The 144,179-nt window shown below is 43.3% G+C and overlaps 4 protein-coding genes across 6 annotated transcripts in view; 3 read left to right on the forward strand and 1 right to left on the reverse strand.

Annotated features, from left to right (window-relative positions):
* Positions 1-13,109: 13,109 nt before the first annotated feature.
* On the forward strand, positions 13,110-46,438 carry LOC307191756 (carboxypeptidase A4-like; the record flags this gene model as incomplete). The annotated part of the gene is given in 12 exon segments (XM_079931952.1): positions 13,110-13,177; positions 23,336-23,417; positions 23,849-23,879; positions 23,882-23,982; positions 25,232-25,330; positions 35,646-35,747; positions 37,040-37,144; positions 37,910-38,020; positions 39,172-39,262; positions 40,670-40,869; positions 41,991-42,075; positions 46,251-46,438. Coding segments are annotated over 12 exon segments (1,263 nt in total).
* On the forward strand, positions 40,759-90,693 carry CPA5 (carboxypeptidase A5). The gene is made up of 15 exons (XM_079932669.1): positions 40,759-40,869; positions 40,980-41,039; positions 41,991-42,075; positions 68,584-68,656; positions 71,014-71,203; positions 72,367-72,448; positions 73,450-73,584; positions 82,110-82,208; positions 83,359-83,460; positions 84,656-84,757; positions 85,113-85,223; positions 85,688-85,778; positions 89,071-89,270; positions 89,526-89,610; positions 90,097-90,693. The coding sequence occupies exons 5-15, from the start codon at positions 71,088-71,090 to the stop codon at positions 90,282-90,284; spliced, it is 1,311 nt and encodes a 436-aa protein (XP_079788795.1). The 5' UTR covers positions 40,759-40,869; positions 40,980-41,039; positions 41,991-42,075; positions 68,584-68,656; positions 71,014-71,087; the 3' UTR covers positions 90,285-90,693.
* A 10,726-nt stretch (positions 90,694-101,419) lies between these two features.
* CPA1 (carboxypeptidase A1) lies at positions 101,420-107,849 on the forward strand (the record flags this gene model as incomplete). Its single annotated transcript, XM_079932670.1, has 10 exons — positions 101,420-101,484; positions 101,955-102,036; positions 102,494-102,727; positions 102,965-103,066; positions 103,594-103,695; positions 103,887-103,997; positions 104,621-104,711; positions 105,218-105,417; positions 105,932-106,016; positions 107,662-107,849. 10 exons carry the CDS (start codon positions 101,420-101,422, stop codon positions 107,847-107,849), a joined length of 1,260 nt encoding a protein of 419 aa, XP_079788796.1.
* Positions 107,850-115,296: 7,447 nt separating this feature from the next.
* CEP41 (centrosomal protein 41) overlaps positions 115,297-144,179 on the reverse strand; it is a 43,760-nt gene continuing 14,877 nt past the window's right edge. The window contains exons 3-11 of one of the 3 annotated variants that reach the window (XM_079932022.1): positions 133,829-133,876; positions 129,571-129,632; positions 128,212-128,281; positions 122,546-122,690; positions 120,698-120,849; positions 120,226-120,293; positions 119,074-119,188; positions 118,416-118,631; positions 115,297-117,729 (exon numbers count right to left, since the gene is read on the reverse strand). In XM_079932022.1, coding sequence (XP_079788148.1) covers positions 117,581-117,729; positions 118,416-118,631; positions 119,074-119,188; positions 120,226-120,293; positions 120,698-120,849; positions 122,546-122,690; positions 128,212-128,281; positions 129,571-129,632; positions 133,829-133,876 — 1,025 coding nt within the window. In that variant the 3' untranslated portion in view covers positions 115,297-117,580. Of the gene's footprint in view, positions 117,760-118,415; positions 118,632-119,073; positions 119,189-120,225; positions 120,294-120,697; positions 120,850-122,545; positions 122,691-128,211; positions 128,282-129,570; positions 129,633-133,828; positions 138,130-144,179 lie in introns of those variants that run through there. The other 2 variants (XM_079932023.1, XM_079932021.1) reach the window with 2 other exon arrangements.

Genomic DNA, 144,179 nt, shown 5'->3' on the forward strand with positions numbered 1-144,179 from the left:
GGATGCTTCGAGAAAGAAAACTAAAATGAAGTACGAATAAGATTAAGAAATTGATTTTCAAAATAGATTCAAAGAGAAAATACTTGCTTCCTGCTCTGCCTTTGTTGACTTACAGCTCTAATTTTTCGGGGTCCAGTGCCAGGCTGGTTGGGGGGCTCCTTTTTGCTTTCAGGCACCAGTTAAAACCCCTTATGTTTCTCTAATCACAGAGTTAAAATGTATTTGGTTTTTCCTCATTAGGTATGATAGCAGTAACATTAGAAACTGTCTTTTCCACTGTAGTGTTCCTAACACCTAGCATAGTGTCTGGCACATAGAAGGCAATCACTAAAGACTTGAAAGACAGATGAATTAATGAGAATCATTGAACCAAGAAAGGATACACTGACAGGGTATGGATGAGTGGCAACTTCATTCATCGCTTTTACAAATTCTTTTTTTTTTTTTAGTGTAGGAAAGAAAAAAATCAAAGCATCAGATCCAAAATACTGAACAATGTCCAGCAAGTCAAAGTCAAAATTTTTCCTGGCTTGTTGTTCTTATTAAATAATCTCCAGATGAGGTGATAGGTTGTATATATATTTTGTCCATATCATTTAGAGACTCTGTGGAGTCCCAGCCTCTACCTGTCCCTTCAGAGTTTCTCTAGCATTCAGAGCCCTGGCCAGGCCACAGTGGGCCCACTTCAGTGGTCATGGGTAACTCCAGTAGCTGAGAAAATGAGGCCAAAGGTAGCCTTTTTGTCAAAAGTAATTGTGACTTCCTCACCACAGAAAGGGTATCAGAGGTTCCTTGCATTTGTGGCTTTGTGACTTAGAAGTACAGATGCATAGAATCTTCTACTCTTGGGCTCTAAGAATTGGAAGAAGTCCCAGAAAATGAGCTTGCTGAACTCCCACCCAATGCAGGAATTCCATCTATAATATTAAATCTAGCTTTTCTTCCAACAACTCCCACAGAGAGGAGATGATTTAATTTGATAGTTCTTTCTGCCATATAGAGGAGCCATGTTTTTAAAGAAGAGAGATGTGTCCAGAATCTCTTGAGTTAGGTCTCCTGACTGTGTCTTTAGGTAGTAATTCAATCTAACACAATGACAATCTTGCTCTGATTTCCAGAGGAGGAACTGAAGTGATGCATGGTAACTGCCTCCATACACTGTCTCCTTAAAGCTCACTGTTCTCACTTGGCATCTTCTGCATCCCATCACAACCTGGAGCCAGCAACAACCCTTGCTCTGACTCATACCATAGACCCAGTGCCAACTCTGAAGTTGAAGTGAAATCCATAGTGGACTTTACCAAGAGTCCTGGAAAAGTCACGGCCTTCATTACCTTCCACAGCTATTCCCAGCTGCTGATGTTCCCCTATGGGTATACATGTGCCGAGTCACATAAATTTGATGAGCTGGTAAGTTTCTGAAACTTCATTTCAGATACAAACATCCATGGTGTGGACAAATAAGTTTCAGTCATAAAGATAGGTATTGAGATGGGGGGATACTTGTGACAGGTTACAAACATGAATGAGACATAATATGTCCAACCACTGAGAAGATTGTGACACAGGCAAAGGTTTGAAAGACTTGCCTAAATTAAATTTCCTTGGGAAATAGAATTCATGAAATTATTGTTGCCTTTATCTAGATGAGCAGGAGCCTGATTCGACTATAAATTCCCAGAATGTGTTTTCTGTTGCTTAGGAAATAATCACTTGGATTTGGACCTGAAGCTCTTGGATCTGTAGTCAGTTGCTCTATGCTAAGCAATGCTGCCTCTCAGCTCTTTGCCTTATACCTTCCTGGTGTCTTTGGCTCTGTGATCCGTCATCATGCTGCACTGGTGTATGCTGGGCATAAAACACTTCCCTAAGGTATCACTTGATACCCTCCATCGTCTTTCCTGTTTCAGGAATGAGCAAACTGGTGGCAGCCTTAAGTCAGATGGTGACATCTCAGGGGGCTGCTTATAATTGAGCAAGTGCTACCCCAGCTGAAGAGAATGTGCAAATATTTCCAATTTGGCTTTTAGGCTTGGTTTTTGAAACCCATATATTAGAGATAAGCCCTGAGATGGGACCTTTTGGTCAGTTTACTTTCAACTAGATTGTTGTCAGCAGCTAGCAGAAATGGAATAGATTATTCAAATTCAGGTGTATCTTTCATCTTATCAGTTGCATTTTAGCCCCTGTAAGGCAGTTTTCAGGGTTTTGGTGGTGAATATTATCACTGAAGGTTGAATCAAGGGAGAGAGAATGTCAGAGTTGAATATCAAAGGTACTTTTAGTAGCTCTAGATAACCTTACGTTACCTAAACCTGGTGCTTAAATCTCTACCATATAGTCATCCAGCCTATGATTGGATAGCTCCCTGCCTCCGAGGGAGCCTTTTCCATGTTGGGGCAGATTTGATTGTTTGAGCTCAAGCCTTCTGCTTATGGTTTTCACATACCAGCCCTGGTTTATCGTCTTGCTCCAGAGAGTAAGTTTATTTCCCTTTGAGAGACAAATTCATTAATTACTTGAAGGTAGTAACCTGCTTCTCCTAGGTTTTTCCTTATCCTTGCTAAGTACCCCCGTCCCTTCAAGCCCTCAGAATATGTCCCCAACTTCCCTCACCCTTCTGGTTGCTATTTTACGAATATGCTTTGATTTGTCTGTGTTCTTCAAGGGCAGCTCCCAGAAGTGAATGTAAAACTCGCGTTGTGGGGTTAACAAGCATAGCGCAGAGCATGACCGTAACTGCCCTCATCCAGCTTATGCAGTTGAGGGTCACATTAGTTTTTTGGCAGTGGCGTCGTGCCGTTGACTCATGTTGGGCTCATTGACAGCTGAAACCCCCAGGCTCTCTGAGTATTCTGCTGAGCCAGGTTTCCCCCATCTGGTAATTGTACAGTCGTTTTCCTGGACCCAAGTTCAAGACCTTACATTTATCCCTAGCAAGGACAGTAAAGCCTCAATCAGTCAAAATTGGAACCCTCAAATAATGGAAAATACTTTCCTGAGCTCTACTTCTTGGAAAAAGAGACAATCATAGGGAAATAAGCCAATGTAGGGATCTAGTTTAAAAAAGAAAACCAACTTCCTGGATACATCCTTGAGTCAGTACACATTCTCTTTAGCCCCTTACTCCCACCCTATTTCCATCCACACTCCTGAACAAGGAGAGCTGGTGGCAAAATAATGACCCCGGTGTATTTATTGCAAGAACCTGAAAGATCAAATAAACAACGAGGGTCTGTTGTATTTTCAGAGCCAACAGAAGTGAACTTGTGCTTACTTCCCAGTGAAAATGGTTGAAACAAAAAGGGTGTTGTGCTTAATTAACCAGAGTCCAGTTCATCAGACTGTCCCATTCTACATTCTGCAACTGGGCATCTGTTCTTCCAAGAGACAAGCACTATCTATCCACCTTTCCTTGGTTCTCTCACTCTAAAATGAAGTGGCCCAAAAGGCTGCCCAGTCTCTGACAAGCCTGCACAGCACCAAGTACAAAATGGGACCTGTCTGCTCAGTCATCTGTAAGTATCTAACGTGTTTTTACAAATGACCCACTAAGATAGCAGGCACCATGTGATTTGGGGTCAAAGCCTTTAAATGCCCTGACATGAAACGGGTAGGCCTTAAAAATGCAGGGAACCCAAACTTAACACAGTTTTCTTCGGCGAGGCTAGATCTCCTCCATGATATACTTACTATGTGGTATTTAGAGCAAAGAACTTCCTAAATATTTGAGTTGTGTGTTCTCTGCTCTGCTTGTCCTGATCCTTAATGGCTCACTCTCATTATGTGGAATTTCTTTGCCTGAAAATGGGCATTTATCAAGACTCTGACCTAAGTTACCACTTTTATTAATTACCCATTTCTTGACTAAGAGAGGCTCACACCATAAGTAAACCCATGGACTGTATGTGGGGACAGAATGGGTGCAACTCTTAAGAGGACCCAGAGGTTTCAGTGGATAGACCCTGTTGCAGCCATTTGTCCATGCAGAGCTTGGGGAAACAAAGAGGAGGACATGTCAGGAGTAATGGCAATGGCAGGTATAAAGCTTGGGAGCCTGCTGTCAGACTTCCCGATGCTCCTCTCTCCCATAGTAAATCGAGATAAGAACAAGAAATGACTGCAGCGCTGTTGGAAATCCTAATGCACCCACATGCAGATTCTTAGTCCTCCAAAGGAATCCCCTCACTTTGTTATGGACAAAGCCAGAAACTCAGGACCCCACAGTTGAATGCCCAGGAGTTCCCTAGTGCTCCCATGCCCATGGATCCTTTGGAAACAAATGACTTTTGTAGGCACCCACTGTGCCTAAAACACACGCTTTTATTGAGCATATATTATGTGCTAATCATTGTATATGATTATATACCTGTCTCCAAGTACTGGAGACATAATGAACCCACAGAGAACTCACTGTTTAATATGGGAGATGAATGGGAAGAAAAGCTTTAGTATGATATGTGCAATAGTAGGCTATACATGGTACAAAAGTATTAGAAAGTTGGGGGGATTTGATTTCATCTAGGAAGAGGGCAGGATTTTGAAGGCTAGAGAAGGGGAAGAGGAATGGGACATTCTGGCTCATTAACAGCACATGCAAAGGCACAGATGTGTGAAACTGCATGATGGGCTCTGTGAACTACAAGAAGGAATGAAGGTGGTAACAAGAGTTGGGGGAGTTCAAGTTTTTGTGTGCCATATTAAAGAATTTAGGTTTTAACCCAAAGGATTCTGGAAGCCATTGGAGCATTTTCAGCAGGGCAGCGAGCGCACTGAGGCATTGTGTTTTAGATAAAACACATTAGCAGCAACATGGAGGATGTGGTGATGATGGACTAGAAGTAGGAACATCCCACAAGAAGAGCAGGAAGAGTTCAGAGGAGAGATGATGGCTCACACTACAGCAGTGCCAGTGAGGAATGAAGGGAGACATTTACAAGGTAAAATCAAAAGTTTTTTGTCGTTTATCAGAAGTGGAGAGTTTCTCACTGATGGTCATTGAATGGTGCCATTAACTGAGGGAGACATCCAGGAAGGTGAAGGAGGGGTGGGGTTGGAAAGATGAGTTCAGCTCTAGACATACTGAGGTTGAGATAAGTGTGGTGTTTTCAAGTGGAGATGTCCTGTAGGCTTTGGGCTGTATACCCCTGGGATTCTGCAGAGAGAGAGATTTAAGGGTAGTTGACACAGGGAAGGTGGTTGGAACAGGAGAGCAAGGAGGTCATCTGAAGTGGGAAAAGCCCTGGACAGAGGAGGGGAGTAAGATGTTAAGCAGCAGAAATGGTTAGCAATGATGGAGGGCATGGCAGCAGGGCTGGGCAGAGAGGCCAAAAACCTTGCATTTCAGAAATCAGGGAAGGAGCAATTGTTGGGAAGGAGGCAGTGGTTAACAATGACAAAAAGGTCAAATGTGAAGAGGACAGAACATTTACCATTGGGTTTTCATTACTAGCTTATGGTGACTGTAACCAGAGCAGTTTCAGAAGAGTGAGGGTTACTGGAGGAGTACATGGAATGGGAGAAGGGGAGGCCCAGTGAGTAGACTACTCTTCAGAGGAGCATGGATGAGAAGGGAAGGAGAGAGAGGAATGGAGGGTTTTGTTTTTGAGATAAGAGATTTGTTTATTGACTGTGGGAAAAGGAACAATAGAGAGGGAGAGGTGGAAGATATAGGAGAGAGAAGAAATGACCAAGGCAGTGCTGTTCCAAAGAGGGGGAGAATAGGGGCAAGAAAGGGATAAGCAGAGGTGGGCAGATCAAGCTTGAACAAGAGGAGAGTGTGCTGACATGCTGGGGACACTGACGTAGCTCTATCTGTAAGAGGGTGATGGTGGGAATCTGAGGGAGAGCACACTTGTTAGTAATGGTTTTCTTTTCTTTTCTTTTCTTTTTTAAAGCATACTTGATTTTTAAAAAAAATTTATTTTATTTTTGGTTGCGTTGGGTCTTTGTTGCTGCATGTGGGCTTTCTCTAGTTGTGGTGAGCGGGCGCTACTCTTCCTTGCAGTGCGCGGGCTTCTCATTGCGGAGGCTTCTCTTGTTGTGGAACACAGGCTCTAGGACGCACAGCCTTCAGTAGTTGTGGCACGTGGGCTCAGTAGTTGTGGTGCATGGGCTTAGTTGCTCCACGGCATGTGGGATCTTCCTGGACCAGGGATAAAACCTGGGTCCCCTGCGTTGGCAGGTGGATTCCTAACCACTGTGCCACCAGGGAGGTCCCAGTCATGGTTTTCTTAATGGGAGTCTTGGAGAGCAGAGGAGTAATAGTTTACTCACCATATCCAGAACACTTAATGGAAATCCCAAAACTACGGATTTGGTAATATTTCAGAGCATGAAAGTTTCTCTTTTTTTCCAGATTATGGTTTTCTCTCTTTCTCTCTTTCTTTTTTGCTATTATGATGTATTTTTAAAACTTCATAGAAAAAAGAGTCTAATAATGATTATACTTTATTATCAGTTTCAATTTCATTAATGTTTTGTCATTGAACACAAATATATTTATCTAGTTGTAATCAATGTCTGCGTTTAGCTTTTTTTCATGTAACATCATTTCCCATATAGTTCTTTAAAAAATTTATTTTATTTATTTATTTTTTTTTGTGGTACGTGGGCCTCTCACTGTTGTGGCCTCTCCCGTTGCGGAGCACAGGCTCCGGACGCGCAGGCTCAGCGGCCATGGCTCATGGGCCCAGCCGCTCCGCGGCATGTGGGATCTTCCTGGACCGGGGCACGAACCCGTGTCACCTGCATCGGCAGGCAGACTTTCAACCACTGCACCACCAGGGAAGCCCCAAAATTTATTTTATTGAAGTATAATCGATTTACAATGTTGTATTAACTTATACTGTATAACAAAGTGATTCAGTTATACATATATATATTCTTTTTCATAGTCTTTTCCATTATGGTTTATCACAGGATATTGAATATAGTTCCCTGTGCTATACAGTAGTACCTGTTGTTTATCCATTCTCTATATAATAGTTTGCATCTGCTGATCCCAAACTCCCAATCCATCCCTCTCCCATCCCCCTTGGCAACCACAAGTCTGTTCTCTATGTCTGTGAGTGTGTTTCTGTTTCATAGATAAATTCATTTGTGTCATATTTTAGATTCCACATATAAGTGCTATCATATGGTATATCTTTCTGACTTCATTTGGTATATAATCTCTAGGTCCATCCATGTTGCTGCAAATTACATTATTTCATTTTTTTTATGGCTGAGTAGTATTCCATTGTACATTTCCTACATAGTTTTATGTTATTTCCGCTCTAGGTATTTGTTATTCAATTATACTGCTATATCCCAGTTATTGGGCCTTTGGATTGTTTCAGCTTTTTGCTAAATAGTGCTACTATGAACATATTGGCACAAACTTCTTTTTCTTTTAGGCGATTCTCAAGTCAAATGTAATGAACAGCTTTGGAGCTCTATCTACTTATTTTTTAGGCTATTCTCTGGGAAGACTGATCTTACAGTTGCCCAGACCTTTTTAACTGTGTTCCATGTCCTCCCCTTTGGTGGGAGAACCTCCAGGGAGGAGGGCTGTGGTGACAGTGGGGTAGAAGGCCATTATGGCCACTTGAGGCTGAGGAATACATGTTTTCTCCTGTTGGCCACCTCTGAGTGGAGGCTCGAGTTCAGAATGTCAGCAGAATGGCATCATTTGCCCCTGAGACACATACATGGGGTCTCAGCCATTTTATTACAAGGGATCTAGTTTTCCACCTTCCTTTTCTGAGGTTATTACAAGTACTGTAGACCTTGAAAGGCCTACATTTAGTATGTTTTTTTTGGTAAAGTCACAGATGTTGAAGATACTTCCATTAAGCAAATGTCAGACAAGTATAGGGTTTACTGTCTGATCTTTTGTAATGTGACCATTAATGGTTAATCAAGTTCTTGCTGCATCTCTGTCCAGAGCTGACTCTGTTATCCTTGATTCTGGCCTCATTCCAGCTTGGACAAGCACTGCCTCTAAGAACGAGTCCCAGTTAAGTACTTTTTGCCTCTTGCCCCTGATTGGTATGCAGCTCTGGGCTGAATACCTGCTTCGCTCCACCCAAGACATGGCTGGACGTCTGTGGTGGGTGAGACATTTTCTGGGCAGTTTCTCATCTGGAAAGGTCTATAAGGAGCTGCATCACAACAGGTGTTTGGTCCAGAAGTTGTTACTTGAGCCTTTCTCAGGGGGAAATAAAACACAGGCCTTGGGGAGAGAGGTCTGGGTTTGAGTTATAGTTCCATCACTTTGGAACCAAGTAACCTTGGGCAGGTCACTCAAGCCCGGTCACTCAAACCAGGTTCCCTTGGTTTTTTCATCTATGAAATGGGTTGTTGAGAAGCTCTAAAGATAGAATGTAGAATAAAAGGGTTCACTAACTCGAAGGCACTATATAAATGTTGCTTGTTAGTTTCCTGGTGAACTACTGTCCTCCAGATACCTCTGATCCTTAATGTGGTCCAACTTTTCTGATGGGATCTTAGTCATTTATTGATAATGATGATTATAATCACAACTGACATTTACTGAATGCCTATTCTACATATATTATCCCATCTCCTTCACTTAATCTCTCTGAGATTTCCTCATCTGTAAAATGGGACTAATACTAATATCTGCTTGTGACACAGGTGAGGATTAAATAAACCAATTTAGCATAACGTCTAACACATTTAATAAGCACTCAACAATTGATCGAATCATGAGCATTATATTATCCTATTTAATTCTCACTGCCCTATGAAGTAAGTAGTAGTATTATCCTTATTTGACAGAAGAAACGTTTGGGATTCAGATAAGTGACTGTCTTAGGTCACCCAAATAATGATTTGCAGAGTCAGGATTCAATCCGAAGCCAGTCCACTGTGGACCTCTTAGTGGGATCATCTGTGTCATGTGACCACACCAAAGGTATAAGTTAGTAATTTTGGTACCCAGGAAAATTCAGTTCAATTCAGCAGCCATTTGGTGTTTGTTATTTACCAGGTGCTACTACTGCTGCTGTGGGTGAAGGCAAAGACACAAGACACACGAGTTCATAGTGTTAATTCCCAATATTAACCACTAGTCCTACTTTTCCCTGGTATAACCTCCCTGGTCTTCCCCTTTGCTCAGCCCCATTCTTAGGGATTAGGTGACTCCATTTGACCTCTACCTGCCCTCCCTCGGATGGGCCTCAGAGCTGACCTATTGCTTAGCTCTTCTGAGTCATGATTGTCAAAAGTCTTTGTAGGCTAATGCTACCTTCCTTTATCATTTGTCATGTAAGTGGCCACATATTACACAGGTGCACATTGTTGGTTTTACTCACACATATAGGTGCTGGGCATGTTATTTGTTATCAGAGCAAAGCCTGTTCCATCCTTATACTGAAAGTCCCCTGAGAGCAGGGACCAAATCTCTTCCTCTATTTGTAACCCCTTCTCTCCCACCAGAGGAAACAATGTTTACACCTAGCACCCAACTGAAGAAGGAAGTGGTGTAGCCTCCCTAAGCTGTAGAAGATGCCAGTAGGAGAGCAGGCAGGATTCCAAATGGGTGGGTGAAGCCAGAGGCTCCTAAGAACACCAAAGGAAGGCTAAGTATAGTGTCCATTTGAGTAACACCTTTTGCTTTTCAAATTAATCTTGTATTTTTTCATAAGCATGGCCCTCTACTAAGCTATCCCTGTTCTCAAGGTCCATGCAGATAGGGGCCTGACTTATTTTTGATAGTGGTGGAACTTAATATAGAGGTTACATAGCTGTGAGAGGCCAGTGGGAATAGTATAACCAGACTTTATTCTCATTTGCCCTTCAGACCAAGCCAGTGGAGGAAGCATTGACTGGTCCTATGACTCTGGAATCAAATAATCATTTGAATTTGAACTGGGAAACACAGATCGATATGAGTTCCTTCTGCTGGCCAATCAGATCCTACCCACAGTGAAAGAGACCTGGTTTGGCTTGAAGACAGTCATGGAGCATGTGTGAGACCACCTCTATTAAGGCTCTTGGGAATAAACACCATTAAAAGCTCTTTGGTTTGAAGCAAAGTTGGGCTGTGATTATTTATTTATTTTTTAAAATAAATTTATTATTTATTTATTTGTTTATTTTGTCTGCATTGGGTCTTCGGTGCTGTGCGTGGGCTTTCTCTAGCTGCAGTGAGTGGGGGCTGCTCTTTGTTGTGGTGCGCGGGCTTCTCATTGCAGTGGCTTCTCTTGTTACGGAGCACGGGCTCTAGGCTCACGGACTTCAGTAGTTGTGGCACGCAGGCTCAGTAGTTGTGGCTCACAGGCTCTAGAGCACAGGCTCAGTAGTTGTGTTGCATGGGCTTAGTTGCTCCGCAGCATGTGGGATCTTCCCAGACCAGGGCTCAAACCTGTGTCCCCTGCATTGGCAGGCGGATTCTTAACCACTGCACCACCAGGGAAGCCTGATTATTCCTTTTTCTTTTCTTTTCTTTTTTTTTTTTTAAAGATTTGTAATTTTTTTTCCTTAAACTTATTTATTTTATTTATTTATTTTTGGCTGCATTGGGTTTTTGTTGCTGTGCGTGGGCTTTCTCGAGTTGCAGCGAGCAGGGGCTACTCTTCATTGCGGTGCACGGGCTTCTCATTGAGGTGGCTTCTCTTGTCGTGGAGCACGGGCTCTAGGTGTGCAGGCTTCAGTAGTTGTGGCTCACGGACTCTAGAGCGCAGCATCAGTAGTTGTGATGCACAGACTTAGTTGCTCTGCGGCATGTGAGATCTTCCCAGACCAGGGCTCGAACCCGTGTCCCCTGCATTGGCAGGTGGCTTCTTAACCACTGAGCCACCAGGGAAGCCCCTGATTATTCCTTTTTCTAATCCTGATATAGGAGCATTATATCTTTGATTTATGTTGCCCTTAAACACAGCAACACTGAGCTGTACCCCTTTATCTTTTTAATCCCATTTTAAAAAATGCTACCAACATCCTTTAAAAATTAAAAACAAAATTGTCGTGAAATATACATACCATAAAACGATTTTAACCATTTTGAGTGTACAGTTCAGTGGCACTAAGTACATTCACAATGTTGTGCAGTCATCACCATCCATCTCCAGAAATTTTCCACCGTCCCAAACTGAAACTCTGTACCCCTTAAGCAATAAGTCCCTGTTCTCCCTCTTTCTAGCCCATGGTAATTCTGTGCTCTTTCTGTCTCTATGAATTTGCCTGTTCTAGGTACCGTATATAAATGGAATCATATAATATTTGTCCTTTTGTGACTGGCTTATTTCACTTAGCAAATGTTTTCGAGATTCACCCATGTTGTGGCATGTGTCAGTTCGTTCATCTTAATAGAGTAGCATCTTAGAGCTAGAAGGGGACTTTCGTGTTTATTTATTCAGTAAATACTAATTAAGCAACTGCATTGTGCTAAGTATCATGCTAGGTGCTGTATCCTCTGGTTCCATGTTGCCTTCTGCTTTTCTGTTTCTGGTATGCTGCATCAGAAAAACTAGTGGAGATGCAAACCAATGACGCTCCTTCCTCCAGGCTGCCCCATCAAGTCTGGGTCTCAGATTCCATACAATTTCTCTTTAGACATTGGCTTCCATTAGAGATTTATATTTTCTTCATGTTGATGGCTTTCCCTGGGAGAAAAGGGTGGGAAGTGAATTTCAGCTTGCCTAGAATTCTGGGTACTTGATTCTTTAGTTCACATTTCTTGCAGATTCAGGTCTCACCTTCTCTTTTTACTAATTTCAGAGCTGAAATCTATCATAGTGAAGTACAGCCCAGCCTTTGTGATAGACCAAGGTGGGCCTAGGAGTTCACTTCCAGTGTTGGAAGGACAAAAGAGCCCCAATAGAGGCCCCCAGCTCCACAACTCCTGACAAAGACTCTTCTTGACCAAACCTTGGACAGGCTTCCCTGAACTCTCTTTTCTACTAGCCTTGTCCTTGGGCCCTAAGTCAGTCTTAGCAAAGAATCCTGCTAAGTAATCCTCCAATCCTTGACATCTGATTGAGTTCCTCAACCACCACCATTGATGTCTAAGTCCTTGGCCTGCCTTTAGCAATAATCTGTTAGGTCAGTTAAGCAAGAATCCCCCCTACCCTGATGTCTCCTCTTAACAGTTTTCCATCCACTGATCCCCTTGCTCTGCGTATCTTTACGTATTTGAAGTTGAACACAATTACTCTCTCCTATTGTATCTTGAATAAAGTCTTCCTTACAGTTGTAACAAGTGTCAGAATAACATCTCTTTAACACTCTCAACCATGACCCTTGGTTGAATCTACTCCCCTTGAGAAAGCGCAGAAAGTATGTAGATGGTGGGGGACAGTAGGGTGGGAGAGGCTTGTGGGATTTGGGGCACCTAGGACAGACTGAAAGGCCCTGAAAGGCCCTTCAAGAATCCTTGAAGAAGTCATGGAGATCATGAATGTCTTCCATTTGTTCTGCTGTGACTTGGTGGAAAGGACACCAGACTCAGAATCTAGTAAATGCAAGAAAGTCTTATTATTAATAATACCATTAAACCTTACCTTTAGCTCAGATTTCAAGGAAAACTGATAATTTATTCAGACAAACACATTCCTCCTATACCACTTACCTCATATATTTCTGCCTTTTTAGTGGAGTCATAAGAATTAGGTGTCAGATTCATAACAGAAGCCACAAACTTTCATCATGACCTGCTGTCACCAGAGAAGGGCTTGTCAAGTGTGTTAAGTGTGTGGTCTTGGAGTTGGCTTGGGGTTTCTTTGATAGTCTTTATTTATTTATTTTTACTCTAGAGGTAACTTCATCTCAGGTTTATAATCTGGCCTCCTCTATCAGTATAAATTCTATCCAGCACTATGGGACTTGTGTATTTACTCAAAAGACACTATTTAAATATCAAGTGATGAGCATTATAGCACCCTTAGCACAGACTTTTCCAGCCTGAGGAGCAAGTTCCTGACCTTGTAAATCAAGAGGCTTGGCTTTTATCACTCAAAAGGAATGAAAGAGGCATCTGATGTACTGTCAGAGTTTCAAGGGTGCTTGGGAGTCATATTAGCATTTTTGAGGACATGAGACTGCCTCAGACTCCTTATAAATACAGCTTGACTCAGCCACTCTATGACTGACACCCTTGGGACATGAAGTGGATACTGTTCTTTGGGGACCTTATTGGGTCCAGCATCTGTGGCCAAGAAAAGTTTTTTGGGTAAGTTCCTTTTGGACTTACTATTACTTGGTTAGTTCAGAGATATGGGAACCAAATGGATTTGGAAATGAATGGCTGATTATACCTCAAGTGGTACGGTGCTGGACTCCTGTCCCAGCTTTGCCCCTGTGTCATCCTGGGTCAATTACTTCTCTCTCAGGCTCAGCTTTATCTGTGATATCAGGACTAGGTGGTCTCCACAGTCCCTCCCCAGCTCCCTAATTCCTGCCAATACTTTTCCTTCCTAGTTCTTATTTGTAAGGTCAGTTTCAGGCATTTCTACTTTCTTACTCCTATATTATGAATTACTAAGAATTACCAGAAATTGTTTCAATTTCTGCCATGCTTAAGGGAAAACCTGGGTCATAGGCTTTTTGGCTTCGCTTCTCTGTTAATGGTTAAGGTTTGGTGGAGCTTTCTCGTCAGCATTTGGCATATGGAGATTTGATAGGTCTTGCCTAGCCGTAACTATGAAAAGTGACATGCAAGGATACACCTGTACATTCTGTGTGTGTGTGTGCATGTGTATGCACACACATGCACACGTGCTCCACACAGAATTCCTTGAGGTTTGCAAGGGAGAGAACATTTGGGAGGTAGGAAAGGTGAAAGGATGGTATGGTACCCTACTAGAAGATTGGGGGGGATGGAGTCAAGATGGCAGTGTGGGAAGACACGGAGTACATTTCTCCCCACAACTAGGGCACCTGCCAGACACTGGTGGGGGACCTTGACACCCAAGAAGACAGGAGGAACCCCCAAGCGAATGGCTGGGGGTTGGGCCGAAGCTCCTGCAGTGGGAGCTCCAAGTCTGAACCACTGGACTAACAGAGAACCTCAGATCCCAGGGAATATTCATTGGAATGAGGTCTCCCAGAGGTCCTCATGTTGGCATCAAGACCCAGCTCTACCCAACAGCCTACAAACTCCAGTGTTGGAAACCTGAGGCCAAACAGCCAGTAAGACAGGAACACAATCCCACTCAACAACAACAACAAAAGAGACAGCAAAAGAATAAGTCACAGGTGAAGGAGCAAGGTAAAATCCTACAAGACCAAATAAATGAAGAGGAAATTGGCGCTCTACCTGAAAAACAATTCATAGTAATGATAGTAAGGATGATCCAGAATCTCGGAAATAGAATGGAGGCACGGATTGAGAAAATACAAGAAATGTTTAACAAAGACCTAGAAGAACTAAGAACAAACAAACAGAGATGAACAACACAGTAACTGAAATGAAAAATACACTAGAAGGAATCAATAACAGAATAACTGAGGAAGAAGAACAAATAAGTGAGCTGGAAGACAAAATGGTGGAAATAACTGCTGAGGAGCAGAATAAAGAAAAAAGAATGAAAAGAATTGAAGACAATCTCAGAGACCTCTGGGACAACACTAAACGCACCAGCATTCAAATTATAGGGGTCCCAGAAGAAGAAGAAAAAAGGGTCTGAGAAAATGTTTGAAGAAATTAAAGTGAAAAACTTCCCTAAAATGGGAAAGGAAATAGTTACCCAAGTCCAGGAAGTAAAGAGAGTCCCATACAGGATAAACTCTAGGAGAAACACACCAAGACACATATTACTCAAACTAACAAAAATTAAATTCAAAGAAAAAATATTAAAAGCAGCAAGGGAAAAGCAAAAAATAACATACAAAGGAATCCCCATAAGGTTATCAGCTGATATTTCAGCAGAAACTCTGCAGGCCAGAATGGATTGACAAGATATACTTAAAGTGATGAAAGAGAAAAACCTACAACCAAGATTACTCTACCCAGCAAGGACCTCATTCAGATTCGATGGAGAAATCAAAAGCTTTTGAGACAAGCAAAACCTAAGAGAATTCAGCACTACCAAACCAGCTTTACAACAAAAGCTAAAGAAACTTCTCTAGGCAGGAAACACAAGAGAAGAAAAAGACCCACAAAAACAATCCCAAAACAATTAAGAAAATGGTAATAGGAACATACATATCGATAATAACCTTGAATGTAAATGGATTAAATGCCACAACCAAAGGACACAGACTGGCTGAATGGATACAAAAACAAGACCCATATATATGCTGTCTACAAGAGACCCACTTCAGACCTAGGGATACATACAGACTGAAAGTGAAGGGATGGAAAAAGATACTCCATGCAAATGGAAATCAAAAGAAAGCTGGAGTAACAATACTTGTATCAGATAAAATAGACCTTAAAATAAAGACCTTACAAGAGGTAAGGAAGGACACTATAAAATGTTCAAGGGATCAATCCAAGAAGAAGATGTAACAATTGTAAATGTTTATGCACCCAACATAGGAGTACCTCAATACATAAGGCAAATGCTAACAACCATGAAAGGAGAAATCGACAGTAACCCAATAATAGTAGGGGACTTTAACACCCCACTTACACCAATGGACAGATCATCCAAACAGAAAATAAATAAGGAAACACAAGCTTTAAATGACACAATAGACCAGATAGATTTAATTGATATTTATAGAATATTTCACCTGAAAGTGGCAGAATACACTTTCTTCTCAAGTGCACATGGAACATTCTCCAGGATAGATCACATCTTGGGTCACAAATCAAGCCTCGGAAAATTTAAGAAAATTGAAATCGTATCAAGCATCTTTTCTGACAACAATGCTATGAGACTGGAAATCAATTACAGGAAGAAAACTGAAAAGAACACAAATGCATGGAGGCTAAACAGTGCACTACTAAATAACCAAGAGATCACTGAAGAAATCAAAGAAGAAATTAAAAAATACCTAGAAACAAATGACAATGAAAGCACAATGACCCAAAACCTATGGGACGCAGCAAAAGCAGTTCTAAGAGGGAAGTTTATAGCAATTCAATCTCACCTCAGGAAACAAGAAAAATCTCAAATAAACAATCCAACCCTACACCTAAAGCAAGTAGAGAAAGAAGAACAAAGAAAACCCTAAGTCAGTAGAAGGAAAGACCTTAAAGATCAGAGCAGAAATAAATGAAAAAGAAATGAAGAAAACAATAACAAAGATGAATAAAACTAAAAGCTCGTTCTTTGAGAAGATAAACAAAATTGATAAACCCTTAGCCAGACTCGTCAGGAAAAAAAGGGAGAGGATGCAAATCAATAAAATTAGAAATGAAAAAGGAGAAATCACAACTGACACCACAGAAACACAAAGGATTATAAGAGACTACTACAAACAACTATATGCCAGTAAAATGGACAACCACGAAGAAATGGACAAATTCTTGGAAAGGTACAATTTTCCAAGACTGAACCAGGAAGAATTAGGAAATATAAACAGACCTATCACAAGTAATGAAATTGAAACTGTAATTAAAAATCTTCCAACAAATAAAAGTCCAGGACCAGATGGCTTCACAGGCGAATTCTACCAAACATTTAGAGAAGAGCTAACACTGATCCTTCTCAAACTCTTCCAAAAAATTGCAGAGGGAGGAGCACTCCCAAATTCATTCTATGAAGTCACCATCACCCTGACACCAAAGCCAGAAAAAGATATCACAAAAAAAGAAAATTATAGACCGATATCACTGATGAACATAGATGCAGAAATCCTGAAAAAACTACTAGCAAACAGAATCCAACAACATATTAAAAGGATCATACACCATGATCAAGTGGGATTTATCCCAGGGATGCAAGGATTCTTCAGTATATGCAAATCAATCAATGTGATACACCATATTAACAAATTAAGGAATAAAAACCATATGATCATCTCAATAGATGCAGAAAAAGCTTTCGACAAAATTCAACACCCATTTATGATAAAAACTCTCCAGAAAATGGGCATAGAGGGAACCTACCTCAACATGATAAAGGCCATATACGACAAACCCACAGCAAACATCATACTCAATGGTGAAAAACTGAAAGCATTTCCACAAGATCAGGAACAAGACAAGGATGTACACTCTCGCCACTATTATTCAACATAGTTTTGGAGGTCCTAGCCACGGCAATCAGAGAAGAAAAAGAAAAGGAATACAAATTGGAAAAGAAGAAGTAAAACTGTCACTGTTTTCAGATGACATGATACTATACATAGAGAATCCTAAAGATGCCACCAGAAAACTACTAGAACTAATCAATGAATTTGGTAAGCTTGCAGGATATAAAATTAATACACAGAAATCTCTGGCATTCCTATACACTTACAACAAAAAATCAGAATGAGAAATTGAGGAAACAATCCCATTTACCATCACAACAAAAAGAATAAAATGCCTAGGAATAAACCTACCTAAGGAGGTGAAAGACTTGTACTCAGAAAACTATAAAACACTGATGAAAGAAATCAAAGATGACATAAACAGATGGAGAAATATACCATGTTCTTGGATTGGAAGAATCAATATTGTGAAAATGATTATACTACCCAAAGCAATCTACAGATTCAAACGCAATCCCTATCGAGCTACCAATGACATTCTTCACAGAATTAGAACAAAAAATTTTACAACTCATGTAGAAACACAAAAGACCCCAAATAGCCAAAGCAATCTTGAGAAAGAAAAATGGAGCTGGAGGAATCAGGCCCCCCAACTTCAAACTTTACTACAAAGCTACAGTAATCGAGATAGTATGGTACTGGCACAAAAACAGAAATATAGATCAATGGAACAGGATAGAAAGCCCAGAGGTAGACCCATGCACATATGGTCACCTAATTTACAACAAAGGAGGCAAGAACATACAATGGAGAAAAGACAGCCTCTTCAATAAATGGTGCTGGGAGAACTGGACAGCTAAATGTAGAAGAATGAAATCAGAATACTACCTAACACCATACACAAAAATAAACTCCAAATGGAATAAAGACCTAAATGTAAGACCAGACACTATAAAACACTTAGAGCAAAACATAGGAAAAATACTCTTTGACATAAATCACGGCAAGATCTTTCTTGACCCTCCTCCTAGAGTAATGAAAATAAAAACAAAAATAAACAAATGGGACCTAATGAAACTTAAAAGCTTTTTCACAACAAAGGAAAGCATAAACAAGATGAAAAGACATCCCTCAGAATGGGAGAAGATACCTGCAAGTGAAACAACGGACAAAGGATTAATCTCCAAAATACACAAACAGCTCATGGTGCTCAATACAAAAAAAAAATAATCCAGTAAAAAAATGGGCAGAAGAACTAAGTAGACATTTCATCAAAGAAGACATACAGATGGCCAAGAGGCACATGAAAAGATGCTCAACATCACTAATTATTAGAGAAATACAAATCAAAACTACAATGAGATATGACCTCACACTGGTCAGAATGGCCATTACCAAAAAATCTAGAAACAATAAATGCTGGATTGGGTGTGGTGAAAAAGGAACCCTCCTGCACTGTTGGTGGGAATGTAAATTGATGCAACCACTATGGAGAACAGTATGGAGGTTCCTTAAAAAACTAAAAATAGAACTATCATATGATCCAGCAATCCCACTACTGGGCATCTACCCTGAGAAAACCATAATTCAAAAAGAGACATGTACCACAATGTTCATTGCAGCACTATTTACAATAGCCAGGACATGGAAGCAACCTAAATGCCCATCAACAGATGAATGGATAAAGAAGATGTGGCACATATATACAATGGAATATTACTCAGCCATAAACAGAAACGAAATTGACTTATTTGTAGTGAGGTGGATGGACCTGGAGTCCGTCACACAGAGTGAAGTAAGTCAGAAAGAGAAAAACAAATACCGTATGCTAACACATATATATATATATGGAATCTAAAAAAAAAAAAATGGTACTGATGAACCTATGGGCAGGGCAGGAGTAAAGATGTAGACATAGAGAATTGACTTGAGGACACGGAGCGGGAGGATGAAGCTGGGGCAAAGTGAGAGTAGCAGCGACATATATACACTACCAAATGTAAAATAGCTAGCTAGTGGGAAGCTGCTGCATAGCACAGGGAGATCAGCTCGGTGCTTTTTAACCACCTAGAGGGGTAGGATAGGGAGGGTGGGAGGGAGACGCAAGAGGGAGGGGATATGGGGATATGTGTATGCATATGGCTGATTCACTCTGTTGTACAGCAGAAACTAACACAGAATTGTGGAGCAATTATACTCCAATAAAGATCTACTTTAAAAAAAAAAAAGGTTAAGAATCCTGGCCAAGGCCACTTAGCTGGTAAGCAGGGGAGTTGGAGCAAAACCCATATGCTTTTGTTATAACACAAGTTAATCTCCAGATAGAATCCTGTATCTCACTGATCTGTCTATATCTGTTAGTTTACTCTCCATTATACTATCTGGCTAAAGGGACTTTGGAATTGTTTATTGAGATAATTACTTATATGTGATTGAGTAATTTGTTTTTTTTTTGCGGTACGCGTGCCTCTCACTGTTGTGGCCTCACCTGTTGCGGAGCACAGGCTCCGGACGCGCAGGTCCAGCAGCCATGGCTCACGGGCCCAGCCGCTCCGCGGCATAGTGGGATCTTCTCGGACTGGGGCATGAACCCACATCCCCTGCATCAGCAGGCGGACTCTCAACCACTGCACCACCAGGGAAGCCCTGATTGAGTAATGTTTATAACGATGACTTCCGTTCACACCTGGTCTCTACTGCCAAATAGCTCAGAGGGTTTAGGCATAGCAGGTGGTCAGGGAAAGAGATTTTTCCACAGGCAGCTCAGCAGTAAGTGTGTAATAACTACGCTTGCTGCCATGTGGGCTGATGCGTAGAGCTCTCAGGCTCTCGCTGCTCCTATTCACGTGGCTGGAAAATCTTTCTTTCTCAGGATACAGACTTCTCTTATAATGCAGTGGACGCCTGGGTTGAGGTTTCTTGGCTGAGCTCTGGAGTGCTCACCATAGGCGCTTGCACAGAAAGGGCTGTGTGCCTGAGCAAATTGCAGGTGGTTTTAACCAATAGTGTCATCCTTACCCCCAAGTCTGTTCTTGCCTCATAGTAGGGAACCCAGCAAAGGTGGAGGCCACCATGGCCTCAGCAGCTCCCATGGGATGCACGGCCTAGGCAACCAGCTTGGTGAACATTTAGAGCAAGGGGAAGCTGGCCTCTGAGCATTCAAGTGGTTGGGAAGCCAGGATGCAGGTTGGCTTGGAGGGGGAACAGTGCTGATGGAGATGAAGATGATGGTTTCTCCCCCCACCACACCCCCAGGTCTCTGTTCATTCCATCTAACTCACCTACCTCCCCAGTCTCTCTCACTCTGCTGGTGTCTTCTGTCCTGGGATTCACTCATCTTAAGGATAGGATGGTGACCAGGATGCCTAAAGGTGCACAGCAAGCATAGAACAGGAAGAAGTTGCAGAACTTGTAACATCAGCAGTAACTGGTTGGCATTTAAGAGTTCTGTGAAATCATCTCTTGTGGTGGCTTCTAAGCCTGGCTGGGGATGCAGGTGAGAAAGGCACAAAGAACAGGCCACTTGGCTGCCCACATGGTAGAAGGGGGAGAGGTAGAAGCTCAGCACCAAGGTGACTATTGACTCTCCAGAACATGGGACACATGTGAGGGTGACTGAGAGTGGATCACTAGCCATTGCGCGGTGGCAGCTGGCCAGCCCTGGGTATTGGAAAGTACCAGAGTTAAGAAGAGCTCTAGGAGCATGTACCTGTGTGGAGTAGGAGGGGGGGTGAACATGGCAACCTGCAAACCCCAACATGTCCCCCTTCCCAGGCCAATCTTCCATCTTCAGAAAGAGCTTAAGGTCTGTGAAAAGATTTCCAGGTGGTGGAGATAGGTTGTGTTCTGCCACCCACACTTTCAGGAAGGTATTTTCCAAATAGAGACAAGGACAGTGAGGGCAAGAGAGAGGCTGCCCTTCACCTGGCACCCACTTATGTTCTCTCTGTTTCTAGATATTGATGGGCTTATGTTCATGAGAATAACATAAGATTCTCCCCACGCCCTGCCAGCTTTTAGCACCATCTGAAGTCTGTCACCAAGGTTGTCTGCTCTGGTTGGGGAAAACCTCGTGGGTGATGGGAACTGGTCCTAAGGCCTGGGTGGCAGATTGGCTAGGAAGGTAAAGAAAAGGGCTGGACATCCAGGCAGAGGGAACAGCATGTGCAAAGGCATAGAAGGGCAAAGTATATGGTGAATTCGGAATTTCAGTGAGGCTGGAGCCAAGAATGTGTAGAAGGGAGAGGTGGAGGAGAGACAGATGGGGAAAGGCTCCATTCTGCACCAGCCTTTCCGCCCTGTCTCTCTGCATGCTGCAGATGTGTCTTTATCCTTTGGAGCTGGGTTAATTAGGACATGATGAAATGCACTGTGGTTTTAATCATCATCTGGGCCAGTTAGATTCACTGTGTTCCCTTATCATGAACAGTGCCCAGGAGTATGAAAGTTCTGTTGTGAAGTTATCACTTTGGGAGAATTAAAACACATGCTGTGGATGAATGTGTAACATGATTTTCATACTCTTAAGAGCTCCTTATTCTTATGTTTCTCTTTTTTTCCTCTTCCTGTTCCTTCTCTCTCCTCTTTCTCTTTGTGATTACTCAAGTCAGTGCTGTATTTTACCGATGCCTCATTTTGCTAACAGAGATGTCAATGCACAGGCACTTTCCAGAACACCCATTTTTAAGACGCCTCTTTTCCTGGGGTATTAGGGTGAGTTGTGACAGAGCATGAGTTCTGCAGATGGGTCCTTGTACTCAGCCAGGAGGAAGGATTTCTCTTCTGTTTTCAACCTGTTTCTTTTGCAAGGCTGCTTTCCTGTGTCAGGGAAATGGTGGTTTGATTCCCCATCTTTGCAGGGCTGCAGTCCAACACCTAGCAAGCCTGTTGGGTTCAGGCTGAGACCCGCCAGCCAGTGGCTTCTCCACCATGGCCTCAGCAGCTCCCATGGGATGCAGTTGGCTGCCCACCTCCGAGAACCCTGTGGAGACCGGATGAGCTGGGAGAAAGTGAAGCTTCATCAATGGCGTTTCCTCCAGACTTGCCATCTGCAACAGAAGCAACTCTGCAGTGGACCTTGCCTCCTTGATGCTAGCCTAGACCCCACGGAGATCCCCCAGAAGCTCCCAGAACAAAGTTAAACTCTGAGAGTCCATCCGGATTGAGCCAGTTTTCTGATGAGGAGATGCTGATCTGCCACATGTGGCTGCACGTTTAGCTCCCTGTGACAGAACCATTTTCTCTGTCAACAGGTCCTTCAGCCCACAGCCCTCTCCAGCAGCTTTTCCTGCATTCATTTGTGTTAAAGGGATGACGCATGTGACAGCGTCGAGTGTGGATTCATTCGGGCCGTCACCTAGCAACGGCCTAATGGCTCCCCTGGCTTTCTGAGCCGGCCCAGAGCACAAAGGCAGCTTTTCAGGCTCGGCCTTCTCCCACCCACACACAGGACTTCAGGGGCCTCTACCCCTGCTGCTGCTGCGGGAGCTAAATGGTGTATAGGAAACAAGTGCGGGACAAATAACAAAGGGGGATTCGGGACTGGCCCCTATCAGGGCCCCATAGGGAGGATGAATCCCGAGTTCAGCCCCAGTACCATGCATTTGTATAGGGTTCTGGAGCTGGAAGGGCCTGGGAGAGCACCCAGCCTCTCCCCTCTTTGCTAAGAAGAAAAATAACTAACCCTCCAAGGATGGAAGGTCTATTCTCTTTTCTAGCTCTTTCCAGCATGGACATTCAGCCAGAGTTTCAGTCCTAGACCCTGACAGTGAAGAAGTGCTTCTTTATGTCTTGAGTTAGCTTTGCGTGTAACTCAGGAACATTCCTTTCTGCAAAATATATATGTTTTTCATTATAAAGTAATATGACCACATTACAGAAAACAGATACGAGGGGAAAAAAGTAAGTCATCCATAATCCCATGACCCGAACATAAGCACTGTCAGCATTTGCTATATTTCCATTGTCTGTTTTTCTTCCAATGCATCTGCTTTTTCCATACTTGCAATCATGGCATACATACAATTTTGTGTCCTGCTCTTTCACTTAATATTTCCCTTAAAGTTATACCATAAGCACTTTTTCATATTTGCCACGTAGTCTTATTTTTAATGGCTATACATTATAACCAAAGACTAGACCATTTCCTCTCATTCGGCCCAGTTATGTCTGGGATAGTAGGCCTGAGGTTTATTTGCCAGCTGAAAGCTCACCATTATCTTTTACTTTTTTTTCCTTTCTCCAGGGACCAAGTTTTCAGGATTAATGTCAGAAATGGAGATGAGATCAGCAAACTAAGTCAGCTAGTGAATTCAGACAACTTTAAGGTACCTAGTTCTCCTTCTTTTGGGTATCAATTAACTTTAGTGGGAGAAGACTCTTGCAGCACTGGCATTGTTATTCCTGAAGAGTTTCTGTGTATAATCCTGTATTAGTCAACATGCCTTTATACAATTGAGAGGGTTGGTGGGGGAGAAGTGCTGTAGATCACAGCAGTGCTGTCCAGGGAGATGAGAGGCCTCAGCAATGGGCTCCATCTTTCTGTCTGCATTGACTTATTACTTCTTGGGCTTTGCCAGGTATTGCCTGCTGGGGAGGCCTGACCAGATAAAATTATGAAATGGCGAAGTTTTCCCTTGTGCAGAATCCAACCCCTCAGGGATCACCAAAGCTTTTGGCAGCTGTTCTAGAAGAATGAGCTCATTGTGCCTTTTACCTGAACTATCCTTTAACCTGGTTTTACTTCTGTTCTCTTCAGCTCAACTTCTGGAAATCTCCCTCTACCTTTGATTGCCTGTGGATGTCGTGTTCCCTTCTGTCAGTCTGCAGCCAGTCAAATCCTTCCTGAAGTCCCAGGGCTTAGAGTACTTGGTGACTGTTGAAGACCTGCAGGTGGATAGGCCAAGGTCCCTCACTGGTCTCACATAGGACCAAGCAGCCAGAGTGGACTTGAGACATTTTCAAGTTCTGGTCTTATTCTTCTCCATTTAAAAGATGAAGACATTGAAGTATATGGAAGTAAAGTGCAGTGACTTGTTAGAGGAACATGTTGTACTAGAAAGGGCATACATGGGTTAGGAAACCAGCCAGATCTGGATCCAAATCCTGATTTTGCTAACTGCTAGCTGTGTGACTTTGGACAAGCTGTTAACCTCTTGAGACTCTGTTTCTTCATCAGTAAAACGGTAATAGTTATACCTACTTCATACAATTTATTGAGAAGTTTAAGTGGCTCAATGTACATAAAATGTCTAACAGTGCCAGGTATGTCATAGATGCCCCACAAGTATTAAGTCCCTCTCCCTTTTCTTATTTGAAGTCAGGAGGGAAGAACAGAGTGTATGGTGGGTAGAAGGTGGGGCCCTGGTGGGGAGGTGCTGAAGACCAGTCATAAAAAGCATCCTTTGGGAATTCCCTGGTGGTCCAGTGGTTAGGACCCCACACTTCCACTGCAGGGGACATGGGTTCGATCCCTGGTCGGGGAACTAAGATCCCGTGTGCTGTGCGGTGCGGCCAAAAAAAAGCATCCTTTGAGAAAGGGAGAATGTCACCAGCAGCCCCCAGCAGAGGGAACATCACTGCCTAAGCCAGACACCAGCCTCATGAGCTGTATTTGAACAGCAGGGCAGTGTCTGGCTCATGTTCTCTCCTTCACTGAGGTGGGTTGTGGACTAATTGGTGATTTGGCCCAGGAGTTTCCTGATGGTGTGAGCAGCTGTGAGCTTATTAATCATCCTCACATGTCACAGACATCTGCCAGGAACCTTCAAAGTATGAGTGGTTGTAAGAATTTCTTTGTTTCTGAATGGTTTCCCAAGCTGGGTATTTCAGAGGCACTGGATACCAGATGCAGACTGATGACTAGAGAATTTGTGGTATAGAATAACCAAATAGCACATATGTTGCTTCCAGGAAGTAAGTAGGTTTTGAATGAGGTGATGTACATTGGGCTCCAAGAAGTAAGATTATATAGATATGTGGAAGAAATCAGACCTCCTTTTACACCTTGACATTTGTGCTTCTTGATATGTGTGCCAAGGGTGCTGCCATCTTGGCTACCACATGTCCCAAGATATGGTGGAAACAGCATGAAGCTCCATCCCCAAAGGATCACTTTGTAATGTTGCCCTGTCTGTTTTAGGCCCTTTTAGATAATGAAGATGAGGAAATGCAGTACAATGAAGGTCAAGAACGGAGCAGTAATAACTTCAACTATGGAGCCTATCATTCCCTGGAAGCTGTAAGTATTTCAGAGCAGGTTAAGATCAAGGTCATTGGCTACTCTTCAATTCTTTTCTTTTTTTTTTTTAATTTTAGAATTTTTAAAATCTTTTTATACAGCAGGTTCTTACTAGTTATCCATTTTTCAATTCTTTTCTAATTCTTTGTTTGTTTATCTCCCACCAACACCTAAGAGCATAGTGAAACACAAACTGAACATTTTCTCCCACGTGCTTCGTTCTTTTCTTAAGCAACCCCTCAAAGAAAACCATGAAATAATTGCAATCATTTCCAGTCCTTGTAATTCAACCTTCTTATACCCCACCAGAATCCCTGTATTTTATTCACTCAGATTAAAGTGTTTCTTATCCCAGGCAAATAGACAAGTGATTATTTCCAAGGTTAACCAAATATTTCCACTCATTTATCATGACTACTTATAACGTATATTTATTCCATAATGCGCTTTGGTGCTGTGTTTAGTTAGAAATCACTTATATAGATGACTGACTTTCAAGGTAAGCCAACCCTTCAAATGAGAAATTTAGAGCAGAATAATTTAATATGATATTGGAATTTGAGGAACCAAGAAGGACTGGAATGGAACTGAATCACATAGCATATGGTTTTCTTAGGTCCCTCAATGTCTTCTTCCTTAGTCTGGAAACTCTCTATTAACTCAGGAAGACACCCCAAATCTAAATTGGTATTCTTCCTATAGCTGAATATATGTTGTTCTTTATATCCAAAGATAGAGTCCTTGGCATGCTTTTCATGAGGCATATCCTTTGAATTATTTTTCTTCTAGATGAGGTTTTTTTCAAAGCTTGACCAAATATTTCCCCTTCTTTCCCAGGATTGTCAGTAGCTTTGTTTAATGTGTACACTTCCAGCCGCACTGCCCCTTGATCCCTCTTGTGACCAATGACATACAGCTGCAAAACACCTGGATAAAGTTAGGAGTTCAGTCCAGGGCCATGGACGAAAGCAGAGCTAAGGGCCCACACAGGGATCAAACCCATGATGTTAGCCTCATTAACATGGGGCACTCCCTAGCTGAGCTAACCAGTAGCAAATGTCACCCCAGATTCTGGAAACTCCATCCCCTCACCTGCCTGCTGCAGGAGCCTCACTTTCCCATCCACTCACTTTTGTTCTCTGGCTTTAGGTATCATTGTCATCTGGCTTACAGCCATCTATCATTCCCTGCAAGGCCTTTTGCTGTGGGTTGGTGTACCATCTCCCTTCTGACTTGTTCATAGTCAGTTCTTTTTAAAAACCGCTTTTAAGAGCTCATATTCCACAATCACTTGGGCCTTCTTAGGTCTCTAAAGGGAATTTCATGTTTGTCTCTGCCGGGGTTTCTAGTTTCAGATCCTTTGTATGTATTGTTGTGGTTGCCGTTATTGTTGTTAGTTTTGTGGGTAAGTTTTCCCCTGATGTTGGCAGTGTGAATTTGCACCCCTCATCTGGACACAGCTTAGTGTTTTAACTTTTCCTGGGTGACTCTCTTTCCTCTCACGACTCAGGGCAGGCATCTGACGTTCTAGGGTCAGTGGGTAGAGTTTCCAGGCCCTTTGCATGGCCAGAATTACCAATTCCCAGCTCTCAAGTTCCAGCTCCTTGCCCCATGCAGGGTCCATTGCCCTCTACTCCTGTTCCTGGTTGCTATAAACTCTCGGTGCCTAAAGTGGATATCTGGTTCTGGGGCTTCATCTTCTGCCCTTTACTGTGTTACCTTGTTCCCTCTAAATTTCTGGCACCCACAATTTTTCCTTTTTTTTGGCTTTTAAATTTGGCTGGGACTTATTTTCATTGTATTTTATCTGGCTTGTCTATATATTTGGGAGGTAGTTTCTTGCTTCTGCTCAATCTGCCATAATGGCTGCAAGTCTGATAAATCCTTTAAGCTTGATTTTATTCTATATTGATTACACATTTTCGTTCTTGGTAAAGCTCCTTCTTTCAATTTTAAGGTCTAAACAGAAATTTGTTTATTTCCTTATTTCAATCCTCAAAAGGTTTGAACAACTAAGATGGATGAACTCCATTTAAATCAAACTTTTTTTTTTTACTGAAAGCAAATGGAAGCATTTGTAGCCGTGATTTATATAGCTCTTCACGTGCCCTCTCAAAGCCTTTGAAGAATCATTTCCAAAGTGGGGTGCTTGTATGGCAGGGTATAAGCAAGATGGTCCACTGGGATGGAGAAATAAACTATTGCAACTTCTATTTATATTTCTACATATATTTGTATTTATTATTATCTTTAAAATAAATTTATTTATTTATTTTTGGCTGCATTGGGTCTTTGTTGCTGAACGTGGGCTTTCTCTAGTTGCGGCGAGAGGGGGCTACTCTTTGTTGTGGTGCACGGGCTTCTCATTGCGGTGGCTTCTTTTGCTGTGGAGCACGGGCTCTAGGTGCATGGGCTTCAGTAGTTGCAGCACATGGGTTCAGCAGTTGTGGCTTGCGGGCTCTAGAGCGCAGGCTCAGTAGTTGTGGCACGCGGGCTTAGTTGCTCCGTGGCATGTGGGATCTTCCCAGACCAGGGCTCGAACCCATGTCCCCTGCATTGGCAGGCAGATTCTTAACCACTGCGCCACCATAGAAGTCCTGTATTTATTGTTAATGCAACAATTTTTTTTAACATCTTTATTGGAGTATAATTGCTTTACAGTTGTGTATTAGTTTCTGCTTTATAACAAAGTGAATCAATTATACATATACATATATCCCCATATCTCTTCCCTTTTGCGTCTCCCTCCCTCCCACCCTCCCTATCCCCCACCTCTAGGTGGTCACAAAGCACCGAGCTGATCTCCCTGTGCTATGTGGCTGCTTCCCACTAGCTATCTATTTTACGTTTGGTAGTGTATATATGTCCATGCCACTCTCTCACTTTGTCCCAGCTTACCCTTCCCCCTCCCCGTATCCTCAAGTCCATTCTCTAGTAGGTCTGTGTCTTTATTCCTGTCTTGCCCCTAGGTTCTTCATGACCTTTTCTGTTTTTGTTATTTTAGATTCCATATATGTGTGTTAGCATATGGTATTTGTTTTTCTCTTTCAGACTTACTTCACTCTGTATGACAGACTTTAGGCCCATCCACCTCACTACAAATAACTCAATTTCATTTCTGTTTATGGCTGAGTAATATTCCATTGTAGACATGTGCCACATCTTCTCTGTCCATTCGTCTGTTGATGGACACTTAGGTTGCTTCCATGTCCTGGCTATTGTAAATAGAACTGCAATGAATATTGTGGTACATGACTCTTTTTTTTTTTTTCAGTTTACTAATTCAAACTTTAATTTCTTCTGGAAACATCTTCACAGACACACCCAGAAATAATGTGTTGACAGCTATCTGGGTATCCCTTAGCCCAGACAAGCTGATGCATAAAATTAACCAACCTTTACATGACTCGTACCTACTCAGATGAACGGCACTCCCTCCAAGAAGACTTCCCTAAAACTCCTAGACAGGGTCAGGCATCCCCTGAACGTGTCCGTAGCTCCCCACATTTGTCTACTCAAACACTTAGCAGTTGCACCATAAGAGTCTATTCATTTGCCTAGGATCACAACTAGATTAGAATCTTGTTCACTGTTTAACTCTATAGAACAGGTGATTTGCTTACTATCAAGGAGTTTGTATATGTGCCAAATATCAAGTGTATTATACTAAATTGCCAGGACCCCAAAGATCCGTTTATAATAATAAGTAACCACATGCGTTATTTGGATTAAAACCAATTGTCCCACCATGCTGCCTAATGGAATCTTTTATATTATGCATTACTTTTTAAGGCAGCATTTCTCTAATTGTGTAATGAAAAAAGACACAAGGGATGAATACGTGTACATGATCAAATTGTCCTGATGCTGTACCCTCATACTTAGCTTATCGGATCTAGTCTCTTGGTATCTGGAAACTTTCTTGTCCAGGCCCTTTTTTTAAATTATCTTACACATTTAAGAGTGTGGTGTAGAGCTGGCCAATTACCTGGCCAATATGTTCTGTCTTAAACAATCTAATAATTCGGACAAAAGGGTCTTTTTCCTTAAGACCAAGTATTTTTTTACCTCAGTATCTACATATTAAATTCTTTACTTAACAATGCTTATGTTATGATTGTTCAAAAGGATGTTATATAATATTGTTATGAGCTGAATGTTTGCCCTCCCCTGAAGTTCATATGTTGAAGACCTAAACCCCCAAATGTGATAGTATTTGCAGTTGGGGTTTTTAGGAGGTAATTAGGTTTAGATGAGGTCGAGGGTGGGACCTTCATGATGGGATTAGTGCCCTTATAAGAAGAGGAATACAGAGCTCTCTCTCTCTCTCTCTCTCTCTCTCTCTCCACTCACAAGTACAGAAGAAAGGCCATATGAGCACAGCTAGAAGGTGGATGTCTACAAGCCAGGAAGAGAGCTCTTCATAGAACCCGACCATGCCAGTACGTTGATCTTGGCCTTCCCAGCCTCTAGAACTGTGAGAAATAAAATCTATTGTTTTTAAGCCACCCAGTCTGTACTATTTTGTTATAGTAGCCTGAGATGACTAAGACACATATATTCTTCAAAATGCTTAAAAATTCTATGTAATGTGCCCCTTAATTGCTAGAAAAATGTACCTAATGTAGCTATTTGAGAAATTATATGGACATACTGAAGATCTCATCAGTAACTGAAGAAAGTTTTATTCACTTGAGTGTTCCAGTACTTCCCATTTTGGCCACAAACATAATTTCCTTATATGGCAATAGGTCAAAAGGTGAAGTGTTGTAGTCATACAGATTGAGCCTGATCTTTTTTTTTTTTTTTTTTTTTTTTTTTTTTTACCTCTTCCTTTCAGTTTTATTTAGCAAGGCTTGTGGGGCAGGGGCGGGGAGGTGTATGCGTGTGTTTGTGCCTGGGTGTGTGTGTGTTTTCATCTCTGTTTTTCAGTCAAGATAGAAAAGTAACAACCTGTAAAGTGTGACATACCAATCATCTTCCACTACAAAGCAGTCCCGTAATCAGGTTGTCCTTATTTCTGCTGAGTGTCCCACACGATACTTTGGACTCAGTTTTTCCCATTCTTTCTCCTCCACATCCAATAAGCTGCTTTAGACATCCTTTCCCTGCTCCATAACCACATTGCTGCTGTCACGTGACTACCTCCTTCTACAACAGTAACCCCATGGGTCCCCCCTTAGCTTATCTTTCTACACTCCAGCCTGTACCACACAGAGGTGTGAGGTTAAGCCTCACCCGTAACACTTTCATGGACTTTTCCTGTGCACTCAACTAGTCCAGCCCTCATTCTTTTTTTTTTTTTTTTTCTTTTTTTACATCTTTATTGGGGTATAATTGCTTTACAATGGTGTGTTAGTTTCTGCTTTATAACAAAGTGAATCAGTTATACATATACATATGTTCCCATATCTCTTCCCTCTTGCGTCTCCCTCCCTCCCACCCTCCCTATCCCACCCCTCCAGGTAGTCACAAAGCACTGAGCTGATCTCCCTGTGCTATGCGGCTGCTTCCCACTAGCTATCTACCTTACGTTTGGTAGTGTATATATGTCCATGCCTCTCTCTCACTTTGTCACAGCTTACCCTTCCCCCTCCCCATATCCTCAAGTCCATTCTCTAGTAGGTCTGTGTCTTTATTCCCGTCTTACCCCTAGGTTCTTCATGACATTTTTTTTCTTAAATTCCATATATATGTGTTAGCATACAGTATTTGTCTTTCTCTTTCTGACTTACTTCACTCTGCATGACAGACTCTAGGTCTATTCACCTCATTACAAATAGCTCAATTTCGTTTCTTTTTATGGCTGAGTAATATTCCATTGTATATATGTGCCACATCTTCTTTATCCATTCATCCGATGATGGACACTTAGGTTGTTTCCATCTCTGGGCTATTGTAAATAGCGCTGCAATGAACATTTTGGTACATGACTCTTTTTTTTTTTTTTTCTTGGATTGAGTTTTAAATACTTCTTGATTATTTTTATTGTTTGGAATAACAGATGTTTACGCCTGTTAAAGGACCCCAAACTAGTGAATATAATTAGAAAAAATAGAAACTGAAAAATACTTGCCTACTCTTAAGAAGAAATGACATTTTAAGTTTATTCTATACTAAATAGCCAAGAAGAAATTTAAGAATTCTCCTTTGGAATTTTGGATGTAAGGATTTGTATCCATTCAGCCAATCTGTGTCTTTTGGTGGGAGCATTTAGTCCATTTACATTTAAGGTAATTATCGATATGTGTGTTCCTATTCCCATTTTCTTAATTGTTTTGGGTTTCGTTATTGTAGGTCCTTTCCTTCTTTTGTGTTTCTTGCCTAGAGAAGTTCCTTTAGCAGTTGTTGTAGAGCTGGTTTGGTGGTGCTGAACTCTCTCAGCTTTTGCTTGTCTGTAAAGATTTTAATTTCTCCATCAAATCTGAATGAGATCCTTGCTGGGTAGAGTAATCTTGGTTGCAGGTTTTTCTCCTTCAACACTTTCAATATGTCCTGCCACTCCCTTCTGGCTTGCAGAGTTTCTGCTGAAAGATCAGCTGTTAACCTTATGGGGATTCCCTTGTGTGTTATTTGTTGTTTTTCCCTTGCTGCTTTTAATATGTTTTCTTTGTATTTAATTTTTGACAGTTTGATTAATATGTGTCTTGGCGTATTTCTCCTTGGATTTATCCTGTATGGGACTCTCTGTGCTTCCTGGACTTGATTAACTATTTCCTTTCCCATATTAGGGAAGTTTTCAACTATAATCTCTTCAAATATTTTCTCAGTCCCTTTCTTTTTCTCTTCTTCTTCTGGAACCCCTATAATTCGAATGTTGGTGCGTTTAATGTTGTCCCAGAGGTCTCTGAGACTGTCCTCAGTTCTTTTCATTCTTTTTTCTTTATTCTGCTCTGCAGTAGTTATTTCCACTATTTTATCTTCCAGGTCACTTATCCGTTCTTCTGCCTCAGTTATTCTGCTATTGATCCCATCTAGAGTACTTTTAATTTCATTTATTGTGTTGTTCATCGTTGCTTGTTTCATCTTTAGTTCTTCTAGGTCCTTGTTAACTGATTCTTGCAATTTGTCCATTCTATCGTCCATTCTATCTCCAAGATTTCGGATCAACCTTACTATCATTATTCTGAATTCTTTTTCAGGTAGACTGCCTATTTCCTCTTCATTTGTTAGGTCTGGTGGGTTTTTATCTTGCTCCTTCATCTGCTGTGTGTTTTTCTGTCTTTTCATTTTGCTTATCTTACTGTGTTTGGGGTCTCCTTTTTTGCAGGCTGAAGGTTCGTAGTTCCTGTTGTTTTTTGTGTCTGTCCCCAGTGGCTAAGGTTGGTTCAGTGGGTTGTGTAGGCTTCCTGGTGGAGGGTACTAGTGCCTGTGTTCTGGTGGATGAGGCTGGATCTTGTCTTTCTGGTGGGCAGGTCCACGTCTGGTGGTGTGTTTTGGGGTGTCTGTAGACTTATTATGATTTTGGGCAGCCTCTCTGCTAATGGGTGGGGTTGTGTTCCTGTCTTGCTAATTGTTTGGCATAGGATGTCCAGCACTGTAGCTTGCTGGTCGTTGAGTGAAGCTGGGTGCTGGCGTTGAGATGGAGATCTCTCGGAGATTTTTGCTGTTTGATATTATGTGCAGCTGGGAGGCCTCTTGTGGACCAGTGTCCTGAAGTTGGCTCTCCCACCTCAGAGGCACAGCACTGACTCCTGGCTGCAGCACCAAGAGCCTTTCATCCACAGGGCTCCTTAATTTGGGATGATTCGTTGTCTATTCAGGTATTCCACAGATGCAGGGTATATCAAGTTGATTGTGGAGCTTTAATCCGCTGCTTCTGAGGCTGCTGGGAGAGATTTCCCTTTCTCTTCTTTGTTCTCACAGTTCCCAGGGGCTCAGCTTTGGATTTGGCCCCGCCTGTGCGTGTAGGTCGCCGGAGGGCGTCTGTTCTTTGCTCAGACAGGACGGGGTTAAAGGAGCCGCTGATTCGGAGGCTCTGGCTCACCCAGGCCGGGGGGTAGGGAGGGTCACGGAGTGCGGGGTGGGCCTGCAGCGGCAGAGGTCGGCGTGACGTTGCAGCCTGAGGCCGCCGTGCGTTCTCCGGGGGAGCCGTCCCTGGATCCCGGGACCCTGGCAGTGGCGGGCTGCACAGGCTCCCCGGAAGGGCGTGTGGCTAGTGACCTGTGTTCGCACACAGGCCTCCTGGCGGCGGCAGCAGCGGCCTTAGCGTCCCTTGTCCGTCTCTGGGCTCCGCACTCTTAGCCGCGGCTCGCGCCCGTCCCTGGAGCTCTCTCAAGCAGCGTTCTTAATCCCCTCTCCTCGTGCACCAGGTAACAAAGAGGGACGTAAAAGTGTCTTGCCTCTTCGGCAGGTCCAGACCCCTCCCTGGACTCTCTCCCGGCCAGCCGCGGCGCACCAATGCCCTGCAGGCTGTGTTCACGCCGCCAACCCCAGTCCCCTCCCGGCGCTCCGACAAAAGCCGGAGCCTCAGCTCCCAGTCCCGCCCGCCCCAGCGGGCGAGCAGACAAGCCTCTCGGCTGGTGAGTGCCGGTCGGCCCGATCCTCTGCGCTGGAATCTGTCCGCTTTGCTCTCAGCACCCCTGTTGCTGTGCTCTCCTCCGCGGCTCCCAAGCTCCCCCACTCCGCCTCCCGAAGTCTCCACCCGCGAAGGGGCTTCCTAGTGTGTGGACACTTTTCCTCCTTCACAGCTCTCTCCTGCTGGTGCAGGACCCGTCCCTATCCTTTTGTCTCTCTTTAGTTTTTTCTTTTGCCCTAACCAGGTACGTGGGGGGTTCCTTGCCTTTTGGGAGGTCTGAGGTCTTCTGCCAGCGTTCAGTAGGTGCTCCGTAGGAGTTGTTCCACGCGTAGATGTATTTCTGGTGTATCTGTGGAGAGGAAGGTGATCTCCGCGTCTTACTCTTCCGCCATCTTCCCGGAAGTCCCCCATGACTCTTTTTGAATTATGGTTTTTGCAGGATATATGCCCAGTAGTGGGTTTGCTGGGTTGTATGGTAGTTCTATTTTTAGTTTTTTAAGGAACCTCCATACTGTTCTCCATAGTGACTGTATCAATTTACATTCCCACCAACAGTGCAAGAGGGTTCCCTTTTCTCCACACCCTCTCCAGCATTTATTGTTTGTAGATTTTTTTTTTTTTTTTTTTTTTTGTGTTGTGGAGCACAGGCTCCGGACGCGCAGGCCCAGCGGCCATGGCTCACAGGCCCAGCTGCTCCGCGGCATGTGGGATCCTCCCGAACCGGGGCACGAACCCGCATCCCCCACATCGGCAGGTGGACTCCCAACTACTGCACCACCAGGGAAGCCCTGTTTGTAGATTTTTAGATGATGGCGATTCTGACTGGTGTGAGATGATATCTCATTGTAGTTTTGATTTGCATTTCTCTAATTAATGATGTTGAGCATTCTTTCATGTGTTTGTTGGCAGTCTGTATATTTTCTTTGGAGAAATGTCTATTTAGGTCTTCTGCCCATTTTTGCATTGGGTTTGTTTTTCTGATATTGAGCAATGCAACAATTTTTGTTTCTTTTTTTTGTTTTATAATGTACATAATATACTTGTGTGGTATTATATATATTCATGGTGCATACTGAATTTTTTTTTTTAAGAAGATGTTGGGGGTAGGAGTTTATTAATTTATTTTATTTATTTTTGCTGTGTTGGGTCTTCGTTTCTGTGTGAGGGCTTTCTCTAGTTGTGGCAAGCGGGGGCCACTCTTCATCGCGGTGCGCAGGCCTCTCTCACTATTGTGGCCTCTCTTGTTGCGGAGCACAGGCTCCAGACGCGCAGGATCAGTAGTTGTGGCTCACGGGCCTAGTTGCTCCGCGGCATGTGGGATCCTCCCAGACTAGGGCTCGAACCCGTGTCCACTGCATTAGCAGGCAGATTCTCAACCACTGCGCTACCAGGGAAGCCCAACTGAATTTTTTTTTTAACTGATGGAGAAAGTGATAAAAAAGTTTGGAGAGCAATGCTTTTTAAGAACCTTGGCTAAATGGGACCCTTGCTGATTATTGAGCCTAGTATACTGCAAAGGGCCACACTGTTGGAGCAGTATCTGCACAAGTCTCTCTACTCTAGTTTAATGGGCTATAATTTTGTGGACAAATAAAATGTGTTTTTCTCTAGAAAACTGTAGAAACGGATTCTTAGGCAGTTGCTTAAGAATAAGCATTCCATGCCGATAATATTGACAACCCCCAGGTTAGGGGACTGTAAAAAATCATTAAGATCAACAAGATTAAGTTCACATATACCCACCCAGAGCTGAACAAAATTTTTAAATGCTCCTGTGTTTACCTTTTCACAGTTCAGATTTACCATGAGATAGACAGCATTGCCAGAGATTTTCCTGACTTGGCAAGCAGGGTGAAGATTGGGCATTTATTTGAAAACCGGTCAGTATATGTACTGAAGGTGAGGCCCCATGCACTTTGAAGGGCCCGACTAGACTCAGGTTCCTGGTTCCTTGTGTCCAAGATTCAGCCCTCACACCTCTGAAAGAGGTAGCTTTATAGGACCTCCTTGACTTTAGGGAGGAGGGTGAGGTGAGGAGACATCTACCCGGATTCGAATTTGGTCTGACAGAGGGTCCCCTGCTTCTGCCTAATGTGGGAGGAGTAAGCAGGAGCACATCGCATTCCAAGTTTTGGCTGAAAAGCAGAATCAGGAAGAGATGGGAGGCGGTTAGTGTTCTAGAAAGCTCTCAGATTGGCCACAGTCTTTTCCCTCCATTCCCATCTTCTGTAAATATTAAGACAAATTGGGATGGGCCTAAAAATTCTATTCTGCTTATTTTCCTTATTGGAAAAGCAATCTAGGAAGCTGATTTTAGGGTTGATGTAGTTTTAAGCCCAGTCTATGATCCTTGGCTGCATAAAGCCTAATTTCCAGATATTTCTAACAGATTTCAGGTCTATATTGGCAAAAGAAATAGAGAATTTATGGCAGTGACATAAATTACATAAATAATCCAGCCAAATGAATAAAAAGGAATTTGGAGTTACAAACCATGGAACAAGTGATGGTGCCTAGAATTTGTCAAACACTTGAATCCATACAGGCCCTGAGGAGCCCAGGTTTATAGCAATGGTGAAATTACCGGTGGGAGAAGACCTGCCATTGAGCTGGTTGCTGTAAAATTATCTACATGAATTTAGATTATTTGCCAACTGCTGGAGACCCTTGCTTCATTAGCACCAAGCTCTGACCCAAGGGGGCCCCACACTAAAAAGCAGCAGCCAGAATTCATTTCATGCTGTTTACAAAGAGCTTTAGTGAACCCTCCCTTTCCTCATTTTAAAACTGATTTCATTTATTGCCTCAAGTAGAACAGGCTGGTTCATGCACTTTTGTGTCTCTCTGTTGGGCTACCATTTGAGGTCTTTCAAGAGGCATAATAGTATCTCTAATCACACGGGCATTATAATTCACAGTAGCAATTGTTTCCCCTTCCTATTTGCTTCCAACCTTGGAGTGGCTCAAGCTGCCCGGAGCTGCGGTGCTGCAACTGGGCCCTGCCAGCCAACAAATTAAGCTCCCTGGTCACGAAGAAGCCCGATAAAGGGATGGTGCCCTCAGACATTTGGTCTCTGAATGATCTTAAATTGATTAAATGAATAGGGGCGAGCTGGGAAGAGGAGAGGAGAGGTGAGCGGAGACGCAGGCGGGCAGAAGGGTCATTTTCTGGCCTCTTTTTCCTTCCACAGTTCAGCACTGGAGAAGGCAGGCAGCAGCTGACCATTTGGCTGAATTCAGGTATCCATTCCCAGGAGTGGATCTCACAGGCCACGGTGATCTGGACCGCAAGGAAGGTCATGTTGCCTTGTATTACCCCAGAATTCTGTTGGGCCCGGATTGCCCTGCAGCGTCCCACACAGCTAGACCCTGGCGACGAGATAGGATGGCACTATGCACAGACATGATAGGCTGGGGGGTTGCCTTTTCTGATTGGAGAAGCAAAAGATCAGAGCCCCATAGTCAGGCCACTGTGGCTAAATGACAAAGTGCATTCATAGCAGCAAGCAAGCTAATGAGCTGCAGAGGTGGCCCTAAAACCCTGACCCACAGTCAGTCCCGCAGGAAGGGAGCAGGGTCTTCTCAGTAGCAAAGCTCAGGTAAGCTTTACCTTTAGTCCCTTTCAGGCCACCCAGACCCTCAGGGACCTCATGCTATCTCCATGTCCCTCTGGAAAGTCTATTTTAAGCCAGCACCAGTGGAGGGGTGGTGCAAGTGGAGGATCCATCTTCCCTACCCCTAGCACGGGGAGGGGGCGTGCTCAGATTCCTAATAACTATTATGATGTGCGGCTCTCCCCTCCCCTGTTCCCGCCCCCTGGAAGGAATGAATAAACAAGGCAGCCCAGGACTCACTGAGGTTGATGTCATCAGGCAACCATGTTTCCCCAGGTTTTGAATTGCTCCATGGGCTTTGCAGAGCGCTGCACCTATGAGGGTGGCAGGGAGGCTGCAGAGGGTGGATGCTGTTCTAGGAGTTGGGCATCTTGGGAAGATAAACGGACTTAGACCTAGCAACCCAGCCTGCAGGGCACAGCTGACAAGCTCGTTGTCTCTGCTTAGACTGTATCTGATTATGGGAAGGATCCAGCCATCACCTCCATCTTGGAGAAAATGGATATTTTCTTGTTGACTGTGGCCAATCCTGATGGATATGTATACACACAAACTCAAGTGAGTAATACTGACAGAATAGGCTGGGTTTGGAGTTAAGACTTTTTTGTTGAATTCCTTGCTTTGCAACTAAATAGTTGTATGACCTTAGAGAAAACTTCCACAAAATGTGCACGTTAGGAGCTTCCTTGGGGTCTCATTTTCCAGTCATTCTCTGAGCTAAGAGTCACCAGGGAATATTTTTTTCTTAGAGAGAATAGTCTAATGAACTCCCTATTATGGATCTTGAACAATTATCAACACTTTACCAATCTTCTTTTCATTTCTTTCCCTCCCACACATTTTTCCTGATGTATTTTAAAGCAAATCCCAGACATAAGGTTACTTCATTCAAACTTCTTTAGTAGTCATCTCTAGCTGATGATAATTAAAACAACGAACAATATACCACTATCAACTGTAAAAAATTAATGGAAGTTCTTTAATATCATCTGATATCCCTAATTATCTTTAAACTGTCTTTTGAGACAAGTTTGTTGAAATCAGGATCCAAATAAGGTCTGTACCTGCATTTGGTTGTTACGGCTCTGCAGGCTTTTTTATTCTACAGTGGTACCACCCCCGCCCCCCCCAACATATCTTTTAAAATGTCATTCATTTGTTGGAGAAACCAAGTAAATTGTCCTGTAGAATGTGTCACATTCTGAATTTGCCTGATGGCTTCTTTGTTCTATGCCATTTAATTTATTCCCTCATCTCCTGTATTTCCTATTCACTTGTGGTCAGATCTAGATGCTTGGTTGGAGTCAGGTTAATTTTTTAGGCAAGGATAAAATAGTTGCCGTGCACTTCCTGTCACATCAGTGATCACTGAGGCCCATAATGTCCATTTGTCCCACTTTTACTGAAGCCCAAAGTTATTCAGTGGACTCAGATGGTGTCAGCCTGGGTCCCATCAGGGCATTTTGGCGAGGTCCTTTTCTCCGGGCCAGAAGGGCTAAACCTCCTCTCTCTGGGGCATGAGAGACTCCGCAGTTAGTGAGGGCTGAAGCCCCGATGATCCTCCAGATCTCTGGAGTTGCCTCCAGAGCTGCAGGCAGCTTGTCCCATCCATGGTGCCATCTCCATCATAGTCCCCCAAAGAAAACCTTCACCTCTCCTGTGCCCTGACGCATCTCTGAATGTTGTTCCTTCCTTCGTGAATTTTTCCGAACCGATTATGGAGGAAGACACGGTCTCTAAATCCTGGAAGCTCCTGCGTTGGTACTGATCCAAATAGAAATTGGAGTGTTAGTTTTGCAGGTAGGTTGGGGAGACAGTTTTTAAATCCTGCTACCCCTGGGTAGTCTGGTCCACAGGCCTCTGAGCTGGCAGTGAGGGAGCTGGTTTCCAGGCTAGTTCCATTGCTGGTTCATTGAGAAACTTGGGTAAGTCCCTTATTCTCTCTATGTATCATTTTACTATTATTATTTGTAATTTTGAAAGGGAATGGAGGAACAATTCCTGTCCTCCTGAGAGAATGCTACTATTTTAAAAACTATTCTATCTTATATATATAAATTCATGGGCCTGCTTTGTACCCTGGCCATCCCAGCTTCTGGGCAATACCGGATGGGTGGAAGGGCTGTTGGTGGCAACTCAGAAGAGAGCAATTAGCACTGTTACCCCAACAGGCAAGATCACATTGTGAGGATTAAACTACAGCAGTTTACCCTTAGATGTGTAAATATGAACCTCAGCCCTTTGATGTCATGGAAAGAGAATGAGAATTAGGAGTCCTGGGTTCTGAGTTCCAGTTATTTAAAAATCATCCCCACAATAGTGCCAACTATGTGCCAGGTACCTTCCCATGTATAATCTTATTTATTCTTCTGACTTGGAGACTGAGTTTTCTTGTCTGAAATGAAACAACTGAAGCTCAGAGACAATCTCAAGAGCATATGGTTGATAAGAATTAGGACCTAAACTCACTTTTCAATTTCAAAGCGCGAGAGTTCTCTTTCACTATTCAGCTGTACTGATGTTTTGTTTTTAGTGTAATGTTTTAATGTAATGGTTTTAATTCTCTTACTTGCATAGAAATACCACAAAAACCACCGGGGGAAAAATAATGTGACTGTGGGAAAGGAGCTGATACAAATGTGGGAATTGAGGGTGTCAAAGTTAAGTTACAACAGGGGTGGTTTCACACATACACCAGATACCTTAGGGGCCTATATTGTGAGGTAATACAGAAGGCAGTAATTCTAAATACCTGTCAAATAATCAAGAGATTTTAGCCACAACAATAGATTATCTTTGGCAGCACTTGGCCATTAAGATCTGAACCAAGAGAATGAGTTGACACCAGAATAAATGGAGTCATTTTCATTATTAATTGGTATTCATATTAATTATCTAGAATACTTATTAATTGACAACTCACCGTCAAGTATGATATTAATTATTTATGACAACTGTTGGTGATACAATACAAGGTCAGCTCTCTCCATTTAGAGGAGTTCTACCAGTTTTCCTGCCCATGTGTGGCAGATCCAGCACCCCACTGCCACACCCTCCCTGCAATTTACATACACTATGGACCAGATTCTCAGGGAGAAGCTAGTAATGGCCTGCCTATGCCTTCTCCCCCTCCTCTGGGTAGAGTACCCTGCATTTTTGTTTCCTTAGCCTATGGGTTAAGGTTTCTGCTTCGGCCACCCCCCACAGGAGAGGGAGCCAGTGACAACCCTTGTTCCGAAGTATACCATGGAGCCCACGCCAGTTCAGAAGTGGAGGTGAAACTGGTGGTAGATTTCATCCAGGAACGTGGGAATTTCACATGCTTCATCGACCTGCACAGCTACGCACAGCTGCTGACGTATCCATGTGGGTACATGGTCAAAAAGGCCCCGGATGCTGATGAGCTGGTAAGCGGGGCTGCATCCAGCCCTGGGCATGCTTTTCCCCTGGGTGCTGCAAAGTCCAGGAGCAGGGCTTATTTCAAGAAGCCCCAGTATTCTCTCTCTGTTCTTTGCAGTGTGCCATCAGGCCTACTGGGAATAGGAAGAAGATGATGCCTCTTATTTCTGAGTTTGCTGTGAGTTCCAAGAACCAAACCCAACCCTGTCTTTCCTTCTCACTTGTTTTTCCGACCAAAACATATTGCAGAGCCACTGCTTGCCAAGAACTGTGGGTAGCATTGTGGTGGGCAAGGGGGAGGTGCTCCTCACTTGGTGTAAGGTAGAGTTTAAGTAGGGTGTAGGCCACAGCCTAGGGGTGCTCTGGGTCACATGCAATGACTCACCCCAAGATGTGAGCAGGCACTCAGGGTGAACTGACTGGAGTAGGGCTGGCATCCACAGAGTGACTGCAGGCCTCTCTCTCTGCGCTGGTCTGCTTGAGTGTGCCCCTCTGCCCGGGGCCACAGCTAGCTCACACGCCTCCCAGCAGATGCAGCCCCACCCAGGGCTGGCCAGGTGTGGACTAGATTCTGCTCTCGAGGTGCTCTGTGTAGGGCACATCCATATATGGCATCCCTGTCTCCACCTCCACTCTGGGAGCACCTAACTCTTAGAAGGTTTTCTCTTGTACATACTTGCCCTTCCCTCATGTTCATGAACATGACATTCCCTTCCCTCAGGATAGGTGAAGATGGTTGTGCCTTTATTAGATTTCTAATGGGCTGGTGAGCAGCCTTCCAGATCTATGATATGAAGAGCTTGAATACAGTTCCTCCAATTTGTGTTTATAATATACATGCTTCAGAATGCTTATCTGGTCTTCTTCCACCTCTCTCCTTACCCCCTGCCCCAAACTGGAAGTAAAGAACTGAGGATAAGAGAAGGAGTTGGAGGAACCATACCATTTCCCTCACTTCAGGTGAGGGAAAGTCAGGCCTTTGCTCTGGTTGGTTGGGAAAGAAGGAGACCAGGAGGGAACATTGAGGGTGGGGTCGGGAATTTTTCAAACCACTGCAGTACAGAACAGCTGAGGAATGTCTGGCTTCGGGATCCATTCTTTCTCACTCTGATGATTTCCCCACTCCTAGGATGAGGTGGCAAGGTGTGTAGCCGAAGCTCTGGCTTCCCTGTCAGACCCTGAGTACCAAGTGTGTCCTACCTGCACCACTGTCTGTAAGTACTCACTGAGTTTATTGGTTATAAGGAAATGCTCTGAGAGGATACTTGAAATGGAGCGGGAGAAGAGCTGCAAGTCAGCCTTCCTATGTTGTAGTCTTTTTTTGTTGTTAGTGATAGGCTGAATTTATGTCAAGTCTGTGTGATGGTAGCTGTCGCGTGCGGCCATCTTCATCAAACTGAGGTGGTGGTACGGTGGGTAGAGGGGAACCCCTCACCTTCCTGTCCAAAATGAACACGTGTTGAGCATAACAGGCTTAGGTGAGGGGTTCCCCCGACAATCATTAGCATTGAGCTGAAAAAACAAAAACTCTACCAAGACTTCAGACCTGAAGATGGTCTTGAGGCCCATCACCTACAAGTCAACCCCAATTGGAGGAAATACCCTTGTTTTGGTTTCTCACTGAAGTGTTTCATCTGAGCATTTCACTCTATTCCTGCTGAGATCCTTCCAGTTCCCTTATTCTGTGAGTCTGATCTTTAAATTTTTTTTTTTATTTGTTTGTTTTGTTTTTGCGGTACGCGGGCCTCTCACTGTTGTGGCCTCTGCCGTTGCGGAGTACGGTCTCCGGACGCGCAGGCTCAGCGGCCATGGCTTACGGGCCCCGCCGCTCCGCGGCATGTGGGATCTTCCCGGACCGGGGCACGAACCCGTGTCCCCTGCATCGGCAGGCAGACTTTCAACCACTGTGCCACCAGGGAAGCCGTGATCTTTAAATTTTTAGATCAAATTGAAGGATATGATTATTCTCCAAGCCCCTAGCTATAAATGGGAAACAGAAACAAAAAATGTGGGGAGCAAAGCTCCTTTCAAGCAAGTGCCCTTCTTTTCCCCTCTTGTGCCTCTTCTGTAAATAGTCTTCCAACAGTTGGTCCACCCTCAAAGCCCCTGCAAACTTGTTGATAATTCTTTCCTTTTCCATACTGTAACTTGCTGTCCCATCCTACCTACCTCGCCCTCAACTAGCTGTTCCCCTCAGGCTTCCTCTTCTGCGAAGATTCTCCAACCTACCTCTTGGGTCCTCCTCTGTACTCTGATCTCAGCACTCTTGTCTGTGTTTCACATGCCACCAAGCTGCATAAAGCACTCAGCATGATGCTGGTGGTTGTGTTGCTAATTGCAGCAACAATCCAGTAATTACTCATGGTTTATTATTACTAGTGTTGTTGAATGGGAGCTCCTCAGAGAACAAACACATCAGGAGAGGTTCTCCACCCTCTAATTAGTCAGAACTGAGTCCTACACCAAAGAGAGCTAAAGGAACTTGGCAGGAGCCTTCTGAGGAGGTCCTCTCAAAAGATCTTTGCGGGTCACCAGGGTCCTGGCTTTTGGGTCAGTTGCCAGTTTAAAGAATGGCCTTTTCCTCTCATGTCAAAAACATTCTTCTCCCCAGCATAAGCTGTGCCAAAATTAAGAGATACTCATCAGATTCCTCCAGCAGAAGAGGAGAAAGGCTCTCCTGAGCATTGTCCAGGATACCTAATATTTCCTACCTCTTTCAAGAGCCCATCTTCTGTATTTTTTATAGGCTTTGTCTGCCCTCCTTTCTTCTCCAAAATGAAATCAATTTTTGTAATAAAAGCACTCTAACTCCCTGGGTTATTGTATGTGTTATATAAGTAGTTGACATTTGTCCCTTCAAGTGCTGAACTTTTCCTTAGATTAATCATTTTAGATGAAAATAATTCTAAAATGGGTTTTCACACTTTCCTGCCTTCTTAAACAGAGTATGTAGAAGAGAGTTAAGCTCTGTTCTTCATGACTGAGTGGCCTTCTGAATGTCAGTTGTTGTATCTTGAAGGCCTTCTGTGCTGTACTGGACTGTTCAATCCTTTTGCTGAACAGCGCAGCCTGTTTTGCTTCTTTAACTCTTGTGTCTGCTTTTTAGAGTTTTCATGTCTCCTTCCTCAGGCCACCTTCCTCTAGCAACCCTTTCCCCTCCTCTGGAAACAAGTTCATTGGGCTCATTTAGCTCATGGATAGATTGTGAGTATTAAGGATGTTCATGACAGCATTGTTTATAGTCACAAAAGACTGGTAAGCAACTAAATGTTCATCAGTAGAGTGCTGGATAAAAACATGTTTGGTGCATTACTACAGTGAAACACTGTGCAGCCCTTAAATGAGTGAGGTGGATCTGTATGTGCTAATAGGGAATAATCTTCAAATGTTAATTGAAAAATACAGTGTATACAACAGTGTTATTAGTATGTTCCCATATGTGTTTTTTCTTGTTTTTGTAAATTTATTTATTATTTATTTATGGCTGCATTTGGGTCTTTGTTGCTGCGCCTGGGCTTTCTCTAGTTGCAGCGAGAGGGGGCTACTCTTTGTTGCAGTGCGTGGGCTTCTCATTGCGGTGGCTTCTCTTGTTGCGGAGCATGGGCTGTATGCATGTGGGCTCAGTAGTTGTGGCGCAGGGGCTTAGTTGCTCCATGGCATGTAGGATCTTCCCGGACCAGGGCTCGAACCCATGTCCCCTGCATTGGCAGGTGGATTCTTAACCACTGTGCCACCAGGGAAGTCCCCCATATATGTTGTTTTTTAAAAAAAAGAGTAGGTAGACTTAGCAGGGACCCAAGTAAAGTGAAGTTCATGAACCTGATCACTTTGCTCAGCAGAGGTCTTCTTGGCCCCTTCCTGAATTTAAAATCTGTTCTGAAATACTTGAGCTTGCCATGTAAATAACTTCTAGAAACTTCTGGTGCCATTGCCTGTTTTTTTAATTCATCATTTTTCTTAGTGTAGAGAAAGGCTGTGGGAATTACATAAGAATTTCAGAGAGTATAGGAGAGCCTGTTCCATAACCTCTGGGAGCATGTAATTGTAGCAGAAGCAGCATCTCTAGAAAATCACAAATGGTATCATGAGAAACAAGCTTTAGGAACAATGGAAAAACAAAGGGACCCATATTTTCATTTAGTAGACATATATATTATATAATAAATAGACCCCAAGTCAGTTGAAGAAAGCATGGGCTTTGTCATCAGATGGATTGGGTTTAAATTCCAGCCTTACCATTTTCCATCTATATTTTCTTAGATAAATTATTCATTCTGAACCTGGATTTTCTCATCTGAAAAACAAGGACAGTAATACCTACCTCATTGGCCTCTTAAAGATGAAATGAGATCATAAGTGTAAACTTTACAGTATGATGACTGGCTCATGGTAGATGTTCAACAAATGATAGCTGCTATTACATTGTTATTTTAGTATTCAGTATCATCTACACTTTGCACTTTTAGCCAGTTTCTTCTCTAGTAGAGTTTTGACTGGAAGAAGCAGGAAAACAGACCTCTTGCCTTTCGGCAAAGAGAAGTCCCAAGGGCTGTGCTTCTTTCTCTCTGTGTATCAGTTATCTCTTGAGATGTAAAGAACTATGCTAAAATTTAACAGCTTAAAACAATAAACATTAATTTTCTTACACAGTTTCTGTGGGTCAGGAACTCAGGAGCTTCTTATCTGGGTGGCTCTGGCTCAGGGACTCTCAGGACGTTGCAGTTAAGGTGTCTTCCAGGGCTACAGTCATCTAGAGGCTTGATGGGGCTGGAGGATCTTCTTCTCAGATGGCTCACTCAGATGCCTGGCAAGTGAGGGATAATTACTGGCACTGAGTTCTTCAGCACATAGACCTCTTTATAGGGCTTCTTGAGTGTCCTTACAACATGACAGCTGGCTCCCCAGAGCCAGTGATCCAAGAGAGAGCAAGGCGGAACCCATGATATTTATCACCTAGCTTTGAAGGGCACACACTTTCATTTCTGCAGTCTCCTGAAAAACAGGTCAAGTTGGCCCTGTCCAGTGTAGGAGGGCACAACACAAGGATGTGAATACCAGGAGACAAGGATCATCGTGGCTATCTTGGAGGCTGCCTACCACACTCTGTAAAGATTTGCTTCCAGTGACCTGAAGGAGTCTACACAGTGAGTTGGTGACAAGATGGAAATGAGGATTTAAAATCTCTTGGATTGAGACTAGCGAAGACCCTCATGGTGCAGGACAGTCTGAGACATAGGGATCAGGCCAGTGTTTATGTTGTAGGCCTGATGACTTTCAGAAATAACTGTAGATCCCTAAGGAACCACAGGTGGGCAGAGCTCCAGGCCCCTTTCCATCTAACCCTGAAAGGAACTAGGCTTCAAAGGTGTTTTCTCTTTTGACTTAACAGATCCAGCTAGTGGCAGCAGTGTTGACTGGGCATATGATAATGGCATCAAGTATGCATTCACTTTTGAATTGAGAGATATTGGGCACTATGGCTTCTTCCTGCCAGCCAACCAGATCATCCCCACTGCAGAGGAGACCTGGCTGGGGCTGAAGACCATCATGGAGCATGTGCGGGACAACCTCTCCTAGAAGAGAGCCTGCTCTGTCTACATTTATTTATCCACATGTACACACACACACTGAGGCCACTATTAAAGGGAGCTTATTCCTTCACATGTGAGTCAGAGCCCTCTGGCTTTGTAGAGAACACAGGTCAGCCCCTCTCCAGCCCCCTTCCTTGAAGTTTGTGCATTCTGGTGGTGTGCTTAGAGAAGCACTTCTGCCACCCTGCTGTATTTTGGTCCCGCTGTTTCACTGAGCCCTTTGTATGCCTTTCCTTCCACATAGCTGGGTGGGCAGGCCACACTTGGGATCAACCCTTCCTGGGTGGCCTGTCTCTACCTCATTTTTAGAATAAAAGGACATGTGAAATGGTTCTGTAGCCTCATCCAATCTAGCCACGCCCATGATCTTGCTCTGGTGGAGGCCCCAAGGGAAGTGCTGTGGGAGATAATGTTTGTCTTTTAGATTGGTCTTGGAAGATGACGCATAACTTCCTTCAATATATCTCACCTTTCTTGAACATATTTTTCTTTGAAAAATAAATCCCGAAGGGTCATCAGTATAGGTCATCCCCCTTTTCTGTTTTTGTTTATTTATTCTTAGTCTGAGTACAAAGTAGAGGATCACGTCTCATCACTGGGCCAAAAATTCCCAGATACTACAGTTCTGATCACATTCTTCTCTTTATCATTCAGTGTAACTGGGGATCCCAGAAGGGGATCTGTGTCTTTATAGGTACTGCTCACTCAGAAACCCTGGATGAAGTGGTGATCTAATAGCAGGATTGCTAAATTATCCCTATCTGTCCTAATGGGCTTCCCTCTACTTTGCCTTTTGAACTTACTTCAGAGATCGTTCTCTTACCCTATTGGTCCTAAATTGCTCCGCCGGCCTGGGTAATCTCCCTGCCCGGCACATTACAATTTGTTCTCTGGTGTACCTTGTGTTTCCTTCTCCTGGTTTTTGTTTTTGGTCTTTAAAGTTGCCTTTTTCTATTTTGCATCCTGGACCATGAGTACCAAGGTGGAGCAAGGATTCATCAGTCAGGCTCCTCTTGCTACATTCCTCCTTAGCATGTACCATCTGCCTTTTTTCTTTATTCTTTTTTTTTTTTAATTTGCCTTTTTCGAACATGTCTGTAAATCTTATCCTTCTGCCTAGGATTTGTGCAGCATCTGGTGTGTGCTCATAAGCCAATAAATATTCAATATGAGTCTCCTGATCATCCTCTATTCTTCGCCTTCACCTGAATGGAACCAAGCTATGGTTTTGAATATGCAGCTCTTTATAACGTCAAAAGTCAGTTTTAATCCCTGTCCATATCACATGACATGTAGGAAGGCCTTCTCCTTCAGGCCGAAGGGCCTCCAGGGTAATGTTACCTTGGTGATTTCGCTCTGGTCCTAGGTCTAGTTCTTAGTTTTTCAGCTCAGAGGCTTGATATTCTCTGTATCCATATTGATTAGACTTGGGGATGCTGACTCATGCCTAGAGAGCTCAGATGAGGCAGGTGATAAAATCAGAATACGAATTTATTAATTTACATCATAGCATGTAACTGTTCAGTGGATTGGATCCTCACGTAGGCCTGAACAGTACATTCTCTCTCTGTAGGCAAAGATACATGGGAAGCCAAATTATAATCAGAAGGTTGTTTAGTGAGCGGGGCATCAGAGCAAGGAAAGTTAATTACAGTCTATGATTAGAATTTTTAATGGTATCCAGCTCTAATAGCATGATACATCCAATTCTATAACCAGAACACACCTGCCAGCCAGCTGGTCGCTTGTGCTGGCTAGTTAGGGCTGCCTCAGACCAGACAATGCCTCAGTAGACCTGACAATGCTTGCCTCTGTGACTCGCCTGTAACTTGGCTCTATTTGTGGAACCCCCCTGCTCACCCCCAAGATTGAGATTGTCCTTTAGATTCCTTAAGAGAAAGATTTATTAGCAAGGCATTAAAAAGCCATAAAAGAATACCTGTGACTATAATAAAATTAAGAGCTATTAATTAAAAGACACCATGAAGAGAGAAAAGTTGCAAACTAGGAGAAGATAGTCACAACATTCATAATACACTCAACAGATGAAGGAGATGCAAAGAACTCCTACAGATCAGTAAGAAAAGAACCAATAATCCGATAGAAAAATGGACAAAAGATATGAGCAAGCATTTTACTTAAGAGGTAACAAGTATTTTGATAAAAACAGGAAGAGATGATTACTGATGGAAGACGTACAAATCCAGACCAAAATGAAATGCCATTTTATACTTATTCAATTTACATAAGTCAAAAGGTTGGAGAGGGTGAAGCTGGGGCGAAGTGAGAGTAGCATCGACGTACATACACTACCGAATGTAAAGTAGTTGGCTGGTGGGAAGCAGCAGCAAAGCATGGGGAGATCAGCTAGGTGCTTTGCAATGACCTAGAGGGGTGGGATAGGGAGGATGGGAGGGAGCCTCAAGAGGGAGGGGATATGGGGACATGTGTATGTATATGGCTGATTCGCTTTGTTGTGCAACAGAAACTAACACAGTATTGTGAAGTAATTATACTCCAATAAAGATCTATTTAAAAATAGTTGGGGAGGAGGTAGATAATAGGATCTTTTATACATTATTGGTTGGTGTGTGAATTAGTAAAATCACTTTGGAAAATAGTTGGGCATTATCTTCTAAAGTTCATACTTTATGATCCACCTATTCCACCCCAGGCATAAAGCCAAGAACTTCTTGTAGTATACAACAGGAGACATAAATGAGAATGTTCACAGCAACACTGTTCATAATAGCAAAAACCTAAAAACAACTTAAAAGTCCACCAGTGGGAGAATGGGTGAGTAAGTATGGTATTTTCACATACAGAAATATTATACTACAGTCAAAACAAAATTTAGGGTGATTTCCTTTCTAGAAAGTTCCAAATAACTGGGAAAAAAATATATATATAATTTATATATACACATACACTTATAAGGAAGGCATAAAATTTGATAAAACTGTGTAAAAAAGGGAAGCAATAGTGAAATAAGTCAGAGAAAGACAAATACTGTATGTTATCACTTATATGTGGAATCTGAAAAATAAAACAAACTAGTGAATATAACAAAAAAGAACAGACTCAGATATAGAGAACAAACCAGTGGTTAACAGTGGGGAGAGGGAAGAAGGAAGGGACAAGATAGGGGTAGGGGATTAAGAGGTACAATCTACTATGTATAAAATAAATGAGCTATGAAGATATATTGTGCAGCACAGGGAATATAGCCAATATTTTATAATATAAATGGAGTATAATCTTTAAAAATTATGAATCACTTTGTTGTACACCTAAAACATATAATATTGTTAATCAGCTATAACTCAGTAAAAAGGGTTGGGTGAAGGGAAGCAAGGTATAGTAGGCATGCTCAGACCCCTTTTCCCAGTCAAGTGCACTCATCCCCAGCTGCTAGGAATGTTGGCTATCAACAGCTCAAGGCCCCATCCTTCTCTGGAGAATTGTCCTTAGCCAAATGAGGCCTGCCTTACCTAGGAAGCTATGCACCTGCTTTCTCTTTATCACCTTCCCACATGTCAGCCAATGACTGCCTGACTCGGGGTACAAACAGCTAGTCTTTTACTTCAAGGTGGATTCAATGCTGTGGTTCAGTGTATGCTTGGGAGCTCGGAATCCAGCCTCCAGCAGATTCCGCATCCTTGCTTAGCTTTTTCCCCCCTGTCCCTCCCTGCTTCCTAAACTCCCCTTCTCCTGAGAATTCCCTCAGTAAATCACCTAAGCCAGAATCCCATCTCAGGCTCTACTTCTAGGGAAATGAAGAACCTGGGATTCTGAATGATGATTACCTTAGATGGAGAGAGGCTCGGAGATGAGATAAGGGTCAAGGCCCTATGGTGAAATGAAGGACCTTAGCTTTTGTTTTAGGTTATGTTTCTTTTTTTTTTTAGGGAAAAAACCTAATTCAACAGCTAAATAAATAACCAAAGAAGTCGTGCCATTAACCAAGGATTATACTTAATCTATTTCTATGGACCTGAAATCCCATTTTTAAAAATGTTATCAAAGATATAGATTTTTTTACAAAAAGGTTTTACCATTCAACATGCATTTATTGAGAGTCTAATGTCTGCCAGGGGCAGTTTTAGGTGCTGGCAATGCAATGACAAACAAGGAGACAAAATCCTTTCTTGCATGGAATTTCATTGTAGTTGGAGACACAGGAAGTTCTCAAGTAAACAAATTAAAAATTTTAATTTGGGTAATGAGAGCTGCTATAAATAAAAGAAACTGGCTGCTGTCAGGAGAGTGATGGGTGGTGGTGGGGCCTCTAGATTGGAAATGTTAGAGAAGATGGCATCTGGCTTGTATTGTAAAAGTCTTCTTACCTCTCTTTTTTGCTTTCTTTTTATACTCCCCAAAACCACGTGGAAAATGTGGGCTAAATGTTATTATCCACATTTTACAGGTGGAAAATCTCAAGAGCAATAGGTTTCTTGCCCAAGACAAATAATATCTCCTGTCCTCTAAGTGAAGACCCCACTGAAAAAGAGAAGATCTAAGTCATAAACATTCATGGACACAACTTAAATTTCTGAAACACATTTCAGTTCGAAAGGCTCTTATACCACATCAAACCAGTCTCCATGGAATTTTCTACTATTAAGGACACTAAATAGGATGGAAAGGGATAATCCATTGATGATGGAAAAATGTATTTTAGATTCTCTTTTTCGAAGTACTGGGGAGTGGGCTTGCTGAGCCATTTCCAGGTCTTACACCCAGTCCTGTTGGGGACAAAAAGAAGACCTTCTGTGAAGTAACTGGTAGGGTGAGGGATACTGTCCATGGCTGTGGATGGGATTAGCTGTCATCCATGTGCTGCCTACTTGAAACCAGAGCCACTCATTGAACTGCAGCCACCTGGGGACTGAAAGGCAGACCACATCCACTTCTGTCTGGATTACACGTGGTGAGGGGCAGCCGAATAGCCCAACTCAGCCATGTGACCTTGGGCCATGATGTAACCTCTGGGAGCCCTAGTTTCCTTATCTTTAAGATGAGAATAATGACTATATTTACAATAGCTTATCAAGAGAATTCAGTAAGCTAATGTATTAAAGTCCTCAGCACCTTACCTGGAAGCAGAAGTACTCAGTATGTGTTAGCTTGAATTATTATTCTCACCAAGTGGTGAAAATTCATTTATGAATGAGGACATTGGCATTTTCCCTTATTAGAAGCCTTATCTTATTTTGGCCGTGCTGCGTAGCATGTGGGATCTTAGTTCCCTAACCAGGGATCAAACCCACGCGCCCTGCATTACAAGCACAGAGTCTTAGCCACTGGACCGCCAAGGAAGTCCCATAGAAGCCTTATTTTCTTTAGACTTATCTTGAGACTTAAAGATCTGAACAGTTCACAGAAAAGCACTAGTTGGATGTTGTCATTTTGAGTATCATTTGGGTTTTGAAATATTGGGGTTCTTTGGGACCTTTCCTATGTTAAACAAATATTGATGCCCTTTTACTGGATTAATCAAAGGAACCTGGCCTGAAACCTTCAAAGGTCCAGCTTCCAAGCACAACTATGTCAAGTGTATAGGGTCACCATTGATTTCTACAGGTGCTGGGAAGGCCCTGACTGCTATAAGTCTATTTTGGGTGAAGTTGAGGGTATGTTCCAGTTTTGGAAGGTCCTATGTAGATTGCACTTCTTTTATGTCACTATCTTAAGAACAGCTGTGAAGAATCTTTAAAAAAATTTTTTTTATATCTTTATTGGAGTGTAATCGCTTTACAATGTTGTGTTAGTTTATGCAGTACAACAAAGTGAATCAGCTATAAGTATATATATATATCGCCATATCTCCTGCCTCTTGAGCCTCCTCCCACCCTCCCTATCCCGCCCCTCTAGGTTGTCACAAAGCATCAAGCTGATCTCCTTGTGCTATGCAGCAGCTTCCCACTAGCTAACTATTTTACATTTGGTAGTGTATATATGTCAATGCTACTACTCTCTCACTTTGTCCCAGCTTCCCCTTCCCCCCACCCCGAGTCCTCAAGTCCGTTTTCTATGTCTGCATCTTTATTCCTGCCCTGCCACTAGGTTCATCAGTACCATTTTTTAGATTCCATATATGTGTGTTAGCATATGGTATTTGTTTTTCTCCTTCTGACTTATTTCACTCTGTATGACAGACTCTAAGTCCATCTACCTCATCACAAATAACTCAATTTCATTCCTTTTTATGGCTGAGTAATATTCCATTATATATATGTGCCACATCTTCTTTATCCATTCATCTGTTGATGGACATTTAGGTTGCTTCCATGTCCTGGCTATTGTAAGTAGTGCCACAATGAACACTGTGGTACGTGTATCTTTTTGAATTATGGTTTTCTCAGGGTATATGCCCAGTAGTGGAATTGCTGGGTCATATGGTAGTTCTATTTTTAGTTTTTTAAGGAACCTCCATACTGTTCTCCCTAGTGGCTGTATCAATTTACATTCCCACCAACTGTGCAAGAGAGTTCCCTTTTCTCCACACCCCCTCCAGCATTTATTTTTTGTAGATTTTTTGACGACGGCCATTTGAAGAATAATTTTTATCATTATTACCATCATCTTTATCTTTCTATTTGATGAGTTCTGGAATTTTGCCAAACTAGACAGCTTGTAAAATAAATTCCCCCTACTATTTGTATTGAGCCTTAAATCATGAACACCAGCTGTTTCTTGTATTTGAAGTAAAGCTCCAGGTGTACTGGGGGCATCCAGAGAGCATAGGCAGTTTTTTCCTCCTTAGAATATATGGGTACCACGGTGCAGCTGGGCAATTTGCTCCTTTAATGCAGAAAGAGAATCTCATAGTTTTTGTATTTCCTACAAAGCTGAGCTCAGCAGCTAGTAAATATTTGTCGATTGATCTGCTGTAGGGCAGCAAGTTAACAATCGCATAAACCATACTCTCAACAAGTTAGGGCAGCAGAAAAAGAGTACCTTTTCCAACAAGTATTATCAGTGGAATTCTGTAAAATAGATAGGAATGTATGTCCCTAAGTTCTAAGAGAAACAGAGCATAAATTAAACCTTCAGAGATAAGGAAGACTTGATATTGTTTAAGTTGCTTGCATTTTTGTAATGATTTATAGTTTTAAAATGCTTTTATAGATATTGGATAATTAAATTATCACAACCACCTGGGGATATGTGCAGGATGGGTATTATTATCTCTATTTACTGATGAGGAGTCAAAGAATTAAAGAGGTGAAGTAACATGTCCAAACATAGACAGATGGAAATGGCGAAGCAGATTCTCAAGGCCAGCTCTAGAGATTGTTGCTGAGAAAGCAATTTGAATGCTTTTAAAATACACAGAGTTCCTCCAGTTCCTTTGGTCTCACAGCCCTGTATTATCTGCCTGACCCCTGAAACCTTTGAGTTTCTAGGTTTGCAGTGATGAGAGGGAATTTAGGGAAGAAACAGGAGCCAGGCCTCCCTCTCTGGCTGCCATTGCTGGCTGATGATGACCACAATTGAGGGACATTGTGTGGTTCCCATGGGTCTGCCCCCTGTGCCTGCACCCAACATTGTCATCAAGAGACAATATTTTAGTTATTAAGAAACATCTGAAATGGACCAAAGACACTATACCCATCCATTAGGGACTTCATGCCCTTAGAGATTAGATAACCTATAGAACCACCTACTCCCATCTTTAACTTTAGCCTCTTGAAACCTTGATGACAAAATGCCCACTGCTGTCAACAAGGAGGTAGACATATTCTGTTTGAGTATTTAAACAACTTGGCCTAACCTTAGAAAGTCATTAACCCAGATTTTGGGCTTATAATTCCCTCAAGGGCAGAGCCAAGGTTTTATTTATTTTGGGTCCACAATACCTAAGCACAAATTGGTGACACCTGCAGCAGAGTCAGCTGATCTACTTAGCTAACTGGCTGAGGCAGTCTCCCTTCCTCAGCTCTGAGTACCTTGCTATAGTATTGTTCTTTTCTGATGGATGTAAGAAGCACAGAGGTCAGGGAAAGCAAAGAACTGCTCTCATTTCAGCAAATCTGTATTAGAAAACTCAGAGATGTTAGGCCCAGTGGTATCATCATTGTGAAGTGGTATTTCTAAATACTTCTAGAGGCAGCTGGTGGTTGAACAGGTATTAACTTGTTAGGGAGGCATGTCAAAGAAGAAGTCCCCAGATCTCCCTCTCTCCCTCCTGCCCCAGGGCCATCAATAGGATAAATATCTTACAGGCATGTTTCTTTATGTCCTCCAGGCTCTGTAGTGCCTGGCAGCAGGTCTAGGAGCCTTCCGTTTACTCAGGAAAACAAATGAGGGACTCATGTAGCCAGAAAGATATTTGTTCAAGCTGGAAAGTGGACAAATTGCTAGGCTGGAGAAGGCCTGATGATGAATAGCACTGGCCCTGGAAGAGGGTGTTTCTCTCCTACTCTTTGCCAGGGTTGCAGAGTGGTGGAGGGATATAGGTGCCAGCTCTGTGGCCTCAGAGGCCAATAGTATCGTAACCTTTAGAAATTAAACCAAAAGATTGAGAGGAGGCAGTCCAGAGATGATTTCCCTTACTCCCAATAGAAGGAGAAATAATAACACATTGATCATTTTTTTCCCTGAGTTGCCCAAACTTGATGGAATGTTTGCTCTATTAATATCAGGATTTTACTTTTTATTTCTCTGACACTTGGATCCAAATTTGTGGACCCATCCTCAACTATTACCATCATCAATATTTGAGCAATGTAAGGTTCAGAGTAAAGTCGTTGCTTAGGATTTAATGGCCCTGTGTTCTAAATCTGTTTTTTTAACACCCTGAAGTGTCTGTCAAATTTCTCAAGATCTCAACACCCAAGGTATTTCTGTGGTCCTGGGAACCGTAAGGCCTCACTCTATTGCAAAACCATCTTCCAGAGTCAGGCTGCCTTCTCCCTTCATATATGATAAATTCCTGAACATGTATGTATATGAAATTTTAGCAGTAGACACAGATTATAATTAGAGTATTCCCAGTGAGCCCAAACCTTTCTACTCAAAGTCAAATGACAGCATCAGGCAATACCAGGGAGCTTGTCAGAAACAGAATCTCTGGCTCCACTCCAGACCTACTGAATCAGAATCTGCATTGAACATGATTCTCAAGTAATTCACATGCCCAGCAAACTTTGGGAAGCACTGAGCTAAAAATATATTTACTAATTACACCTCACCTCATCATCTTTTAGACAGGTGTTCTCCACCCTGGCTATAAGTCAGAATCACCTGGGGGCTTTTGCAAACTACTGATGCTTAGGTTCCATCCCAGACCAATTAAAACAGAATCTGTGGACATTGGTTTGTAAAGATCTGCTCAGGTGATACTAATGGACAACCAAGGCTGAGGACACTTTTTTTGTGTCTGTGCCAGGCGACTTGCGGGATCTTAGTTCCCTGACAAGGGATTGAACCCAGGCCCACAGCAGTGAAAGCACCGAGTCCCAACCACTGGACTGCCAGAGAATTCCCCCTGAGGACCCTGTTTTGAATCCAATTTCCAGTGCCATTTTCACAGTGTTTTATACATGGATAAATTCTCCATGGATCTCTATGTTTCTGCACATCCAGATTATCTTTTCAAGGCTGTTAGAACAATAAATAGCTTTGGAAGACAGAGATAATGTTCCCTGTGAAGGAAAGATTTGTTTACTGTTCAGTATAATAAAATAATCATCGTATTCAAACTGCATAAAAATAAAGACAGAGAAAAGCTTGAAAGCGAGCAGGGGGGAAATTACTACTTATAGAGAAACAAGCATAAGAATTACAGTGGACTTCTTGTCAGAAACTGTGAAAGCAAGAAGAGAGTGGAAGGAAATGTTTAAAGTTTTGAAGAAAAAAACACAAACCTAGAATTCCTACTCAGTGAGATTATCCCTTGACACTGAAGGAGACTCAAATAGGCAAAACAGTCTTGAGAGGGAAGAACATAGCTGGAGGTATCATGCTCCCTGATACCAAACTATAGTACAGAGATATAGTAATCAAAACAATATGGTACTGGCAAAAACAGATACGCAGATCAATGGAACAGAATTGAGAGTTCAGAAATAAACCTATATGTATAAGGACAATTTATGACAAAGGAGCAAAGAACATACAAAGGAAAAAGGATAGTCTCTTCAATAAATAGTGTTGGGAAAACTGGATAGCCACATGCAGCAAAATGAAACTAGACCACTATCTTACACCATACACAAAAATTGACTCAAAATGGATTAAAGCCTTGAATGTAAGACCGAAAACCACAAAATTTCTAGAAGAAAACATAGGTGGTAACCTCATTGACATCTAGTGACATCTTAGTGATGTTTTGTGGATCTGACTCCAAAGGCAAGGGAAACAAAAGCAAAAATAAACAAATGGGACTATATCAAACTAAAAAGCTTCTATATAGCGAAAGAAACCATCATCAAAATGAAAAGGCAGTCTATTGAATGGGAGAAGATATTTGCAAATTATATATCTGATAAGGGGCTAATATCCAAAATATATAAAGAACTCATATAATTCGACAAAAAACAAACAACTTTGATTAAAAAATTGGCAGAGGACCTGAATAGACATTTTCCCAAAGAAGACATACAGATGGCCAACAGGCACATGAATATATGTTCAACATTACTAATTATTAGGGAAATGCAAATCAAAACCACAATGAGAGATCACCTCCCACCTGTTAGAATGACTATTACCAAAAAGACAAGAAACAACAATGTTGCAGAAGATGTGGAGAAAAGGGATTCCTCATACACAGTTGGTGGGACTGTAAATTGGTGCAGCCACCATGGAAAACAATATGGAGGGTTCTCAAAAAATTAAGGCTAGGACTACCATTTGACCCAGCTAATTCACTTCTGGGTATTTATCCAAAGAACATGAAAACATTAATTCAAAAAGATGTACACACCCCTATGTTCATTACAACATTATTTACAAGAGCCAAGATATGGAAACAACCTAAGTGTCCACTGATGGATGAATGGATAAAGAAGATGTGGTGTATATACCAAATGGAATACACTCAGGCATAAAAAAGAATGAAATCCTACCATTTGCAACAGCATAGATGGATCATGAAGGTATTATGAAATAAGTGAATTAACTCAGTCAGAGAAAGATAAATACCATATTATTTCACTCATATTGAATCTAAAAAAACAAAACAAATGAACAAACAAAAAAAACTGAAAACAAACTCATAGATACAGAGGTCAAATTAGTGGTTACCAGAGGGGAAGGGGGTTGAGAGGTGGGTGAAATAGAGGGTAGGGGGTCAACTGTATGGTGATGAATGGTAACTAGACTTGTGATAATCATTTTGTAGTGTATACAGATGTTGAATTATGATGCTGTACACCTGAAACTTATATAATAAAATATAATAATAAATAAATATCAACATTAAAAAGGAGTGAAGAAGAAATACTTTCCCAGACAAACAAAATCTGAGGGAATTCGGATTTTGAATTCTGCAAGAAATATTAAAAAAAGTTTTTCAGGGAGTAGGAAAATGACATAGGTCAAAAATTTGTATCTACATAAAGAAAGGAAAGGGGAAGGAATAAATGAAGGTAAAATAAAATATTTTATTTTTCTTATTCTTAACTGATCTAGAAGATAACTGTTTAAAAATGGTAACAATGAGATTACAGTTTATGGATAAGTGAAATATACTGTATTTCAGCAATGTTATAAGGGGTAAGAGGAAGAAGCTGGGAATGTTCTAAAGCAACGGTCCCCAACCTTTTTGGCACCAGGGACCGGTTTCATGGAAGACAATTTTTTCATGGACTGGGGTGGTGGGGGGATGGTTTTGGGATGATTCAAGCACATTACATTTATTATGCAGTTTATTTCTATTATTATTACCTTGTAATACATAACGAAATAATTATACAACTCACCATAATGCTGACAGGAGGCGGAGCTCAGGTGGTAAGGCAAGCGATGGGGAGCGGCTGTAAATACAGATGAAGCTTCGCTCGCTTGCCTGCTGCTCACCTCCTGATGTGCGGCCCGGTTTCTAACAGGCCACAGACCAGTACTGGTCCGTGGCCCAGGGGTTGGGGCCACCTGTTCTAAAGTACCCACACCACATGTGAAGTAGTGTTGTTTGAAAGCAGACATAGATTAGTTAAAAGTGTACATTGCAAATTCTAAGGCACTACTAAAATAATTTTTAAAAGAAGCATACTTGATATGCCAAGGGAGAAGATAAAGTGGAATTCTTTGAAATGTTCAATTAAAACCAGAGAAAGCAGGTAAAGGGGAACAAAAGAAACAAAAACAAGTATAATAAATAGAAAACAGTTACAAACATGGTAGATATTACTCCAACTATATCAGTAATAAATTTAAATGTGAATGGTCTAATACACCAATTAAAAGACCGAGATTGTCAGTCTGGATAAAGAAGACCCAACTATTAAGTCGTCTACAAGAAACCCACTTTAAATATAAAGGTTCAGATATATTAAAAGTGAAGTGATGGAGAAAGCTATTCCACTCTAACACTAATCAAAAGAAAGTTGTAGTAGTTGTCTTAATTTCAGACAAAGCAGACTTCAGAAAAAGGAAACTTATCAGGGATAAAGAGGGGCATTATATAACAATAAAGGATTTAATTTTCCAAGAATATATAACAGTTCTTAGCATGTTTGCACCTAACAACAGAGTGTTAAAATTCATGAGGCAGGGCTTCCCTGGTGGCGCAGTGGTTGAGAGTCCACCTGCCGATGCAGGGGACATGGGTTCATGCCCTGGTCCAGGAAGATCCCACATGCCGTGGAGCGGCTGGGCCCGTGAGCCATGGCCGCTGAGCCTGCGCGTCCGGAGCCTGTGCTCCACAACGGGAGAGGCCACAACAGTGAGAGGCCCGCGTACCGCAAAACAAAAAAAAATTCATGAGGCAAAAACTGATAGAACTGCAAGGAGAAATACACAAATCTGCTATCTGGTTGGAAATTTCAACACCCTTTTTTCAGTAATTTTTAGGTCAACCAGGCAGAAAATCAGAAAGAATATAGTTGACCTGAATAGCACCATCAATTGACTTGATCTAATTGACATTTATGGAACACTCCATCCAACAGCAGTGGCATACACATTCTTCCCAAGCGCTCATGGACTTTCACTAAGATAGACCACATTCTGGGCCATAAAAAATAATCTTGTGAATTCCCTTTCAGTCCAGTGGTTAGGACTCCGCACTCTCACTGCTAAGGTTGTGGGATCGATCCCTGGTTGGAGAACTAAGATCCCGCAACCCGTGGCATGGCAAAAAAAAAAAAAAAAAAAAAAAAAAACTTAAGAAATTTAAAAGAATAGAAATCATAGATTTAAGGTTCCCTACACTCAGGATTCCTCTCCTATAATTCAACCTACTGCCTGGGCAGGTGTCACCTGACCCTCTTTGTGGAAAATGGAACTCAGAGAACTGGCACAAATGCTGATATTGCCATGAGTAATAAAGTTCTTTGCCTGTGACCCAGGGTTTTGTGTCTTCTGCTGGCATCCAGGAAACGGTGGCCAGCCAACTTACTAACTTGAAGTCAGGGTAAAAATTTTGACCTTTCAGAGTTCTTGACAACATCTTTTATAGTTTTAATCTTTTCCTGTCCAAATCAATACCTAGTTACCTAGGTTACTCCAGTGAATGTCCGAGTGAGGCTATTTGTTTCCAGAATGTTTATTTTCCATCTTTATCTCAGTTGCATCAAGTTTATCTCAACGGTTTAAAAATTGGCACTAAAAATTTCAGTTTTCCATTTTCCACTAATTTTTACAAAATCTGGGCAAAATGTGCAAACAACTCTGTTTAGATGAAATCAAGTAAGGTGAGGAGCTAAACTGGCAGGCAGCACCCCATCCCCCCAGTTGCTGTCTTCTGTTGCACAAAAGTCTGCTATTGTACAGAGGCTGAGTTCAGCACATACAAGAAGTGTTACTATGTAATTAAGTCAAGGAGAGCCTGAAGTAAACATGGACCCAGCAGTAGTCTTAAAATTCTTGATCCCAAAGGCCTGTTATGGGGGAAGACTGTTCTGACACCACATGACAAAAAGGAGCAGCAAGGATTCAAAATCTCAATCAGACATCAGATTCTAAAGGCATAACCTTGCTCATAGCAGTGCTCAAATAGTACCCCCACCATAATACATTGATTTCAAAGATAGGGAAATCCTCCAGTATCTGTCAACGTTGATTTAAATAAGTTTTAATTAAAAAAAATCAGATTTTGCCACCCAATGCTATGTAAGAGAAGAGGTACTTACAGAAACAAAGCCATGACAGTATGAGACTTTTCAAAATTGGTGCCAGATCATTAGGCCAGCATTCTTCAGATTTTTTTCATCCTGCCCTCCTACAATTAAAACGTTTTTAGCATGTCATACCCAACATATGTAATTATGTATTTATAAAGTCTGTATAAATACCATTGTACTTGTATCATGTATTTAGTAAAACACAAACAAAAATTGAAATAAAAAAGGATGAGATAAAAATATACACTAGAGGGACTTCCCTGGTGGCACAGTGGTTAAGAATATGCCTGCCAGTGCAGGGGACATGGGTTCGAGCCCTGGTATAGGAAGATCCCACATGCCGCGGAGCAGCTAAGCCCGTGCGCCACAACTACTGAAGCCCACGTGCCTAGAGCCCGTGCTCCACAACAAGAGAAGCCTCCGCAATGAGAAGCCCGTGCACCGCAATGAAGAGTAGTCCCCTCTCGCTACAACTAGAGAAAGCCTGCACGCAGCAATGAAGACCCAACACAGCCAAAAATAAATAGGTTAATTAATTAATTAATTAAAAATATATATACACTAGAAGTCTTATTAATTTCTTCCTTTCTACCCGGTGAGAGCAAATGCCTCACTTTGGAGATCATTGGCTTTGATTGAAGAATGCTTCTAACTCTGGTCTCTGATTTCCCTTGAGCTTTCTAATAGTTTCCAATAGTCTCATAAATGAATGCCTGCCTCTTCAACTAGACAGGGGTGGGCAAACTACAGCCTGCAGGCTAAATCTAGATCCACTTATTTTTGTATAGCCCAAAAGCTCTTTATATTTTTAAATATAAGAAAGACTATACAGTGAGAATACTTCCTGTATATTGCCTCATGGGCCCCCCAAAGCCTAAAATATTTACTATTTAGTCCTTTCCAGAAAGAGTTTGCTGGCCCACAGACAGGAAAACTGTCTGGTCACCTTTGCGTTTCCTCCACACAATAGAGACTTCACCAGCGCCTCATAGGGCTGTATGCATGGCTCCCCGGCACCAGGGGCTGGCCCCTGGCTGCAGCTGCACCCCTTGGCCTGCAGGTGCCCTTCCTCCAAAAAAGTAGGAAGTGGCTTCTTGGGTGGTGGCTGCCAACCCTCTGCCTCACTGGGAGCAGGCTCTTGGCCTGTGGTCTGGGGCACCTGATCGTCATTGGCTGGGTGGTCCTGGTATGGCCAGTCCCTCAGCCACAGTGGGGTGAGAGCTGTGGGCTGAGGGCCAGGGAATGTCACTGGGCAAACCCTCTCCCCTTTAGGGACTGGGTGGAGGTGGACTGGAGCTGGGGTCTCCCGGGTAGGTGGCTGGACCAGTGAGGAAGAGGGTGGGTGTGCTGCAATAGAGAGGAGGCCAGCTGGGTGTCCAAGCAAAGGCATCCATGTGGCAGAGGGTGGCCCAAGAGTCTGTCATCAACTGCTGGGCCTAGGTTTGGGGGTGGATGCCAGTTCTGGGGGAGGGGAAGGAAAGACCCTGGTATTGGAGGGTTGCATTTAAGTATGATACCATGTGAGGTCTCTGACTGTGGGTGGTGAGAAAGGGGTCCAGTAACTAAAAGTGGGAAGCAGGACAGAGCAAAGATTTAGGAGCTCTGAGCTGGTGGATGCAGAGCTGGTGGAACAGGCAAGGGCAAAGGCCTAGGAAGCAAGGTTTGTTCCCCTAGGCTTTGGGCAGTTAGCAGGATGAGTGGATCAACAGATCATCAATAAGTAGGTCCTGGGCAGTGCCTGGGCTGTATGCAGGGTTTCTTGGGTCACACAGATGAATGTGACACAGCCCCAGCCCAGGATGAGCTTGTTTTGTGTTAGACTGATGCTTGTGAAGAATTAGAATTTATATGGTGTGTGATGATAGGGGGAAGCATGATATGTGATGGAGATATGGTCGGTCAGCTACAGCTTCCCTTGCTGGAATGACCTCAGTGTGGGACTTTTCAATGATAAAGTTGATTTAGAAACTAGTCTAGAGCAGCATTAACCCACCTTTTGGTGCGTCATTGTTTTCTTGGATTTTCAGTTCTCAATTTCCTTGAAGGCGCCTGTTTGGCACATTTCTGGAAGGTGGGATAAGCCTGTTTTGTGTTAATTAAATCACATTTTGAGTGTCCCCGGGGGAGGAATGTTAAGAAACTGTAGTAAATCCTCTTGTCAGTCAAAGAATCCTTTTGCAGTGTGAATGATGATACTCCTGTTTTTCTGTTTTTTAAGATTACATTTGATATATTCATTTCCATTAAGCACCCAAAGGGGACTTCTGGAAATTAAACATAATTTAGTTTGGGAGTTTTATTTGCAAATATTGGAGCACCTCATGTGATCTCTGGAGATCATTAGGGAGGTTTCCAACCAGAAGTGGGAATTAATACCTTTAATGAAGAAAGGATTCAGGGCAAGAATCAGACTTCCTGGAACCTCTTCACCCTGCCTCAGATGGTTAACTCCTTCATACTTTCTCTGACTTAGCCCAAATTCCACTCTCTTTTTTTTGAGCTTTAATTTTTTGTGTGTGGTAAAATATACATAACATAAAATTTACCACTTTAGTAATTTTTAAGTGTACAGTTTAGTAGCATTGAGGAAATTCACATTGTTGTGCACCCATCAGCACCATCCATTTCCATATCTTTTCGTCTTCCCCAACTGAAACTCTGTACCCATTAAACACTAACCCTTCATGACCCCGTTCCCTCACTAGCCCCCAGAAACCACCACTCTACCTTCTGTCTCCATGCATTTGACTATCCTAGGTATCAGACGCCACTTCTTAAACTTCACTTTTAGTTCAATTAATTATACGGCACATTGTTTAATGAGTCCAACAGGTCTACAAAACTTGTTATAAAAAGCAGCCGAGGGCTTCCCTGGTGGCGCAGTGGTTGAGAGTCCGCCTGCTGATGCAGGGGACACAGGTTCGTGCCCCGGTCCGGGAGGATCCCACATGCCGCGGAGCGGCTGGGCCCGTGAGCCATGGCCGCTGAGCCTGCGCGTCCGGAGCCTGTGCTCCGCAACGGGAGAGACCACAACAGTGAGAGGCCCGTGTACCACAAAAAAAAAAAAAAAAAAAGCAGCCGAGTCCTGCTCCCCATTCCTTCTTTCCATGTCTTGCTCTCCAGCAACAACCAAACTGAATTCTTTTAGCCTTGACATTCACATCCATAAACCTAGATACAGTGTTTATATTGCTACCTCTCGCTTTGTTCAGTTTTAGGCATTTTCTATTGATTTCTCACTATGAAAAATAAGAATTTAGCTTTCCCATATTTCCTTTAAAATATATTTTATTGTGAAGTATATCATATGTACAAGAGCCTGTGTAAAGCTTTCATAGCCTGTTAAAAATATAATTAACTCTCTTACCCACCATTCAGCTTAACAAGAGCAAACACACCTTAGAAGCCTGCAGGTGCTCCTCATTGCACTCCCTTCCCTTCCCCAGATGAAACCACAAATCCACACTAAGTTCCTTCCTTTTCCTTGTAATTATCAGCTGTGCACATATTCCTAGACAATATATTGTTCAGTCTTACCTGTTTCTGAATGTATATAAATAGAAACATACAGTGCATGTTCCAATTTGGCTTCTTTCACTCAACATCATGGTTTTGAGGTTCGTCTGCTGGATGCATGTAGTTGTAGTCGGTTCATTTCCTCTGCTCTGTTGTATTACAACTACATCTCCGTTTTAGAAATCCAATCTTGGACATATATCTTGCTGCACATGAGTTTCCTCAGGGCATATAGCTGGGAGTGCAGTTGTTAGGGTGTAGGATGTGCAACTTCACTAGGTAACAAGTGTTTTTTGAAGTGATTTCACCAATTTAAAGCTCTACCAGGAGTGGATGAGAGGTGCTGTTGCCCCCATCCTTGCCAACTCTTGGTATTGACTGACATTTAACTCTTGACATTGGTAGTATGATATGGTAATTTCACTGTGGTTTAATTTTCTTTTCCCTGACTAATTATAATTTTCACATGTTTATAGATCATTTGTGAGTCCTCTTGTGAAATGGACTTTTGTGTTCTTTGCCCATTAAAAAAGTGATTCACAGATGTTCTTTATATATCATGGATATTTTTTTTCCAGTTTTATGTGTTACAAATATGTCCTCTCCAGTTGAGGCTTACTTTCTACTCTCTAGTGAGAAGTTCTTAATTATAATGTAGTTGATTTTATCCATTCTTCCCTTTATGGGAAACTTTATAGTTTTTTTTTTTGCTTTTCACATCTTATTTAGAAAAATTATTACCTATCCCAATGTCATAAAATATTCTCTATGTTGTCTTCTGAGGGTGTTATAATTTTGCCTTTTACATTTAAGTATTTTAATCTACCTGGAATTGATTTTTGTATATGGTATGATTGAGATTTAATTCCATTTTCCCCATGTAGATCTACAGTTGTCTCAGCAACGTTTATTGAATAGTCTTTCTGTTCCACAATGATGTGCTGTGCCAAGTCTGCAAAAAATTAAGTTTCCAAATATGTGTGGGTTTATTTCTGTGTTATGTTCTGTTTATCTGTGCCAATACTGTACCATCTCAATTACTATAGTTTTATAATATGTTTCAATGTCTGATACGGAAAGTTCTCCTACTTTGTTCTTCAAGATTGTCTTGACTCTTCTTAGGACCTTTATTTTTTCATATACATTTATATAAACATGAAGTTGTGTGCTGTTGGGTTTTTGATTGGCATTATATTGAATCTCTAAATCTATTTGGGGAGAATGGATAATTCTATGACATTGAATTTTCTTGTCCTAGAATAAAGTATATCTTCAGGTTTATTTAGAATTTTTGCATTTTTCAATAAAGTTTTATAATTGTCTCCAGGAAGGATTGCACATTATTTGTTAGAATTATTCCTGAATATTTTTATATGTTAAGAATTCTTGGGAAATTGAAAGTAGTATTATTATGTAGTGACCCTCTTATTTCTCATAATGCCTTTTGCCTTGAAGTTTATTTTATCTTATATTAATAAAGCTACAGATATTTTCTTTTGGTTAACATTTACCTAGCATATCTTTCTTCCACCTTTGACTTTTAGTTTCTCTTTGTTCTTATGTTTTAAGCATAACTCTTGTGAATACATATAGCTAGGTTAAAAAAGAATCTATTCTGATAATTTTTGTCTTGTACTAGAGAGTTAAAACTACTTTTAGTATGACTGAAATATATTTAGGTAAGTTTCTTCTTTTTATGTTCTTTCCATTTGTCCTACTTTTAACACCCCCTTTTTTTCCCACCTTCCTTTCTGTCTTCTTTCGATTTGTTTTTCCCCTGTTTTTCATTTCATCTTTACCCTTTCTACCCGTTTGGAAGTTATTACTCTAGCAATCTGAACATGCATACTTAACCTAAGTCTAGAAAAGTATCACTGTCTAACCTTTGTTACAGCAGAGGACCTTAAAACACTAACTCTGATTACCTGCTTGTAAATAATCTGCTGTTATTGTGCAGGATTTAAAATCCTGATGTTAAGTGATCCAGAGAAAAATATCTCCTGAGACTTCATAACCATAATAAGTAAGCCCCTACATGAGTCTGTGGTCTAAATTTATGCTAACTATGTAGTCCAAAATAATTCAAGCAAATTAATTTAATTTAGAGTGGTCTCAGGTTGGACGTGCCCCCCAGGCAACTCATAAAAATAAATGCAAATCCTCTCTGGAGGAACTCAACTTCAATCTAGGCCTCAAAGCAATTCCACAGGTAAAGGTCCAAAAAAAATGACTGGCTCACAGATAAATAGCACAGGAAAAAAATGCACCATGAATGAAAACCAGCAGAAATAGTATGCAGTAGAAATAGACTTGCAAAGTCTTCAGATATTGCAGTTATCTGCCACAGAATATAAGATTATTAAGTTTTATAAGTTTAAAGATTTAATTTTTAAAAATTTATTTATTTTTGGCTGTGTTGGGTCTTCGTTGCTGTGCACGGGCTTTCTCTAGTTGTGGCGAGCGGGGGCTACTTTTCACTGACGTGCGCAGGCTTCTCCTTGTGGTGGCTTCTCATGTTGCGGAGCATGGGCTGTAGGTGTGTGGGCTTTTAGTAGTTGTGGTTCATGGCCTCAGTAGTTGTGGATCACAGGCTTAGTTGCTCCACAGCATGTGGGATCTTCCTGGACCAGGGATCAAACACGTGTCCCCTGCATTGGCAGGCGGATTCTTACCTGCTGTGCCCCCAGGGAAGTCCAAGTTTTATAAGTTTAAAAAAAAAACAAACAAGAAGTTCTAAAATAGGTAAGAAATTCAAGTCATTTGGGCTCAAAAAGAATAAAATAGAACTTCCAAAAAATGAAAAAAGAATACCATACTGTGTTGACTATAAAATAAGATTGATCATAAGATGAGCCATAATTTTATGTGTCGTCAAAAATACTGACAATTATCATTCAAGATGCCACCGATTGTAAGATGCTCCCGGATTTCAGGGGTGTTAAAATCTGGAAAAAAGTTGTTTTAGAATTGATGAACTGTGTAAGTTGAACGTTAAAATTTAGGAGATTGATTAAAATACATATTAAGCTCAGCTGATGAGAGAATCAGTTAACTGGGCTAAAGAAACAATATTCAATACAAGTAAATTATCCAGATTGTAGCCCAGAGATACAACGAAATAGAAATATAACAGAATGACTAAGAGTCTTGGAGGATAGAATGAGAGCACCTAGCATATACTACATCAAAATTCCAAAAGGTAATAAAGAGACTGGGAAAAAGCCAACGTTAAAAAGTATAATGGGGGGCTTCCCTGGTGGCGCAGTGGTTGAGAGTCCACCTGCCGATGCAGGGGTCGCGGGTTCGTGTCCCGGTCTGGGAAGGTCCCACATGCCACAGAGCAGCTGGGCCTGTGAGCCATGGCCACTGAGCCTGAGCGTCCAGAGCCTGTGCTCTGCAACGGGAGAGGCCACAACAGTGAGAGGCCTGCGTACCACAAAAAAAAAAAAAAAAAAAAAGTATAATGGGGGCTTCCCTGGTGGCACAGTGGTTAAGAATCCACCTGCCAATGCAGGGGACATGGGTTCAAGCCCTGGTCTGGGAAGATCCCACATGCCACGGAGCAACTAAGCCCTTGTGCCACAACTATTGAGCCTGTGCTCTAGAGCCCATGAGTCACAACTACTGAGCCCACGTGCCACAACTACTGAAGCCTGCGTGCCTAGAGCCCGTGCTCCGCAACAAGAGAAGCCACCACAAGGAGAAGCCCGTACACGGCAATGAAAAGTAGCCGCCGCTCGCCACAACTGGAGAAAGCCCGCGTGCAGCAACAAAGACCCAACGCAGCCAAAAAAAAGTATAATGACTGAGAAATTTGTGACAATAGTGGAGAGAGAGCTGTCCCCAGGTATAGTAATCCAATCTCAAGCAGGATAAACCAAAAGAAATTTATACTTAGACACATTATACATGTGTCTAAATGATTACCTTTTAACAGCAAAAGTGATAATGTTTTCAATGTGCTGAGAGAAAAACAATAATCAACCTAGAATTTATAACCAGTGAGACTCTTTCAAGAATGAAAGCAAATAGGGACTTCCCTGGTGGTCCAGTGGTTAAGACTCTATGCTCCCAATGCAGGGGGCCCAGGTTCAATCCCTGGTCAGGGAACTAGATCCCGCAGCTGCAACTAAAATAAAAAGGAAGATCCTGCGTGCTGCAACTAAGACCTGGCACAGCCAGATAAATAAATAAATATTTTTAAAAAAGGAAGCAAATAAAGACTTTTCAAACAAATAAAAACAGAGAGCTTCACTAAAGAAAATTTAAATATATACTTCAAGCAGGAGGAAAATGATCCTAGTTACAAGCTATTTTCTTTTAGGAGGAAGATCAAGAACTCTAGGGTTGAGAGACCTCTATCTACTCTTCAGGGGACATGTTTGCTTACCTCTCAGGTAAGTTTGCTTTTACTTCTTTTACTTCTTTTTGGAATCTGTAGATTCTTACTTTCATGCCAGCCCAGTGAGGTGTTAAGAAAAGTTGTTATTAAAAATATTTTATCTAGCATTTTAGTTATTTCATTTGGGCAGGATTGCCCACTCACCTGTAGGAGATGAAAGTCCTTCTAACAACTTCTTTAGGTTAACTCTCCCTGCCTCTTCAGTCTACATGGAGTCCATGTTACCCATCCTCCTGGCATGTTGTACCTTCCCCTTGTAGCACACACATCAGCTATATTTTCACACTTATTTTTATGCTCTTTAACTTAATTGTCTACTTACCCCATTAGAAATCTAAGGGCTAGGTCTGTATTGCTGTTTTATTCCCACACCTTAACAAGTGCTTGGCCCATAGTAGGTATTCAGTAAACATTTATTGAGTAAATAATGTCTACTTAATTAGATATTTTAATGTCTAAAAGTAAAATTAATTAATGAGTAATTAATTTTGAGTGAGAAGCCAATATTAGGTATTAGATCAAACACAGCTGTGTGTCTCTGCTTCAGATCCAGCCTTGGAGACAGTACTCAGGGCTGGTGAATTCCCATAGAACTATGCTGTCTAATATGGCAGTCATTAGCCACATGTGGCCATTTAAATTATTAAAATTAATTAAAATTCCTCACTCACACTCGCCACTGGTGGCTATCCTATTGGATACTGTAGACATAGAACATTTCCATTATCATAGAAAGTTCTGCTGGAGGTGCTGCCTTAGAATTCTCAAGAATTCTTAACTGCTCCTCTGTCTCTCTTTTGCTCTTGCTCTCAGTCTTTCTTTCTCTCTCTCCCCACCTCTAAACCAAGTGCAGGGATTGTCTTATTATTAGTGACTTATAATGGTGCTTTTGAACAAGAAGATGCTGGGTACTTTGGGTGACTAGCACCATCTCACTTTCCTTTCTTTTAAATTCCTGAGCTATTGTTTACTAATACATTCTTTTATTCCTATTTCTAACTGAAGCTGACTGTTACTTGGGTAGAAAGCCTAATTGCTTTCTTTTCTAGGTCCTTAAACCCTTTGCTAATGTTTCAGTCTGAGAGTTCCCAAAGCCAGGGTTCTAGGAGAGTTTGGCATGTCTGAACAGCTGAACTACGAGATAATGGAGTAGGTCCAGCGGGGTGTGGGAGCAGGGCATTCTCTCAATAAAAGAGCTCCCCTCTCTGTACACATGGCCGGTTAATTGGCCATTCTGGGAAAGCATGGATGGGGAGGGGGGGCTTCTGAGAATCGCCAGTGACAGTTAAGTGGCCTTTTGTTGATGTCCTCTGCTGAACAACTTTGTTGGATTTAGTCTCTGCCTTTCCTCCACCTCCTGCAGATTTTCTGTTAGATTCATCATTTACCATTCAGGCATCATCTTTCACTTTCTCCTTCTAATATGACTGCTTTGTGTGCTGGCCTCTGCTTTATTCCTACTGTTCCCACACTGTAAAGGGGGCTGTGTGGGGCTTCAGCAGCACTGAGAAATTGACTCTGCTCTCTGTTGAGAACTATAATAATGACTGCAGTGACCTTCATGTATAGCAGAAAATGCACTACCTGTCCTGGCATAATGGTGACCACCTGAAGATAGAGAAAAGGGACTCTTCACTGAATTCCTTCTCATAGAATAGACATTTCCTTTGTTCCCCTCTCCATTTTCTTCTCTCCCCTTCTCTCCACTGCAACTGGAGTCCTGAGCTAAGATGCAGCTGTGACTAAGAGCTAACGCTTTGAGATAATGACATTATATTTTGCAGGCTTTGCCAAGCCAGTTCACCCAAGTTGTCTCATCTAATACCCCCCAAAAATCCTGTGAAGCAGGGAGGAGAGATTTTATTAACCCCGTTTGATTGACTGATGAGTAAATTGAGACTTAGAGAGATTAGGTCAATTGCCCCAGACCTTTTAGACAGGAAATGAGCACCAGCTCTGTGTCTAAACACGGCATTGTTTCAGTGGTGTCCACATCCTTATGTGCAGGGAGGATATGTGTGAGTGGATGGGGAGGGAGAAGGAGCACAGAGAAAGATTAGGAAGAGGGAGGAAAGGAGTGGTTTCCTTTGGCCTCTGGCTTCTCTCATCTTTCTCTGGAGATGGAGGATTCGATGTTCACGAGAGGCTGGCCCAGCAAACCTCTGGGGAGGAAAACAGCTAAAGGCCTTGTCTTCCTCTTTCCCTCCCCTCCTCCCCTTCTCAGGAGAAGACTCACCTAGGAGTGGGGAGGGGCGCCCCAGCTCTCCAAGACCTGGCGTGTGGGAATCCCACGCAGGGTCTCCCCAGAGAGAACCTAACGCACATTCTTGGGTCTGGCCTGTCGGCCTTTAGGTGCTCTGCTGTCCTGAGGCCTGGCCGTGCCCGTGCACGAGGAGAACCCCTGAAGTTCGCCTGGAGGAAGAAGCATGCAGGGCTTCCCCAGAGGAAGTGTGGGCCGAGGGCTGTCCCCTGTGGACAGGCAGACGCTCCTGGTCTGCAGCTTTGTCCTGGCAGCAGCTTTGGGCCAAATGAATTTCACAGGGTGAGTGGCTGCTCCTTAGTGGGAGGGAGGATTGCTGGGAGCCAGGTGACCGGGTGGCCCAGCGGGACCTGATCAAGGTGAAGGGATTCAGGATTTGAGTTCCCATCCTGAACCCACTTCCAACTCCGTCACCTCTCAATTTCATGTGAGAGGGCAGGACACGCAGCTGTATTATTGTCCCTCCCGCAACCTAGAGTTCTTAGTCTGGACTCCAACGGTAAGCTTTCAGGGCTCCAAGAACCCCCTGAAATCATATGTAAAATTTTTTGTGTATCTACTTTTTTTCTGGAGGAAGTGTTTGTAACTTTTCTCTGATTCTTAAAAAAGTTATAACCCCCCAAAGACTATGTACTCCTAACGTATGGGTGTGGTATTGTCTTCCTTTGAGTAAAAATAAGTATGAGTATTATATACTCTCTACGGACATGATTTCTCAGCTTCCCAAAGATCCCGCAAGGTAACCACTCTATAGTATTTCCATAGTAGAGAAGAGAAGACACAAGCTTAGAGAGGGGGTTCATCATCCAGGGTGTCAGAGCCGGTCACGGAGGGAGCCATCACCATCCCAGGCTCAGACCCCAGAGGTCACACTGCAGGCTGCTCAGTTACATGACCTCCCCACCCCTCTGGAGGGACAGGAAGGAGCTCAGCTTCCCCCTGTGAGGTAGTGTGAGATTGATCTCTTCCATGTCCTGCGGCTCTTGGGAGAAGGCAGGAGAGGGCACGGGGCTGGGGGCAGACATGGCCTTGGGCCCTTGTATGAAGAGCACATGGGGCCACCATTGGTGCCCCCGACTCCCTGTGTCTGTTCCTTTCTCTCCTTTATTCCTTTTGTTCTCCCTCCCTCCTCCATCCCCCACATTCCTTTCCCATCCTGTTTCCCCTGTCTTAGCATTGGGTTTATCAGCGGCACTGACAGGCTTTTTTATATTTAGTCCCCTGGGTGGTCTGTCCTTGGGGCTGGAGAGACCACTGGTCCTGGGCTAAAGGGCTTTCCTGCTTCCCAGGGCTACAAGTCCTTCTGCTCAGGGGTCCTCTAGCCTCCCGGCTGTCCTGCCAGGTCCCCGCAGTCTGGCCTCTTTTCCACTCTGCCTCTCCCAAGCAGCACGGTCTTCCAGGAATCCCTCTGAACAGCTCCCTCCACCCTCTCTGTGTTTTTCCAGTGACCAGGTTCTTCGAGTCCTGGCTAAAAATGAGAAGCAACTTTCACTTCTTAGAGATCTGGAGGGCCTGAAGCCTCAGAAGGTGAGGACTCCACAGGGCTTGGGGAGGAGTTCTCTCCTCCCTCACAGCAGCCTGCACCTTTGACTCCGTGTCCTGCTTCCCCCACCCCAAACCTGCCCTCTGGGTGTGTCTGCCAAAGATCACAACACTGTGGAAAAATCAAATGTGCCTCCTCTTCAAAAGAGGTTGGGAACACTCACCTGGAAGGTTGGGTGGCCCTTCTTGGCTTTCCCCTCTGTCCTGTAGGGGGGCTGCTCTGAAAATGGCTGGAATGTCCTGAAGCTACACGAGAGGTCCATGTATCTCTGGGTGGTATGCCATGCAGCATGCAGACTGGACACATCTGTTTCCCAACTGCAATGGCTTAGCTTGGCAAACCTGTGTTTTATTTGGGTTCGTCCCTGTCAGCCTGAGCATTGGTTTCTGAGAACATTTGTCCTCAGCAAGTATTCCACAAAGGAAAACATTTTCTTCAATAATAGAAGGGTTTTGTTTGAGGGCTGTTGAAACAACCGGGTATTTCTGGATGTGGCCCAAAGCCCACGTTCCTATTCGTTTGAGTGCCCCTATCAACCAGGACTCAGAAAACTTTATAATAAGTCTCTCCATTTTACAAACTGAAAAATAGACATGGCAGTCGGGTGGCACAGGGATCCAGATCAGGCCTCTCCTACCCCTTTGGGGTTTAGGGGCAGTGATGTCTCCCTCTTCTCACCAGGGTTCTTGTCCATGTTAATGTTCCAGATGATGAGCCGTCTCACCTTTAGAAATTATTTTGGGCTCTTTGCATCCAGGCGAAGTTACATTTTGTGAGTGAGGCTGGGAGATGAGGTGCTTAACATCAGGGAAGGAAACTCAGTGACTTAGGGATTTTGTTTGTCCCTGTGTTTCTGCTCGGCCTTAGGGGTTTCATTTTGGAACTGGGGCCCTTTCAACTGTATAAGAGAAGAACATCTGGCCCTCCAGGGTGCCTACAGGATTGTGTGATAAACATGCCCATTTTTTTCTCCTTTGTGATCAAGGTGGACTTCTGGCGTGGCCCAGCCAGGCCCAGCCTTCCTGTGGATATGAGGGTTCCTTTCTCTGAACTGAAGGACATCAAAGCTTACCTGGAGTCTCATGGCCTTGCTTACAGCATCATGATAAAGGACATCCAGGTGAGGTCCTGCCCCAGCGCTGTGGCTGGGGTCTCACCTTCATATCCTGTTTTGGTTTGGGCCTAACATGGAGAAAGAACATCCAGGGCTAAAATGGACGTTTTCTTTCTGGAGTTTCATCTGCATTTTTGTGAACCTACCATGGAAAGAATGAAACCTCACACTTCTCAAGGAAAATTTAAATCTAAGACAGACTTCATAAGTCATAGTATGGTAATGGCAGGGTAGCTTGTGGAGGCCTCTTTTTTTTTTTATTGAAATTTTTTAAAGATTTATACAATTTTAAAGGTTACTTTCCATTTACAGTTATAACAAAATATTGGCTATATTCCCCGTGTTGTACAATACATCCTTGAGGCTGTCTTACACCCAACAGTTTGTACCTCCCACTCCCCAACCCCTGTACTGCCCCTCCTCCCCCCACTGGTGACCACTAGTTTGTTCTCTATACCTTTGAGTCTGCTTCTCTTTTGTTATATTCACTAGTTTGTTGTGTTTTTAAGATTACTTGTGGTTTCCTCTTATGGAGGAATTTGTAGTTCATGACAAAGGAGGAGACGGGAGAGAAGGGAGACAGGAGGAAATAGCTCAGGTCTTCTCTAGGCACCATGGGGAGGAGGCACCTCTTCTGGATGGCTCCTTTTGCTTTTCTGACTGCTCCCTCCTGTCCCTGTTGTGTCTCAGCCATTTGATAGCAGGGGATTCCTTCACTCCAGAGAGGCAGGAAGAGGTGGGAGAAGCCGAGTGTGAGCCCTGCTGCGGTTTCCCTCCCCCAACCTCCACTGCAGGGCTCTCAGTACTGGGGGCCTCTCCCAGGCAGGATTCTGCCAGAGGAACAGCTTTGGGAGAAGCAGCTGCAGGCCTGCCCTTGGGGAGGGCGAAGGGAGACTTCATCCCAGGCACCCGCCCTCACTTGTTGCTGCACCTCACAGCGTCTTTTCTGAATGTCGTGAAATTCTATTTTAATTGTTCTGTCTTCAAGGATATCCCAAGGAGTCTCTTTCCTAAATCGATTCTCTCGGGCATCACTGGGTTAGACCTCTCTGGCTGCACCCCTCCGCAGACGCCGTCGTGTACCTGTAGATTTGTATCCACGTAGATTCCTGCGCAGCCACATTGTGCTGCAGCTAATCTCCTCTAAGGGCTTTGCGCGTGGGAATACACAGTCCCCAGAGCGCACACACTTGACATCACATACCATTAGGTGCATTCCTTCCCCTGTAAGCACGGGCCTGGGGCACTGCGGTCCATTCAAAGACCTTTCTTCCTCCTCAGGCACATCTGTTTCCCGCTCGACATTTCCCTAATTAAATCCCCCACAAACAAAAATGGGGAAACTCCCACAGACAAGAGAGGCTACCACATCAAAAGACTTAGTGCTCAATTCTCATTTTTCACCCGTGCCTGCATTTTGAAGTTTGCATTTCCCTGCTTCTGTCCTGCCCTGGAGACCCTGCAGCATTTGGCAAAGAGATAGGAAGAGGACTCTGACATTTTTCTGTTGATTTCTGCATATCAGGAATGGACCCAGAGGCACCTGTGCGTCTCTCCCGCTTCACCGGCTCCTCTGGAACTGTCCTCTCCTGTCATCCTCGGCCCCTGGATTCCCTTCGCCAGTGGGAAACGGGGAGCTTTTCATGCCCTCTCAGTAAAATGCCCTCGACTCCGGGCCCTAACCCAGTCCGGCAGGATTTTCACCAACAACTTGCTCTGTCGGCAACGCATCAAGCTCTGATTGTTATACTTGAGATCACATTTTGGCTCCCAGGGAGCTGGGGCTGGGAGGAGGCTGCTGTGTTGAGTTGATTTGTGGTGATGATGGGGGAAGGTGTCTAGGAGGAGGGAAGCTCAGAGGTGCTAACAGGAGGGAAGGGCTGTGCACCACTCAGGTTGTTGGCCTCCAGTCTCACGTTTTAGTTATTGACGCACAGACCTGGTTGCCTTCTGTCTTCTGCATCACCTCACCCCAGTGTCTGGCATAGTGTCTCCTGCATGGTGGGCCCTCAACCACTGTGTGCTGAATGAATCGCTCTGTTGGCAGGTTCAGGAGGAGCATGCCCGGAGAGAGACCTGGCTAATATGCTGGTCTTTGTCTCCAGAGCCCCCTCCCCTGAGCCCCTCAAGGTACAGAATCATTTGCCTTATCTATCTTTATATTCCCAGCACCTACCATAGGGCCTGCCACTTAGGCGGGGCTTAGTAAATGTTAGTTGACTTAATGGACATGAGAAGGAGAGGGAAGAGGAGAGAGTATGCTTGCTTGTTAGTACCAGGCTGAGAGAAAGTGTGAAAAACCTTGGTGCCAGCTTTTACTTTGGCCAGAGGCGCTGGAGATTTTTGAGGAAGGGAAGTGCCCCCCTGCCACCCCTGCCTTGTGATCAGAGGGATGCTTGAGATCTGCTTGTTCATTCCACCCACAGATGCAGAGATACCTACTGTGTGCCGGGTATTGGGCAAGGCACTGGAAAAACAAAGATAAAAAAATCTAGTCACTGGATCCAGGGGCGCTTGAGTGCTGTGGGGATGGGAGAGTTGAGGGGAGTAAATCAGTGATTACAATGGAGTGGATGATGCGCTGATGGAGTGGAGCAGGTTGCTATGGGAGCGAGTACAAGAGGCACTGCATGTCGCTCCGAGAAGGCGGTAATTACGGTGTGGCTGAAGAGTGGGAGGTGGGGGGCGGGGAGGGGAAGGGGCCTATGATTGGCACTGAGGCCAGACCAGAGCACAAAGGGCATCCTCCACCAGGTGAACAAGTCAAGATAAAATCCCGAAAAGCGTGGGGGAGCCATCGGAGGGCTCTGACATGATCAGATTTGCATTTTAAGAAAAATCCCTCTGACAGTGACAATGTTGACAATGTTGAGGTGGGGACAGGAACAGGGAGAGACTGACAGACAGGAGGGTGGTGAGGAAATTGCAGTGGGCCAGGGAAGAAATTATCTGATTCTGAGTGAGCTGTATTTGCATTTAATTTTTCTTCACCTCCTCATTCTTTTCAGCCCTTTGGTTTTGTTTTTTTTTTTTCCCCTGGGATGAGTCACCATGGAAAAGCTTCACTTGAGCAATCAGCTCTGTGGATTTTAATGGCTTTTTTCTGATTACAAAATTAATAAATATTCATGATAGATAATTTGGAAAATAGGGGAAAGCACAAAGGAGAAAACAAAAATCACCCATTCTCCGAGCACGCTCTAGAGCAAGATACAATTTAGCGTAAATACTGCTTCGCCAATTTTCCCCTCTCTCCTGGATCATTCCCATTAGCATACAAATATAGAGTTATTTCTCTCATCTTAAAAAGGTCCTCTCTTGATCCTTTCCCCCACCTCCAGCTATCACCCCATTTCTCCTTTTCCTCATAGAGCAAAACTCCTGGAAATATTGACTGTACTTACCATCTCCATCCCTCTCCTCGGGTGGACTGTCCACCGCCTGCTTCACCTCAACTGCCCTTGACAACGTCACACACAGCTCTTAGGTCCAACTCAGCAGTCAGCTCTGAGTGCAGTGTCCTGTTCTTTCATCTTTTAGCCTGACTGGTCACTCTCTCCTCTCTGGAACACGTCTCTCCTTCTGGCTTTCACGACACTACGCTCTCCTGGTTGTCCCATCTTACTGGCTGCTCCTTTGCATGTTGTTTCCCTGTTTCCCAGCTCTGTCCTTTGACCTCTCCTCTATCCCCTCATCCAGGATCATGGCATTGAATACCTTCAACCTCCTGAATACTCCCATATTTATAGCTCCAGCCAGACTTATATATCCGACCTGAACTCCAGACTGACGTATCTGACCATCTACTTGGCATTTCCACCTAGGTGTCTAATGGGCATAGCAAACTTCACAGGTACAAACCTAGCTCCCCTGGCCACTCCCTGGCCTGCTCCTCCATAGCCTTCCCCAACTCAGGAAATGACAGTGCCATCCTCCCGTCACTCAGACAAGAAACCTGGAGTCATCCTTGACTCTTTTCTCACATCCCACAGACAGTCCATTAGCAAATCCTACCAGCTCTCCCTTCAAAATATATCTTACCACATCCTATTCTATCACCACAGGTCGACACCCCATCAGCCTTCACCTGGATTATTCTGGTAGTTTCCTAACGGTTCTCCCTGATTCCACCCTTGTCTCCTTATTGCCTAGCCTCAAAACAGCAGAGGTGACCTTTAAAAATATGCAAGTCCTATTATGTCACTCCTCTGCTTAAAACCCTCAGTGTCTCCCCACATCATTCAGAGTAAAACCCAAAGTCCTTAAGACTGCTGTAAGGCTCTACACGATGCAAGCCCCACCCCACGTCACTGGCCATTCTCCCCTTGCTCACTCTGCTCCAGGCACTGGAACCTGCTTGATGTTCCTCCAGCTTGCCTGACCTATTCCTGCTTCAGTGCCCTTGACTAGGATCATACCTCAGGGCCTTTGCACTTGCTGGTCCTTGTAGCTGGAATGCTGCTTCTACAGATATCGGCATGGCTTATTCCCGCACTACTTTCAACACTTGATTCACGTATCAACTTTTCACCCTATTTTAAGTTGTACCCTTCTCCTCCCACACTCCCCCAGTTCCCGCCCTCACTTTTCTCCTTGGCACGTACAGCCTTCTAATATCCTATATGATTTACTTATTTGTCTTGTTTGCTGTCTGTCTCCCCTACCAGACTGTAAGCTCCATGAGGGCAGGCAATTTTGTTTTGTTGGCTGCCATATCTTTAGTGCCCAGTGTGTGCTTCACAAACACTGGTCTGCTGAGTAGAAGAGATTAAAAAGTGGGAAAGGTGTTGGCTGGGTGGCAGCTCTAAAGAGGAGAGGAAGACAGGAATAGGCAAGGAAAGGAAGGAATCATGGGTAAGGCCCTGAGGGAGAGCCAGAGTCTGGCTGCATGGGGATAGGGGGCTGAGCAGGGTTGGGGGTAGGGGTTGGGAGACAGGGTCAGCAGAAGGACTAGGCCCCTTTCTTGGTCCCAGGGAGGGGCAGGGGCTGCCTGACTCACCCAAGTGACCACTAATGGGGGTCACCTGCTGTCCAAGTCCTGCAGACACCACTTCTCCCTGGAGGAACCCAGATTTCCTGGTCATGCCCTGTAATGATTATCCCACCAGAGTCCTGGAGTCACCCAAGAGTCACTGTTGTTGTCCTGTTGTTGTCATCATCATCATACCTGGCATTTACTGCATGCTAGGCAATGTTCTAAGCATTTTACATGTATTCACCCTTCTAATCCTCACAAGAACACTTCAAGTATGTGTGAAAGTACATGGTAACATGACCCCCATTTTATGAATGTGCAGAGAATTTCCTAATTTAGGAGACTGAGGCACAGAGAACTTTGCAATTTGCCCAAGTTAGTGACAACGTCAGGATTTAATCTGAGACAGCCTGACTCCAGGCCCTGGACCCTTTACTCTTGTGCCGTCTGCCTTCTCAAGTGGTGTCGTTGTTCGTATGACGTTTTAGCTTTGCCTTTTGGGCAGGGAAGCCCCGGTTCGGTCTTGAATTCTGAGGGGTCCATTCTAACAGCCCCAGATCTGTACCCCCTCACCCGCCATCCAAACGTAGGCATGGACTGTAACTGCCACCGGCCATGCAGCTGCGACTGCAAATGTTAGGCCTGGAAGAGGAGGCCAGGGATGCATGAGAAGAGGTGACTGCCCTCCTCACAGAGCGGACATTAGAGCCCATCTCCTGCCCGCCACCACTGTTTCTGTGAACTTCGTCCATTTTACGTCTGTGGTTGGAGTGAGCTGTGAATGCAGATTCCCCTCAGGCGTCATCTTCACCGTTATGATCAGCTTCCCCCAGCCCCCCATCTTGGAGGTGCTGTTCTTAATGTCCCCATCCTTCCTTGCTCCTGTCATAAATTAATTTACACCGAGGTATTACTTTCCCTGTCAGCTTACGGCTTCCAGGGAGGCAAATGGCTTACTTCTGAGTCTTTTTTTTTTCTCTGAGAAGCCTGACAGGGCTGTAATTAGGCAAGCCTGCGGCAAGTCTGCATTCTTAGTTCTCCCATCCCCTTCCCTCAGCCCTGTGAAGGGAGCAAACATCTGCGTATTTTTCAGGCCAGGGTAGATTAATGTTCCTGGAATCAAGGGCCCAGCTGTGAGGGCTGAGCATTCCCAATTTGTAAGCGGGTGTCATATCCATTCACAAGGCTGTGAGCGTGTTTGGAAAGTTATTTGCAGTTTAGTGCCGACTTCCCATTTGCCTCCAAGCTGTCGTGTGGAACAAAGGACAGCCTTATGGGAACTCTCTTCCTGTGGGTGTCCCTGAGCTGTGGGGAAAGAACTGGGTCCTCAGGTCCTATCTTCCCAATTTTTCTTCCCTCTCCTCCACCTTCACTCACCACCTCCATCCCTAGGAGGTTAGATGTATGGGCCCTTTAACTTTATGGCGTTGGGGCCCTGACTCCGGGTGCGTTGGCCTGACCCGCTCTCTGCTCTGCAGCTGCTCACTGCAGCTGGTCATGCCCGGCCCACAGTGAGGGACACACATTGGTCATGGAGGCTGCTGAGATTTCCGTTGATTTTCTGGGAAGAAGACAAATTTCCTTTGTTAGAGCTTCCCAGGCTGGTGCTTGTGCCAGTGAATATCAGGGCTCCTCCAGCCATCTCTAACTAAACCAGCAATCCCAGCTTTGCCCAAGTGGGAACGTCCCCAGTCCAGCGAGTTCAGCTAGAGAACATTGCAATTACAAATGCCTAGCGTGTAGTTGGTGCTCAAAAAGAGAATGAAATGAGCCCCAAACATTGACTTCCACTCCCATTTAAAAATCTGTGAACTTGAGGGTTGTGAGCAAGCTGACAGGGGCGATGGGGTGAGTGTGTCATCTGATAGTGGCCTCAGCTGCAGCGGGGCAGGGCGGGAGTGTTTCTTCTAGCCCTGGGACTGAAGGCGCCATGGCTGCTGCTTTATTTTTAGCCATTTGGGTGTTTTGTCTTTGTTTTAGTATTATTTATTCATTTAGAAGATTTTCCTTATTGAAGTAGTGTGAGCACGTTGCCAAAATGCAAAAATAGAGAAAAGGAAAAATTGCTTGAAATCATAATCTTTCTCTCCTAACAGGCATGTTAGCATTTGGGGTTTTTTTTGACATTTTACTGTGTTGTTTTCCTATGTTTTGGGTATTGCCTTTTCATTATTTTAAAGCATTTTTAAATTACAAGAATAGTATGATGGACTTTTCACCTGTTGTTCATATTTTATATGTGTGCTTACTCTTTCTCTCTCTATGTACACACACACACACACACACACACACACACACACACACACACACACACATAGACATGTGTGTGTGTGTGAGAGATTCTTATTAGCTTTTAGTTTTGATAGCTAGCTGGCCTTAAGGAACATAATGTTAGAAACTAGGATATCTGGGTTTTTATCTCACCTCTGCCCCTAGTTAGCTTTGCTATTAAGTCTCTTTACCTCTCTAATTTGCTTTTTCTCTAAAACATGAATAGTTAATTCTTGCCCTGTCATCAGGTCATCTGACCAGATCAACCGAGGTGACGAGTATACAGATGCTTGGTTAAACTAAAAGACTCTGGCCTGAAGCAAGGCATTATCAGGATTTACTTGTGACCCAGAGCTGCAAACCAGAGTGACTCTGGGTTGACGGCCTCTGCTTTCCCAGCACCCCTGTGGCAAAGGGGCCCAGGCATCTCCCATGCTGCACAGGCAGGGCTGAGTCCTGGGGTGCTTCGGTCCCTGGGTGTCAATGTAAGGGTATGAGCTTAGGGTGAAGGGCACCTGCCTACCTCACTGAGTCCCGAGCTGAGAAAAATGCCCCAGGATGATGTGGGAGGTCAGTTCAACCCAGGCACTATACTGCCCGCTCTGTGGGAAGTACCACATGAGGATTGTGTGCCAACTCCAAATTGCCACTCAAGGAAGGACATTACTTTGGCTCACCTGTACTTGTGTTTAAGAGGCAGTTAAGATGGTGAGTGACAGACTGTTGGCACATTAAGTATAATGATTTGGACTGGCTTTTCGAATGGCTTGGACATCAACTGTCTGGGCTACTTCCTGGGGCAGAGGGCATGCTGTGGGTCAGGGAGCCCTCTGCTCCCCCAGGGGTCAGTGTACATAGTTCAGCTTGGGCTTTGGCTCAACAGAGTGTTCACAGAGGACAAAAGCAATGTTGGCAGTAGCTCATGAGCATCTTTTCCAAGACACTTTTATATATTTTATTACATTTTATCCTTTTGAGATGGGCAAGGCAAGTCCCAATTTTAAAGCTGAGGAAACCAAGATCAAGGTTCCGCAGCAAGTTAGTGGCAATGGCACACTTAGAACCAAGTTCTCCAGACTCCTTGTCCTGTGCTCATCTGGGAAATGGCAGCATGAATGCCAGCTTGCCAAACGGAAGAATCACCCAGCAACCTGGCATCTCCTCCTTTTGTGCAGTTCACACTCACAGCGGCTCATTCTCGCGTGTCGATACTGTGTTTGTGCAGCCAGCTGAGGCAGGGCCTCAGAAGAGACATGCCTGGCCCAGCCTCCTCTTCCCTTCCTAGGTGCTGCTGGACGAGGAGAGAGAAGCCATGGTGAAATCCCGCTGGCTGGAGCGCAGCACCAGTGGCTTCAGTTACTCCTCGTATCACACCCTGGAGGAGGTGGGTCTGCCAGGTCAGGCTCTGGGCTCTGTTGTCCTCTTGAGCCCTCAGGGTCTCCAGCCTCAGGACCCTGGGGTCTACAGGAGACTGTGAGCTGACGCTTGGGGAGTGCAGAGCACACACTGGGCGACAGGAGGTAGACAGCTCAAGGAGGTCCAGAAGCCAGGATTCAGATAGAGGGGACTGTGGCCCGGTCCAGAGCAGGCGTGGGAGGTGGAACACTAGAGCAGGGATCCAGCACCGGCCAGAACAGAGCAGGTAGAGGCACCTTCCTATCTGACATTCTGGCTAGGGATCCAGGGGTCTTAACCTCTGAACGACCATTCCTGTGTTCAGTGACCCCAGCTGTGAGTACTAGCGCATAGAGGGACAGGAAGCTAGGCATGTTAGAGAGCCATTTTGTAGAATTAAAGAGTTGCGTTCAGCTGGAGAAAATTTATGATTACAGTTACAGCCATTGAGGGCAGGCATGACTGAGTGTGACTTGTTCATAAAGGTAGAATATGCAAGAAAAGCATAGAGACGCCCAGTCGAGAAAGAAACTCTAGGCACACATCCTATTTCCATGTAAAGGATGACATTATTGATATTGTCCATCTATTATTATCATTATCACTCTCCCCGTTTCACGAGGTCCGTTAATAGAGGATCCATTTTCTTTCGTATATTTGTTAATTTAATTATATATTGGAAGAATAAGAGAATGAATTAGTATATTCCATCAGTATTTACTGATGTCAGAGATAAATAATCCTGCCTTCAAGAGGCTTAGAATCTAAAAGGGTCAGGATGACTAAAAACAACACTGCAAGGACTGAGATCTGTCCAATGGATTGAATGGGCCAATAATATGGAAGCAAGAGAAACTTCCAACCAGAGAGAGCCGTGCAGGCCGACCCTGGGGACTGAGTAGGCGCAGCACGTGCTGCTCTTCCAGGCAAGGCTTAGGAAGAGCCTGGGAATCCAGGCTAACCACAGCTCCTGCCTTAGACCCAAGGTAGTCTTTGATTTTGGTGATACTTTTAGATCCTCAAGGGAGGTGGGAAAGCATTAAAGAGGGTGGGATGGGACAAGGAGAATACTCAGAGAGATCCTGGGATTTGCCCCCTCCCTGCTTAACTGCCCATCTGAGAAACTTCATTCCTTTCAGATATATACCTGGATCGACAACTTTGTAACTGATCATTCAGATATTCTCTCAAAAATTCAGATTGGCCACAGCTTTGAAAATCGGTCCATTCTTGTTCTGAAGGTAAAAGCTAGCAGTGTTGACCACTAGACTGTACAGTGAGTGCCTCTGGCATAAGTTGAGCTCATATGGGGTTGTGGCTGGGTGGGAGTTTTAGGGAGAGAGATGTGTACACTCTTGTCCCGAGGTGACCCACAAGCTTTGGGATGGTGGTGTTCGGGGACCCACCCTTGTAGGTGTGGACAGGTGGTAGTGCAGTGACCTGGCATGTCTGGGTCAGGAATCTGGTGGGAGGGTTGCTAAGGAGATGGAACTGCAGAGTGGCAGTCATCACGTTGGACTTGGGATGTGAGTGTGGGTGAGTCAGCATTCTTCCTGTTACCTCAGTTGCTTCATCTGTTCAATGGGAAGAGCGGTACCCAGAGGCTTCATTTACAACAACTGAAGTCATCTGGCTCAGGCAGCCCCACAGACAGGCCTGAGTCTATGAGGACGCCTTTCAGCCCTTCACAGGGGCCACTGGAAACAGAGCTCTAGTAAACTTGGCAGCAGCAGTGCCCTTGGCCATGAAGGAGGCAGGATGGGTGAGAGTGTGGAGCCTACGGGAAAATGATTCTTTGTGCCCTAGAGGGCACTCAGGAGCATGGACCACGCAGGGCATTTGACATCCAGCTCTCAGAGAAGACAGGCACTGCAGTCCTCAACAATGCCCTGGGGGACTCTTCTGAAGGGTCAAGTGGTCTCATCCAGCTCGGGATTTGACTTCGCCTGTGTCTGCTTTGATTTCCCTTAAGGGCTGTCTGTGTTCCCCCTTTAATGCTAAGACCTTGCTACTCAGTGGGGTCCTTGGACCAGGAGCAGCAGCATTCCTGGGAGCTTGTTAGAAACTCCCAGCCACACACCCCTTTCCAGATCTACTGAATCAGAATCTGCATTTTACTGAGCTCCCCGGAGGATTCACGTGCCTCTCAAAGTTTGAGAAGCACTAGTCTAAAATACTTTCAAACTTGGGAAATTCTGTGCCTCTGGCTGGATCACTTTGCTCTCCAAGAGCATCACTATGTCTCCAGGGCACCCCCACACGTGTGCACTTTCTATGGGCTCATGCACAGGTACCTCCACCTACAGCCCCCCTCTCAGGAACATGGGGCCGCTCCAGGCAGTGAGGATACGTCTGGGGCCTCCTTCCAGGCAGTCTAGGGACAGCCCTGTAGCTGTTTTGGTTCAAACTTGTATGGGGTCCGGTGCTTTTCCCCAGTTCAGCACTGGAGGTTCGCAGCGCCCAGCCATCTGGATCGACACTGGAATCCACTCCCGGGAGTGGATCACCCATGCCACCGGCATCTGGACTGCCAGGAAGGTCAGCACAGACCATGGGGGCTGGGCTGGGGGAATGGGGGCTGCTCAACTATTTAAGGGCACCTCCAGTTGAAAACTTAATTCGTGGTTCTCCTAACCCGGGGGGCTGTCTACGCTCCTGCCCTATGGAACAGCTGCCATGTGCTCTGGCCTTTTGCAGCACAGAGCCCCAAGCTGTCCTCTGCTTTCTAGTTGTTTAAAATCCAAGCCTTTGGTTCTGCACAAGGCTGAACCTGATGACTGATGCCACCCCTGCCTGCAGCCACTGGCTGTACAGATGTCCTGCTCTGCTTCGGAGGAGAGCCCAGCAGGGCCTCCTGTCCCTCACCCTGTCCCCACCCTGCCCTTTCTTGCAGATTGTCAATGAATATGGCAAAGACCGCATCGTGACAGACGTACTGAATGCCGTGGACATCTTTATGGAGATTGTCTCCAACCCTGACGGGTTTGCTTATACCCACAGCATGGTGAGAGTACCTGAGAGGGAGGGGGTCAAGGATCAGGGGTCAGCTCTGGGGGAATGGAGGAAAGGTCACTGTGGCTTTGGGATGCTTGGCTGAGGTTCCCTAGGGGCAGGCCCCACGGGGGCTCCTTGCAGAGCCTCACTGAGGCAGGCGGGCTGCTCAGATACTGTAGCTGCAGCTCTTGCCCTTCAGCCTCCCTCTTGCTGCCCAGGGAAGGCCACTGTTGATTGACTGTGCTTGGGCCTCTCTCCATACCCATGTTTAACCTCATAATACCCCAGGTTTAACCACAAAGCATCTGATCTGCAGCCTTTGCCCAGCCCCATGCCAGCCTCATCCTGCCCCAGAGATTCCTTCCTTTTGCCCCTCCCTGGCCCGCCAGACCCCGCTTCCTAGACCAGGATGTCAGAGGCTCCCACCCAGGAATGGGCCCAGTGAATGAGGTCACCTGCCCTGCGCATTTTCAGAACCGCTTGTGGCGGAAGAACAAGTGCAGCAGACCCGGAATCTTCTGCATTGGTGTGGATCTTAACAGGACCTGGAAGTCAGGCTTTGGAGGTACTGCAGTCTGCTGCACCCGGGGGCAGGGCTGGAGAGGACTTGATTCCTGGCACGTCTCCCACACAGTCAGATTATGTTGACTCATAACTGGGGAGGCAAAGCAATTAGCTAATGCAAGTGAGTCATGGCCAGAGACAGGCAGGCACATGCCTAGGATCGGCCGTGAGGTATGGGGAGAGGTTGCATATGTCTATTAAATGTATACATATGCTAAGCCTTCATGGGAAACAGCTCCTTGCCTGGGGACTAACTGCAAGGGTCAGATCCTAAATATGGCAGAGAAAGGCTTAAGGAGGTCCAAAGTAGTCTTGCTCATTGTTCAAAACCCAGAATTTGTGGTGCCCCACCCAAATATCTCTAGCCCTTCCTTGAATGGAGCATGCCACAAGAAAATGCCTCCAAATTCATTCCCTGAGACCTGTGACCCAAATTTTGCCCTCTGGGGAGGCCAGAACAAAGGTTCGAACATAGAATAAACTAGTTCCTTATCATTAACACTGACTTGAGCCTGGCTTTTATTTTTGGCCCAATTACTTTGTGACCCTGGGCTGTTGGACTGTTGTTTACCTGCAGGGTTGTATCATTCAAGGGAGGGGTGGGCAGCTTCCTCCTGAGTTCCCTTGGTGTTCTTTCTGATTATCTCCCTTGCCACACGAGGGGCTTAGGGACTAGATGGGGAAACTGAGGCTTCCAGAAAGCCCAGAGATGAGTATGTGGACCCTGGGAATGCAGAAATTTGATGGTTGGGGTTCTGGGTCTAACCAGGAAAGTCTCCAAAACAGAGGGGTGTATGGGTACAGCCCTCAGCCCCCAGATATTGCTCCCACACTATACTGGGGAATCAGGGTTTGGCTCCACAGGAGACGATGCCGTGCTGTTGGCTGCTCCTACCCCCTCGCCATGCTGTTGAAAAGCAGATCTGCAGATGGGAGGTCAAGCCCACGAGATAGAACATTCTAGATCTGGATGCCCATTGCTTTGAAAATCTGATTTGAGTCTGTTCTCATTGAAAATAAGGACAGCTCTGAAGCATACAGAGCAAGGCCACCAGCCCACAGTGTAGGGGTTGCCTGAGAGTCTGGGGCTGTGTTTTAGCTGCTTGTGTAAGGGAACACAGCCACATAAAATTAGGTTTCCACCTCCAAATAACCAGACATTTGCCCCCAAGAGGGCATCCACGTGGGCCCCTCAGAACTGGCTGAAGGGAGTGCCCACGTACCCTGAGACAGACTGGCTAGAAGAAAGACAAATTACCTCTTAAAGAAAATAACTTTTGTGAGTTTCACCACAGGAAAAAAAATCAGTATATATATATATACACAATGTAAAAAAAAATATGTGGGAAAAAAGCCCAGAGGGGACAAAAAGCTCCCATAATCCCCCTGCCCAAAGATTACTGCTTTTAATAATTTACCATGTCCTTCCAGTGAGTTCCCCTTGCTACAAATTACATTTTTAGAGAAGGAAAAATAAATAGCTAATGAATCCATTAGCAGGTACTTGTGAAACAGGCAGGCTCAGAGGACTTTGACTGTGAATGTCAGAGGCAGACAGCTAATTCCCATTTGGTCAGGGGAAGATTAGTTTATTCTGCCTAGCTCAAACCAGAACTAACGGCCTGATGTGTTTCTCCATATTTGGGCAAAGCCACCTGGTCGTTGGCAGGGGAACCACTTTCCATGCGTGGGCTGCAAACGCAGACAAAGCTTGCAGCCTCCCTCGCTCTGCTCATCTGTTGCTATTTGTCATTCATCAAGTGTAGCAGGTGCAGAGGCTCCCAACAGACACAACAAACAGGGCCACTGTTAGCTGGGCCAGCTCCAGCCTGTGAGGCTGCTCCTACGCCCTCTTTTCCTGCAGGCACATCCCCTTCTAACCAGGGTCAGTCCTTGCCCTAGGCAAGGACCTGAAGACCAAGAAGAGATGCGCTCCCAGGTGACAGAATTGCCTCTGGGCCTGCCTGTGGCCAGAAATATCGAGTGTCTGGTTAGTGACTCAGGGGGGAAGATTTTGTTTATGGTTTTATTATTGCCTTAATTTAATTGCTGCGTAAAGAGTAATCTGTAGATCATACCTCCCACCCCGCTGCCCTCACCTGCACCCTTGGGGAGGACCTGTTTGCTGCAGTCCTAGAGCAGCATCTGAACTGATGGGCAAGCCTCTCAGCTCTCTGGCCAACTCACTGCCCTGAGGGGTGCTCTGGCATCCTCAGGAGGCTTCAGAAGTTGGGGCAATCTCTGGCCTCTGACTGGGCTTCTGTGCAGTCATTTCAGGGAGGAGGAGTGAGAGCAGGACCTGGGATGCTCTTTCCAGTTGTGTTCCTAACCCACAAATCGTGACCAGCCCAGCCTAGCCCTCCATGACATGGCCCTTGGGGAGGGGAGGAAAACAGAAGAGGAAGAAAAGAGATGGGGAGCAAAGAGTCTAGTAGGAGATGGGAACAAATTAAATTTGTGAACAGAATAGAAGCACAGCTGCTCTTTGCCCTCTCTCCAACTTAGGTCCCCAAGAAGAATTTTCAAAGACTCTTTGCATCTGTGGTTCCCAGACCAGCCTTGGGCAACTATGGTGATCTAGTCTCTCTTTTCCTCCAAGTTCATGCTGTTCTTGGGCTATGGCTGTGGCAAAGCTTGAGCAGACAATAAGTCTGAGCACTCAACTGACCCAGGCCTTTCCCATGGCAGTGGAGGGTCAGCAGAGAAGGATCAGCTCAAAGGGGTCACTGCTCATAGGGGAGGCCAGGTTGGAGACCTACTGGCAACTGCTGAGGCAGGCCTGCCTTTCTAATGGAGCCACAGTCAGGGCTTAACCAAAGGACAAGCCAAGGGAGCTCCCTACAGGGCCACAGAGCTGCTGAGTCATGGTGTGGCAACACTCCTCTGATGTACTAGGCTAGGGTATGAAGCAGTAACAAATATCCCTCCAAATCTCAGTGGCTTAACACAACATAAATTTATTTTTCATGCATACAAAGTCCAATGTGGGTAGGTGCCCCTCCTTGACAGCTTTCTTCCACTGGTGACAGAGGGATCCAGGACACTTCTCCATTTAGAGTTTTTTCCTTCAAGCACACAGACAGAAGAGAGTGTCGATAAGTCGCACTTGCTCTTAGCCTCCAACTAGAAGTGACACATCATCACCGCTCACATTCTCATTGGTCAAAAGTAGTCACATGACCTCAACCAAACTGCAAAAGAGGCTAGGAAATGTAGAGGAGTACAGTATATTTTGTGAGCACTAAGTGTCTTTCCCAAGCCTGGGAATTTGAACACTTTGATTCTACTTCCAGGAAATGGTTCTGACAACAACCCCTGCTCAGAGACTTATCATGGGCCCTCCCCTCAGTCAGAGCCAGAAGTGGCTGCCATTGTGGACTTCATCACGTCCCACGGGAACATCAAGGCTCTGATCTCCATCCACAGCTACTCTCAGATGCTCATGTACCCCTATGGCCACTCTCTGGAGCCTGTTTCAAACCAGGAAGAGTTGGTGAGATTGGCTGCTTAGGGCTTGGGGGAGGCATCCAGCAGACTCCCAACAGGCCCCATGGTAGGGAGTGGGGGGTGGGGGGACTTGTTCTCACTTGTGATCAAGTTCAAAACTGGAGGTGCTGTGCTTCCTTCTCACAAGAGCCATCTACATGTTCAACTTCCAAGACTCTGAAGACCCTGCTTCTCAGCAGCTGGTGAGGGTGTGGGAGTGTGGGGAGCGCCGGCATCTCACTCTCTGGATTTAATCTTGCAGTGCAGTCTTGCCAAGGATGCAGTGCAGGCCCTGTATGGGGTTCATGGGATCGAGTACATTTGTGGCAGCATCAGCACCACCCTCTGTGAGTGAGCCTTCCCTTGTCTGTTGCTGCTTCAGGCACCACATCCACCTAGGGTCGGGCCAGGTGCCAGCTCTGCTGACTGGCAGGCCTGGTTGGCCACAGGGTTGTGCCATAGATCTAGCTGGGCTGGGCCAGAGCTGATTTCCACATTTGAATAGAAGGGTGAATGGTGGTACCCAGACACAGACACCTGTTTCTTTGCAGCATTAATTAGTGCCTATCTCCCAATGCCTGGGTTACTGCAATGTTCTTTGAGGGTAAATATCCCAAGTCTGGTGGCCTCCAGAAGCTTCTTTTTGCCAGGGCAGAGATTGGGCTGGGTGAGCAGCGTATGGCCCAGGTTGAGGCCTGGGCCAAGCTTGGTGTGGTCTGGAATGGGTGGGAGTTTGGCCCCCAGGGCCCACTGTCCTCTCAGGATGCCTCTGTACCTTGTGACCACACCCTGTTCTTCCTTTTGGGGGCATTTCTTTGCCCTTTTGTATCCAGATGTGGCCAGTGGGATCACTGTCGACTGGGCCTATGACAGTGGCATCAAGTACTCCTTCACCTTCGAGCTCCGTGACACGGGGCACTATGGCTTCCTGATGCCAGCCACACAGATTATCCCCACAGCCCAGGAGACGTGGATGGCCATTCGGACCATCATGGAGCACACGCTTAATCACCCCTACTGACAATACTGCTGAGGGCAGAGCCAGAGGGTTTGTCTTCTTTCCCAAGGCCTGGGCTCCTCCTGAAACCCAAGTTATGGATCCCTTCCCCACCCCTGCCCTGACTCCTTAGGAAATAAAAAAAAGTTTGAAGAGGCTTGGTGGCTTCTGGCACTGACTGCCACCCCTTTGGGCTCAGCATTGAGGAGGGGACAGGGGCCTTGGAAATGCCTCTTCATTCCTCAGGTATCCAGGCAGACAGGGGGACTAGCAGCCCTTCCTTTTTCTCCTCTTGAAATGTTCTCGGGGCCTAGAACAGATAGCACACCCCCTGGAGCGACTAATACACTGCACTGTCCCTTTGGTATTTACATTTTAAGTGAGCCTGGAGGGGACAGTATTTGATCTGAGGGAGTGGATCTCCAGTGGTGGTGTTTCTGGCACCCGGAGCGAGGGGTGGGTACAGACAGGCAGCCTCCTCCTCTTCCTGCTTCATTTCCCATGCTGGGTAGGGAGTAGACGCACATTTCAGAGTCCTCCATTCAGAAGATCCCTCTCACCCTGTTAACGAAAGTGAAAAAGTTGCTGGTTTGTGACCTGCTCTTCCTGGGCACCCTCACAGCCTCCCTTGGTCTTGGGAGCAGAGTCGCAGCCAGTCAGAGCCAGCACAGCACAGCACTGCACATCCAGAGAGAAGTCCTCTTTTTCCTCCTCACGATAATCATCGTGGTTGTCGTGCACTGAGAAGTTAGTTTAGGCAAGGCCATTTACTTTATCTCAGGGAGAGATTCTGAGATACAAATGAGGTCCCTTCCCCCATCCTCAGGCTTCCTTGTACCTTTTGCCTTCCCCCATCATTGGGGAGCCGGGAGGGTCTGTTTGCCCTGCTTTCAGGGGAAGGCAAGTACCCCCGAGAACAAGAAGTCAACTGGAGAACTGAATGGGCTTGTGTAAGTCTGAGGCAGGAAGCAAGACTTTCATTTGCAAAAGCCAGACTTTAGTAATTGTTGTTGCTGAAGGAAAGGATTGTGGATACCCATGAACTGGCGCCTGCAGGACACGGGGTGCAGAGTTTTACAGACAGGGAAGAAAGCGGGGGAAAATAGGAACAAGTCCCCCTTTCCACCCAACCTGTAAAAGAAGACAGAAGTTGGACCAGTTAACGGAAAGAGGGGATCAGTGGTGATCAAAACTCTGGGTATGGGCCATGTCCAATATGGCGCCTGAGCCTCAGATTAACAGTGGCTGAGCAAGGGCTCTGGACAGGTGATTAGAGGCAGCCATATGGCTGGGTACACATCAGTAATGCAGCTGTTGAGAGCTCTTAGCAAAGAAATGAGAAGGTTGGCGGGTAAGAAGGCTTAGGGTAGAGGCGAGTAGGCTGAGCCGAGGGGCCATGCAGCCAGCAGCCATGATGGCACGGTGGGCATCAACTGGGCATGCCTGTGCCCAGGACCAGCTGTTCCGTGTGGGAGGCCTGAGAAATCAGGGAAATGAACCCCTGAAGAACCTAGATCATTTCCAGGGGAAGGGCCAGTGACAGAGGATGAAAGAATCCTGACTCGGGCTAGAGTTTCCCAAAAAAGATGAGTTTTTTTTAGAGCTGGAAGTGGTCTAGAATTTCCAAGCTGAAGTTTTCTGCTATTAACAGAAACCCGAGGTCATGGGCTAAGTTAGATAAATAAAGCAAGTCATACTTTTGCACACTGGAGTCTGTGATTATAACTTTTATGCCCTTTGCACAAATATTTTTATTTCATCCTCAGGGGGAGGATATTACCGGTATTAATAAGCTTATTAATAAGCTCAGATAAGGAGAGCGTGATTTGGAGAAGTTTTAAAGGCCACAAAAGGCCATATAGATTGAAAGTTGAGGGAGATTTGAACTTGGGTTTGTCTAACTCCAAAACCACCATGTCACCATTTATCCAAGCGTGGCCTGTGGCAGAATCTATAGGAAGTCATTTAACATAAAGATGTTTGGGTTCCACCCCCAGGCTGAAACAGAATCTCTGGGGTGGACCCCCAAATCTGCTTTTTTTACCATCTTCCCCAGAAATTCCGAGATCCCTTAAAGGCTGAGAATCTCTGATCCCTGCTTTCCTGCTTCCCAGAAGGAACACATTCAAGTCTTCTAGGGGGAGTGGGGCTTTGGGCCTCCTACCCTCTGCCATTGTCTATTAGGGCTGAAGGTGACTACAGCAGTGGGAAGCCAGTCATCCTTCCCCAAAATATTCCCAAGGGGCTGCCTTGACCTTAGCCAAATGCAGTGTGGTCTGCAGACCACAGGCATCAGCATGACCTGGAAGCTTTTTGGAAATGCAAATTCTCAGGCCACCCCAGCCCTACTGAATCAGAGTCTCTGAGGATGGGACCCAGGTGATGCTAATGCCTAGTTGGAGAAGTATTGCCTTAGAGGCAGGAGTATGTGGACGCTGATGGGCTTCCCAGTAACAGTGAAAATAATAAACTCTTTTCTGGCACATAGTGTGCAGCAGGCATGGTTCCAAGGATTCAACACATTGCCTCCTCACAGCTCTAAGAGGTAGGACTATTTTTTTTTAAATAAATTTATTTATTTATTTTTAATTTTTGGCTGCGTTGGGTCTTTGTTGCTGTGCGCAGGCTTTCTCTAGCTGCGGTGAGCGGGGGCCACTCTTTGTTATAGTGTGCAGGCTTCTCATTGCAGTGGCTTCTCTTGTTGCAGAGCATGGGCTCTAGGTGCACGGGCTTCAGTAGTTGTGGTGCGTGGGCTCAGTAGTTGTGGCACGCAGGCTCAGTAGTTGTGGCGCACGGGCTTAGTTGCTCCGCAGCACGTGAGATCTTCCTGCACCAGGGCTCAAACCCGTGTCCCTTCCATTGGCAGGCAGATTCTTAACCACTGCACCACCAGGGAAATCCCGAGGTAGGACTGTTACTGTCCTTATTGTCAGATGAGGAAGCTCGGGCTCAGAGAGGACAGTGGCTTTTAAAAGGCACATAGCTACTGAGTGGCAGGCCTGGGACTGGCCTTCAGGTGACCCTGAGTCATGCCCAAAGCCCTTCAGGACCAGGGCCAGGAACTTGTTGCACAGATCTCTGTGCAGCCAACAGGCCCACAGAAGTTGGGGCTGAAACTGCTTTCCAGATGGGGGGGTCTTCTTAAAAGGCAATTTTTTCCTTAAAATCCTTCAGTGACTTAAAATAAAACCCGCCCAAGGCGCCACATGGCTGGCCCTGCTATAGGCACTACAAGGTGGCTGGCCCTCTCTCACCTTGTTTCAACGCCTCATTCGTCAGCCCCAACCTCACCAGCTTTTTCTCAGTTCCTTCAGCTCCTTCCCAACTAGGGGCCTTTGTATGTGCTGCTCCTCCTTGTCTGGAATATTGTTTCCTCTTACTCTTCCTGCGTGTGGCCCACTCCGTAAAATTTCCCCTTCAATTTCATTGCTTCACTAGTCCTTCTAGGACCACCCACTGGAAGTAGATCTATTATTTTCTTTTCCTGAGGCTTATTTCTTTCTTTGATAGCAGTGATAATAATTAATTGACTTCTTTATTTGTTATTGTCTCTACTGCTAGCTTGAGAGCCTATGAGGGGAACGACCATGTCTGGGTTATTCACTCTCAGTTCCTGTCAGGCACACAGTAGGTGCTCAATATTCGTTGAAGGGGGGTGTTTCTTCTCCTCAGCCTAGTGCAAATTACAACTAGGTTTAGCGTATGTGACAGAAACCCACCTTACTGTGGCTTAACCAGATCAAGGTTTTGTTTCTCTTACAGAATAAGTCGTCTGCGGTGGGCAGTGCAGGGCTAGTTCAGTGACTCCTTGATGCACTGGGGACCCAGACCCCTCTGGCCTGTTCTGTTTTGCCACTTTCCTACTATTTTGACCCCTAGTCTGTTGCCATCATATGACTGAATTCCAGGCAAAAAAAGGGTAAGGGTAAGGGGCAAAAAAATGTGAGCCAGCTGAATTGGCCATCCATGGGCTTAAACTTACATCTTATTGGCTGGGACTGTGTCAGGTGACCACGCCCAGCTGCAAGAGAGGCTGGGAAGTTGCTTTATAGCTGGACACATTACTGACCCCCCCAAAAATTGGAGTTCTGCTGGTAAGGAGGAAGGGGAGGATGGATATTGGGAAGGCAGCCAGCAGCGTCTGTTGCAGCTTCTCTGATGGGAGAGAGGATTTGAAGGGGCCTTTGAATCCATTTCTTTGCTCTAGCTCATCAAGTGACTGACTTTATCATAAAGCCATAGAATTTTCCAGATGAAAGGGTCCTTTGAAAGCTTCTAATCCAACCCTTTGCAGTTATAAAGACTGGGGGCCTCCGGATCATCTAGCTTACGCAAGGCCCCACATGAACCTAATGGCTGAGAGAAGCCGGGGATCGTCCTCCTAGGACTGAGGGGTCTCCTCAGCAAGCCCAGGGGGGTGATGGCTGGGGATTTAAGCTTATCAAGTAAAAGCTCAAGACTTAGACATGCAAGTTTTGAAGATATTACAGAATAATCTCTTTTTCATAAAACTTGATTTCCCCCCACCCCCATTTCTTAGGTATATAATGCTAAACAAGAATTTATTTTTCTGCATTCTGCTTGTTTTTCTTTTTCCTCCCAACAAGCTGTCTTTTTTTCGTATGTTTCTTCATCCTTTTCACCAGTAAAATTTATGAGCATTTATTTAAAAGAAAAAAACATTGGAAAAACTGAAGAGAGAAAGAGCGATTATACATATGGAAAGCTATAAAGAACCACAGTGAATGTGCTGTGGTTATTGCTTTCTTAAAAAAACAAACTAGGCAGGCAGTTTGGAATGTGAAAGAGTCCTGTGTGAGGGCAGGGCAGGCAGCAGAGGCCAAGGGTGATGCACTAATGGCTGGGGTCCTGGGAGTCCCGTGAGGTGCTGTCCACTTCCCCTGTCCTCCTCCATCTCCCCTCTGACCACCCCATACAGGGCCAGAGAGAAAATGAATTTACTGAAAAATAAAATTAAAAACTAAAAAGCTTCTTTAGAAAAATAAGAAGGCCCAGGCAGCCACTTAGTACAAACTGAGGGAAAAACCAGTGAACATAGGGCCTGTCAGTGCTTGACAAACTGGTGAGGACATGTTCCTCTTGTAGGTGATGGTGGGGGGGTGTGTCCTGAAGGACAACTCCAGCCTGTTCGCCTTCAGAGTCTCCTTACCCCAGGATTCGGGACCATCCTTGGGAATGATGATACAAATCTATTTGTTCGGCTTGTCCCTCACTAACTTCTCCCCGGGGTCTGCACTCGGCCTCTTGCTCTCTCCTAACCAGCTTTACCAACTTCTGTGGCTCTCATCCACCCACCCATCAGCCCACCTCCCTCAATTCCCCAAAGCATAGCCAAGACCACAGGGTAACATCTCACAAAATTTTGCTTGGGAATACGGAAGGGAAATGCAATGTAGAAAATAAAGCACTTAAATTGGATGCTGGAGATTGCTGTCGTTGGGGTTGGTTCATGTTCCTTCATGAGGTAACTCCTACAGCCTTCATTCTCCTTGACCCTCTGCCTGCTCCCACATTGCCCCCAAGTGTAGCAATGCACCCTCAAGTGCTCCCCAGCTCCTCTCCTAGGCTCAGGCAGAGGCAAACCTCCCCTTCCCCGTTTTTCTTTCTACACATGGGACATTCCTGCTTGGCTCCTCTCTCTTTTGCATCTCTGTTCTGAGATTTGGGCTCTGACTTGACTTTTTTTTTTGCAGTACGCGGGCCTCTCACTGTTGTGGCCTCTGCCGCTGCGGAGCACAGGCTCCGGACGTGCAGGTTCAGCGGCCATGGCTCACGGGCCCAGCCGCTCCGCGGCATGTGGGGTCTTCCCGGACCGGGGCACGAACCCGTGTCCCCTGCATCGGCAGGCGGACTCTCAACCACTGCGCCACCAGGGAAGCCCTGACTTGACTTTTCCTAAAGACCCACTGGAGTGCTGCTCCCTCCAGGTGACTCTTCCTCCAAAGAAAAATTCTGCCTCCATTCTGGGGACAAACACTGCTAGCTACTTTAAAACGACAGTTCCACAGCTTCAAAGCAAACAAATAGGCTCTGCTGGACACTCAGTTACGAAAGCAAAACTCAAGGAGGCTGCTGATGGGCCTCTACCTCCTCGTCTTCCACGTCACCCCCACCTCCACCCCACAACCCCCTGCTGCAGCTTCAGCAGGATGTGGTCCCTCCCAACCTACACTACCCTGGGAACACTTACCCACTGCAAACCCCAGGGCCCCTGTGCTCTATTCTGATCTTCCCACAAACCTGGTGAGCCTCTCTCCACCCTGCCCAGACCTGTCACGATGGCTGAGATTTGTTTGGGGGTAAAAATACAAATGTCCCAGAATCATAGAGTGTCACAACTGCAAGGGACCATGGAGATCATTCTGACCAACTCCCTCCCTTCGTAGATGAGGAAACTGAGGTCCAGGGATGTATAGGGACCTGCCCCAAATCATATGCTGGGTTTGTGGCAGTCTACTTTTACAAGGCATTCCTCTCCCATTTTGCTCTCTTCTGAAGTTAGACAATGTCTGTGTGAGCTGGGTACTTTTTTCTTTCTTTTTCTTTTTAAAAAAAATTCTATTGGAGTATAGTTGATTTACAATGTTGTGTTAGTTTGAGGTGTATAACAAAGTGAATCAGTTATACATATACATATCTCCACTCTTTTTTAGATTCTTTTCCCATATAGGCCATTACAGAGTATTGGGTAGAGTTCCCTGTGTGATACAGTAGGTTCTTATTAGTTATCTGTTTTATAGCTGGGTACTTTTTTCAATCACATGTGACAGAAAACCTACTTGAAAAAGCTTGAGGATAAAAAAGAGAATAGAATTTGTTGGCTCATCCCTAGAGCTGGGGTGGGGGTGGGGTGGCTAGGTCCACCTGAATCACATGGCCTCGGAGTTGGGAAGGGTGGACCCTCAGGGAAAAAGGAGATGCTGTTATCAGGAGGAGGATACTCGGTGGGGCAAATGAGAGATGTCCTTTACAGCCCACCACTTGGCTGCCTCAAATTCCCATATAGACTTCTTTTCCCACATGCACACTTTACCACGTACAGCCTTAAACACACTTGCCAAAGGGGGATAGCTGAAGTCTCATCCATCTACTTCTTGCAGCCATTCTGACTGCACCCGTTTGTGCTCTCTTCAAAGTTCTCCCTTGCCCACTGTCCCCCTTTGATCTCTAATATGGACATGGGGGACTGCTTCTCCTTATGCCGCTTTAACAACCCATTTTCTAGGTTTTGGTTTGGGGGTCTCTAAGCATTGTCTTAGAGCTTCTGTTGACCATGCCTGGACATTCTCTGGCAACAGGGCTGCCACAGATAGTTGCCCAGTTTGTGCACTGCACAAAGGTATTCTGCTGAGGACAAGGGATGATGTCTGTCCAGAGTGGGAGGGGTGCCTTTCTCCATTTCACATAAAGGCTCCCCTGGGCTAAAATTTATTGTCTTCTGACAATACAAGTACTTTAAAAGCTTAGTAAGTCCACCAGTTAGAATGCTTTTTACAGCAACAACAGAAATCCCAATTAATGAAAAGAAAATGAATATTCTTTCATATTATATAGTCCGAAGGTGGGGCAACAGACTTGACAATATTCGAGAAAGGTACCTCCTTCTCAAGAGTGGGGAAATGTTTTCTAGAAGCTTCCTCACTGACCTCCCCTCACATCTCATTGACAAAACTGTGTCACGTGCCCACCTCTAAACCAATCACTTCACTTGCAAAAGAGAATGAGATTCCTTGAAGATTGTCTTAGACCAATCTTAGAATTTATCCCTAAGCTGGGAATGGGGTGACTTTTCTGAGGGGTGACACCTGCATTCAATCTGGGTTTGCTCAGCCAGCAGGAAGGAGAAAGGGATGCTGAATGCTTGTCCACGTGGAAACAGCAGGTCTTTCGTCTATTTGCGCTCAGGCACTTACCCAGTGACTTGTCCTTGAATCTAGATGCCGGCCTGGTGGTTTCTTTCTCATGCTAATAGGTCTTGGTGATCTGCCTGTTCCCCCAGCTTTCAGCCCAATGGCCCTCATCCTTTGCCCTTGCTCTGGACCAATGTCAAACATGCCCATGGGTAGAGAGGCAGAGTTGTGGCCCTCTGCCCCAGGTTCCAGTCTAGCAAATTGGTCTTTACCAAAAGGCAATTTTCAGCTTACTGAGGTGCTTTGGAGGGACCCCAGGAATTAGGCTTAATTTCCATCTGAGACCCACATTCCTCTGCCACTGTGCTTTCAGCTTCCTGCCAGTGCTGGCCTTAATTTCAACTTGCAACATTGAATTAATCTTTTCCAACCTTGCAAGAAAATAGACTATATGACTCTTGGACAACTTAGATTGCTGGCTGGAGGCAGCAAGAGGCCCCTTGGCGAGGCAGTGCCTTCCCCCCACCCCTTTTCCAATGGTCTTGTCTTTTCTGGAAGAAATTCACAAAAGGCCAAGAGTTAGCCAACACACCCTTCAACATGTGTAGTGTGCATGAAACATTAAAAATTATAGGACCACTTTTGATTTAGAAATAGAAAAAGAAATATTGTTTTCATAATGCAAACTAAAGAAAGGCTCTACAAAACTTTCTTTCCTAGTGGGGAACAGATTAGAGCAGCTCGAGGGGCTTCCTTGGTGGCATAGTGGTTAAGAGTCCACCTGCCAATGCAGGAGACACGGGTTCAAGCCCTGGTCTGGGAAGATCCCACATGCCACAGAGCAGCTAGGCCCAGGCGCCACAACTACTGAGCCTGCGCTCTAGAGCCCACGAGTCACAACTACTGAAGCCCGTGCGCCTAGAGCCCGTACTCCACAAAGAGAAAAGCCACCGCAGTGAGAAGCCCGCGCACCACAACAAAGAGTAGCCCCTGATCCCCACAACTAGAGAAAACCTGTGCGGAGCAATGAAGACCCAACACAGCCATAAATAAATAAATAAATAAATAAAATTAAAAAAGGAACAGCTCGAGAGCACTGCAGGGCACTAAGAGATGAGGGGGACTGAGGGATGGGTGAGACCTGGTTCCTGGTCTCAGGAAATGTCTAGTCTCATTGGGGAGACAGAAATAACACTCTAGGAACAATTAAGGAGAAATAAATATCAGTTTGTGCTCAAGAACCAAGCAGTGTGATAAACACCACTTCCCTTCCATCCCTGGCAAAATCCAGTCATTAAGACCCAGATCAAGTTTCACATTCTTGGTAAAGTCTTCCCTGGACACTCTTGGATGAGCCCATAGTTCTAAGTCCATACCCCTACTGGTACTTTTCACTTCACATCACAGGAAATGCACTGCTCAGGTCTCCTACAGCAAGGAGAGCAACCCAGTGAGTGTCTTTTATGTTTAATCCTGTCTTGGTGACAGCTTCTTGGAGACCTGTTGGAGAACCAACATGTTGGTTGGTTACTTCTGTCTTTCCCGCTAGACTGTGAGCTCTCTCAGCTCCCTGACAAGTCAGTGGGGAGTATCACCGTGGTATGATGTGGCCACACTTCCCACGGGCTGTTCCCAGCTAGTGACTGAGCACAATGCGGCACTAGTACCAGCATTCCTATAGGACGCAGGGCTCCCTGAACTGCAATGTTGGCTCCAAGATTCAAAACTGCACTGCTGCCCGAGTTCCTCCTGCCCAATCCTCTCCCAGGTGTCAGACCTGCAACGAGGTAAGGCTCTTCTCTCTCCCCTTTATCCTTCATGGATGTGTCTCCCCATGAATCTCTTGCATGCTTAATCCTGTCTTATTGACCCACAGCTTCTTGGAAAGCCTGAGAGGACACAAGTTAGTTGGTTACTTCTGTCTTCTCCATTAGACTGAGTTCTGTGAGATCAGGGACCCACCCATCTGCTTCGGGCATCATCTCAGGGTGGAGCACAGGACCTGACCCAGAGGATGAATGAGCAAAGAGATGAACATTCAGAGAAGGAGCAGGTAGGTGAGAGAGAAAGAAGCCAGAGGAAGCTTCAGGGAGGTGGTAAGCCTTGCCTGGGGTCTGGAGGGCAGGAAAAGCTGCCAGAGTAGAAAGGAACAGTCTTCATGGAGGCTCAATATCTGTTGAGGATGGATTCAGTGTTTCATCATCTTCCCAGAGCTATGCTCAGGAGAGAGTTGTGGGTAAATGTAATGGGGTCACTCTGCCTTGGCATAGGAAGGTTGGACCATAGGAGGTGGGCTAGGGAGGCAGAGGGAAGAGATGGAAACTGGAAAGGGCCGCCTTCGTTGTTGGCAGTGCCCAAGCCTGAGGCCCTGACCCAGAGCAGGGCCCCCAGATGCTGCCGGGGAACCACTGGGGCCCTGGTGGATTAGGGCAGATTTGTGTTAGATGTCTCTGCAATGAGGTCAGCATCCAGAGCCAGAGCAAATTCCCCGTTGTGAATTCCAGTGTCTCCTATACAGTGTGCAGTCCCAACAGGGTTCTGGCCCTGGTTCCCACCACCGCACTGTCTACTCAGAGGACATCTGGTTACAGTTCCCATCAAGGGCAACCCTTGATCCCAGAGCCCTAGAGCAGTGGGGGTGGAGGGAAACTTCTGCTTCTGTGCTGTGGCCTGATTCCCACAAGGCCACCGAGACTGGTAAGAGTGGGGCTGGGAAGTTTCCTTCACGGGGTTGTACCCTAAAGGTCAGGCAGCCCTGGACAAAGCCCGTGTGGTGAGAAGCCAGGAAATCTGGGAGCTGGCTGGGGTCCCAGAAGGTCCCATCCTGCTCTCTCATAGGAACAAAAGAGCTGGTGCTCCGGGAAATGGGAGAAGAGGACACCTCACATGAGGCTGCAGCTGGTGTGGCCACTCCAGAGTCCTGGCTCCTTCTCCATTGCCGGGTCAGTAAACAGGACCATAGGGTCTGTGGGCTGCAGGGCTCTGGGCAATCAGGGCTCCAGCTGGGAGGCCTCAGCCCTAGCTGACCCTCAGGCCCAGGACGGCCCCTCATGGCCAGGGGTTGAGGCCTGGCTTATCTCTCCAGCTGTCCTGTTCCCTGCCACTTTATCAGGGAGAGTGGGTAGGTGTCAGAGCTTGGAACTCCCACCTCTCCCTCCCCGTGGGATAGAGCCCAGGTGCAAGTGGAAGGACAACTCTTGGGCACAGCCAGGAGACCTCTGTCCTGGGAGAGTTTAAAAGGCCCCAGGACCTTCTCCGCCTCAACTGACCTTCCCAACTGGCTGCAGCATGCAGGGGCTGCTGATTTTGAGCGTGCTGCTGGGGGCTGTCCTTGGCAAAGAGGACTTCGTGGGGTAGGAGCATGGAGAGGAAGGGGTGCTCAGAAGGGAGATAGGGAGGACTTAACCCCCAGCCAGCATCTGGAGGAGAGGGACAGACAGACACATGGGAAGATGGTCAGAGAGGAGCAGACTAGCACATCCTGGAAGGAAGGCTGACTGGGGACCAGGACTGAGAAGGGGTCAGGTCTCTTAGGACAGCCTCTTGAGCCCTGGAGAATATCTGAGCTCTGAGGAGGACTCTTCAGAAGAGGAGGCAGGAGGAGGCCTAGCTAGCTTTAGAGAGAAAGAGTCTAAGCTGGGATAGGGACAGCAGCAGTGTCCAGAAGGTTCCGAGGAGCCCAGGCCTCCCGTCGCTAGGATCCCTCGTGCTTCCCCTGCTCAGCCCAGAGGACCGAGGCCCAGCCGCCCTCCTCCCACCTAGGGAGCACGCATAGCCAGTAGGAGCTGCTCAGGCCCTCAGTCTCCCCTCCCGCTCTGCCCAGGCACCAGGTGCTCCGAATCTCTGCGGCCGATGAAGCCCAGGTACAGATGGTGAAGGAGCTGGAGGACCTGGAGCACCTACAGGTTAGAGGATGTGGGAGCTGCCCTGAGGCCCCAGGGTACGTCTCAGGGCAGATGGGCTCGCCTCAGACCCCCTCCCACCTGGGGCCAAATGGGGCCTGGGCTCTCTCTCCCCAGCCACCCAGGAGGGAGCCATGGGACTGATCCCTGTTAGGAAGTGACTTAAACTTCCCAGTGCTAGAATCTTGCTGCCTTTGAGCATCTGAGCAAAAGAGCCCCCCACATCGCCCCAACTTCTAATTCTTCTCTCTCCCTTGCTGCCTCAAAGCCTCTCCACTCTGCTTCCTGGGCCATTTCCCTGACCAAACTGGACTTTGTCCAGCACCCAGGGATTCCCTGCAGCCTCTTCCCCTAACAGCTGTGCCCCATCCCCAATTATATGGGAAATTCTGGTGCCGACACCCTATCCCGGGCAGGCCCTTTCCCAGCCCGCTGTGACAGTGGCTCTTGTCCTCCCCAGCTGGATTTTTGGAGGGGCCCTGCCCAGCCAGGCTCCCCCATCGACGTCCGAGTGCCCTTCCCCAGCATCCAGGCTGTCAAAGTCTTCCTGGAGGCCCGTGGCCTCAGATACACAATCATGATAGAGGACGTGCAGTCGCTGCTGGACGACGAGCAGGAGCAGATGTTCGCCTCCCGGAGCCGGGCCCGCAGCACTAACACCTTTAACTATGCCACCTACCACACCCTGGAGGAGGTGAGGGACCCCGGGGCCCCGCTCCACAAGCACCAAGCTCTTCGTCAGACTGGCAGAACACGCCAGGGCCAGCCTGGGTGTGCGTGACATCTGCTCTGTCACCATGTGGCCTCGAGGCTCTGGGTCGTGGCTCCTCCGCATTCAGGGCTCACAGCAGGCTCGCTAACGGAGCTGCTAAGGGAGGCATCCAGGTGCCCGGAAGCCATGAAGGCAGCCTTCCCTCCTCTGCCTCCTCAGATCTATGACTTCATGGACTTGCTGGCGGCCGAGCACCCACAGCTTGTCAGCAAGCTCCAGATCGGCAGCAGCTACGAAGGCCGTCCCATCTACGTGCTGAAGGTAACGGGCACCTGCCAGTGGATGTACGTGAGCACATCTGCAAGACTGGGCCCCCACATCTGTGCGTAGGCACCCATGGGTGAGCCCAGGGTTACAGAGAACACACTGTTATATGGACTCCCTGTGTAGCATAGGTGTGTGCATACCAGTACACACACAATTTTAGGTGACGCAAGTGTTTCCAGTCAAGTGTCACATTGTGGAAAGTATCCCAGTGTCTGGTAGTCCAGATAAAATGTTTTGTTTGTGACCTCCGACAGAGAACTATGTATGGGCATTGGAACATGGAGGGGCCCGAAAGTCTGGCTTAGTCATTATTTGCGCCAAGCTTGAGCTGAGGGCAGGAGGCAAAGCTCTGCAGGATCCCGGTCCAGACCCACTCCCACATCCCACCTGAGTGATGGTCCCACAAACAGAGCCTCAACCTGAGATACCAGAGAGCAGGCAGCCTCTGGGTTGGGGTGCACTCCCCTTCAAGGAGGTGAGACAGGGCCCCAGCTGAACTATTTCCTGCTCTTCTCATCCAGTTCAGCACTGGGGGGAACAACCGTCCAGCCATCTGGATTGACACGGGCATCCATTCTCGGGAGTGGGTCACCCAGGCCAGTGGGGTCTGGTTTGCAAAGAAGGTAAGCCTACGGAGGTGAGGGTGCTCTCGCCTGGTAGGGCATTGGTATCCAAGGCCCATAGAAGCCCTGGCCCCTGCTTCCATCCAGAAGCAATGACCACAGAGGGAGGTCGAGGGCAGGCATCCATTGCTCTAGCATGGCAGATTCCTGGCCTGGCGCGCTCTGCCCCTCTGCTCCCCAACCTCCACCAGATCGCACAAGACTATGGCCAGGACCCAGCTTTCACTGCCATTCTGGACAACATGGACATATTCTTGGAGATCGTCACCAACCCTGATGGTTTTGCCTTCACCCACAGCAAGGTACAGGCCTTCTCCTCTTCTTGGGGAAAGCAGGGTGGGCCTCTGTCCTCTGAGCCCCACAAGCTACTCACCCCTAATCTCAACTCCCAGAAGTTGAGAGAGGGACAAACAGACCTGTCCCCCTAGACTAGGGGTTCTTGACCTTGGCATTCTTGACGTTTGGGGCAGATAATTCTTCATGTGTTGGGGGCTGTCCTGCGCAAGCAGCTTCCTGACTGACTCAAGCCCCCAGATGAGACAACCGAAAACATCTTCAGATATTGCCAAATGTCCAGGTTGTGGGGGACAGAACTTTCCCCAGTGGAGACACACTGCCCAGACCTTCTTCCCTGGTTCTACTTTATGTCTATGGGACAGCATGCTACCAATCAATTTTGTAAGGGGCTGGGGGGGGGTGGTTGCCACATGCCTTCCTCTTTCTGCCAGTAGAACCCCCTGGCCAAATGCCATCCATTGTCTCCTCCATTTTCCTTCAGCCAAGAGCCCCCTTTGCAGACCTTCCTCCCTGACAACCAGTTGAAAGTGGCTTCTGATTCCATACTGTGTCCACACCCAGGCTCCGGATTGGGGCTCTGTGTTGATTGTGGCCTCTGTTGGGTGGCTGATCACTTTTTCTTTCTCAGAATCGAATGTGGCGCAAGACTCGATCCCTGACGTCGGGCTCCACCTGCATTGGGGTGGACCCCAACAGGAACTGGGACGCTGGCTTTGGGAGTAAGGCCCAGTGTGGTTTGGGGAGCAGGGATGGACACCCCAGAATGGCTTCTTACTGTCCTTTGTCCTGTCATCCCCCAACCCTCTCCTGCCCCAGCAGTGGAGGCGCATGGGTAATGTTGGCCTCTCCTCCAAGGTGCACAGTGAGGAAGGTGGCCCTCTGAGATCTGCTTGTCCCTTGCCTGTAAAGTCCCTCCCAATGGAACTGAGGTCTGAAACCAATCTATTGGTTGTCTAGCGTAACTTCAGCTCCTTCCCTCTGTGGTCACTTCACTGCAGGAACTGGTGTTGCTTGAGGAGCCCTTCCAACCTCTCTGGGCATGTCCATCAGCTTTGTCCAAGTTTGGCTGGGGAGGGAGGCAGGACCCCCAGCTTATAAAAGGCTTCTGCCCTTTCCTTATCCGGGGTGGGGGTGAGCCCTCCTGCATCTCAACTCATGCAAAGACCAGAAGCCATGGAAGCTACATTGCTTGGGTGTAAGGAATGCCAACTCTCCCCTCCCACAGAGGCCGGATCCAGCAGCAACCCATGCTCGGAAACTTACCGTGGCAAGTTTGCCAATTCCGAAGTGGAGGTCAAGTCCATCGTGGACTTTGTGAAAGAACACGGGAACATCAAGGCCTTCATCTCCATCCACAGCTACTCCCAGCTCCTCTTATATCCCTTTGGCTACAAAAGAGAATCACCTGCAGACAAGGATGAGCTGGTACGTGCTGATCCCTGCTTGCCCTCTCATCCCAAAGGCAGCTTTGGGTGGGCCTGGGTTTATCCATCAAACCTGCTTAAGGCACGAGGCCCTACACTGTGCCTAGCACCCCTTTCTCCCATGGACCCCTGATGGCTTGAGAAGACCAGCAGGGCAGACTAGCCTTTCTGTCTGGAAAGCTGAGGCACAGAGTGGTTGAGTCACTTCTGTCACATGACAGAGGAAGGGGTAGGGGTGGACTTTGAGCTTGTACCACAAGTTTAAACCTGGAGCTGCAGGGTGACCAAAGGGCAGTGAAGTAGCAGCCAGACATCCCACAAGGTCACATCCTGCTGAGTTCCCGGGCCTGACCCTGCAGGACCCAACAGGTTCCATGCTCTCTGCTGGGGGCCGGCTTCTGCAGGGTATGTGCTCCTGGGTCATCCTGCCAGCCCCCAGGGTACCCTGGCCCTGTGGTTCTGGGGGTCTGGCACTGCTGGCCATGACAAGCAGTGTTGCTTGGCGTTTTCTCCAGGATCAGGTGGCTAAGTCTGCTGTTGAGGCCCTGACCTCTCTGTATGGGACCAAGTTCAAGTATGGCAGCATCATCACAACAATTTGTAAGTAGGTGCATTGTCTCTGTGGGTGGTCTGGGAGGAAGCTCAGCTGGCTTTCCCTGCTGGAGGAAGTGTCCCTCCTGGAGGAGGTAGCCAAGGGTTCCCCAACCTGGGAGCATGGGTGAGGAGAACAGCCCTGGCCACGCCTGACTACCGCTGGCTTGGTGGGCAGCGGGGCCCTTTCCTCATGTGAACTCTGCCTTCCTCGATACCTTCAGACAAACCCTTCAGTTCCTCTGAGAACTCTTATCTTGGGGTTAAGTTCAGCTTCATGCATGGAGCGGGTAGAGAGTTCTGCTGGCCTTTGTATTGTAGATCCCTAAGAAATTCAACTTAAAAAATACTCTTCCTCCAATGCCCTTCAGTTAGAGAATATATCCTATCTTTTCCCAGCTTACTTATCCATGCACTGCCCCTGAGAGGAGGACTGCTACATCAACATGGAATTAAGTCAACAAATGTTTATTGAACACCTATGATACACCAGGCCTTGTTTTGTGTGCTTGGGATACAGTTGGGAATAAAAATAAGCCAAGATCAGGAAACCTCCATTCTAGCCAGCCATGACAATAAACATGAATAAGGAAATGATACCATGTGTTAGGTGATAAGTGCTGGGAGAAAAAGAACTACTAGGACAGGGTGAGGGGACTCAGGAGTACTGGGGGTGGAAGCACGGCCGGTGGACTGAAGCATAGGCCTCATTGAGAGAGTGAAATTTGGGCAAGTATTGAAGGAAAGGAGGGATGGAGCTAAGAGGCTATTTGAGGAAGAGCCTTCCAGGCAGAGGAATCTTCTAGAACAAAGGCCTTCCCGTGTGCCCTGACCTGGCGTGTATGGGAACGGCAGGAAGAGCACAGAGACCCAGTGGCTGCAGCAGAGACAGGTGGCGGGGATGGCAGCAGGGGTTGAGGTTGCGGTGTTCAGATCCCATTGAGCCCTGAAGAGACACAGCAAGCTTGTGGCTGACAGGAGGTGAGAGTACTGAAGAAGCAGGGCGCAGGGACACACCTCAGACTTCCTGCCCCAAGTGCCCAGTTCTGGGGGTGAGTGAGGCACAGTCTCACCTGGGGCTGGCCTTACTTTTGGACTCCAGGCCTTCTTTGGAAACTGTTTTAACCCTGAGTCAAAAGGTTTTTGCTTTGTTCAATATTGTGGAGTTAAATCCTGATATGCAGCCACCTCCCTCTCCCGTGCCCGATTCTGCAGCTGCTTTGATACCTACTGCAAATCTGTCTGCAAAAGACAGACGAGGGGCTTTTGCTTTGACTCTGACCCTTGCACTTTCCCCCTGCAGACCAGCATCCGGGGGACAGTCCTGGTTACCCAAGTGGGCAACTCTGGTATATGTGGGGGCTTGACCCAAGTGGCTGTTAGATGGAGGTGGCTTTCAAAATCGTGGGAGCTTCCTTGCATGACCCAGTGAGAGGAGAACCATCGCTGGTCTGCCTCTCTGGGCCTCTTGGACTAAGACCCTTCAGGGGAGCTTCTTGGGAGGAAGCCAGGCTGCTTGGTCAACAGTAGGAACTTAGCAGATGCTGACTCCAGTCAACACTGCACGAGGCTCTGGGCTTTGGACCATTAGCCCAGCCCATGCAAATGTTTTCAAGCGAGTGACCTTTGTTCTGCCGGTCTGCTCCTGCCCCAGACCAAGCCAGTGGAGGCACCATTGACTGGACCTACGACCAGGGCATCAAGTACTCCTTCACCTTCGAGCTCCGGGACACCGGGCGCTATGGCTTCCTGCTGCCGGCCTCCCAGATCATCCCCACGGCCCAGGAGACATGGCTGGCACTTCTGACCATCATGGAGCACACGCTGAATCACCCCTACTGACCCGGCCCTTCAGCGCTGTCTTCCTCCTCCTCTCCGTCCCCACCCAGGCAGCCAAATAAAGTTTGAGTGTACGTGGACCAGAATGGGGCTCATGTGTGGGAATGCATGTGGCATGTCTGCCTTTTCAAGCTGTGGCAGAAGTGATTTAGTTCCCGCAGGTCTCACTGGAAACGTGTGGGTAGTTGGACTAGATGACCCTTAAACTCCCCTGCATTCCAAGGTCCTGTGAAGTTGTATCCAAGTGGCATCTGTTTTAATTAGACCACCCTGAGCTCAGCTCGTCAGTGGGGTGATTTGTTCATACCTTAGGAGCAAGCAGCAGCCACAGCTGCTAACCAAATGCCCGGCACCCCGCAGTGGTGAGGAATTCAGCTTGTACAATAGTGTAGCTGGTTGGATCCATTCATCTACAAAAGCAATAACCCTGAGTACAAACTAGAATAATCCTAGTGGCCAGTGTTGTCCCAAATCAATGTTGCAGCCAGGTAAAGCAAATTTCTATAGAGCAAAGTATGGTCTCCCACTCCTAATTAAGTTGGAAGGACACAGTTGGGTTAAATGGAATCATTTACTGAAGATAAAGAACAAACACCAATCCCAGGGCATTTTATTAATTGAAGTGTATCAGGAAGACTTTGCCTTTAGAGACAGAAGTAGTTTACTTCTCACTGCCCCATCCTTTCTAGCATCTCCTGCTACATTGTCTCCTCTTCCACTCACCACCACTCATTATCATTAGCAAACTTTCTCAAACGTAAGGCTCTCCTCTCCTTCCCCATACCCTCCACAGCTCCTAGGATTTGGCTTCCCTCCCTTGCTTGGTGATTCTGGTGGCCGTGATATCACACTTAGTGGCTAGCCCCACAGCACATAGCATATATCTCAACTTTTTTTCAAAGCAAGAATCTACATTCCGTTTCTTCCAAATCTCTTAAGGTGTGACTGTCAAGCAGGGGGTTCCTCCCACTGAACTTGCTGGGAAGTGGATGGGGGGTGGCTTGGTAGCTTCCCAAATAGGGGGGCTGGGGTAAGGATGGCAGCCTCTCCCTGTATCAGTCAGATGAAGTATCACAATGCATCCATCTTCACTGACTTAAAATCTGTGTCTTTTTCACATAAAATAGCCTGAAGATCAAACGATTTTTTCTTTTTTTTTAAAGGCCCATTGGGGAATTTTCATCTTGGAGGTTTTTTATAATTTTTAATTTTCTAAAATTGAGGTATAGTTGATTTACAGTATATATTAGTTTCACATATACAATATAGTGATTCAAAATTTTTATAATTATACCCCATTCATTTTTTTATTTTAATTTTTTTTTTGCTACCAAACATTCTAAAAAACAAAAAGAATGAGGCTGACTATACATATAGTACACATACAGTTATACATATATAAGTTTATAAGGCAAGGTTAAATGGTGTTTCAGTCTTTACAGAAGGATGATCTAAAGATTTTATGACACTTCCTTCAAGTTATCTTTTGGGAACCATTTCCCTTCAATTTATGTAGATAAGCTGAAACCCACTGTAATGGCTCAGTTTGGGCAAGTAAAAAAAAAACGAAACTGATCTTACTGTTTAATAAAGACTGATAAGTGAAAAAATATTAAGTTAGCAAGACAATATATCATTTTACGAAACTGGATTACTTAGGCTTCAAGGGTAGAATTGCTTAATTTAAAATAAACTGTACTCCCTGATAGCAGAGACCACTTGACTTGGCATTCAATCTCCAGAACCATCAACAGTACTTGACATACAGATACCCAATAAATATTTGTTGAATGAGTGTTCTCCACATATACTAGAGAACTTATAAATTTTATAATCTTTATTTTGTAGGCTTGCAAGTCATTTTGAATTTCCCTGAGTTGTAGTTTAGAAAGTAAGGCTCTGAGCAAGTAAGAGTCTTAAGAAAGCTGAAAAGACAGGAGTAAAGCACCAGAATGAAAATTCCATGAGGGCAGGGATTGTGCTGTTTTGCTCAACACTCAATTTCTACTGGTTGGCCAAGTACATGACACAGAGTAGGCACTTAATAAATGCTCGTTAAATGGAGACATGGAAGTCATTAACATTTTTTTTTCTATTTTCAACTACAGGAAGAACTTTCCAGTTTGCAGATACATATTTTTACAAATCTATGGGTAAAAATTTTATTTTATAAATAAAATCATAAAGCTAAAAGAAACAAAAATTTTAGAAAATAATGTGGTGTATATGAAAAAGTATTAATAACCTTGAGGGGAAAAAAGCTCTTACAAGTAAAAGGGGTTTAAAAAAAAGACTAACATTTCAAAAGAAAAATAGGCAATTCCCAAAAGAAGAAACACAAAAAGCCAATAAATGAAAGATACTGATTTTCTGAGTGATTATTTTTTGTACATTAAAGAAAAATATATTATTTTTCTCCCATCAGATTGACAAAGAATAAAAAGACTGACAACTCAGTGTTATCAAGAGTATGAAGAAATGAGACCTGCCATATACTGCTGGTGGGAGGATAAATTTACACGACCCTCCTGGAGGGGAATTTGGCACTATAAGTAAAAAATTTCAGCGTATTGACACTTTGACCCAGTAAGTCCACTTGGAGGAATTTATTTTATAAAAATATTTTGAGAAGTTCAAATAAACATATATACAAGGTTGTAATAATAAAAAGTTAAATTAAAAGGAAAAGAACCTAGATAGATACCAGTATTGATATGGGTATTACCGATTTACACAATGGAATATCGGGAAGCCATTGTAGTCTGTGTTGATATGGAAAAATGGTCACAATATACTGGGCAAAAGAAGCTGGTCACATGATGGAAATATTCTAAAACAGGATTGTGGTGGTGCTTTCTCAACTCTGTACATTTACTAAAAATCACTGAATTGTATCCTTAAAATGGGTGAATTTTATGGCATGTAATTTATATTTCCATACAGTTGTTTAAAAAAAAAGCAGGCTACAACATAGTATATTGAGTATGAATCTCATTTTTGTTTGAAAAACGCACACCCACTATGCCTGGAAGTAGATATTCCCCAATAATAATAATTGTGGTTACCCCAGGCAGCGGTGGTGGTTTTCCTCTTTATACTTTTCTGAATTTCTTGCAATGAGTTTGTGTAATCAGGGGGGTTAAAAAAAAGCTATTTCAAACACACCAGATTACCTGTGGGTGAAGTTATCTAAGATCAACTTATTATCAAAATCAAACATCTAAATGGCCATCTTAATTTGTGCCCAGATTCTTTTTCATCATTTGTCTAAACTCATTTCTTCTGCTGTTGCCCAGAACAAGGTCTTATTTTTGGAAAAGTTTATACTCCAGATAGAGCTGGAAGCAAGTGTTTCTACCAAGGGCAGGGTACTAATGTCTCCTGGTTGGGGGCCATTCCCTAAGCACTCTGTGGTAGCTCAGATGACAACTCCCAAGAGCGCTTGCTGCTCACTTTCAGTTCCCGCAGCAATCTGGGGAATTGATTATGCTAATGCCTATTCTCTAGGACTTTTCAAAAATCTTTATTTTTAAATGAACTCATTTTACTTTGTTCTTAGAGCATTATCTATGGTTCTCAATGTGGCCCGTGGGCCATTCGTGGTCCATAAGAATCCTTTGGGTGGTCTTTTGAATTAACACTAAGATATGCATGTCTAGCTTTCTGGCTTTGGCCTGAAGTTAAAATTGAAATGTCATTGAATACAATCCAGATATGACCTCACTGGTCCCTCATCCAGTACAGGGCTATTCATCATCTCAGCAATTGTTTTGCAAGGGCAAGTGGGACTAGGTGGATTTGAAGATGCAGACGAATTCTTGCTCTAAGGGCTCTAAGGACAGAAACATCATTCTGTGAACACACTACGACCCAGATGCTCCTTACAGGAAACTGATATGACCAACCAAAACATTCAGATCGGCCAGATGAAGGAAGAGCTCTGAGAAAGAAGCACAGAGCACCCGTCAAATCTGAAAAACTGTCAAAGGGTAATGAATTCTCCCCAAAGCTTTCAGGATCCACATTAATTTGGCAACTCAAACTGTGAGCATCAGCTAACGACCCCAGAAGTGAAGACTGCCAAATGTTTACTGCCCAACTAAAAGAAAGTTATAAGTCTTCTGCTTAACTACCATGGTATGTTCGGCTACATTTTTAGAGGAGTGCGGTGGAATGAGAGCTCTGCTAACATGGACTGAGGCACAGAGGTTTGCTGCTGCTTCCTCCCACGAAGCCCAGGCCTGCGGCCATGAGCCAATTCACACAATTTATGTTTCAGCCTAAATCAGAAACATCACCACAAAGGAAAGAGAAATTCAGACACAAATCATATCAATATGGTTTTATTGGATAGTTCAACCATCAGGAAAACAGCCTTTTCCCCTACAATCTAATGAAAAGTTTGTAACTCCCATTCCTTAAGTGATACCTCATTAAGAAACAAATCTCACAAACCCTGGAGCACCTGTCTTCTAGATAGGTCACCAGACACAGACAGTGGAATGGTCCCAGGAGCAGATGTTTCAGTCCCTGAATTCCTCACCTTTTATGCAGGCAGAGGAGGAAAGCTTTCAGTGGAATCTCAGGTGACAAGGAAGGAAGGGAAGCCAACAGCCAAGGGAAAGTTACTTTTTTTTTTTTTTTTTTTTGCGGTACACAGGCCTCTCACTGTTGTGGCCTCTACCGTTGCGGAGCACAGGCTCCGGACGTGCAGGCTCAGCGGCCATGGCTCACGAGCCCAGCCACTCCGCAGCATGTGGGATCTTCCCGGACCGGCGCACGAACCCGTGTCCCCTGCATCAGCAGGCAGACTCGCAACCACTGCGCCACCAGGGAAGCCCAGAAAGTTACATTTTTGTTAGTGAATTGGAGGCGTAGCCAGGGAGAGAGTGGCTGTACCCACCCAGAGTGGACAAGCACAGAGCAGAATGGTTTCTCAACCTTCCAGCTCAGTGACACAGGGCGAGTTGCTTAATTTCCATTTGACCCTCAGTCTCCTCACCTGAAAATGGGGGTGCCTACCTCGTAGGGATGTTCTGATAGTCAAATGAGTCAAAACATAAAATGAAGAATCTAGGAATACTGCCTAACACATAGTAAGCTCTCCATAAATGTTTGCTAACATTATTACCTGGAAATCTTCAAGATTTGAAACAAAAGAGAAAATAAAACCCACTCTCAGATGGGGATGGTGCAGTTGAATTCTGAAGGCTACTTTGAGCTTGAGGGGACCATGGAAACAGGCAGACTGCAGACAGCCAGGCTAATAATAACGGCCCTAACAGCTTCTTGGGTACCTCCTGCAGAGGGTAATCTAAAAATCTCAGAGTGATGAATGTCTCACATACAAAAGTAGGATGTACAAGAGGACAAGGGATAACAAACTTTCCAGGTCTCCAGAATGGCAGACCAGCGCTGAGTGGCCACCACAATGGGCTTTACATCCCAGACTTCAGTCTTGACAGGTTCAGTTCATTTATTCACACACCCTTATTAAGGGCCAATGTCATGTAGTTGGTGATTTTCACCCTCTGGGAGGTTATAGTCAAAAATAATTTTAAATAATTTTTTTAAAATGTAGTCCATCAGTCAATAGTATTTAATAAGTGACCTCTGTTTGCCACACATTTCACCAGGTGCCTCAGGATGTTATGCAGGTGAAGAGAATCTGCGTCTGCATTTGGAACAAAGAGGATAAGCATCAGAGAGTGAGACCGTAAGGAGATGGGGGAGGAGGGGGGCAATATAGTTTTGTAAACACATAAAATCATGCACTGAATCCTGTCCTGTCAGAATTCACTGCTGACAAATTGCCACCATTACATATTTTATGCTATAACTGACCTGTGTGCCAATAAAGGACGTGGCAATAGCAATTTCAGTAATTACTGCAACTTTAGGAACGTATTACTACCCAAATGTCTTCTGAACACTTTGGAAGCACAATGTGTCCTATTTATTGTTTTTTATGGGAAAAATATATTTTAATCAAAAAATTAATTGAACAGTAGATAAGCATATCATCATGCTCACATAAACTGATATAATATCCACATTTCTGATGTTTCTTGAAAAAGAAAAAGGAAAGTATTATGGGAGTTGAAACTGAAAGAATTGTGAAAAAATAAACGCACATTAGAGACACTGGGAATATTTTGGAACTGGGGAAAGAAAGGTTCTTAATGATTATCTTCAGAGTAGAGCAGGAAGGGAGTCATGGATTTAAATCCAGGTGGACAGAAATTAATTATCCCCCCTAAAAAAGTCAGATAACATAAAAGACAGAATCTACAACCAATTTATAACATGACAGAAACCAAAACCAACACAAGAAAAATTGGCTACATATTTCTTCCTAGCCTAGGACTCTGATTTCACTTATATTCCACAAGGGAATTAGAGAAAAGAAGGTTTTGTTTTGTTCTGTGTTCTTGGTGAGTAGCCTAAAGTCTTATGAATTTTTGTATAATCTCAGTAGTATCACAGGAAAAATCCCTCAGCAACTAATGAACACTATTTGTTCTCTTTTAATTCTGATTTACACCCCAAGTCCAATATGATTGTGCTAGTTCTGGTTTTCTGCTAAAGGTAAAAAATAAAATTACATTTAGGTAATTTGATTCATTCTATGTCTTTCTTTTTACTTTTTTTATAAAGTTTTTTTTTGATGTGGACCCTTTTTAAAGTCTTTTATTGAATTTGTTACAATATTGCTTCTGTTTTATGGGGGGTTTTCGTTTGTTTTTTTGGCTATGAGGCATGTGGGATTCTTAGCTCCCCAACCAGGGATCGAACCCACACCTCCTGCATTGGAAGGCAAAGTCTTAACCACTGGACTGCCAGGGAGGTCCCCATTCTATGCCTTTCAATAGATTAAACCTGACATTGTAACAGCCCGAGATGTTCTTTTTGTACTCAAATGAGTAATGTTGCCTTCCCCTTCCTCCCTCCACACTTCTTGTTTCCTTGCTTCTCTCTTTCCTTCCCTCTTTTCTTTCTTAAATACAGTAGATAAAGTACTGAACTTATTATTTAGACTTTGGCCCTCACCATTGCTCAGATGGAGCAGCAGTTGTACATTGATAAAGCATTTTCCATCTAGGGGGTCATAAGTTCCCAGGCAAGGGAAGCTCATCAACCCCCAACGCTGACAAGAAAGCCCCGCTCTAATGAGTTTAAGGTGGCAATCAGTCCCTGCTGGGCATGAGGAGAAACCCTTCTGACTAGAAAGCTAAAGTCCACTGCCCTAATTGGAATGATTTCCTGGTTCATTTACACAAAGAAAATATGCATTACTGGGAGATAGAGCAAAAAGAAGTACTCTTTCAGATCACCCCAGTCTCATGTGACTCCCCACAAATCATCTCAACAGACAGGAAGAGAGAAGTTGGCAGATCTCAGCATATTAACAGCAAACAACAAATTAAGAACTATGTACTTTAATCTTCAACTTTCACAATTGCACAGAGTATCACAGATCGCTTAGATAATACATGTCAGTTAATCTAACGAAGAAACTAGTAAAGTAGAACATTCAAAGCAATACCTTGAGCGTGTAAAAACTGCAAGTGACATTTAACACACAAAGTGCAGAACCAGAACAGGTCTTTGAGGAGTAGTTATTTAAAATCCTTACCAATAGGCAAAGCGCTATGGAGAAACACACATAAATATAGTCAACCTGCCAGATCTCTCAACTAAACGCACTGCAATTCTAATAGGTTCAGCTATACTGACTTTGCACATATACATAGTAGTTTCTAACACTCTAGTGTTGTGTGGTGATGAGAATGCAGAATAGGAACAAAGGGGGACTACCATTTACTTTCAAAATAGAATCGAGTGGGGAAATCTAAACTCCCGACTAGTCGACTTGAAAATGGCATAACCAGAACTTTGTCACAGAGAAAAAAAAATTTTTTTCTTAAAAATGCATATGTGTCCAAAATGGCTGAAAATCTTGTCCATGCTAGGGGAAAGTTGAGTGTGGAAAAATTTGCATTTTTAAAAATCTATGCTGTAAAGAAAATAAAAAGCCAGAGCATTTTGGCATTAGCAAAAGGCTGAACTTAGTTCTCAGGCAATAAATTTATGGGGAAACATGACAGGCTCCTCTTTAAAGCTATGTGTACGTTGGCTGAATTTTATACAAGATTCTTGAATCTTGTGGAAAATTGGGCACAGCTTGACATCTGAACAATGTCCCTGGTTTGTTTGATTTCTAAAGCATCGGAAAATGTTGCACTTTGGAAATCAAGTAGAGAAGGATAAACACACTAAAACAGAACTGGGCTGAATGTGAAAGTTATTTTTCCATATGTCTCTATAAGATATTTATTACCTTTATTTCTCCTACAAACACAGCCCCCCATGCTGGAAATACTGTGATACATTTTTTTTTTGGTGGTGAGAAAAATAGTCCTGTTAAGACAAATCTTACCCAGCAGCAATAACCACCTAAGGATAGGCAATTTTCAGCTGGCTTTTCAGAAGCTGGTTGCCATGACAAAGAGCACAATTTATTCCTTAGTCCCTTATCACAGCTACAGATCACAGACCATAAAAATTAACAAGGCTCTTTTTCCTTTGCCTGATGATTTCATAGTTCCTCATCCTTACCTGAGGTCTTTTGTTCCCCCAATTAAATGGAATGAATGTCAGTCATCTAGCAATTCAATTAACGCTGATTCAAAATTCTGGCCCAAACAAGAATCTATATTCAAAACCTCCTAATCACAGCTCAGTCATGAGAATGAGAAGTAAGCAGGGAATTGCACTAATTACTCAATTAGACTAATACTGTATTTTTAAGCAAGGGTTTAAAGGGTTGTCAGCTCTGACAAAGGACTGTGGAGTTGTCCTCACCTTGTGTGCGGGCAGTGGCCCAACCAAAGCCAACGTTTTCAAGTGGCCATAATTTCTACCCATCTAAGATGGATGGGCCTGAGCTGGGTAATGGGAGTTTACAACTAATAAACCAACCGCAAATGAGGGACGGCTCCAGGGGGCTTCAGTGGCTCTCAACCCGGCCCTGAACAGTGGGCAGGACTTGCCCGTGAAGGCAGCTGAGCACACATCATCACCTGTGCTGGTTCCAGGAAAACATCTAGTGAGGAGGAGAAGCGCTGAGCACATGTGAGAGCTACTACTAAATCTTAACCGAGTGACGCTCACAGGTACCGGCTTCCAGACGGAGCCTGCCTCGGGTGCTGGGCGAAGAGCTCCTCAGCCAGCGGGTCCACAGCTGGTGGGGGCTGAAAGCTACGAATCGTCTGCACCCCCGGGGACAGCTTCTCAGGCTGCAAAGCCTACCGAGAGAGCCTTCGTGAAACCAAGAAGAGTGAGTGAAAAAGAACTGGCTGGGAAGGACACACCAGATGCGCCTGAAGTATTTACAAAACAACGCAGGATATAGACCAAAACAAACTGGACCTTATTAAAAACAAACAAACAAAAAGAAAGCCTAAAAAAATTAGACTTTTTTCCTACTCAGTTTCAGAGACTTAAATATTCTGTAAACAACAGGGAGGACACTAGAGCCTGTCATGCCTCTGGGTTTTGTAAAAATCCTTCCCGGGTTGGATGTGGGAGAGGAGCTGGAGACAGGAAGAGGGAAGAGGGCCTGACACACGTTGAGGTCTTTCCTCTGCAGCAGCTTCTTAAAATGACCAACTTGTGAACTGCTCAGGGGTTCCGAAAGGAGAGAAAACATTTATTTGACTAAGACAAAGTCTTTACTTCCAGGGTTTGCCTTGCAGGTGGCCACTGCCCAGCGAGCGGGGGTTCTGGTGGCCGGCAGGGGCCCCGGCAGGCAGGTTCTGACCGCTGCGGGAGCCTGGAACCTTGGAGTCTCTTCCAGAAGCATTACCTTGGCTCAGCCGGCCTGAAGGGAGCAAGAAAGCAGGGAGCAGAGCTGCAAAAATGATTCCAGGGACAACCTGCCAAGTACACTTTTAAACTAATGAAGTCTTATGCTACAAACCACTTTTAAACTAATGAAGTCCTATTCAGCATCTACTTTAGGCTAAAACCTACTCTTCATCCTTGAGATCAATTAGAAGGTGGGGAAGGGGGCAGGGATGAAGGGAAACCCAGATAGCTTTTCTTTCCTTCCTCTCCATTATCCAATCAACCTCATCTGTCCTTCATTCCTTCTCAGTAGAGAAGGGTACAGGAATGGTTAGAGGAAAAAGAGAAAGCAGTGTGCCAAAGGAAAGGCCAGAAGTAGTTTAAAGGTACCCAGAAGCAGCAGAAGGAAGCAAAGCTTTCCGAGAAGGAATCTGAAAGCCTTAGCTTAGCCTCTCAACTCTGCCTGAGATGCACACTTTATTTGACTGATACCCTCTCTTCTCTTTCTATGTCTGTGTGCAATGCCTAATTCTCACCATAATCTCCCCTCCACTCACCTCCCCCCTCCTCACATAGCACCTGCACATTCCCCTTCTCCTGCAAATATTTGAAGAATCTGAATATAAGAGATCAAGCTTCTCATATGATGAGGTTGATGTTCAAAGCTGCAAATCTCAAGTTCTACAGAAAACATTATTTCTAAAGGTCAAAATATCTTACTAGTACTGTCTGCAGGACCCTGGTCCTCTTCCAGGTAATATTCTATCTTCTTTAGGTCTTCTGGGGTAAATCTCCATTTATTCTCGGCTGCTGGGGGCGGCACTTTCGGGCCGGATCGTTTCCGGGCAGAAGCAGGCGGAAGGGTCTGCTGGCAAGATGCTGGCAGGGAACCCGTAATCAGTCCTTCTGGGAATTTCTGAGCTAAGACTTTTAGACCTAGGTGTGGAAGATCATCAGAAAAAGCCGTGTTAGCACGGTGAGGCCAAGGCAACCTGGAAAGGAGCCCGCATGCCTCCTCAACACAAGGACAGGAAATCTTTCTTAACTGCTTCACCATTAAGTAAATTACACCAGAAAATGTCAGTTGTTATGTGGGATTCTGAGAATTCCACCAGAAATCGTTTAGCTCAAGTCTGCAGCATTAAGGCTTTCTTACAGAGCCATAAAGTAACATCATTATTTCAGGAATTAAAAACATGTGCTGATGGAGCTAAAGGAAGTTTCACGTATCCTGACTCCTTTCTGCCAGCATGGTTGTCTCTGTTTCCAGAATACTAAGTTCTGAGCTCCAGGAGGGAAAAGGCGATAGGGGTGGAGTTGAAGGAGTGTGAGCCCAGGTATTCGCCTTTTACGTCCTAAGCAGAACACAGCCCCTCACCTCCGGAAAGCATGAAGAGGTTCTCAAATCCCCGCTCGCACATGGTGGTAGCTGCCTGGCTGGCCAGCCTCTCATCGTCGTCATACAGAATGATGATCTTGCCATGGGCATTTTTCTAAGAAGCAGATGAGTTAAGGTTCGACCACACTGAGCTAATGCTCCTAGACTATACAGAAACCCCTGAGGAAGAAGAGCTGTCAAGGTTTACCTCTCTGAGTTCAAGGAGCATCGGATGACCCCTCTTCAGGGGGTTCAGGACTTTTTCCTGTCGTGGAAACCACACAAGCTGGTATCCTTTTCTTCTATGAACTAGTATCACCATGTCCAAGACGGCACTAGTTACACACTGTACACTCTTTGGCTCTTTCATCTGTACAATCCTGGAGAGTAAGTATTACAACCTCCATTTTACAGATGAGGAAACAGAAAAACTTTTATGCCCAACGTGTCCACTGCAGTCTTATTTATAATAGTAAAAAAATGGGAACCACCTGAAAGTCCATTCCTTCAAAGAGGAATGATTTAGTAAATTACAGTAAATCTAAAGATGAGATCTTATACTGCATCAAAAATAGAGTTTATAAAGAGCTTGTATTAGTGTGGGGAAATACACTGTAATATGAAGTGGGGAAAAGCAACATACTAAATTATATATACAGTATAATTTTTACTTTGTTAAAAAGATAAAGAAGACAGTCTGGAATAAAATACACAAAAAATGTAGTAAGAGTTTGTTGTTCAATTGTGTGGTTATTTCAATTTTCTTTTTTATATTTTTCAGTATTTAAATTATTTTCTATTTGTATGATTTTTATGAGCAAAAAATTAAAATTTCAAGAAGCAAAAAAAATTAAAATAGAAGGAAAAAAATTCACTCCTTACATTTTACTTGGGAAAACTTTCTGGGGAAAACAGTCTTAGGACTGACTCTCAACAGATCATAACCTTTAACCTAATGTTTTTTGTCCTACTGCAGGATGGCTTGGAAGCATTCTCAGCAACAGCTAAGGATCAAAATTCTAAAATATGCTAAGTAAACTAATTAATATCAAAGGTCCTTCATAGGGTTTTCTTACTAGGAGCATGATTCATGATAAGATTGAGTCTTCAGTCTTTATACCATCCAACTCCTTAAAATGCAACAAAGGATACATATTCAAGAATATCATTTGAATAAGGGTTCATTGTTCTAGACAGAGTTGCAATTGGGTAACTGTAAGCTGCAAAGAGAAGAAAAAGCTTAGGAAGTTTGTAGCTCTCGGTACAACCTGGCCCCAATTCTCAGCTGGTTTAAAGTCTAAGAGTTAAAAGAAACATATTTTCAAAATCAACTAGTTATAAACCTAAATACTTTTGTGAAAGAAAAGAAACAGGACACTATGAACAAATAAGAAGTGTCACTTCACTGTTTCTGACATTTAGCCCTGGGCCCCTGAGCCCCCTGAGAGAGTCACCAGCTTCTCTCAGAGCATGTGGTAGAGCCAACTTACAGGTTCCCAGAACACATCTGGCTAACATAGGGCTTCCCCAACTGCTGACCACAGGCTGTGGTTTGAGCCTGCCTGGGCTCAGTACCGGGCTGTGTTCTCAGGAGTGAGACACTGTAAGGCCTTCTCTCTCTTACCTCCAACAATGTGGCACTGCTGGTAAGAATCTCTATCTCTCACATCTAGCAGCAGGAAGGGGCAGTCGGGATAAGGTTTGTCTTTGGTACTGGGCTCTACTTTCTTCACGAGCCCTTTGTCTAGATCCAGTTCCCCAACGCCACTGATGACGCTGCAAGTGAAAAAGTAGGTCAGTAGACACTAGTCAGGGATTGGTGGCTTAAAGGTCAAATGTGTTTCTTCAGAATGGCGAGAGGGTGCTCAATGTCTCTTTAAAAGACACTTCAAAGAAAAAGGAAAATGGATGTGGTGTCTCAGTTCTGCCTCTGAATGCAAGATCCTACGGATGGATTCCTGTTCTCTCACCCTGGACCCAAAGGAGGGGATCCACTGTCCATACTAGCCTTCAGAGAATGCACGTTAGGTCATTAGCACGCAGAGGGGCAGAAACTGTAAGCGCAAGCTGCCTCCAGAAGCAAGGGCAGCATTCAGAGAAAGAAAGAGGCAAACAGTTACTCCAATGGAATTTTGATGAGTGTGAGAAAGCAGAGCAAAAGAGGAAAGAATACGGTTGACAGGGCAGGAAAACTGAAGGCATTTCTATGTATATCATATTTAACATAAAGTAACAACAGTGTTTTCATGTATTTCATATACTGATACAGTGACTCATCCAGTATGGATTTTGAACCTTAATGTTTTCAATAGTTGTCTGTAGTCACTTCCATTTTATAGGTTATAGTGTTGAGGCTGAAGAGGCTTTTAGATTTGGCAGCATTCGTGTAATGAGACAGTGGAAAAGCTAGGATTAAAACGAGGGAGGTCTGTTTCTGACCTGTTTCTGAGGTCATAAAATCACTGAAATTGGTCGCCAGGTTAATATAGGCAAAATGTGGCAAAAACATGAATCAGAGAAAAAAGGATAGGTGTTATGATCAAAGTGGCGAGTAGTGAAATATCTGTATTGGGATAAGAAGATAATCACTCTTCCAGGCAAATATGAAGACACATGTGCCAAACCACAGATTAGTCTAGCAATAGTTCCTCTCCCATCACAGCAAGTCAAATTCTGCCTTTAAATCCAATGATCACTACAACTATATGCCCTATAGTGCATATTTTGTTGAACCAAAGGAGAAGAAACTCTATTTCATGTGAAATTACGTGCTCAGTGGAAGCCTTGTTGGTCTATCTTGTTTTGAATGCAATTTTAGAGTCCTTGCACAGAAGTAGTTATAAAAATAATAATAGTGCAGTCGACAATAGCAATTCTTTCTCTAGTAGAACTAGCTTCTCTAGTAGAACTATTTTACCAGTAGAAGGGATGGATATGTGCAGAAAATCAGCACCGTCTTATAATCAACAGTGAATATCTGTGAGGAAGTGCTGCATCATGAAACTGCCATGTGCATTTGAGAGTTGACACCAAGGCTGCTTTCACTCTCCTTTGCGCCTATTTAATATCAGAGCACTATGTGTGGCACTCTATTTTTCTTCTGATTCTAGACAGGGTAATTATAAGCTGCAGCAGACAGAAAAGGAGAGGGGGGGGAAATCATACTCCCTGAGTCAAAAGATAGTGGTTGTAAAGCTAAGTCCTAATAGCAAATTTGCATATAGGAAGACTGAGAAGAATGGGGTTGAGGAGTGAAAATTAATGCTCTCCTATCAATATATTCTTACATTAACTAAGAATGCTGTGACAAGATCCAGGAGGTGGCATTGATATAAAGAGAAAATAGAATGGCTGAGATGAAAATGTGGGACTTCACTACGCCAACCTGTTTCTAAGGTCGTTAAATCGCTGACATTGGTATCTAGATTAATGAAGGTAAAATGCAGTGAAAACATGAATCTGATGAGAGCACCTCTGAAGGGTCGAGCGGCTGGAGTCCCCGGCTCCCTCACTGTTTATGAACTGGACGGGGCTTGGCGACTGCTCCCCAGGGCTCCCTTTCCCGTTGGTCTTGGCAGTGATTTCAGCATCAGGGTCTGAGGTTGCAGAATCATTGTCTAAAATTTGCAAGTGAATAAATAAATAAATTTAACCTCAGAATTTTTATTTACTTGTTAGGCAGTTCCACTGAAATTAGGTCAAGAAAAGGAACTCGTATTACCATTATTAAATTGTTCTAAGAGTTCTAACATATAGGCTCTCAAACTGTAGTCTGTGGACCCCAGGAGCCCCCGAGACCCTTTCAGGGGATCTGAAAGGCGAAAACTATTTTCATAATACTAAGACGTTATTTGTCTTTTTTACCATGTTGATATTTGCACTGATGGTGCAAAAGAAGTGGTGGATAAAACTCCTGGCCCCTTAGCAAGAATCAGGGCAGAGGTACAGAGCTTTATTAGTAGTCACTGTATTTTTCATCAACATGCACACACTCACAGTTAATAAATATGGCAGTCACATTTTTAAAAGTCCCTGATGAAGCAGTAATAATAATTTTATTAAATCTCACCCTTAAGTACACACTTTTTAAATATTCTGTGTCATGAAATGGGGGAATCCACATACAGCAAGTTTGCTACATACCAACGTCCCATTGTTGTCTCCAGGAAAAGTATGTGTGTGATTTGTGCTGCTTTTGCCTTGAACACCACTTTTACGTGGAAGAAAAACTGACAGGAAAACTGTGGTTATTTAGACTTGTGCATTTGGCAGCTATTTTCTCAAAAATGATCTAAAGTGAATTTCTCATTTCAAGGAAAACAACCGATGGTATTTGTTGCAGTGATTAAATTTTGAACAAAAATCAGAATTTTGGAAACTATTTGCCATCAAGAGCTTGACTTCTTTACCATCTTAATGACTTTTCTGATAAGACACGTGTTGTGGTTAATAAATGTGACTTTTTTGATATTGTGTAATGAAATTTGTCAACATTTGGAAGATCTTCATAACTCAGTGAACCAGTATTTTCCAAATGACCAATGAATGATGTTATAAAATTATGTATGAGTAAAAGATACATTCAGAGTGCAAAAGAGACCAATGGGTTTAATGTAAGAGGGTATGAAAAGTTCATTGATATGGTTTCAGATTCCACACTACAACTAACCTTTAAGAAGGTACCAGCTATCAAGTTCTGATGTAATGTCAAAGAAAAATATCCACAACTATCTGAAAGGGCTATTAAAATATTCTTCCTTTTTTCAATTACAGATCTGTGTGAGGCCAGATTTTCTTCATGTCCTTTAGCCCAAAGAGCAAACTGCAACAGACTGAATGCAGAAGGTATGAGAACCATCTGTTTTCTATTAAATCAGACATTAACAAGACTTACAAAAAAGTGTACAACAATGTCATTCTCCATATATATTTTTGTTTTGGTAACATAGATATTTCGCATAAAAATATGTTATTTATGCTTGTAATGGGTTTAGTATTGTTTCTTAAGGTAAACAGCAAGTATTTTTAAAATTCTTGGTTTAAAATTTTAATACCCTAAATATTAATAGATATAATTCACAAAAACCAAAACTCTTTGAGGTCCTCAAAAATTAAGTGTGGAGGGAGACTGATACCAAAAGGTTTGAGAATTTGCTGTTCTAACCAATATAATGAGAGAAGACATAGAAATAAGAGGCCTAGTTGTTAAAGAGCATATTAAGTTTTAATTTGCATATGATATAATACACCTAGAAACTTTAAGAGAATCCTATGAGAATAAGGGAAATAAATATGTTAGATTATAAAAATAATCTAGGTTTTATGGTTAATTATAAAAATAACCTATTTATAAAATAAATAAGTTAGATTAAAGAAAATATGGACAATCAAAATATTTTTCCTATATATCAATTGGAAAATAACATGAAGAACCTCTCATTTACAGTAACAACTGCAGATACAAAATATACTCTCCTAGAAAATAAACCTATTAAGAAATTTAAAGGCTGTATAAAAACTTGTAAGTCCTTTATAGGTCTTATAAAAATTTTTCTTAGGGACATTAAAGAAGACCTGAATGACGAGAGAGTGACATACCTTGCATATTCCTGACTTGGTGACTAAAAGTGAAATGATGTTAATCCCTTCCAAATTTCCAAATTTTTAGCCTTAATACAAATCCCAATGGGCTTAAAAAAAGCTTAAAAGAATTTTAAAGATGAGAAGAGAAAAAAAAAGATATATGTATGTGTATATATATATATATAGAGAGAGAGAGAGAGAGAGAGAGAGAGAGAGAGAGAGAGAGAGAGAGGGAGAGAGGAAAGTAATTTGGAGAACCTGCCTTTTCAAATAGTAACATATACTGAAAAGGTAAATGATCAAAACAATGCACCAGAACAATGGAAAATAACAAAGAACTCAGAAACAAATCCAAGAATATATACAAAAATCTAATGTATGTTAAAGGTAACATCAAAAATCAGTGGGTAAAGGGAGAACTATTAAATAAATGGTGCTGGGATAATCTGCCAACTATCCAAAAAAATCAAATTTAGATAACCCCTTCATATCATATACCAAAATATATAACAGATGGATGGATGTAGGAAAAAACCCAAAGCAACCAAGCAAGCTAACAGATGAAAATATAGGTGAATATCTTATTTTGGATTTTATGAATTTAAAGCACTAAACGAAAACACAATATGAAAGGCTAATAGATTTAATCATGTAAAAACGCAAATCTCATATATGTCAAAAAACAACACAAAGAAAATTAAAAGGTCAATAACAAACTAGGAAAAGTATTCGTGACATATATAAGTGAGAAAAGGTTAATACACATTATTAGGAGTTTTAAAACTAGTTTGTTAATAGAAAAAAGATCATGTGCACAAGGTAAAAATGCAAACAAGATAAAATTGCTAATATGGAAAGGAAGTCTTCTTTTCACTCCAGACCTGCAGGCCCTCAGACCTCCACCCCCAAGGGAACTACCTTCAAATATTTGTCTCCTTCCAGAAATGAAACAACTACATATTTTGTATATATTTTGTATATATTTTATTTCCTCTCCTTTTTACATATCTAGGAGAATGCTATTCATACTGCTCTACACTTTGATTTGTTGTTTATTTTGTTATTTATTTATTTATTTTTTACTTAATAATACAGCTTGGGTATTATTCCAAATCATCAAATAAAGATTTTTCTCATTTATTTTCAAGGCTGTATTGGTTTCCAATGAATAAAGATATCATAATTATATAAAGATTTTACAAATCAATAAGTAAAAGATGAACATTCCATTAGAAAAAAAATGGGAAAGGACATATAATGTCCTCAAAAGAAGAAATACATATGACCAACAAACACAGACATACACAAAGCTCAATCACACTATCAAAGAAATCCAAAATAAAAATATTAGATACCATTTTTCCTCCATCAAATTGGCAAACATTTACAAAAATGAGAATTATTCATCATTGGCTAGGATGGGGAGAAATGGGTCTTCTCATTTGCTTGGTGGGAATGCAAACAAGTAGAACCTTTCTGGAGATAATGTGGAATCAGCACCGAGCATTTTAAAATGGTTCCACCCTTTGACAATCTGCAGCAATTTATCTTCAGGAAATAAATCAGAACCATACAAACATTTATGGGTTTACACTGCAGCATTATCTTATAAAAATGAAAAATTAGAAAAACGTTAATGGCCAACAATAGGAGAATAATTAAATATGTGGCATATACAAAGGAAAGACATTATATGACAACACAACCTTTACAATTAAGCTTTTGAAATCTATTTAATGACATAGGAAAGTGTGCATGATAAAATGTTAACTGAAAACAGCATAATACAAAACTATATACAAAGACTACGGATGTGGGTGGGGAAAACAGACCAAAATGTTAATACGGTTTATTAGTTATTTTAATTTTCTTCTTTATATGTTTTTTACAGTTTTCTAATTTTCTAGAAATATACTTTTAAGTCAGGAAAAAACAATAAACATTATAAAAGGAGTTTTTTTATTCCTTCAAAGTTGGCCAATACGCATACAGATACAATCTGTGCTACAGGCATTCCTGAGTTATTATTCTGTATAGAGCACTAGAAAAACACCAATATTACTCACACATTATGGTGTCCTACTTTACAAAAGCCTGCAAATTTATCTCAGAAGAGAAAATTGCATGTGCCCATATGTTCTGGTGTTGTAATCTCAACAATGAATTAAAGGACAAAATCCAGGTACTTATATAACCAGGTTAAAATTGGGAGTACTGGTATGAGGAGACTCAATTATCTCTATTACAAAGAGCCCTTATTTCTCTGCTGTGTTAGAGGCATCTGTCATAGATAAATTCCTGTCTTTTACAGATTCTTTTTATCCTCCCTAACAAAAACAAGCCCAGGGAAATGACAGTCGAGTTGTACAAACCCAGTGTTCAGACTTCCTGAGAAACTTGTCTTGAAATCAGAAGTCAAATTCCTGGCCTACATCAACCTTAACAAAACACATTCCCCTTCAATAAACAGCCACACATTGACAGCTGAGGACTTCAGGATAAAATAAAGACCTTCACTCTGGGAATTCTTTTCATGACAGAACACCTAAGAGGTTTTCTTTTCAACTTGGTATTTAAGAAAGTAAATCTGGCGCCTATCTATCTTTCTAGCCTTATCTCCTAACCCAGCACCTACCCCTCCCTCAGACCACAGCCAGACTGGATTATGAGATTCCCCAAACACGCTTGGACTTCTTCTCTGTGCCTTTATTCAGGCTGCTCCTCAGCCTGAGACAGCCTCACCCTTAACTTGCACCTGTTGAGATTCTACCCCTAAAGGGGGCAGAGACCCAGTTCAAAAGCCTGGAAGAAGCCTACCTCAGTTTCCTAGCTGGAAAATACAGAGTTCTCACAGCACCCTGCATCTCTCAAAAGGCACATTCCAAGACCCCATAAGGATGCAATAAAGGCAGTGAGAAGACACTGGCTGCTACCAGAGACATGCAGATTTGTATCCTATGTCCATTCCTTATTGGCTGTTTACTTTGAGCAAGAAGTTTAACCTCTGAGGCTTGGGCTTCTCATCTGTACAGTGTACCTTCCTTCTAGAGTTTTTGAGAAGATTAAATAAGAAAACTCATGTGAAGTACCTAGCAATATATATTCATCAAACGATGGTTTCCTTCTAGTCCTCCGTGAATTTCTGTCATATTAGTAATTCTGTGTTTCTGTTATCATTTTCCTCACCCAATACACATAACATATGTGCAGTGCACACTCGTAGCTACAAACTCCATGTAAGCAGAGCTGTGTCTTATTCATCTTTGTAGTCTCATAGCACCTAATTCTGTGACCTGTACTTATGTAGAAGGCACTAAAAATATTTGTTGAAAAAAAGTAATTAGTATATTAAACACGTTTAAAACATTTAAGACACGTTTACAGCCAGAAAACGAGATGGCTTTTTTAAAGAAATAAGAATTAGCAAAGCACCAGATAGCATTTCTCAGAGAGTAACAATCTAATTACAAACAGATACATCAAAGTCCCTGTGAACACAATAGCACAGTCAAATGGCCAATTTGTTATTTTCCCCATATCCTCACTTCTCATTACCTTCTAGCCTTTTAATCTCCTCAGCTGTCACTTCCAATGTTTGATCAGATAGGGAAGCAACTTGGATGACCTGATAGAAAAAAGAATGAAATGTGTAGAAGTGTGTATGTTTGTTTGTCTTAAACAGAGGCAATTCTGTTTTTAACAAAAGATGAGGAAATATCAAACATCAAAGATCTCCTGTTTTAAGAAACTGTCAGTGTCCCCAACTGGAGACTAAATCTCAGGTCTTCTTACTTTGGGGGTGGTAATTACACTGCAGATGATCATTCCGGAAGAAAAGATTTCTTTAAAACATTACACAATAAACTTAAAAGACCAAAAGGATAATTTTGGACACGAAACATAAGTAAGAGTTTAAAACTGCATTCATACATATTCTAGTCCCAACATAACATGCTATTTCTTGAAAATACAATACTTAAAATAACAGCATTGTATCAGAAATTCTTCATGCAATGAAGAAATAAATGTAATTATGAATATATTGATTACAATGTTGTATACCCAACATACAGTTTTTAAAGCACTTTTGCCTGGGGGGAAGTGATAAATTAGGAGATTGGGAGTAACATATACATACCACTATATGTAAAATAGATAACTAACAAGGACCTACTGTATAGCACAGAGAACTCTAGCCAATACTCTATAATAACCTATAATGGGAAAAGAATCTGAAAAAGAATGGATATATATATATATATATATATATATATATACACACATATATAAAACTGATTCACTGTGCTGTACACCTGAAAGTAACACAACATTGTAAATCAACTATACTCCAATAAAAAATTTTTTTAAATGCTTGGTAGAATTCAAATTAAAAAAATAATAAATCACTTTTCATGACTTAGCTCATAAGACCCAACATTCACCTTAAGTTACATCACTGTAACCCTTGTTTGGGGGTCAGAGAGACACTTTGTCCATAATTTTCAAATGAAAGAAGAAAGCGACTTTCCTAAAGTAACAAAATAGACCATGGCAGAAAGACTTGGAAAAAGAACCCAGTCATAGATGGGAGATCACCTGCTTTCCACAGAGAAAAATGTCCAAGCAATAAAGAATCCAGAATTCTAGATTCTCAATATTAAGATAAATGGGCAAGGAAAAATAAAACCTAAACTACAAATTTGATGATTAAAAAGGAGAATGTACATTTTACTTTATAAAATTCTTATCAAAGAAAAAAGAAAATTTCATACCAATTAGTCCTCTCATAGGTGAAATATAAAGAATCAGAAGAAAACCCTCTGCAAACATTACCTAGAGTTGAATTTAGAAATACTCACATAAAGCAGCACAAATTAGAAAGTCTTTACTCCAATGGAAGATCATTAAACTTACCAGCTGGGCAAAAGTTGTAACTTTTAGTCTCTTAAAAAGCTCATCTTTTTTGTATCTATAATCTGAAAAGCAGAACAGGACAAATATTTTTTCCAGGCTTACTTTGCTTTCTTAGAGATATTAATTCTTTCTAGTCATCAAGTTATATGGTATATTTTTCAAGTTATTTACATGTTTTATCTCATTTGATCCTCATGATATCCTCAGAATTAAGCATGGCAGGTATTATATCACCTTTTCATTTACTCCTTTGCTTTGGCCAGTAAGAAGCCTCAAGCTGAATTTATAAGCCACCTTTTTGGGCCTAATGATTTTACCCCTCCCCTTTATTTGTGTACCATTTTCCTTACTATGCTGTCTCTACTGTATTGCATGCATTTTTGTAAGCCCTTTAAATCCTTTTCAGAATAAGCAGGGAATAAACACCTGCATTTTACAAATGAGAACAGAGACCCAGAGAAGCTGAGTTGCCCTAGGTCAAGAGCTGGTAAGACATTTACTATTCTATCTCTGCCCTGAAAAGAGTACAATTCTATTCCTGAGGTTACAAACTATGCTAGAGACACAGACCAACCCTTTTTTTTTTCCTGGAGTACAATGCTGGGCACAAATTTGTAATTGGTCCTGATAATCTCTTACATCAATTTTCCCTCAACTCCACTTCAATAAAAATCAACCTATTCAGTTTTGAATATGAAAAAGTTCTGGAGATCTATTGTACAACAAAGTAAATATACTTAACACTACTGAACTGTACACTGAAAAAGGTTATGATGGTAAATTTTGTTATGTGGGGTTTTTTTAACCACAATTAAAAAAAAAGAAAAATCAACTGAAAACATCAATATTTACTCAGTGCTATCTTTACAATTCTGAGACTTAACTCAATGGGGGTACTTTTGCATTTGTTTGTGTTAATAATTCTTCATATCATATTAAACAGTTTTTAAAAATTTAGCCAATCTCACTTTATTATTTGTCCCATAGAGGCATATTAAAAATTGGCTTCCCTAAACTTTTCTGAAGATGACTTGCCAATTCTGAAGAGTTTTCAGCATTGAACTCCTGCCTACCCTTTCCCTTCACTCCTCTTCTAGGTTTATATACTGATGTCCTTGACTCCTTAAATACTGCCTCATTATTTCAGAATTACTGAAGGTCAGCTGGATAATTACCATGGCCTTCACTGTCTCATAAACCAAGACTCCTAGCAACAAAGGAAAGGATTAAAGGTACTTAAGATTATTTACCTGGTGATACTAATCATTTCCATGAATTTTCCAAAAAACCAGCACAGACCAAATAGTTACTTTGGAGGATAATGTTAGCTTGGTTTACCAAATAGCTTTCGACTCAGAGTCAGGAAATGATATTACCTTAAAAACAGGCCTTCTGTAAATATATCAAGACTCTTTCTTATGGGAATTAAAGCTTCTCTGTTCCAAAATGCCCTAAAGATAGCAATTTGGCTAAAAAATGACCTTTCTTCCAGAAAATTCTTACAACAGCTTCTTCTAGATACAAGATGCAAAGGAGCTTCTAAAACCCACCAGGATGCAGACCCGAATAAGCTGAGCAGAAGCTTTAAAAAGTGCAAGTGAACGACTATAGTATTTCTCTCAATTGCCACCGACTTGCCCACCAAAAGTTATTTACATAAAGCAAAATGGCAATAAATCAGCCAGTGAAAACAGTCAACAGCTTTCAAAGTAGTTTGCACTGTGGCATTTATCCACTGATATTCTTTTGGAATAGTAACATAGTTTGAAATACTTCTCCAATTCTTCACATTCTAAGTATAAAAGGTACACATTAAAATCCCCTTTAAATAGAAATCACCTTAAACGAGAAAACAGGCGCTGCTATTTTCTAATGATCATAGTTTCTAGCATCCTCTCATAAGCACTAGAAATCCCAATGCACATTTGAGCCTGAACTCTACATACCTGGTTCTGGTTTAGAAGGACAGCCATCATTAGGACTTTCTGACATTATTACTCAGAGATAAAAGATCAAGCTAGACGTTTTACAGTAAGTTTTAAATTTTATAAAAAGGATAACTTGGAAAGCTCTGACAGTCTGTCCTTGCAAGGGCGAACAGAGCTTTAAGAATGGAGCTTCTGCTACTATAGCTTCTCCCAAACTCTGTGATGGAGACAAAAAATCCTAGTTTCAGATATGTTATCAAGTTTTGCTTCTCTGGTAAGTCTGGAATCTAAGTGTGTCTCTCTCGAGTTACTGGAAGGACAGAGACCTAACTATCTAGGATGTTTCACACTGGGCCCAACTAGTGTCATCTAACCACTGGAAGCCAAGAATGGGCTTTGTGAATGGTCAATAGACACAGTGTGTCTATTTTCCCCAGGCAGAGTTGAAAGAATATTCAGATTACAAAGGAATTCTGCGTTTTCAGGGTTCTGTTAAAACACATTATTAGCAAAGGGAAGTTGGGCTCACAGTGGAAGACAAATCAAAGGAAGTAACAGCACAAGGTTTGTGATTTCACAGAAAGACATGGCATCTAAGGTAATCCGAGAAAAGTGACGGGTTTAGGGTGTCATGAAACAAGGCAATATTCTCCTCCCTTCTGACCCAAAAGAACACCTACAACAGAAGATGGGAAAAGAGAAGGAAATATCTTCCAAAATATACATCCCAAACCAGAATCTGAAGTAATTCTAGTCGGGGAATCAGCACAAAGCGTGTAAAAGGTGAGACGAACCTGCTGTCTTACTAAAAGGAAGCTCACAACTTCTAAAGAAGGAAGGTGAAGTAAGCATTTTCGAGGACTCTAATCCACAGGTGTTTCTTTTGGGAGATAAGCTCCATTTAAAGTTTAGATATTAAAGAAACCACATTGTGCTTTTAAGAACTGTTTTAAACAGGGTTTCAGCAATCTGGGTGGAATGGGACAATTTTTATGGGACAAATTTTGGTGTGGACAGGTGAGCTCACACTCAGCTACAAATGCTTAGGAGGTGAAAGAGGCTACAAACCAAGACAGAAGCAGGCCAGTTGAATTTTGCTTGCCGTGGATGAATTAAGGACGACAACAATGAAGTTTAGGTGAGTAAACAAGATTTTTTTCCATAGTTTAAAATTTTAATATACACTTAAAATATATATACTTAAAGTGGAATATTTTACAGATATATAACATTTAAAATATATAGCATAAAATGTTTAAAATATAAAATATATAAGAAGAAAAGGATACTGTGACATCACACATTAAAAAACAAATGTCTATAGCATCAGTCCTTGTAGTTGAACGTGGCAAATAACAGAGTCAGCAAGAAGCTGCTCCTGAGTCCAGATCTATTGTCAGGGGTTTCTCAATACGGCAGCAATTCAAAAGGAACAGGAACATTATCATTTAAATTAAAAGGCCTGCTGTGTAAAAACAGAAGTTCTGGTGAATTTTGGATTTGTAATATTCTCTTCCCAGAAGATATATATTACCAGAGCCAAGTCCTGAACTGCTATCAATCAGAGTACCTCTTCACTGCCATTAGCTCAATATTGCCCTAGCACTGGGTTCTCCTACTGAAGTTATGAACAAATCCATCTTAGAAAATAGATGTTCCTACTTCTCTAATTCTAGACTTGATGTGTACATTTTACATCTGTTTTGGACACAGATTGAAAAATTATGATTTTGTGCGAGGGCAGTGCACTCAATGACTAGAAGCATATCTTTGCTGAAGATTAGTTTTTTAAAAGGATGTGCATGAAATATGATTTTTAATTAAAAGAAAGCCAACTGCAATGAATTTATAATGTATAACACCACTTTAAGAATAAGCTCTTTCTTTCTTACACCGCTAAGTCTTTCATGAATACTGTCGAATTTATACTCAAAAGAATGTTATAAGTTATTATTACTCCTATCTCAGGTATAGAGAAAATAATAAAATAGGAAAGATTAAGTACCTTGAATAAAGGTCATAAAGACTGCAGTACAATGAAACTAGAAATGTGGGTTCTCAGTGCTTCACTAGAGGTTATTTCACATTCCAACATTAACATCTCCTATGGGATCTAAGTCAGGTAGAACTCAGACTCAAAGACCACAATCTTAGCAGCTGACCAGAATGGCACAGTGTTTCCCACATCCTTCTAGGCACCTGCCACACTCACCTGACACCCATAGCTCTGTGTGTGTGTCAGCTGTAGAGTGTGGTTAGGCTCGTTAATAACCAACTTGTAGAGCAACTACAGGGTTCCATTATCCCAAACCATCAGTAGTGTTACTCACTTTTTTTGATCTCTTCTAGCTTCTCAATGTATTTAGTCATACTGTTACCTAAAAAGAGAAGCAGGATTTTAGCTATGCTTTTCATGGAAGAAAATGAGTAACACTGTGAAAACAGAATGGAGTACAAGTATTCCCTAAGCCTTCCCATTCTGCTTTTACAGAATGACAGTAGACAAATGGATCAGACATAGTAAATAGTCTTTTGGATTATACAGCATTATTAAAAGGTAAGGAATCCAGGGAAATGTTCTGGTCAAATGCATTAAGCTGAGGTGCACACCCAATAAACATTAAGTCCCCCCAGGCAGTACGAATGATCACTTCATGTAATGTTTTTTCTTTCTGAGTTAAGCCTTTCCTCTTCCATTTATCCCCCCATAAGCTTTTTGTGGGGAAGATATGCAGAGGAAGAGAAAGAAGCAATGACCTCTGAATGTCTAAAATGTGCCGTTGTGCCTACCCAAGCAACCCTTTCCTCTTCACTTAATCTTTGTGGTTTCCTTCTCTTTCCTGAACTTGGTCTTCCACTATTCATGCTGATGTTGCAGCCTGAACTAGACCACACAGTCTGTACACCAGTATTCACTGTGGATTTGATTTGCTGAGAAATAACAGCAGATTCCCACCACTGTGGAGAGTCCTCAACCCTCATGTTTTATGGCCTGGTTCTACTACACTAGGCTCTAGCCAAGGTGGTTTGGAGAGTTTTCATGCATTAAAACTGGGCCAGGATCCTTCTGGTTTCCGAATGAACTAAAGTCTGCTTCTCAAGCCAGGGGCTATTATTTTTTACTAGGCATGCTTCAATTTGATTCATTTCAGCACAGCAAGCTCTATCTGGCACCTGAAAGGTATAGCAAAACATTCAGAATAATTTCTCATTTCTAAAATTGTGCTCCTAACTTTTAAGCCTTGAGAAGAGCTAGTCAGTTTCAGTCACAACTTCAGGTAAAAGAAATGCTTCCAATTAATAGCATGAACTGATGTTTTCAAGCACTATTCTGAACTTTTCTTCATGTTTAGGTCAGAAGCAAAGAAAGAAAATCCTTGCTCTAAAACCCAAAGTACATTTTCAAAAAACAACTTATATCATTTGTTATTATTAAGTCCTTGTCATGAATTCATTATAGAATAAAATTCTACTGAGTTAAACATTTTTTTTCGTCTGAAGACACACAGTCCCCAAATCAGAACCAAAAAGCACGACTCAGTGTAGTCCTGGACCCAGACTGTATCCTTCCAAAAGCTCAGAGAGACATGACAGTAGTCAGGGCTGCTCAGAAGCTGAGGGTCCTCAAGACAGACACTGAGAACATCTCAGAAGAAGTCCAAATAGCACCAAAGACCAAGATTAGAACAAAATATGATCTTTTCTAGGTTCTTCAGGCTATAATGGACCTGAGATGTGACCAGATCTCCACAGTGGAAACCATGAATCCTTCCCAGACTCACATCCTCTTCCCTGCAACTCTGCACTTGGGCGGGAACTTGACTGGTCAGTACTGGGGTTAGAAGACAGGGCAAATGGTGCGCTGTTCAGCGTCCTACAGTCTTATTCTTAAACTATTTTACGTAGGAGCTTCTGGTTATATGTTCCTGAGTCCCTTACAGTGCCAGGCTGTTGATGTGGCAGTCAGTTTCTTTTGGCTGGAGAAGCTTTACGCCTCCTTCCAGAATCGTCAAAAAACTGAGGTACAAAAAGGATCACTGACTTGTCCAGTGACACAGCAAGTTGGTAACTAAGTCAAGATTAGTACTCCCAACCTCCTGGTTTCTAATATGGCTCACAAAAACATATCATTCTCTGGCTGTGCTGTTTTAAAAACATGATTTCACTGTGAGGTAAATATGTAGGAAGTGTTACTTCCTTTATAGTATTGGGTGGGAACCATTTTATGCTCTAAATTCCCTGAGGCATACTATGAATGGAAAACAACAGCCAACCTTATTATATAGTCTTTATTATTAAAACATTGCATTTCCAATCTATAGCAGTTTCCACTAACAACATGTCTAAAATCCATTTCTCAGTCAGTTCTCAACATTTTCAGTGTATTTACACAACACTTCATCTTCATACCAGCAGAGCCTCACAACGACCCTGTGAGGTAGGTTGTCATTCCTACTGATTATTTTTCCCACTAAAGGAGAAGGCAGAGAAACAAAATCTTTTGCAGAGGTGTACAAATACTTGGCTAAATTAAGAACAAATCTAAGAGGGCTATTGATAAGTTCTTTTCATTACAGCCATTCATTCTATCCAAGTAGAGGGGGGTGGAAAGAATATGGAGGATTTCTGCATTGCTTCAATTGGAGAAATGACTAACTGACACAAAAAAATCTCTAAAAATGAGTTTAGAAAGTATGAAAAGTAGTATTTTATCCCACTTCATATACTGCTTATATCTTAACTAAGCAGCTCATCTTACTGGATCTAATTTCATCTGAGAATAGTTTTTTGACTACCTTTTAAAAAGAATACAAATGAATCAATTCTATAATTGACTTATTTATAAACACATTTTTGTTTTACACAAAAGTAAGGCACCTAAAAGACTATCAACAGACTAATTTTTTAAAATTAAAATTACACATTACTGCCAGATACATTTTCCTAGACAATACTTTGATTAAAAAAAGTCAGCGGCTCCCCATCACTTACTGACTCAAGTTTAAACTCCTTGCTCTACTCGTGAAGGCACCAACATCTTACCTACCTCTTCAATCTTGCCTTAATTACTAAACTTGACAAACTCTCTGTTAGTCTTTGGTTCTCTAACATGTCACCTTGCCCATGTAATCATAATAGCTCACCCAGCTGGAAGTGACCTTTCCCTCCTCGGAACTTCTACAGCACTCGGCTTACCACTCACAAGGCATTTATCATTGTACTGCCTTATTTGTGCGCAAGTCTTATCTATCTTATTATACTGACAGCTCAAAACAACTATTTACACACACACACACACACACACACACACACATCTTTATCCTTTCCATTGTCTAGTGTAGGAGGCAATCAAAAATATTTGCTAAATGAAAAATACTATGAAGATCTACTAGCTGAAGAATCCTTATAATGAATTATATTATAATGTAAATAATCACACCCCAATTTGGTTTGAGTTTTTGGATACCTGATTTTCTCTAAGCTATGCCCAACCTGATTTATATATAGTACATATATGTTACATACTACTTAAATGACCTATATTGTTTCAGGACTCAGGTAACCTAGAAATGTATAAGATGGTATTTAGCTTCTACTTAGTTTATAATTTAAGTTGCAACAAAAGATATATAAAAAAGTTTTACAACTGGAATCAAGAGAAAAACACAACTCAACTATATCAATAGTGCTAAGCAAAGAGAGCACAATCAACGAACTGAGTGACTCATTCATTAGATTTTTTCCTTTGTTTTCCTATAATTTAATAACATTATTTGAACTGAGCCAGTAAGAAAAGTAAGTGATTTTGAGCAGCAGTAATCTAAAGTGGGTAAGATTTATAAGGCACGAACTCAGTTGCTAAGAGACAATTCCATTGCTTTATTTTTCTTCAATATTTCCCTCCTCTACGGAGAAGTTCTTTTGGCTCAGAAGGAGCAGAAAGCTTGAAAAGAGGCACAGTGGTCCTTTGTCAATCTCAATAAGTTATACGAGTGCATAGTGCTTTCTGGTTTGTAAAAGGCTTTCACATACATTTCTTCCTTTGACATAAGAAACAGAATTAAATACCAAATAAAAATGAAGAGTACTTAGTCTATAATGAGTTTGAGTGCTTAAAATCAAGGCTATTAGCAGATATTCAGGAAAAGTAAAGACTAAGAAGAAAAAAGGAAATGACTAGTTTGTATGGAGATAAGAAAACTAAGGTGAATTTCTAAAAAATAAAAAAAGGCTAGAAAAGACTGAATGGAGATAGTCTACAGAATTTTAGAAAGCTAAAGAAATTTGAAATTAGATTGAATATAGATTGAAATGAGAGAATAATGCCAGCAATGAAAGAGTGTAGGAGACTAACAAAGGGAGAGCCCTGTGGTTTGGAAAGTTAATCAGCCTGCAGTGCTACAGAGCAGAAACCCAGAGAGGGTGCTTGAGAATACACAAGAACCCTGCGGTGGAGACTGAACAAAACGCCGTCAGGGATTTCATCGGAAGCATAATCCATTCATGGCACAGTCTGGCAATGCTGGGGAGCTGGTAAGATACACTCAGGCACCTATGGAACAAAAGAAATATTTGAAGTTCAAAATAATTCTGATATTTCTAGCCATGGCTATACACTGGTGTTTGAGTTTATAAGAGAAGTAGCATCAGAAGGATAGAAATAAAAAATTATCTTTACCCAGGAAGAAGATATCAGTCTTTGAAGAGCTCAGTAGAAGGTGATTTGGGTGAAGACAGGAGATGCCACGAAATTCTTGATTTCTTGTGATTAACTCTGAACTGCTCACTGTTTGGTAAGAAAAGATTAAAGACCCATCTATTTAGCCTAGAAATGAGAAATGCTCACTCATTATCGTGCCTATTTCCACGGCTCTGACTGCAGAGCTTAAAATCATACCACAGACAGGAGTTTCTTACTTTTACTTGACCTTTAAAGTAACTCTGGTGTTTTCATAACCAGGACTCCTCACACTTTTCACCTCATGGCAGACATATATAAGTGATAATATTTGGACAAAATGCTGAGGTTTGGGCTGTCTCAAGCCCTGATGGCTCTCCAAAGGTTTGAAGGGATCTGTATCCTGGCTCATAAACCATAGGCCACTGTACCGAATACAAAGGGAGGTAAGTCACAAAAATAAATAGAAAAAAAATTAAAATCTTTTCCTTAAACTGACTTTAAAATAATTTCTAAATCTGAAACAAACAAAAAATTGAACACTAGAATTAGATTTCTCACACACTGACTTTAAAATATGTTGAGTTTTAAGCAATGAAGCATACTCTGGCCCTTCCAAAGGCATTATAAAACTAGTTTGGGAGACTTCTGCTTCCAGGAATATGAGGTAGATGTACTTTTCTCTACTCCTCCTGCTAAGTACCACAAAATCCCTGGACAACCCGCAAAATGGGAGAAAATATTTGCAAGTTATACTCCTGATAAGTGTCTACTATCCAGAGTATGTAAAAGAACTCCTATAACTCAGTAATAAAAAGACAAATAACCCAACTAAAAAACCAATGATATGAATAGCCATTTCTCCACAGGAGCTATATAAATGCCAATAAGCACATTAAAAGGTGCTCAACATCATTACTCATTAGGAAAATGCAAATGAAAACCACAATGAGATACCACTTCACACCCACGAAGATGACTATAATCAAAATGATGGACAATAACAAGCATTGTTGAGGATGTGGAGAAAAAAAGAGCCCTCCTACACTGCTGGTGGGAATGTAAAGTACAGCTACTTTGGAACACACTTTGGCAGTTCCTCAAAAAATTAAACACAGAGTTAATGTCTGACCAACAGTTCAATTCCTAGGTACATCAACAAAGAGAACTGAAAACGTATGTTCACACAGAAACTTGTACACTAATGTTTTAACAGCATTATGGCCAAAAAGCGTAAACAAACCAAACATCTACCAGATGATAAGTAGATAAACAAAATGTGAAATAGCTATATAAAAGAATAGTTTGGCAATAAAATGGAATAAAGTATTGATACATGCTACAACAATGATGAGCCTTGAAAACATTATGCTAAGTGAAAGAAGCCAGACACAAAAGGTCACATATTGTATGATTCCATTTATATGAAATGTTCAGAAGAGGCAAACTCATAGATACAAAAGATAGATTAGTGATTACCAGGAACTGGTAAAAGTAAGGAATGGGAAATGATTACTTTGGGTACGGGATTTCTTTATGGGATGACAAAAAAATTCTGCAATTAGATAGTGGTGATGGTTTCACAACCTTATGAATGTACTAAAAATGTCTGAATTGTACATTTTTAAAGGTTGAATTTTATGATATGTAAATTATATCTCAATTTAAGAAAACACACCAATTAGAAAAAAAGATTGAATAAAAAAAATCCTAGATGGGATAAATTAAGAGTTTGGTAATATCAGATACACACCACTATATATAAAATAGATAAACAACAAGGTCCTGCTGTATTGCACAGGGAACTATATTCAATATCTTGTAATAACCTATAATGGAAAAGAATCTGAAAAAGAATATATAGTATATATATATATAAAAAACAGAGTCACTTTGCTGTATACCAGAAACTTAACACAATATTATAAATCAACTATACTTCAATTTAAAAAAATCCTGTACATTATACATAAAACAAACATAAGAAGACTCTAATAGGTAGAGAGAGGAAGGCAGACTGGTTAGGGACCTCAGGACCCGAGGAATGACATAATGGCTGAGTTACCTGGGTGCTGTCTGTTTGTTTTTTGCCTCATATACACTAGACTTGGAGCTGAAGAAGCCAGAAACCCAGAAATACCTATGAATAGACCAAAAATGTCCCTAACAAAAGCCTGCTGTCTCCAGCCAAAGGACAGCAAGACAGAAAACTATTAGATAATAACTGCCTTTTTCCAGCCACATTCCACAGAAAAGCTATGTCCTACCCTTAACTGCCAGCAAAGGCCAGATAGGGAGCCTTGATTTCCATCCTTGCTGGACTGTGATGAGATGCCATCAAAGTACCAGAAAGAGGAGAAAGAGGCTGGGGCTGAAAATGTACTCAAAATATAATCGCTGAAAACTTTTCAAATTTGGCAAGTGACATGAACTTCAGATTTATATAGAAGCTGAGTAAACTCCGAACAGGACAGACCCAAAGAAATCCACACCAAGATATATCATAGTTAAACTTCTGAAAACTAAAGAAAAAAAAATCTTGAAAGCAGCAAGAGATAAATGACACCTTACCCATATGGGAAAAACAGTTTGAATAACAGGAGATTTCTCATCAGAAATCAGGTGACCAGAAGAAAGTGGCACAATATTTTTCAAGTGCTGAAAGAAACGAACTGCCAACCCAGAATCCTATACCTAGAGAAGATACTCTTCAGGAATGAAAGGAAATCAAAACATTCTCAGATGAATGAAAACTAAGAGAATTTGTCACCAGCAGACCTATCCTAAAGAATGGCTAAAGGAAGTTCTCTAATTAGAAAGGAAAAGATAAAAGGAGTCTCGGACTATCAGGACAAAACAAAGAACACACTAAGCAAAACTATGCTTCTTTTCAAGTGTCCATGGAACATATGCCAAGATAGACCATATCCTGGGCAATAAAATGAACATCAATACATTTTAAAAAGTTAAAATATACAGAGTACATTCTCCAACCACAATGGAATCAAACTGGAAGTCAATAACAGAAAGATGACAGGAAAACCTCCAACACTTGTAACTAAACAACACACAGGACTTCCCTGGTGGCACAATGGTTAAGAATCCACCTACCAATGCAGGGGACACAGGTTCGAGTCCTGGTCCGGGAAGATCCCACATGCCACAGAGCAACTAAGTCCACGCGCCACAACTACTGAGCCTGAGCTCTAGAGACATGAGCCACAACTACTGAGCCCATACACTGCAACTACTGAAGCCCACGTGCCTAGAGCCCATGCTCCACAACAAGAGAAGCCACCACAATGAGAAGGCTGCACACCACAACAAAGAGTAGCCCCCGCTCACCGCAACTAGAGAAAAGCCAGTGCGCAGCAATGAAGACCCAACGCAGCCAAAAATAAATAAATAAATAATTTATAAAACAACAACAACACATGTCTAAATAATCCATGGATCAAAGAGGAAGTCTTAAGGGAGATAAAAAGATACACTGAACTAAATGAAAATGAAAATTCAACATATCAAAGTTTGTGAGACACAGCTAAATCAGTGCTGAGAGAAATTTACAGCACTAACTACATGCATTAAAAAAGAGAACAACTCTTAAATCAATAATCTAAACTCCTACCTCAAGAATCTAGAAACAAGAGCAAAATAAGCAGAAGGAAGGAAATAAAGATAAGAGCAAAACAATAAAATTTAAAACAGAAAAACAAAGAGAAAATTGATGAAACCAAAAGCTGGTTCTTTGAAAGGATCAATAAAATGGACAAACCTGTAGTGAAGAAAAAAAAGAGAAAAGACACAAATTACCAACATTAGGAATGAAACATGGACTATCACTTTAGATATTACAGACTTTAGAAGGATAATAAGGGAACACTACAAACAACTCTATGCACATAAATTTGAAAACGTGGATGAAATGTACTACTTCCTCTAAAAACACAAACCCACAACTCATCCAATATGAAACAAACAATTTGAATAGCCCCATAACTATCAAAAAATTAAATTCAAAATTTAAAAACTCTCAAAAAAGAAATCTCCAGGCTCAATGGTTTTACTGGACAATTCTACCAAATGTTTAAGAAAGAATTAACACCAATAATATATAATCTCTTCCAGAAACCAGGAGGGAACATTTCCCAACTCATTTTATGAGACCAATATTACAATAATACGAAAACCAGGCAAACACAATCCAAAAAACAAACCAAAAACTACAAAGCAATGTCCCTCATGAATATAAACATAAAAATCTATAATGAAATAATAAACTGAATTCAGCAACATATAATAGGAATTATACACCATGAGTGAGTTTTACTCTATAGATACAAAACTAGTACAATATTTAAAAATCAATCAAAGCAATCTATATTATCAAGCTAAAGAAAAAAACCATATGTTATATCAACTGATGCGGTAAAAGCATTCAATAAAATTCAATAGTCATTCAGGATAGAAACTCTCAGAAAAATAGGAACAGGAGGAAACTTCCTCAACCTGATACAACTAACATTATCCTTAATCATGAAAAACTGAATGCTTTCCCACTAAGTTTGGGGTAAAGACAAGGATGTTCGCTCTAAGCACTCTTACTTCACATAGTTCTGGAGGTTCTAGCCAGTACAGTAAGGCAATAAAAGGAAATAAACAGATACAGTCTGGAAAGGAAGAAATAAAACTGCCTTTTTTTTATATGACATGATTGTCTACATAGAAAAGCCCAAGAAATCTACCCAAAAAATTTCTCCTTTACCTAATAAGTGAGTTAGCAAGGTCTCAGGATACAAGATAAATATAAAAAATAAGCTATATTTCTATACGCTAGCAATAAACACATGGACACCAAAATTAAAAATGCAATGCCATTCACAATTGCTCAAAAAAAGTAAATACTTATGTGTAAATCTAACAAAACATGTCTAGGATTTATACGCTGAAAACTATACAATGCTGATGAAAGAAACAACTAAAGAAAGCCTGTGCGCAACAACAAAGACCCAATGTAGCCAAAAATAAATGATAAATAAAATAAATACAAAAAAAAAGTACAGCAATATTTCTTTGTAAATGTAAACAAGTTTATTCTAAAATTTACATGGAAAGGCAAAGGAATTAGAGTAGCTAAAATAATTTTGTAAAGAAAAATAAAGTGGGACTAATCAGTCTAACCAATTTTAAGTATCCAATTTATTATATAGCTACAGTAATCAAGACTGTGATATTGGCAGAGGGATAGACACATAAATCAATGGAACAGAATACAGAACCCAGAAATAGATGCATGTAAGTATACCCAACTTGTTTCTGACAAAGGTGAACACACCAATTCAATGGAGGAAAGGTAATCTTTTTAACAAATGGTGCTAGAGCAATTGGACATCCACAATCAAAAAATTAATCTCAATCTAAGTTGCACATCTTATACAGAAATGTATCATGGACTTAAATGTAAAACCTAAAATATAAAACTTTTAGAAAAAAGCATATAGAAAATCTTTGATACCTAGGCTAGGCAAAGAGTTCTTAGACTTGACAACAAAAGCATGATCCATAAAAGGAAACACTGCTATACTGGACTTCACCCAAATTGAAAACTTTTGCTCCTTGAAAGACCCTGTTAGGAGGATGAAAAGACAGGCTACAAACTGGCAGAAACTATTTGCAAACCATGTATCCAACAAAGGACTAGTAGGTAGGATATGTAAAGAACACTCAAAATTCAACAATTAAAAAGCGAACAATCCAATTGGAACACAGGCAAAAAACATGAACAGACATTTCACTGAAGAAGGTATACAGATACACAAATGGCAAATAAGCACAGGAAGAGATATTCAACGTCATAAGTCATTAGGGAAATGCAAATCACAAGGGCAATAATATGCTACTACACACCTATCGGAATGGCTAAAATTAAAAATGGCAACACCACCAAATGCTGGTGAGGATGTGGAGAAACTGGATCACTCATACACTGCTGGTGGGAATGT

Source organism: Stenella coeruleoalba (genome assembly GCF_951394435.1).
Source record: "Stenella coeruleoalba genome assembly, chromosome: 9".
Classification (NCBI taxonomy): domain Eukaryota; kingdom Metazoa; phylum Chordata; class Mammalia; order Artiodactyla; family Delphinidae; genus Stenella; species Stenella coeruleoalba.

Bases quoted from the DNA above. Each gene is read 5' to 3' on its own strand.
- CPA5 (XM_079932669.1), top strand. From the start codon at position 71,088: ATGCAGGGCTTCCCCAGAGGAAGTGTGGGCCGAGGGCTGTCCCCTGTG. The intron at 82,209-83,358 runs GTGGGTCTGCCA...CATTCCTTTCAG, and splicing joins CGTATCACACCCTGGAGGAG to ATATATACCTGGATCGACAA. The intron at 89,611-90,096 runs GTGAGTGAGCCT...TTTTGTATCCAG, and splicing joins CAGCATCAGCACCACCCTCT to ATGTGGCCAGTGGGATCACT.